Raw genomic sequence first — 144,179 nt, 5'->3', positions numbered from 1 at the left:
TGCCAAGGGCTGCAACCCCTTCGGGCTGTGACCGCCGATCACTATGGCCCTGACCGGACCTCTTCTAGCTCTACTTGGGGTGAGTTCCTTGACTCTGACTACGGCAAATAACTGTAGTCAATGTGTAGTAACCACTAGAAGGGGACGGATAAGTTAAGGTTGTAACACCCAGCTGGGGTTTACCCCAGAAGTGTGTAGGACCTGTAAACTTAGAAAAGTGGAAACAGGAAAAAGTAACCAAAATGGGACTCGTGATATAAAGAACAAAAGATCATGAAATAGAAACAGGAGTGAAACATGAAATTCCCACAGTTGCTAAAAATCGATTTGTAAATCTTGCTGAAAACATTGCTAAGTCATTGAATATGTTTGTGGTGGAACAAATCAAGGTGAACGATGGCCATGGGAAGCTATGGAGAGCAATATAAGTAATCCCCAAGTTTGGAAAACAATGGGAAAGGGTAATAGGAAACAACAATGGGTACTCCAAACGAGTAAGAATTGGAACTAGTAAGACCTAGTTTTTTCCTGTTACCCATAAATCGGGGAGAGCGACTAGGAGTCCAGGTGTATAACGAATGGCCTCCTGAGAGACAAACTTGGAATGGAATCAATCTAGGAGGATTTTGGGGAGATTTTACGGGCGGTGATTGGCTTACTAAAATCGGGATAGTTGTATTGGGGATATGTGGGGGATTGTTACTAGATTAATCCACTCGGTTATACAAGGAATGCAGATATCTGCAGTACTCAATTGGAAATGAAAACACGAATCAATACTATAAAGAAGAAGATGGGGGATTGTGAAATATGTTCATCTGATTCGTGTGATGAAGTGTAACCTTCTGTACTTTTATGGATTTCTCCTGCACCATAAAAAGGGGTATTTTACAGGAGAAACTTAAACTACTTTGCTGGTATATCAGCTCAAACCAGTTTGACCACTGACCGCATAGTATTGTGTAAAGAGAAACTTGTAAAGTGCATGCATAAGGTTTGGGGTCATCCTGGGGGCACGCTGAGGAAGATTCGAGAAGACTCTAGAAGGAGAGGAGGGCATGCGCCGAAGAAGACACGCCTATTCATTTGGTTCAAAGTGGAAATAAAGAATATGTGTGTGTTTATCACTATATAATCAATAGCTTATTGGATTATATGAATTGATTTAAAAAATGATTACATGCACAATGGTATGTACTGAGTCTACTTAAGTAGAATATGTATTAGCAGACACGCCTATTCATGAATATGTATTAGCAGACAGGATATAAACCAAGAACAGGAACTGTACCGCGTGCGTCTTGGTGGAGCGGAGACTCCCGGCGCACCCAGCGCTGTTTGCTTGCCTCTATTTGTTTAATAAATTGTAAACTTAAATTGGAATCCTGTTTGGGACTAAATCATTTATCACATAATGAATATGTATAGCTTGTTACAATAAAAGAAGTGCTTATGAAACTCAAGACAGACACATTGGGCGGAGTCCTGCGTCTCCAGTACTGCAATAAAGAATGCCTGCCTTCTAAAACTTCAAGCTAAGTGTTAGAGGGTTTCCTTGCTGACTTTTTCGGTAACACCAGGTGCCCACCAAGCCACTCTATCACTCCCCCTCCTCAACTGGACAGGGAAGAGGAAATATAACGAAAGGCTTGTGGGTCGAGATAAGGACAGGGAGAGATCACTCACCAATTACCATCACGGGCAAAACAGACTCGACTCAGGGAAATTAATTTATTGCCAGTCAAAACCAGAGTAGGATAATGAGAAATAAGACCAAATCTTAAAACACCTCCCCCCCCCACCACTCCCTTCTTCCCAGGCTCAGCTTCACTCCCAAGTTCTCTACCTCCCCCCCTGAGCAGTACAGGGGGATGGGGAATGGGGTTGCGGTCAGTTCATCACATGTTGTCTCTGCCGCTCCTTCCTCTTCAGGGGGAGGACTCCTCACACTCTCCCCCTGCTCCAGCGTGGGGTCCCTCCCACAGGAGACAGTCCTCCACGAACTTCTCCAACATGAGTCCTTCCCACGGGCTGCCGTTCTTCACAAACTGCTCCAGCCTGGGGTCCCTTCCATGGGTTGCAGTCCTTCAGGAATAGACTGCTCCAGCATGGGTCCCCCACGGGGTCACAATGATAAGCTGAAGATAAGTGTTAACCATTAAGCTGAGTAGCTGTATTGCGTGAATTTAGCAAGATTGTGTAAACTTGCATGCCTTACTAATTGTCAGTCTCCAGAGGAGGAACCGAAAAGGGACTTCAGGGACTGAATAAAAGAAATGTCTTGCCACAAGGAAGATAACAAGAATAGGAGAGTGCTACTGGCATGGAGTCAGCGAAATTTCGCAATAACTAGGGTAAAGGCTAAGGTGGCAGGGGGAGATCACGACCACTGACTCAATTGAGGAGCTATGCAAATTACCCCACACAACACTTTCTAGGAGCATGCGTGCTAATTTAAATACATGGCCTCCGACCACCACATCTCCCACCAGTCCTTCTCTGTTTGCAAACAGCAGGTCAAGCAAGGCACCTCCCCCGGTAGCCTCACTTACCAGCTGTGTCAGGAAGTTATCCTCCACACACTCCGGGAACCTCCTAGACTGTTTCCTCTCTGCCGTGTTATACTTCCAGCAGTTGTCCGGTAGATTGAAGTCCCCTACAGGAACAAGGGCTCACGAATGCGAGGCTTCTGCCAGTCACTTATAGAATGTCTCATCTGCCTCTTCGTCCTGGTTGGGTGGTCTATAACAGACTCCCAGCAGGATATCTGCCTTACACCATCATTCAACTGATAGAAATGAGTTTGGTTGGAACAATTGCAAAAATAAGTTTGAAATAAGCTGTAGTGTGTTGCCTGTCTTCCAATATGATGCATTATAAGGCAGAATTTCATTTTAAAGACCAAGATAACAAGAATAGTCATCCTTTCTGATGAGCACAAACAACACGCTTGCAATAAAACATGACTAGATATAATGAGGTTTGTGCTCTTTCTATAAAGGGCTTGAAGCTGCAGTAATCTCTTGCAGATAGATTTCCATTCTCATGAAGAATTCACTATAAATTATGACTACAAGATCCGTATTTGAAATTGTTTTATTTTACCCAGAACCCTTTTTGCCCATGTGTACATTTCTAGAATGCATAAACAGAAAGAAAAAATGAACAACCAGCAATAATGTGCCACATTCCTCGACAAATCAGTTTCTTATCATGCCATGAAACTCCCCAAATACACTAGGTTCTGTGCAAATGTCTAGGAACATGCATCCCTGCCTTAAGAAGATTACCTACATTACTTTCTCTGAGAAAACAAAGTGGAATTTTCTGCTAAAATCTGAAATGATTCAGTCTGTAAAATTTTATCTTGTAGTTGTGTTCAAATTACTTGGCATGAGTTCACTCTCAGTGTTACTAGTTCTGTATCTGCATCAGTACACTGCTTTTAGTTGGTTGCCTACTTTATAAAAAAAAAAAAAAAGAAAAAATCATTTGTGCCATTTTCTTCTCTGGCATAGCATGTCCACAACCTGTAGCTGAAATAAAAACCTCTGCTTCTCTCTCTCTCTCTCTCTCTCTCTCCACCTAGAAGCAGAAATTTCGTGGCATACAGCGTCCAGTGTGGGCCATGCTTTCTCATCATATGTTAGGGTAACTGCTGCACAGCCTTTCTCCCCTGACCCCACTCCCACACTCAGCCCCCACATGCAGATCATGATTATGTGTGACTGGGGTTCATCTATAATATCTACTTAACCTTGTTTTTTTATGGGTACAGATGCTTAGCAGTAATGAGCCATATTTTGACACACATTGTTTCTTTCTTGCTTATGCTGTGAAAAGAGAAAGTCAGCATTGGTCGCTGTGCAGAGATTCTCCCAGGAGAGGCAGATGAGCCTGTCAAGCTCCTGCTTTGGATGTAGAGATGCAATTCAGTGGCTCCCACCTCTTCTCCTCCTGCTGTGTTACCTGCCTCTCGCACAGTTACAGTGCAGCACTGCTCTTCCCTCCCCCTCTTGCTTCCCGCCGGTCTGTGAGCTGTGGACCTGCTGTGCCTAATACAGGGGTCCTTCACAGGGGACAGGCAGTGTGCAAAATAATGCGCTTGCTTCCTCCTTTTCCACCACACCCCTTTGCCTGATTCACATCAGGCAAAGTCACATCCATCACATGACATCCTGTGACCTGGTTTGTGAGCTTGGGATGCCAGCATAGTGTTTTACAAGATCCCCACGTATTCTTGCTACAAGCAATGTGTGACCATTAGAGAAGGAACGTCATTTGACCACTGGCTATACCTGCTAGGTAAAAGTGGACTTTAGAAGACAAGTCATAGACAGAAATAACTAAAACTAGCATTAAGATTGTTCTTGGCATGGAGCCTTTGGACACAGGGAACGGAAAGTTTGCATATATGCCAATTAAGTCACATCTTCAACTGGTGTTGCTTTTTAGAAATGTGTTATATTAAAACATTGAGCAATATGTTGCCAGTATTTCTTATTGCTCTTGGCATTTCTAGAGCATTTTAAGATATTCATTTGCTCCAGGCAGTGGTTTAATCTTTTCCTCTGTAAAGAAGAACCACAAATGGTGGGGTTTAAACATATCTGAGCGTGGGACAGTTTCAAAACATCTAGCTCCTAAAATCATTCAAAAAAAGTTCACCTGGGAATGAAAGTGAAACCATCAAAGCAGACAAACAAGTTTGACACTGATCTTAGCTCTGATAAAAAAGATGCCACTACTGTTCTGTACATACTTCAGATATTGCATACAGAACTCAGCAAGCTAGTTTGTTTTTCCTAAATATGAAATGAGAATTAATGTGTCATCTAGGAGAAATCTCACTGGATTATTTCTCATTTCTCGTAAAAATGGTCAAGTGTGCTGTAACACAAAGCATTATTTTTGAGGCTTTTTTTAGTGATTTTTCTCTTTCATTGGCATTTATGAAAAGATATTTCCATTTTGCCTTTTAAATTAGAGAAAACAGGGTGGAGCTCACAGGATGCTTGTGCCTATGATCAGATTGGGAGGATGGAGAAGAGTGTATTTAAGTGATATTTCTGGGCTTTGCCCTCCTCTTGGGTCACTTTAGCCACCAGTTCAGTCACCAGAAATCTTTACAGTGGGGTTGGTGTCAGGGGAGCCTCATGGCAGGTGGAGGAACCAAATGCTTCCAGGCACTGGCAGAGGACATGAGCACCAGTGAAGGGCTTCTGGCTGGCTCACAGCTCCCCTTTGCAGTGAGCAGCCTCAGGGACTGTAACGTGCAAAGTCAGTAGAAGTTGTTGTGCTTTCTAGAGTACTTCCAGTGATGTCTTTAAAGGTTGAAACTCTGAAGATAATGGAAATAGCCATAAAGTTGCCATAAATTTTTGGGAGAGAGAAAGGCAAGTCTGTTTACATTCCTTGTAATTGCTTCAGTCTTGCAAGGTAATTTCTTTCTACCTGTTTCTGTTACACTGATAGATGTAGTTCCAAAGTATATTTGAGGTAGGCAGAGGAACCCAGCAGTGTTGCATCAGATGGAACTGGAAAAAAAATTATCCTAGTATTTACCATAAAGCTAAGCTTTTTGGAAGACCATCAAGACTGTTGGATTAATTTGGACCAAATATGAAGATCTGTCTTTGACCCTCCAGCACCTTACAAGCAGGAAGCATTTAAAATCTTATTGGTGTGACGGGTGCACTCAACCCCTTGACCAGACTGGCGGTGGTTTGGTGCAGGCTCCGGAGAAGGTGAAGGCCTAAGCTGTAGCCAGGCTGTGAACTCCCCTATTTTCAATCTGTTCTCTGAAAACCCACAAAGGAGCAGAGTGACACAGTGAGCATCGATGCATATGAGCTTGGAACACCGATCATGCGATTGACACATGAATAGCAGGTGGCTTTTCCAAGACTTATTTATCAAGGAACAAAGAAAGTTGTGGGTACAAGGAGTCTCATGCATACCTTTTCCATCGCATGTAATTTGACTACAAGCCAACCACTTTATCCCATAAATATGACAGTCTAAGTGAGCCTTCTCTGAGCTCTCCCTGCTAGGCAGTGTGGCTGCATGGTGGTGATCTCCCCTTGAACAGGGACGCCCCTCAAGGTTGCTCCTTGAGGCGGAAAGACCTGATTCAAAGAAATTCAAATTTAAGAAATTCAAGCTTAATAACACATCAAAGTGTTATTAAGCAGACATCTTTATTACAGTGCCGGACACATAGGGGATATCTCCTCCTAACACGCGTGCCTCGTGTTACCAGCATCTGAATGATATAGAGTACATACATTCATATTCATTGCAATTGTTAGCATATTCATGACATTTCCGAGAAATGTTTAACATACTCAAGTGTCCCTGACGCATGCGCTGTTAAATGAGTCGGTGGTCCTCTGGTGGTCTCTGGTGGTCTTTTGCAGTACTTGGTCCCCTTAACTTGTCCGTCCTCCAGAGGAACTCTTTTCTTATCTACTTGCTTAGCTTGTATTTTAACATTGTACTGGTTCTTATCGGTTCCTGCCAGTTACTTGGTTAAGATAAAAGAAGTTCTCTGTTGGGATCACCCTGCACGGCTCGACCTTAAGGAGAAGGAGCTGTGGCGTTGATCTGCACGGCTCGACCTTAAGGAGAAGGAGCCGTGGCACTGAGACGCTGGTAAACAGCTGGATATCTGCACGGCTCGGCCTTGAGGAGAAGGAGCTGTGGAAAACAACTAAGAAGAAGCGAGGAAAACAGGAACACCTGCAAGCAGCGAATCCTGACTGTGTGAGGGGCGCGTGGACAGCGCGTGATATTTTGTATATAGCCAATTGCAATAATGTGTGTAACAAGCTGTAACCAATCATGAGTGTGTGTGCAGTGACTAAACAAAGATTATGATATATATTGGAGTCAGACAAGACAATAAACGGCTTCGGAATATAACTCTCATAGAGTTGTGAAGTCCATCCTTCTCCCGCAACTGGTGACCCCGACGTGATACGATCTCTGGGATCTCATCGTTGAACACCGGTCGAGCGCAGAGGACGCCGCGGGAGAAGCCCGGTTGGAAGAATTGCAGTCAGCGGGACTGACGCAAGGAAAAAGAAAAAGGAATACGTTGCAACGGAGAAGCACCCAGCGATGTGAGGTGAGCAACCGGGGCGGCATGGGGCAGAACATATCGCATGAAGAAGGGACAATAATCAGACTCCTGCTGCATATGCTCTCTAAGAGAGGACTGAAATATGATGAATATACACTTAGAAGGCTTCTAATTTGGAGCCGAAAGAAAGGGTACCCCCCCGATCCGTCTGTGGCCTTTAAGGCAGAGACGTGGGAGGAGATAGGAAAAATGTTATGGGAACATATTGAGAAAACCGCCGCAGAGTGGAAGTTGATAGTAATCACATTAAAAGCCTTAAAAGCAGAGAGAAAAGCTGCAGCTGATATGGAGGAGGCTGGTAAACCGCCTTCAACCAGTCCCTTTTTAACCGAGTCAGAGGGTCCAGGACCTTCAGCGACTCCGACTGCACCTCCTGAGGTGCCGTGCACCGGGTGAACTGGCTGCATTAGATAAGTCAAAGAAACAGTTCTACGATGATATATGTGAGGGCAAGACGGGACAAAACTGCCCAGAACAATGTACTCAATGTTCCCCTGTGTGCTTGTGTGAAAGATTGATGGGGTGGGCTTCACCACCCCCGAAACCACCCAGACTTAACCGATCGAAAGCCGTAGTTTTGAAGCCCTCAGCCGAGCCCCTGCCACCTTTACGGCCCCCATTGCCTGATAGCAGCGGCGAAGAAGAACCTGCTGTAGAGACTATAGGGAGGCAAGAGCCTAGAATGAAAGGCAACCCTAGAGAGCGGTGGAAAGACGTTTTTTTAGGAGCGATGAAAGACGAGGAAACAGAGTTACCGATGGCATTTCCTGTTAGTGTACAGCCTCACGGGCCCAATCGCTGGGACCCATTTCACTGGGACTTGATTAAGAAAGTGCGGAAGGCAGTACAAAATTATGGCTTGCAATCACCTTTCACGCAAGCTCTATTAGATAACGTATTCACGGGAATGATTCTTACACCATGGGATTGTCGGCAGATGATAGATATGTTGTTGACACCAACCCAAAGGTTATTGTGGGCAGACAGATGGTATAAACTCTGTATGCAAGAAGCCCTGAGAAACCTGGAGCGTCAAGACGGCGATACGCTTCAGAACATTACTATAGAACAAATGACAGGCCAGGGACCGTTTGTGGATGTTAGATTGCAAGCTCGGCTGCCCTTAGAAGCCTTGCAATTAGTTGGGCGACTAGCGTTGAATGCGTTGCGAACAGTCCCTGAGGAGGGAAAGAGGCAACCATCTTCTACTCAAATTAGACAAGGGAGAGATGAACCATATATGTCTTTTGTTGATCGTCTGAGAGACGCTTTGAATAAGGTGTATACCAATGAAGACACAAAATTAGCAGTGTTGTTGAATTTAGCGGTAGAAAATGCCAATGTAGATTGTAAAAGACTTTTGTTAGCTTTGCCAAAAGAAGCAATGTTAGTACAAATGGTAGAAGCCTGCAACAGAGTAGGCTCTGCCACACATCAGGCAGAAACACTCGCAAGTGCCTTTGCAGCAGCAATTAAGCCATTTATAAATGGAAAAGGGGAGAAAAAATGTTTTAATTGTGGAAAAAGAGGCCATTTTAGAGCTCAGTGCAAGGCCACAAGGAAAGGACCTAGGCAGATTGAGACAGGTCATAAATCCTTCCAACAGGGACCCTTTCAGCAAGGAACAGGCCCAGCAGGAGCACCATGTGGTCGATGTCAAAAATTTGGTCATCAAGCCTCAGAATGTTGTTCAAAGTATCATTGGAATGGTATGAAATGGGGAAACGGGCGACCGAGCGCGAAGGCACCCCACACGACGACACAAATGGGGAAGCACCACCAGGCTGCTTGGCAAGCCTCAGCGCCCAAACCAGAGGGAGCGCCGGAATGGACGTGGAAACAACAGTAGAAGTTACCTTATGGGACATGTCGGTTTATGATGTCCCGACTAATGCAAATGGACCATTAGGATATGGATTGAGTGCTTTGTTATTAGGACGATCTTCAGCAACAAAGCAGGGACTTTTTGTTCTCCCTGGAGTCATTGACGAAAAAGGCCATATTGTGCCAACCACTAGTCCTTGGAACACACCTGTTTTTGTGATTCCAAAGAAAAGTGGAAAATGGAGACTATTACATGACTTGTGAGAAGTCAATAAGGTTATAGTGGACATGGGAGCCTTGCAACCAGGGCTACCATCTCCCTGTATGATACCGAAGTATTGGAAGCTTTTGATTATAGATCTCAAAGATTGCTTTTTTACAATCCCTCTGCGTAAAGACGATGCCAAACATTTTGCATTCTCAGTCCCACGTACAAACAAGGCGCAACCCATGCAAAGATATCATTGGACAGTATTGCCACAAGGCATGAAAAAGTCACCCACGATGTGTCAAATTTATGTAAATTGGGCTTTACAGCCAATCAGAAAAAGGTGGCCTCAATATTTCATCTATCATTATATGGATGACATATTGTTGGCTGGTGATCAATTAAATCCAGAAGAAATGATCGGGGAGCTCGTTGAGCTTTTGAGGCAAAGTGGGCTGCAAGTGGCGCTGGAAAAGATACAAGCTGAAGCGCCTTGGAGGTTCTTGGGGTGGATGATCACTGAAACGTCGGTGACCACCCAAAAGGTTGAATTAAGAATTCAGATTAAAACATTAAATGATGTACAAAAATTGGTAGGAGACGTTAACTGGATTCGACCTATTTGTGGGTTCACAAACCAAGATATGGAGCCCTTAGTTCAGCTCTTGCGAGGGGATAGCAGGTTAAACTCTCCTCAGCAATTGACCAAGGAAGCCCGGGAAGCAGTAGCAAACATTTCTGAAAAGGTAACTCAAGCATTTAGTTCTAGGATAGACCCCTCGATAGGGATCACTTTGGCAGTAATCAATCACGAGCGACATCCCTATGCGCTTATAATACAGTGGATAACAAAGCTAGAATCAAAAGCGGACCCGTTGAGAATTTTAGAGTGGGTCTTTTTGCCTCAGCAGCACAGAAAAACCATCACGACAAAAGTAGAGTGTTTTGCAAATTTGATTATGAAAGGGCGCAACAGAATTATTGATATATCAACAAAGGACCCGAAAATGATTTTAATACCATTACAACAAGAATATTTGACTTGGGCTTTGCAGCACTCTGTTCCCTTCCAAACTGCATTAGCAGGATTTGAAGGTGACATTCAGATTAATTATCCATCACACAAAATGTTTACCTTTTTTAAAAACCATGAAGTAGAAGAAAAATCAAAGTGTAGTCAATATCCAGTTCAAGGTGCTACAGTGTTTACGAATGGTGGTGGGAAAACAGGCAAGGCAGCAATAGTATGGCGAGAGCACGGAGAATGGAAAGAATGGGTACTTGTCGTGCCAGGATCAGTTCAAAAGGTAGAACTACAGGCAGTAATTGAAGCCTTTAAATTATGGTCTGAAGAACCTGTGAATATAATTACTGATTCTTTATATGTAGTTGGAGTACTCCAAAGATTGGAAGGTTCAATCCTCAGACAGGTACAGCAGGAACAGCTATATCAACAATTTAGAACGCTTTGGTTTTTATTGCAGAAAAGACGACATCCTTATTACGTTATGCATATACGCAGCCATACCAACCTTCCAGGGGAATTGGTGGAAGGAAATGCAAGAGCCGATTGGCTGACTGCCGCAGTATGGGCCGGACCTGCCCCGGACCGTTTAGGTCAAGCACAAGCCTCTCATGCCTTTTTCCATCAATCTGCCAAAGTTTTAGCAAGACAATTTAATCTAAGTGCAGGTGACGCTAGAGCTATTATACAGACTTGTGCTGATTGTCAACAAATAGGCCCAGGAATCGCGATTACAGTTAGTCCCCAAGGATTGCATTCGCTACAACTATGGCAGATGGATGTGACACATGTTGCTGACTTTGGAAGATTGAAATATGTTCATGTTTCAACTGATTGCTATTCTGCAGTAGTTTGGGCCACTGCACAAACAGGAGAAACTAGTAGGCATGTATAAAAGCATTTGCGAGCTGCGTTCGCAGCCCATGGTATACCCCTACAAATTAAAACCGATAATGGTCCTTGTTATGTAGCCCAGTCAACCCAACCATTTTTTGCTCAATGGGGAGTGACGCATGTTACTGGAATACCACATCCCCCAACTGGACAAGCTATTGTTGAACGAATGAATCATTCCCTGAAGCGTTTATTGCAAAAACAAAAAGGGGGAGAGGCTACCACACCACCCCAAGAACGTTTGAATAAAGCCTTATATGTGTTAAATTATTTCCGTCTAGCAGAAGGAGAAACATGTAAAAGGAATGACAGGAAGTCTGTTTGAGTTAACACAAAATGTGCAAGTAAAAGTTAAAAATTTGGAAAAGAATATGTTGGAAGGACCTTTTCAACTGCTAACCTGGGGACGAGGTTATGCTTGTGTCATTACAGATTCTGGAACTTGTTGGGTACCCGCAAAATGGGTAAAATCATGGGTGAAACAGTCACCATCATCGTCGGACACATCTTGACACTATCAGGTGTCATCGCAATCTGGATGCCACCTCAGCCAAAAGAAAATGTATGGGTAAATCACACTGAAATTAGCAGTATCATGAGAGGAACATGGAAAGCTTTTAGGGCAAACCGCTCTATAACTACAAATCCTTTGGTAAGATATAATATTGGTTTTCATAGCTTTATACAAGCACTTTTTCCATCACTAGAAGTAGCTTCTATCGCTAGGAGTAGTACAGCTAGAATTGTTTGCCTTGTAACATTCTGCTATTGGCTTAAGCATAGTTGATATGTGACTGCTGGATTATGGTAAGATGCCGTGTGAACAAAACCTATGAACCAATAGACGGGGTGGCTGTGGCGCGTGCAGCACGTCTGGCCAGCGGGCACATGCGCCATAGGCTCCCTGTGTTGAAAGGTGACAACCGAGGTGTGTTCCGACACTCGCTGGCCACGTGTGTCGAAACTCGTTCCTTGGCAAATGTATAAATACCAGGATTTCCCGAAGAGCAGGGGGATCGGTGTACGGCAAGGCCACCGTTGCCTCCGTGGGGACGCCCACGTAAAGCTGGCACCTACCGACTGCTAGGCTGAGTTCGCGGCACAGGACGATACAAGAATGTACAGATGGTCCATCTTCCTCACAGTCCTTGGGTTGTGAATGATCCATCAGGTTTTGTTTATACAAAAACAAAAAGGGGGAGATGTTGGGATCACCCTGCACGGCTCGACCTTAAGGAGAAGGAGCTGTGGCGTTGATCTGCACGGCTCGACCTTAAGGAGAAGGAGCTGTGGCACTGAGACGCTGGTAAACAGCTGGATATCTGCACGGCTCGGCCTTGAGGAGAAGGAGCTGTGGAAAACAACTAAGAAGAAGCGAGGAAAACAGGAACACCTGCAAGCAGCGAATCCTGACTGTGTGAGGGGCGCGTGGACAGCGCGTGATATTTTGTATATAGCCAATTGCAATAATGTGTGCAACAAGCTGTAACCAATCATGAGTGTGTGCGCAGTGACTAAACAAAGATTATGATATATATTGGAGCCAGACAAGACAATAAACGGCTTCGGAATATAACTCTCATAGAGTTGTGAAGTCCATCCTTCTCCCGCAGTTCTCCACAGTAGTTTATCCTACACAGTCCCCGCATACAAAAGGAAATTTACAAAACTCACATTTCATTTATTTTACATGTTAAAACCTTCTTCCTTGTCTCAGATCTTTGTTTCATACCAATGTCAGATCTTTGGTAAGCGACCGATATCGCGCATAACCCTGTAGTATGATAACTTTGATTTTGCCTTGGTAACTTTGATTTGTGTGATGAATTGATGCTAATGAAATATGCATATACAATCCTTTAGACATGAACCGTTGACCAAGTCTGGGACTAAGTCTGGATCCAGCCGCACCTAGACCCTTCTCTGAGAAGGAGTTTAGAAAGGAAGGGGGTCCATTCTGAACCTCATGACTCAATGGGAGGGTTCTCCTTACCCTTTTATCCCTAGTCTCTCTGTGAATCATTTTAACTCGGTTTTAATTTTCATTTGTATATTTTCCCATGCGGTAATTAATAGAGTGAACCTTGCCATCGAACTTTGTTAAGTCGCACTTTTGCAACATCACATTAAAACCACCTTTGCTAACACCTTTGACAGTGGTTAAGTGATCTAAATCGCCGATCTGCGACAACTGGAAAAAGCCCAACAACTGAGTAACATCATTACACAAAAAGCACAAAGGTGATTTATTTGAAGTAATAAGTGCAACAAGAAGACCAAAATAAACAGTTCTCTCGGTGGCAGCCATTCCTTTTTCTTAACATTTGTCTCCTGCTACCTTTGTCCCCTGTTTTCTCTCCTGAACGCTAGGACCATGGCTGCCATTGGGCGTAAAGCCAGCAGGAAATTTCCATTGTACTACAATTGGCTATGTTCTTCTCACTTGCCCTCTCATCTCTCCTCTCTCCTCCCCCCATTGTTCCTTATTTTTAATACTTGGCTTGCCGAATGCTCAAAGCTTCACTAACTGCAGAGCAAGTGGAGCCTGACCCAGCTCTAGCCTGAGAGGCAGCAGTTCCTAAAAAGCTCCTAATGCCAGCTGACCTCCTTCTGACCCCTGTAGCATGAACATATTACCCTGTATCGTTTCATCCCATGTGTCCCAGGATTTACCACAGCATGAGATTAGTCTTGCCTGTGTTATAAATGATTTAGTCCCAAACAGGATTCCAATTCAAATTTACAATTTATTAAGCGAATAGAGGCAAGCAAACAGCGCTGGGTGCGCCGGGAGTCTGCGCTCCACCAAGACGCACGCGGTACAGTTCCTGTTACTGGTTTATATCCTGTCTGTTAATACATATTCATGAATAGGCGTGTCTTCTTCGGCACATGCCCTCTTCTCCTTCTCGAATCTTCTCGAATCTTCCTCGGCGTGCCCCCAGGATGACCCCAAACCTTATGAATGCACTTTCTTTACACAATACTATGCGGTCAGTGGTCAAACTGGTTTGAGCTGATATACCAGCAAAGTAGTTTAACTTTCTCCTGTAAAATACCCCTTTTTATGGTGCAGGAGAAATCCATGAAAGTACAGAAGATTACACTTCATCACACGAATTGGATGAACATATTTCACAATCCCCCATCTTCTTCTTTATAGTATTGATTCGTGTTTTCATTTCCAATTGAGTATAACCGAGTCGATTAATCTAGTAACAATCCCCCACATATCCCCAATACAACTATCCCGCCAATCACCACCCATAAAATCTCCCCCAAATCCTCCTAGATTGATTCCATTCCAAGTTTGTCTCTCAGGAGGCCATTCGTTATACACCTGGACTCCTAGTCGCTCTCCCCGATTTATGGGTAACAGGAAAAAACTAGGTCTTACTAGTTCCAATTCTTACTCGTTTGGAGTACCCATTGTTGTTTCCTATTACCCTTTCCCATTGTTTTCCAAACTTGGGGATTACTTATATTGCTCTCCATAGCTTCCCATGGCCATCGTTCACCTTGATTTGTTCCACCACAAACGTAACAATTAGTTATATTCAATGACTTAGCAATGTTTTCAGCAAGATTTACAAATACATTTTTAGCAACTGTGGGGATTTCATGTTTCACTCCTGTTTCATTACAGGAGTATCCACAATAAAATTCCCACAGCAGTTTAGTCAGATGTGACTTTCCACTCCTTCACTGGACCTTTCACTCGTGACACATGTGTCCATCCTTTTTCAGCAGTTCTCACAGCTGTTTCTGTAGTTAATAAAACAAGCAAAGGTCCTTCCCAGAGGGGAGATAGGTTTCCTTCTTTCCATGTTTTTATCAGAATTTTATCTCCTGGTTCTAACTGATGAATTGCAAATCCTAAAGGTGGTGTTTGGGCCACCATCCCAATCTCTCTTAATTCTTTTAATCTTTTTCCAATGGTAATTATATAATGTTGGATACTATGATCCTCAATTACATCGTTCCCCAGAGGCATTCCTTGAAAATAAGGCATGCCATATAACATTTCATATGGCGATAATCCAGTCTCACTGTATGGTTTCGTTCTTATGTTTAGAAGTGCCAATGGTAAACATTTCGTCCAGGGCATTTGTGTCTCAATCATTAATTTAGCCAATTGTTGTTTTATTGTTTGATTCATTCTTTCTACCTTCCCCGAGCTTTGTGGGTGCCACGGAGTGTGGTATTCCCACTGAATACCCAATGATTGACACAATAGTTTTATTATTTTAGAAGTAAAATGTGTGCCCTGGTCAGAATCAATGTACTGGATTATCCCATATCTAGGTATCAAATGTTCCAATAAAATTTTTACCACCATCTGTGCCGTAGCTCGTGCTACAGGGTAAGCTTCTACCCACTGTGTTAAACGATCTACTATTACCAATAAATATTTTTGAAACCGACTTATACTTTCTCAAAAGGTCTGTAAAGCTGTTTTTCTCCCTCCCGTGGAACATTTCTCGCCCATCGGGCAGTGTCCATTTTCCTTGTTCTAATTTAGCTCCTATTTTCTCCAATTTTGTTTGTTCTTCTGGGGTAAACTTCTTCCCTCTTTCCTCTCGTCCTTCTTTGCTGGTGTCCTCCTTTGTTTGTATGACATTAATTTTGGCAACTTTAGTCCTCAAGGCTGCTTCCTGGGCCTCTTTATCTGCTAAGTTATTTCCTTTAGTTCGGTAATCTAATCCCTTTTGGTGTCCCCTCACATGTACCACTGCTATCTCCTTTGGTTCTCTTAACGCCTTGAAAATTTTTACTATTAGTTCTTCATGTATTAAATTCCTCCCTTGAGTATTAATCAAACCTCTTTCTTCCCAAATTTTTCCAAAATTGTGGACCACCCCATATGTGTCCTTTTAATAATTCCAGGGCCCTACATAGGGCATACAGCTCACAAGCCTGAGCTGACCATGATGGACTCAGAGGTCCCGATTCCACAAGTTCTAAGTCCTTATTAATTATTGCATATCCCGATTTTCTCTTCCCTTCTACCACTCTGGAGGAGCCATCTATAAACAGTGCTTCTCCATTTTCCAACTCAGTATCTCTTAAATCTGGTCTCACCTTAGTCTGGGTCTCAATTACCTCTAAACAGTTATGTTGTAATTCCTCTGATGGTTCTCCAAACAAAAATTGTGCTGGACTCTGAGCAGAAGTCATCCTCAGTTCTAAGTCAGGGGAGTCTATTAGCATTGCTTCATACTTTAGGATCCAGCTGTCCGTTAACCATTTTTCCGCTTTTTGTTGTAGAACATTTCTGACGTTGTGTGGGGTATACACCTTTAAAGGAGAACTAAAGGTAATCTTCCTAACTTCCTCTATTAATAATGCTGTAGCAACCAAAGCTTGGAGACAAGCAGGCCATCCTCTGCTTCCTAATAATCCCAGTATTTGCCTAATTTCCTTTTTAGTTTGTGGGGGTCTTAAGGATAGAATCCCAGATACCCTATCAGGATCTAACTTCTTCCTTCCCTCACTCAGCCAATGTCCTAAGAATTTTACTTCTTGTTCTACAAACTGTAGCTTTGATCGGGACACCTTTAATCCCTTTTCCCCTAGAAAATTTAACAATTTAATGGGGGCTTTTCGGGTCCCCGCTTCAGTTTCTCCTGCTACTAATAAATCGTTCACATATTGCAATAATTTTACCTCCTTGGGTATTGTGAAATCTTGTAAGATTTTCTCTAAAGTTTGTCCAAATAGATTTGGTGACTCCGTAAACCCTTGTGGTAACACAGTCCATCTTAATTGTTGTTTTCGTCCTCCCACTCAAAGGCAAAATAATCTTTGGATCCCTCATCCAGAGGACAGGCCCAAAAAGCATCCTTCAAATCTATTACACTATACCAAGTATGCTTGGGAGATATATGACTCAGTAAAGTATAAGGATTGGCATAACAGGGAATTTAGTGATTGTTCGCTGATTTACAGCTCTTAAGTCCTGCACCATCCTGTATGATCCATCCGGTTTCTTTACGGGAAGAATGGGCGTGTTATGAGGTGACATACATGGTTCTAGGGTTCCTTTTTCCAAAAGTCTGTCAACTACAGGTTTTAATCCTTTTCGACCCTCCATAGGTATAGGGTATTGCTTGATTCTAATTGGGCGGTGCGGATCTATTATTTGAACGCTTATGGGGTCCATTTTTATCTTTCCAGTTTCCCCTTCCTTATACCACACTGAGGGGTTAATAGCTTCTTCATCCTCTTGTGTTAAAGTGTATAATTTAATCTGCAATTTGTCCCCTTGACTCTGAATGCTCAAGTTTAACTTCAAAATCAAATCCCTTCCTAATAAATTGTATTCCGCTTCAGGGAGCAAAAGTAAATCATTAAGACAAATTTTCTTTTCTGTTTCTACTTCTACATCTTTCAATATACTTACTTTAAAAGGCTCTCCTTTTGCTCCCACTACTGACACGTAACTCTTCCCTTTTTCTATTTCTTTTGAAAGTTTTTGAGTGGTTGACTTTTCGGCCCCTGTATCCACTAAAAATAAAACTTCCTCTTTATGGGGACCAATTAATAATTTTATCAAGGGCTCTGTTGATGTTGAAGTCCCCAGAAGATAGAGCCCCTGACACCCCTAGTCTTCTTTGAACATCTTCTCATCTTGTTCCCGCTTACGGCAGTTCTTCTGAACATGTCCCCTCTTGTTACAGTAGTAACAGACGGGAATTGTAAATCTTTCTCGATAAGGCTGTCCCCGGGGTGTCTGCTCTATTCTTTTTTCCCTTTTCTCTCCAGAAGGAGTCTGATTTTTCTGACTTTCCCTTACTGCTGCTACAAAAATTTTTGCTTTTGCTTTTTGTTTTTCTTCGTCCCTCCTAACATAGCCTTTCTGGGCTTCTCTAAGTAACTCCTCTAATCCTCTTTCTTGCCAGTCTTCCAATTTTTCTAATTTCCTTCTTATATCCCCCCAGGATTTAGCTACAAATTGTGTTCTAAGGAGTGCGGTCCCAGCCACTGTATTCGGATCAAGTCCAGAATACATTTGTAGGTTTTTCCTCAACCTCTCCAACCATTCTGTTGGAGATTCGTCTTTCCCTTGTTGTTCATTAAATGCTTTAGTAATGTTTTGCCCTCGGGGAACCGCTTCCCTTATTCCCTGTATGATTAACGTTCTCAAATCCCTCATATTTTGTCTTCCTTGGGGTTGTTGATGATCCCAGTGGGGATCCACATTTGGCCATTTCTGATCTCCCGGGGGTCCTGCCTGATTCTGTCTTTCCCAAATTCTCATTCCAGCTTGTCTAATCATTCCCCTTTCCTCAACAGTGAATAGGATCCCTAAAATGGACTGTATTTCTTCCCAGGTATAAGTATTGGGGCCTAGGAATTGGTCCAATTTTTCAGCTACTCCGAGGGGATCACCTAATAGGGTCCCCATTTCTTTCTTGAAATTTCTTACATCTGTGGTATTTAATGGGACTGCCACAAACCCGATGCCTCCCTGATTGCCTCCGAGGGGTACTTCTCGTAAGGGGTATAGAGAAGCTCCCTCAGATACAGCAGTCCTACTTCTCGTACATGCAGCCGGAGGTCGATCTAATTCCGGTGCTGTTGGTGGTGGAGATAGGGGCAACGGTGGTACAGGTAGAGGTACTACGGCCACCGGAGGGGGAGCCGCCGCCGAAGATGGATTATTAGAATATGGAGGCGGTAGGTTATCCAGTGGCTTCCATTTATCATCTTTTTCCTTTTCCTCTTCACTTTTCTCCTCTTCTTCTTCCTCAAGCTTTTTATCTGTTTTTAATGTAAGTATTGAGGCTGGAAAAGGACGTAAAGTTCTGTCCCATAATCCTGCATAATCACTTTCCTCCTGACCAAAAGGTTCCTTTGAATTAACATATATGTTTAAGGCCTGGCAGACCCAGTCTTCAAAAGATCCAAAAACAGGCCAAAAGACATGTGGTCTCAAAGGTTCTTTTGGCCATTCTACCATACAATATTGAACTAATTTTAATTTACTTTTTCCTTTTCTGGGGCCCCTATCATTCCAATTTTTAATTATTATTCCTAATGGACTCTCCGGAGGTATTTTTAGTAATTCGCTCCCTTTCTTCTGGTCCTGGGTTCTCGATTTCGTCTGACCCATCTAGGAATTTTTACTGTGGCAATTCCTACAGCCCTTGGCTACCAGTAAGAGTGTCTTGCAGGGGGTTTAGGACCTATCACCCACCCACGAATCCTCTAAGAATCGCTTCGGTCCTTCACCGGCCAAGTGCCTCGCGGGAGATTGGAACCGCGGTTAGAAGACCTCCACAATCGCTTCGGAACTAGGTTCCGTCTCAGTCACACTCTTACACACACAGGCAACCGAATCCTACCCAACCGAACGGTATACACCTTAAATACTTACGACTCCGACGTCTTCGTTCGGATCTTCGCGCGCAGAATTACGGGCAAAATAAACTGCTGCAGCCGGCAAGGGAGCTCATAAAAAAATCAAATTCTTTGCTTGCCCCTATTCAGGTTCAGGATGGCGTTAGTCCCGACCCGATCAGGAGCCACCAAATGTTGGGGCGCCCCTCCTAGATCAAGTCAGAATTCAGGAACCAAGACCATCCCGGACGAGCCCCCAATTGTTATAAATGATTTAGTCCCAAACAGGATTCCAATTCAAGTTTACAATTTATTAAACGAATAGAGGCAAGCAAAGAGCACTGGGTGCGCCGGGAGTCTGCGCTCCACCAAGACGCACACCGTACAGTTCCTGTTCTTGGTTTATATCCTGTGTGTTAATACATATTCATGAACAGGCGTGTCTTCTTCGGCACATGCCCTCTTCTCCTTCTAGAGTCTTCTCGAATCTTCCTCAGCGTGATCCTGTTTGCTAATACATATTCATGAATAGGTGTGTCTGCTAATACATATTCATGAATAGGCGTGTCTTCTTCAGCACATGCCCTCTTCTCCTTCTAGAGTCTTCCCGAATCTTCCTCGGCGTGCCCCCAGGATGACCCCAAACTTTATGCATGCACTTTACAAGTTTCTCTTTACACAATACTATGCGGTCAGTGGTCAAACTGGTTTGAGCCGATATACCAGCAAAGTAGTTTAAGTTTCTCCTGTAAAATACCCCTTTTTATGGTGCAGGAGAAATCCATAAAAGTACAGAAGGTTACACTTCATCACACAAATCAGATGAACATATTTCACAATTACCATTTCCGAGAAATCTCCACCTCCCTGCCTATATACTACATTTACATAATGCTGGCATTGCAAAGCTACACTACACATGCGCGGGGGTCTCAGGTGGTCATTTGGGGAGTTAGCCCCCTACTCCTTTTTCCCTTTTATGGTCACGGGTCTCCTGAGGATAATTTCTTCTCCTTGGATGTTTGCCCCTTCTGTTGTACAGCCAAGCCATTCTTTCTTATTATCCTTGTTAGAGCACTCCTGCTAGGATGTTTCTATTCTCAAGGTTAAGTTATCTTCTCTGTACTCATTAATCTCTCAGTCCTTGCTCTTAACTCTTCTTTGTTTTAATTTCATGAGGCCTCTTGGTTCTACACGCATGCATTTCTTGTGATTTACACATAGCTGGAATGTTAGCCTTGAGGCAAGTATAGCCTAAGGACTATGAGAGTAGGTTGTTAAACATAATCACACAGTTATTAGGCTAAAGAAATCTTTAAAAGTTAAACTAATCATGTAATCAATAACCCTCCAGAAAGTACATAAATGTATCAATTCCCCCCTTTTCTACAGACTTGTAAAGGTTCTCCTTTAAGGTCTCAAACTAAGCCATATTTTATTTTCCAACTTAATTGGCAGAAACAATTGCAACATTGGATCATTATACAAACCAAAAAACATATTGCTAAAATTATTATGATGACTACAAAAAGATTTTTTAGCCAAGTGGGATTTGGTAACCATGAAGTAAGTTTGTTCCATATTTCTTCAAATACCCAAGAGGTATCATCTTTTGCCATTTTATGTAGCACTTTAGTCTGTGTCCAAGTTTCTTCCAAATCAGTAGATACTCTGCCACTTTGGTCCACATACATGCAACAACTGATGTGTATGATGGTACAAACACCTCCCTGTGAGGCCAGCAATACATTGAGTGCCATTCGATTTTGGCGTATTACCTGTGAGAGGCTAGAGATTTCTTTTTGTAATGCTTGAATTGCATCTGCTGTCTTATTTTCTATTATTTCTTTTACTGCTGAAATGTTTACTAAGGTCCTTTCTAATTCACTCCAAGCCATGGGAGGAACCATCTTACAAAGCTGTGAAATCCGGTAGGTCTATCCACAATTGCATTGTGAATTCTTGTTGTTTGTCTAAGAAAAGTTCTAATCCATACCTTTTGTTGATGTACTTTATCAATTATGGTCATATTGGGAACCAGAGCTCCTAATGTACATACTCCTTTCCATCCTAAGGGCAATACCTTTTGGGCTGTCCTGCCACATAGCCAATACCAACCTGTTCCTGTGGGAACAGGAAGACCTGTATAATTTAGGGTCACAAAAGTAAGAGCTATTCCTGACAAATTCAATGATTGAGTCTTGTTGCAATTTTCAAAAGTGCCCACAAATTCTCCATTTCCTGAATTGAATAAACACGATCAACTAGAATTAGGTAGAGGTAAAACACCGATCTCTAACTCTCGGGTCCAGCATGCACTAGGGCTTCTTTCTAAGGTGGTATTTTCCCAAATTCTTGGATTGGTCCAATTAATTCGATTAGGAAGTGGTATCCCTATTAAAGGTATATCTTTCCTCGAATTTTCTGGGATCTGGGTAGAGATCCAGCAAACACTTTTATGGAGTATTTGAGTAACATTCTGGGACAGCATTAGGTGTACATTTTGATCCCAGTAAATCATTTCACAAACTGGACTCATGGTTATCAAATTTACAATAAACACAACATATTTATACATTTGTTCATTTTATCTTCAGCTTCAAAGGATCCTGTTGTTCTATCACCCATGGAGGGGAGGCCTCCTTGATCCTCGAATAGTGAATCCAGGGTCCTTTTTCCCAAACCTTAACAGCAGTGTATGTCATTAGGAGAACCTGGAAAAGTCCTTTCCACTTTTCGGTTAATGGTTCTGAATGCCACGATTTCACATATACCCAATCTCCAGCCTGAAACGGGTGTGCTGGGGAATCAAGACCTAAAGATTTATTCAGAACAACTTGTTTGTTTATTTCTTGTAGAGTTTTTCCTAGTGATATTAAGTACTTTCTCATATCAGTCTTCCCAGTTATATGCATATTTCTTGGTAAACTGGGTATTTGGTATGGTCAACCATACAGAATTTCATAAGGGCTTAACTTGTATTTTCCTCTGGGCTGAATTCAAATTTTCAATAGGACTAAAGGTAAAGTTTGCACCCAAGTCATAGATTTTTCCTGACATAATTTTCCCAATTGTGTTTTAAGAGTAGAATTCATCCTTTCTACTTTTCCACTCGATTGTGGTCTATAAGGAGTATGGAGATCCCAGGAGATTTCCCAGTAGTCTGCTCACCTGATTAACAACTGCTGCTATGAAGTGGGAACCTCTGTCTGATGACATTCCCAAGGGGACTCCAAATCGTGGAATGAGTTCTTTCAATAATATCTTTACTACTTCCCTGGCCTTGTTGGTGCGACATGGAAAAGCCTCGGGCCAACCCGTAAAGGTACCTACTAAAAAAAGTAGATACTTCACTTACCAAAAGTGAACCAAAAGGTTACCAAAATAAGATGGCCCCTCACTACAAGAAGGACGTTGAGGTGCTCGAGCGTGTCCAAAGAAGGGCAACGAAGCTGGTGAGGGGTCTGGAGCACAAGTCTTATGAGGAGCAGCTGAGGGAACTGGGGTTGTTCAGTCTGGAGAAGAGGAGGCTGAGGGGAGACCTTATCACTCTCTACAGCTACCTGAAAGGGGGTTGTGGCGAGGTGGGTGTTGGTCTCTTCTGCCAAGTAACTAGTGATAGAACAAGAGGAAATGGCCTCAAGTTGCACCAGGGGAGGTTTAGACTAGATATTAGGAAAAATTTCTTTACTGAGCAAGCATTGGAACAGGCTGCCCAGGGAGGTGGTGGAGTCACCATCACTGGAGGTGTTCAAAAAACATGTAGACGTGGCACTTCAGGATATGGTTTAGTGGGCATGGTGGTGTTGGGTTGATGGTTGGACTTGATGATCTTAAAGGTCTTTTCCAACCTTAATGATTCTGTGATTCTGTGATTCTGTGATTTAATTCCCCCCTTTTCTTGGTAATTCAGTAAAATCAATTTGCCAATATTTTCCAGGCAAATGTCCTTTATTTATTCCAAATAGGATTTTGTTCTGGGTCTTGGGATTATTTTTGCAATACAATTCACATCTTTTGGTACTTGACTTCACAGTTTCTATCATATTTTGGCTGATTATTATCTTTTGTAAGTGTTTTAATAAATTTTCAGTTCCCCAATGTACTTTATTATGTTCTTGTTGTACTAAGTTTCTCATAAGAAAATAAGGTATTACCAATTGACCGTTAGGGGTCATTGCCCATCCATCCTCCCACTTATGAGTTAACAATGTATTAATTAGTTTTTGATCCAGTGGGTCATATTTTGGTGTTTCTACTAAAAGAATTTTCTTTTCTGGGACTAGAGCTAGCATTTCAGTGCCTTTTTCTGCAACCTCTTTCGCCGTTAAGTTGGCCAGTTTATTCCCTTTCCCTTGAGTGGTTTTATCCGATTGATGTGCTTTACAATGCATTATAGCAACAGCCTTCAGGGCTTTGACACTTTCCAGCAAGCTCAGGATCTCTTCAGCATGTTTAATTTCAATTACTTGTGCTGATAACAGCCCCCTTTCCTTTCAAATGGCTCCATGAGCATGCACTATCCCAAATGCATATTTAGAATCAGTCCAAATATTTACAGCTTTTCCGGTATTCAATTCCAAGGCTTGTGTCAAAGCTATTAGTTCAGCCTTCTGTGCAGATGTTTTTGGAGGCAGAGCCTTCGCTTCTACTATATCTTTGAGTGTGATTACTGCATACCCCGACATGCATATTCCATTTCACACAAAGCTGCTGCCGCCGTTGGCGTACAGTTCCCAATCTGGATTCTCTAAAGGGGTATCCCTCAGATCTGGTCTGCTGGAGTATGTCTCTTCAATAGTTTGCAGGCAGTCATGTTCTGGTGTTCCTCTGACTTCTCTGGCAGAGAGGAACATTGCAGGGTTAACAATAGCAGTCATTTGAAGTGTAATATCGTCTTGTTCTATCAGGACTACTTGATACTTTAGCATTCTACTGGGAGATAACCAGCGTCCCCCTTTTTGTTCTAATACTGTGACGACCATGTGTAGAACATAAACAGTCATCTTCTGTCCCAAGGTCAGCTTCCGGGCTTCCTGGATCAGCAGTACTGTCACCACTACTGCTCTCGGGCATCCCAGCTGTCCTTGGCTCACAGGATCCAATTGTTTTGAGAGCCACTGCTTGTCTTTCATAGGTAAACAGTTCAAAAGATTTTTGTAAGATCGGGTAGTCCAAGGGCTGGCGCTCTCATCAGAATTCCAGTTCTTTTGCCTGCTGATTTCCAAAGATAGTGGGGCTATTCTTGAATCCTTGGGGCAACACTGTCCAGGTATATTGTGTCTTTTGCCCAGTTTCAGGATTTTCCCACTCAAATGCAAAAAAAAATCACGACTATTTAAGTCAAGAGGTATGCAGAAAAAGGCATCCTTTAATTCTAAAACCGTGAACCATCCCTGCTTTTCAGTTAGAGAGGTCAGCAAAGTGTAGGGATTAGCTACCACAGGATTAATATCTTGGACAATTTGGTTAATCGCTCTTAGGTCCTGAACCAATCTATACGTTTTCCCATCTGCCTTTTTGATGGGCAATATCAGAGTATTATATTTAGATTCGCATTCTACTAATAGACCATATTTAAGAAATTTTTGGATTATGGGAATCAATCCCACCTTGGCTTCTAATTTTAGGGGATATTGTTTTAACCTTACCGGTGTCATTCCTGGCTTAAGTTCAACTTTTACTGGATCAGCGTGCCTAGATTTCCCGGTACTTCTCCTGCCCATACAATCGGGATCACTTAATTTTCCACGTCTTGGGGAATTTCCTTTTCAGTCGTCGGTATATCCTGCAATAACAAGGCTGTGGCTTCAACAAATTTAGTTTCAGAGATCAATACTTCTACTTCTTCATCAGTAAATCTTATTTCTGCTTCTAATTTTTCTAATAAATCCCTTCCCAGGAGGGGCTTGGGTGACCCTGGAAAATATAAAAATTGGTGTATCACCTATTGTTTTCCCAGTTTAAATTTAATTGGTTTATAGAATGGCGTATTTCTTGCTTTCCTGTTACACCAACAACCTTTATTTGTCTATTACTAATTTCTCCTTTTAATGTGTTTAAAACAGAGTAAGTGGCTCCAGTGCCTACTAAAAACTCGACTTCTCCCTCTCAATTTTAACCAGAGGTTCTGCTGGGAGAGATTCCTCCGGTCCCCTTCATTCCGTCCCCACCGAGAGCAGTGTGTCTGGAGTCATTCCAAATTTCTGGTTAGGGTGATCACTTTTCCAGTGCCCTTCCTTTTTACAATATGCACACTGATTTTCTCCTAGCCAAGGCATGGACCTTCCATGGCTGTGACCTCGTCCTTGATATCCTCTGAAATTTCCTCTCTCTCTCAGAGTTCCTTCTAAACACAACAATCAGTCTGGCATTAACAGCCTCTTTCTGGTGATCTCTATTCCTGTATACCGCCCATGCTACATCTAAAAATTTTTCTAGTCTAGCCAAGTTCAACCCACCACACTAACCAAAGATGAAAAACCATAAAACATTTGCACGAGAACATTTTTAATAATAATTTATTATTTAATTTGCTTTGTTTTAAAAATTTTTATACCGAGCTCTTCAGTGATTGATACTGACAGCAGTTTCATTAACAGATGATGAATTACTGTACCTAGTTGCTGTCTTTCTTTATCTATTGTTGCTCTCTCCAATCAAAGGAGTCAGATGAATCTGGAAAGAAATCTGTTTTCTGGAGTTTTTGTTTTCACATTCCCAATAATTTCCCAAGTTCTTTAAGAGAGTATTGTTTGAAGTGTCAGAAACATCACAATGACAAAAGCAGTATTTCAGGAAAGTACATGTAGATGAGCTGAAGTCTCCGTGCTTCAGACTTTGAGCTTTCTGTGCATGAGTGGATTGGCTGGAAAACAGCAGAGTGCAGCTGTACAGCTTTGTATCGATACTTACCAGGCCTCTCTGAAAGGAAGATGGATTTGCTGAAATTAATGAATGAACAGAAAAACAGGGGATGAGAAGATGTGACATTTTGTTCATTATTTCACCTGGACTTTCTTGCATTGCCCAAACTGCAAAATGGTACTTACTGGGAGATCTAGGAAGCAGGTTTTTCTGCTCCAGGTCTAGAAGAGAGGTCTGTGTCTAGGGAAGCTGTGTCAGTTTTGTAAAAGGTTTAGCAAGGGAACTTTGTAACACGCTGCAAAGGAAGATAACATATCATACACATGAGCACACACAGGATTACAAGTGTGAAAGCAGAAAATAGCTCATCCTGAAAGATGTTAACCATCAATTTCCAGCTCCACGGTGACTACTTTATGCAAGATGTAGGACTTCAAGGCATGAGTCAGTGAAGTGGAAAGCCATGGAAGGAATTACTGGGCCATGTTGTGTTGCCCAAATGTCTGCTGTTGTGCAACAGGTGGAAAAAAGTAAACACTTTAGAAACGTCCTACTAGGTCAGACCAATGTTCTGTTAAGACCAATATTCTCTCACTGCCCTGCACTGGAGACACTATTTAGTGAAAGCATGTGAACTGGTCAGTTCTGTGGGTGACTTCCTTAACTTCCAAAGTTGTTGTAGTAAGGATGCTGGAGGGTTTGTCCTTCCTTGTTCCTTTTGCTATCTACTTTTAAGCCTGTTCATGAATGTATATGAACCTGTTGATGCTGTTGCCTCCACTGTGATACTGTCTGCCTGCATGTCCTGTGACAGCAAAGTTCCAAAGTTCACTACCCACTTTGTAAAGCTGTACTGTCTTTTAACTAGTTTAAACTCTGTATTTTAAACTACTCTCTCAGTAGTGTCACCAAGTTCCCCCTGTGTCTAGTGGTGTTGGCTATGGTGAATAGCAGTTCTACATTTACCTTATCCACTGCCTTCTTGATTTTTTAATTCTTCATCATACCACCTCTCCAAGTAAGGAGTCCCAGCCTTTTTGTATCTCCTCATAAGGCAGCTATTTTATTTCCTTGCTCATTTCTCTGTACCTCTCTAATTTCTGTACAACCTCCTACAGGACTTGAGGTGTGGCTGCACCAAGACCTTAACATAGCAGCAAAATGATGTCTTCTGTTCTTCTTGTTCTGAGTATCCTGGCTGATGACACCCAGCATCTTGCTGCCTTTTTTGGCCTGCGCATTGAGCCAATGATTTCAGAAAACTGTCAGAGACAACTGACAAACTTGGCTCATAACTGCCAGTTTTGAGTTCAGTGCCACGTAGACATGGTTTAGATTATTTTTCCATAGGTGCACTACATTATATTTGTCTAAAGGGAAGCTTACCTGGCAGCCTTTATGCCCATTCAGTTTTGTGAGCTCCCTCTGGAATTTGGCGCCATTGGCAAAGAATTTAACTACCTGAAAGAGCATAATGTCATCTGCACACTTAAGAGATTTCACTGTGAACTCTCATCTCCAGGTGATTGATGAAGGTGTTGAATAAAAATGGTCCCAGCACCAGTTTCTAGGGGGAGTCGCTGCGGGCACTTCTTCATCCTGAAAAATGTCAGTTAAGCCCTACCATTTGTTTCTTATCTTTTAACAAGCTTAAAATCCATAAAAGGACCTATCCTCCAGTCCATGGTTATTTTCTGTTTTATTCTTTGGTGTAGGACATTGTCAATGGCTTTTTGAAAATCCAAATATATTGCATCCACTGATTTCCTTACTAGTGCAATTATAGAAGTCCAGCAGGTCCATGAGGCAGGATTTCTCTTTGCAGAAACCATGTCAGCTCCTTTGCAACACACTGTGTTTATCCATGTGCTGAGTGGGTTTATGTTATTATCCTACCATGGCAGGAAGTCAGGATTGCTGCTCTGTAGTTTCCAGTATCCCCCCTAGCATCCTTTTACTCTTCCAATATTGTCTCTCTTGTGTCCAGAGCTGAGCATATTTCTGTAGTGTGCTTTACCCACCAGACTAAAGTATACTCTGAAAAGTCATGAATCAAAAGGAAAGAAGGAATAAGCAAAGCTTGACTCTGGTTTATTGATTAGGGCTCTGAAATAAGAGCTGCTTTGGGTTGGCAGTAAACAAAGTCCTACCCATGCTCCTGGAATTATTTTCACAATTTTATAACTTCCCTATATTTTTATCAGATGATGCACTTTTTGATAGTGGTGGAGTCTCATGGTGGTTCAGTTGTTGCTAAACTGTGAAAATCCTAGCACAGTTTCATGAAGACATTCTTTGACAGAAAGGTCAAATATTTGACAGAGTAACTTTTGAGGGATGTTATTTTAGTAGAATTCAGTTTTACAGATCACAATTGTTCAAAATCATGAGTTGGGCTCTTTTAAGACTGACTTAATAATTTGGAACTCTTTTTCTTTGCTTTCTGGTCCTTTATATCACATCACATTTTCAGAGAGCTATTGTTGGGATCACTCTGCACGGCTCGACCTTAAGGAGAAGGAGCTGTGGCATTGAGAAGCTGGTAAACAGCTGGATATCTGCACGGCTCGGCCTTGAGGAGAAGGAGCTGTGATAAACAGCTAAGAAGAAGCAAGAAAAACAGGGACACCTGCAAGCAGCAATCCTGACTGTGTGAGGGGCACGTGGACAGCGCATGATATCTTGTATATAGCCAATTGCAATAATGTGTGTAACAAGCTGTAACCAATCATGAGTATGTGCGCAGTGACTAAGCGAAAATTATGATATATATTGGAGTCAGACAAGATAATAAACGGCATTGACCTGATCATATTGGTCATACGCATCATGTCCGAGACTTCCGCGTCAGGTGGCACCCGAACAGGGACCCTCTCGTCGATGCTTCCCGGAGCAGAAGAGACAGCAAAGGGGGTGCGGAAGCCAGCCGTAGCAGGCACTGCCCCGGTGCCTGGAAGTCGCTAGCGCAACCGAGGAAACTGTTGGAATCTCGCCCTGATCAGGTGAGCGGCTGGGGAGGAGATGGGGTCCACGCTAACAAAAGAGGAAGAAGCAGTGGTTAAGCTCCTCCAACTAATCCTCTCTAAGAGAGGTGTACAGTATGAGGAAGCCGGCCTAAAAAGATTATTGGTATGGGCGTGGCAAAAAGGACTAATTCCCTCAGTAAATGAGGCTTTTGAGATCCCGATTTGGGAAGGAATTGGTGCAGCACTGAGGAATGAAGTCAGCACAGGCAACAAAGACAGTATAAAATTTACGACGCTCTGGAGGTTGATCCTAGAGACATTAAAAGAACTAAAGACAGAACGCATCGCATGAAGAAGGGGCGATGGTTAGACTCCTGCCGCATATGCTCTCTAAGAGAGGACTGAAATATGATGAATATACACTTAGAAGGCTTCTAATTTGGTGCCGAAAAGGGTACCCCCCCGATTCGTCTGTGGCGTTTAAGGCAGAGACGTGGGAGGAGATAGGAAAAATGTTATAGGAACATATTGGGAATGGAGATAAAACCGCTGCAGAGTTAGTGACGGTGTGGAAGTTGATATTAACCACATTAAAAGCCTTAAAGGCAGAAAGAAAAGCTGCAGCTGATATGGAGGAGGCTGTTAAACCGTCTTCAACCAATCCCTTTTTAACTGAGTCAGAGGGTCCAGGACCTTCAGCGACTCCGACTGCACCTCCTGAGGTGCCACATGCACCGGGTAAACCGGCTGCATTAGATAAGTCAGAGAAACAGATCTACGATGATATATGTGAGGGCAAGACGGGACAACGTTGCCCAGAACAATGTACTCAATGCTCCCCTGTGTGCCCGTGTGAAAGATAATGGGGCGAGTCTCGAAAGGAGATGGGCAAGCAGCGGAGCTAGCAACAACGTGGCAATTGCTATTCGAGACTGTTTTGAAGAGCCAGGGGCTAGCAGCAGACTGCAACAGCTTTTGAGTTGTCTACCTGGGAGAAAGCAGGGAAATTAGTGTTTGAGGCAGCCTCTAAAGAGGATCATACGGCTGCGAAAGTGTTAACAACCTGGCGATTAGTCAGAGACTCTATAAAGGCGATAAAATCAGAGCGGATGGCGGCAGCAGCAGCTGCCGCTGCCACAGCCTCGGGAGAGAAGGGAGGCCGAGCTGGGGATGATGAGAACAAGCGACCCCCACCCGCGCCCCCCACCCGTGCCCCCCCACTAACGCAACCAACGGAGGTGGCGAGTCCTCCTTGGTCCCCGCCTCCTGACCCGGAACATGAGCGCTGGTCGCCCATGCTGCAACAGGAGGGGGCTGCCTGGGGTGATCCTTCCCCCAAGTCAAGATACGACCCTGCCCAACATTGGCGAGGCATGAGACAAGAGGCCTTGGCAGAGGGGGAGGGGATGGAGCAAAGTGGGTACCGGCCAGGTCGGTACGGCCGGCAGTAAGGCCAGAAGATCCTGTCACACGTCCCACGGACGCAGTCAACTCCGTCGTACCGCCAGCTGATGCTTTCGCTCTTTTGTATGCGGAATGACGGCTCATTGACTGTTTCAGCAGCACTCCCTGGACGGTCAAGAGCAGGAACTTCAATATGCCATATTTGTAAAACGGTGTTGTGGGTTTGTTCTATGTCGTTGTAATTATTGTCACAAATGTATCATTTCTTTTGCAGGGAATCAAAGAGTATATTTCAATTGCTTTTTTACCATTCCCTTAGCAGCTGAGGATGCAGAGAAGTTTGCCTTTACGGTACCATCGGTAAATAAAGGAGAGCCAGCAAAGAGGTATCATTGGGTAGTGTTACCGCAAGGAATGAAAAATTCACCTGCGATGTGTCAGACATTGTGGCATGGGCTCTAGAGCCGGTGCGGAGAAAGTATCCAGATTTAATAATGTATCACTATATGGATGATATATTAATAGCAGGGACACAACTGAATGCAGACCACATTTTACAGCACTTACTTAGAGTACGATTTAGGAAAACGGGGTTTAAAAATAGCGCCGGAAAAAATTCAAAAGAAGGGACCATGGCAATATTTGGGCTGGATTATTACCAGTGGAGCGGTCCGCCCACAAAAAATAAAGATTAATTCAAAAATAGAAAATCTTTCTGATGTCCAAAAATTAATGGGGGATATACAGTGGGTTCGAAATATTTGCGGAATTACTAATGATGAACTGAGGCCGTCGATGCCGCTCCTGGGGTCTTCGGTGGAGGCTCCAGAGCGCCGTCAACTGGACGAGGATCAACAGCAAGCATTGCAGAAAATTACTGAGAAGATAGCAACAGCCTATGCTCACAGATGTTCACCTACTGACAGTATCTCGCTTATGATAGTTAATTCAGGAGGGGAACGGAAACATCCACTAGGACTGATTGTGCAGTTAGGAAATACGGCGGACAGTTTGAAAGTGTTGGAATGGGTTTTCCTCTTGTTTTATTACTTGTTATCTTAATAATAATGCTTACTGTACCGTGTTTATTACACTGTCTACAAGGAGTGGTTCAAAAGGTAGTAAGGAATGCCTGGCTAGCTAATAATTCAAACGAGTGTCTTAAACACCCAATGAATGAGCTTTGTTAGATAAACACGCTCAAAACAAAAAGGGGGAGAGGCTACCACATTACCCTAAGAACGTTTGAATAAAGCCTTATATGTGTTAAATTATTTCCGTCTAGCAGAAGGAGAAACAGTGCCTCCCATAATAAAACATGTAAAAGGATGACAGGAAGCCTATGTGAGTTAACACAAAATGTGCAAGTAAAAGTTAAAAATTTGGAAAAGAATATGTTGGAAGGACCTTTTCAACTGCTAACCTGGGGACGAGGTTATGCTTGTATCATTACAGATTCTGGAACTCATTGGGTACCCGCAAAATGGGTAAAACCATGGGTGGAACAGTCACCATCGTCATCGTCGGACACATCTTGACACTATCAGGTGTCATCGCAATCTGGATGCCACCTCAGCCAAAAGAAAATGTATGGGTAACGTTAGCAAACCAAACAGGACAGGACACCTTCTGTCTGTCTCTTTCCTCCCCGGGCAATCCCTTTTCAGTCTGCCAGAAGGGTTATGGTGGCTGTGTGGAGATCAATTGGCTGGGAAACAGCAGCCCGGAAACTGGTCAGGGGACTGTACCATGGGCGTCCTAGTTCCTAATTTGCAAATAATTAATCACACTGATTAATTAGCAGTATCATTAGACAAACATGGAAAGCTTTTAAGGCAAAGTGCTCTATAACAACTACAAATCCTTTGGTAAGATATAATATTGGTTTTCATAGCTTTATACAAGCACTTTTTCCATCACTAGAAGTAGCTTCTATCGCTAGGAGTAGTACAGCTAGAATTGTTTGCCTTGTAACTTTCTGCTATTAATTTAAGCATAGTTGATATGTGACTGCTGGATTATGGTAAGATGCCGTGTGAACAAAGCCTACGAACCAATAGATGGGGTGGCTGTGGCGCATGCAGCACGTCTGGCCAGCGGGCGCATACGCCATAGGCTCCCTGTGTTAAAAGGTAACAACTGAGGTGAGTTTCGACACTCACTGGCCATGTGTGTCGAAACTCGTTCCTCTACAAATGTGTAATACCGGGATTTCCTGAAGGGCAGTGGACCGGTGTACGGCAAGGCCACCATTGCCTTCATGGGGACGCCCACGTAAAGCTGGCACCTACCAACTGCTGGGCTGAGTTCGCGGCACAGGACGATACAAGAATGTACAGATGGTCCATCTTTCTCACAGTCCTTGGGTTGTGAATGATCCATCAGGTTTTGTTTATACAAAAACAAAAAGGGGGAGATGTTGGGATCACTCTGCACGGCTCGACCTTAAGGAGAAGGAGCTGTGGCATTGAGCTGCACGGCTCGACCTTAAGGAGAAGGAGCTGTGGCGTTGAGAAGCTGGTAAACAGCTGGATATCTGCACGGCTCGGCCTTGAGGAGAAGGAGCTGTGGTAAACAGCTAAGAAGCAGCAAGAAATCAGGGACACCTGCAAGCAGCAATCCTGACTGTGTGAGAGGCGCGTGGACAGTGCATGATATCTTGTATATAGCCAATTGCAATAATGTGTGTAACAAGCAGTAACCAATCATGAGTGTGTGCGCAGTGACTAAGCGAAAATTATGATATATATTGGAGTCAGACAAGATAATAAACGGCATTGACCTGATCATATTGGTCATACGCGTCGTGTCCGAGACTTCCGTGTCAAGCTATGAGGGCTGGAAATGTATTTTAAGACAGTGTAACTAAAATTCTCCTGATTCTGACTCTAGGAGTTTGCAATAGAATATTTAGTACTATGAGAGTTGGCAGCACTGCTGGTTTGCAAAGGAAAAGCTCAGGCTCTGTCCAGATGCCACATAGCATTTGCTTCATGCCAGCAGAGAGCAACCGCATAGCTGGTGGATGTGGCCCTGGAAGATCTCATCTGAATTCTGATGTAGTTCAGAGATTTCTGAGGCAGATCATCAGCCCACCAGGAGGAAGAAAGGTGCAGTGCTTGTCCTTTGTCTGTACTCTGAGGGGCTCTGTAACTTGTTGGCAGCTGAGTCCAGGAACTGGCCTGGGCCAGACTCTGTCTTAGGAGCAAGGAAATTTAAAAGTTTTGTATGTTCTTCTCTTCATCAGATGCTCTTTGGCCACAGCTGAAACCCTGGATGATAATTTTCAGTTAGGTGTTAATCAAGGGTTCATGTAGAAAGATTAACATTTAGCCTGACTCTCAAGTCCCTTCAAAATGCATTATGTCTATGTACTGTCTATATGCGTTGATAGGGACAAGGTTTGGCAGGTATAGGTGCCAAGTGTGAAAATTTAGCATTTTCATAGCAACTTGGGGGACATAAGATTACCAAGAGAAAGCCCCTTCAAATCAAAACAACGAGAGGGGAAGAGAGATTAATAACTGTATGAAACTCCACCGGGTTAGCAATTAGCATTAGCAAATTAGCCCATACACCACCATTTACCCAATATCTAGAAAAGTGTTTCAGGAACTGTGGCACACATTTACTCAAAGACACCTTCATCTCACCTGAGAGATGCTCAGATAAAGCACAGACAAATGAACATACACACACACAAGAATCAACATAAGAAGAATGAAAGTGTTCACAGCTGGACCTCTTTAAGGCTGTGCAGAACAAAGGAGAAGAATGAGTATGTTCTTGATGTGAATAAAACGGATTATAATAACAATAACATTCTGCAGCTGAACCAAATGTTGTGTTGTGCTAAACTGCTCATCAGAGGATTTAACTTTTTTAATTGGAGGGAAAAAGTTAGCTGTAAAAAACATTTGCCACACAATGGCAGCATAATCATATAATCATAGAATAGGGTTGGAAGGGACCTTTAAAGGTCATCTAGTCCAACCCCCCTGCAATGAGCAGGGACATCTTCAACTAGATCAGGTTGCTCAGAGCCCCCTCCAACCTGACCTTGAATGTTTCCAGGGATGGGGCATCTACCACCTCTCTGGGCAACCTGGGCCAGTGTTTCACCACCCTCACTGTGAAAAATGTCTTCCTTATGTCTAGTCTAAATCTACCCTCTTTTAGTTTAAAAGCATTAACCCTTGTCCCACTGCAACAGGCCCTGCTAAAAAGTCTGTCCTCATCTTTCTTATAAGCCCCCTTTAAGTATTGGAAGGCTGCAACAAGGTCTCCCTGGAGCCTTCTCTTCTCCAGGCTGAACAACCCCAACTCTCTCAGCCAGTCCTCATAGGAGAGGTGTTCCATCCCTCTGATCAATTTTGTGGCCCTCCTCTGGACACACTCCAACAGGTCCATGTCTTTCCTGTGATGAGGGCTCCAGAGCTGGACACAGTCCTCCAGGTGGGGTCTCGCCAGAGCGGAGTAGAGGGGCAGAATCACCTCCCTCAAACTCCTGGCCACGCTTCTTTGGATGCAGCCCAGGACATGGTTGGCCTTCTGGGCTGTGAGCGCACATTGCCGGCTCATGTCCAGCATTTGATCCACCAGTACCCCCAAGTCCTTCTCGGCAGGGCTGCTCACAATCCCTTCATCTCCCAGCCTGTACTGATACCTGGGGTTGCCCCGACCCAGGTGCACTTGGCCTTATGGAACCTCATGAGGTTCACACTGGCCCATTCCTTGAGCTTGTCCAGGTCCCTCTGGATGGCATCCCGTCCCTCAGGCGTGTCAACCGCACCACTCAGCTTGGTGTCATATGCAAACTTGCTGAGGGTGCACTCGATCCCATTGACTACGTCGTTGATGAAGATATTAAACAGGACTGGTCCCAATACGGATCCCTGAGGGACACCACTCATGACTGATCTCTATCCGGACATTGAGACGTTAACTACTAGTCTCTGGATGCGACAATGCAACCAATTCTGCACCCAACGAACAGTCCACCCATCAAATCCATATCTCTCCAATTTAGAGAGAAGGATGTTGCAGGGGACTGTGTCAAAGGCCTTACAGAAGTCCAGAGAGACGACATCAGTAGCTCTTCCCTTGTCCACTGATGTAGTCACTCCATCATAGAGGGCCACTAGGTTGCTCAGGCAGGACTTGCCCTTCGTGAAGCCATGCTGGCTGTCTCGAATCACCTCCCTGTCCTCCATGTGCCTTAGCATAGCTTCTAGGAGGATCTGCTCCATGATCTTCGCAGGCACAGAGGTGAGGCTGACAGGTCGGTAGTTCCTCCCAGGGTCCCCTTGCTACCCTTTTTAAAAATGGGTGCAATGTTTCCCTTTTTCCAGTCTCCAGGGACTTCACCTGACTGCCAGGACTTTTCAGATATCATGGAGAGTGGCTTGGCAACTACATCAGCCAATTCCCTCAGGACTCTGGGATGCATCTTGTCAGGTCCCATAGACTCATGTATGTTCAGGTTCCTCAGGTGGTCTCAAACCTGATCTTTTCTTACAGTGGGAGGGACTTTGCTCTTCCAGTCCCCATCTTGCAGTCCATCCACTCAAGAGGTGTGGGAAGAGAGAATGCCAGTGAAGACTGAGGCCAAGAAGTCGTTGAGTACCTCAGCCTTCTCCTCATCCATTGTTAGCAGACTGCCAGTCTTGCTCATCAAGGGGGAGGTATATGCTTTCTTTGACCTTCCTTTTCTGGCTGACTTACCTATAGATGCCCTTCTCATTATTCTTGGCATCCCTTGCCAAGTTCAGCTCCAGCCATGCCTTGGCCCTCCTGACCCCATCCCTACACAACTGGGACGTGTCCCTGTACTCTTCCCAGGATACCTGTCCCTGCTTCCACTGCCTGTGCATTTCCTTCTTGCCCTTTAGCTTGCCCATCAGGTCTCCACTCAGCCATGCCAGCCTCTTGCCTTCCTTTCCTGATTTCTTCCACCTGGGGATCGAGAGCTCTTGCACTCTATGGAAAGTGTCCGTAAAGATCTGCCAGCTCTGTTCTGCTCCCTTGTCCCTGAGGGCAGTTTCCCAGGGGGTCCTATTGACTAACTCCCTGAAGAGCTGGAAGTTTGCTTTCCTCAAATTCAGGGTCCTGACTTGACTCTTTGCCTGCCCTATATCCCTCAGGACTGTGAACTCCACCAGCGCATGATCACTGCAGCCCAGGCTGCCTCCAATCTTGATGTCACCAATTAGCTCACTTGCATCGGTGACCAACAGGTCCAGTATCGCATCCCCTCTGGTAGGGCTATCTATTACCTGCCTTAAGAAGTTATCCTCCATGCACTCCAGGAGTCTCCTGGATTACCTACAGCTTGCTGTGCTACTTTTCCAGCAGATGTTGGGGTGGTTGAAGTCACCCCGCAGGACGAGAGCCTGCAAGTACTATTCCTCCTGTAGCTGGAGTAAGAAGGCTTCATCAATAGACTCCCCTTGATCGGGTGGCCTGTAGTAGACACCAACCACAAGGTTCCCTTTGTTGCCTCGGTCTCTGATTCTTACCCATAAGCTTTCAACCTGCTCGTGGCTATTCTTCAGAGACAGCTCTCCACACTATCCATTTCTTGATATAGCAGGCAACGCCTCTCCCTTCCTTCCTTGCCTGTCCCTTCTGAACAGCCTGTAGCCTTTGATAGCTGCACTCCAGTCATGGAATTCAACCCACCAAGTTTCAGTAATGACAACCAGCTTTCTAGCAGCATGGTGGCTTCCAACTCCTCCTGTTTGTTGCCCATGCTGCATGCATTGGTGTAGAGGCACTTCAGCTGGGTTGTCGGCCACGTCACCCTCTTACAGGAACACCCCTTAGTTCCTTTGAGGTCTTTCGCTGGTGTTTCCCTGTTGGCTTCTATTACCTTGGGAGCCCCTGGCTCATCTCTGCAAGACTTCAAGTGTGCTCCAGTGTAGCCAGCATGTCTCAGAGCAACAGGTGGAGGGCCCTTGCTAGCACCCCGTCCCTCTAACCTTGGCGTGTCATCCCACAGCTTATCAGAGGCAAGCCTGATGTTACCCCCCTCCCCCTTCAAGTCTAATTTAAAGCCCTGTCAATAAGCCCCGCTAGCTTGTGAGCAAAGACCCTCTTCCCGCTTTGAGAAAGGTTAATCCCATCTGATGCCAGCAAGCCAGGTGCCGTGTAGGCCATGTCATTATCAAAAAACCCAAAATTGTGGCGGTGACACCAGTCACGGAGCCATGTATCAATAGACTGGGCCCATCTGTTTCTTCCTGTGTTGCTGCCCGCAACTAGAAGGAGGGAGGAAAAAATAACCTGTGCTCCAGATTCCCTAACCAACCATCCCAAGGCCCTGAAGTCTCTTTTGATCACCCTTGGACTATGTGTTGCAGCTTCATTGCCACCCATATGGAAGAGCAGTAGTGGGTAATAGTCTGAGGGCTGTACCAGGCTAGGAAGTTTCCTAGTGATGTCTTTAACCCAGGCTCCAGGGAGGCAGCAGACTTCCCTAAGAGAAGGGTCTGTCCAGCATATTCGACCTTCTGTTCCCCTCAGAAAGGAGTTGCCTACAACCACAACCCATCTTTTCATTTTCATGTGGGTGGTCATGATGCAGGGGGTAGGCCTTTCTGACCTTGGCAACACCTCCAGTGTAGCTGGACTGTCGTCCACATCATCCATGGACTGGCCTTCCACATCCAGAGCCTCATGCATGTTGTAGAGAGGCACCTGGGGGGGCAAGGAGGGGGTTCACCTGCCACCCCGAGTCTGGACTTGCCTCCCTTTGCTCCTTTCTTTTAAGCTATTGCCTTCAGTCTGGCAGGAGGAGATTACAGGACCCCCTTGATCTTGGGGTTTTTCTGGTGGCTGTTCCTGTTTCTGTCTCAGGGATGGCAGAGCATGGTTCCATGAATCCCTCCTTTTCTCAGACTCCTTGATGCTCCTTAACCTTCCTACTTCCTCTCGTAGCTCTGCTACCAGGCTGAGCAGATCACCCACCTGGTCACACCTCACACAGCTGTTCTCACTACAGCCATCTGTTACCAGTGAGAGGCTCTGGCACTCTCTTGCAGCCTGAGACCTGGATGGCTGCATGTTTCCATGGGAGCTCTGAGTTGCCACATCCACTCTGGCAAGTGCAGAGGATGTGACTTTCCACCGGGTGGATACCATAGCTAAGCTCCTCCTGAGAGGGTGATGACCACCAACTGAACTCACCTCTTGAGCTGGTAGGGCAACCGCACGCACACAAAAACTGCCGCGCCACACTCCGGTTGCTTCTGCTCCCTAGGCTGCTTTTTACAGGTGTGGGGGTGGGCCGTCGTTGCTCTGGCAATGCCCAGGCCTCGTCAGTGTCTCCCGCGAGAGCTGCCGGCTCCTGGCGGGTCTCTCTGTTGCCCTGGCGTCTCCCTACCTCAGGAAAAACCCTGTGCAGCAAGATCTGCTGCTCTGCTGCGGGTCGGGCCAGCTCCGGAGCAGCTCCCCTCGGCGACTAACTTATAATCCAATGAGACAAAAAGTTTGGCTGTCATTGCTGGGAAACATTTTGCAGTTTTTAGGAGGCTGATTGTTACAGAGCCACAGTACATCTAAAAATGAAGCGTTGGCAACATCTGAATAACTCTTTTCCACTGTGGAGGCTAAGTGGCACAGTGGGTTAGTACTGTAGTCTTTTTCTTCTGGAGACTTGGCCTTACATCCTGGCTTAGCCTGCAAATGAAAGCAAGTTGGGTGGTCTCATGCCAGTCCCCATTTGTGCATATCGCAAAACCACCAGGCAATTTGGCATGGTGAGGAGTTGCTGCCTGGGAGAGGAGCAGGATTCAAATAGGAGGGGAACTGCAGGTCATGAACACAAGGTGAACCAGCACATCTGTGAAGGGAGATTTGTGTAGCATCTGCTCAGAGCAAATGACAGTCACCATCTGCCATCAATACTATTTTTTTTCTGAGTATATTTGCACTGTAGTTTATTCCCTGTGCATGAAATCCAAGTCAGATTTTTATTTTATCCTTCTCCCTATTGCTATTCATAGGACTTTTGCCAGTGAAAGGAGTAATCAAGCACCACAGGATTTGGCCTGTTTTTATGTACAATTATCATGAACAAATTCATTTAAGTTCCGTTTTGAAGCAAAGGTAGTATAAATTCTCAAATACACCTCAAGTATCTAGGGCACAGGAAATAATAGTACAAAGGTTCTATGCACTAGGGGCAAACCCCCAGGGTATCGAGGGTACTACTGAGACCTGAAACTGGGTTTATGAAGACCTGCTGCATTGGAGTTTGTCATGGTTTAGCTCCAGCCGGCAAATAAGCACCACGCAGCTGCTCGCTCACTCCCCCATGGTGGGACGGGGGAGAGAATCAGAAAAGTGAGGAAATTCATGGGTTGAGATAAAGACAGTTTAATAGGTAAAGCAAAAGCCGCACATGCAAGCAAAGCAAAACAAGGAATTCATTCACCACTCCCCATGGGCAGGCAGGGGTTCAGCCATCTCCAGGGAAGCAGGGCTCCATCACACGTAATGGTTTCTTGGGAAGACGGACACCATAACCCCAAATGTCCCTCCACCCCTTCCTTCTTCTTCGTTCCAGCTTTATATACTGAGCATGACATCGTATGGTAGGGAATATCCCTTTGGCCAGCCTGGGTCAGCTGTCCTGGCTGTGTCCCCTCCCAGCTTCCCGTGCACCCCCAGCCTTCTTGCTAGCAGGCCAGCACGAGAAGCTGGACTGTCCTTGACTACTTAGCAACAACTCAAAACATCAGCACATTATCAACATTTTCTCATCCCAAATCCAAAACATAGCCTCACACTAGCTTCTATGAAGAAAATTAACTCTACCCTGGCTGAAACCAGGACAGAGTTCTTGGTGGAGAAACTGTAAAAATGAAGGTTAGAGCTAAGAGAGAAAGTGGGATAGATGGAGAGAGGAATATGGTACTGCAGAAAATGGGAATCTGGTTGAGGCATTGAAAAAAAAAATTATGCAGGAAATGAACACAAATTTAGGAGGAAGATTAATAATGAGAATATTGGAAAAATATAAAGAAAGAGTTGTTTTTTATCATTTTAAAGGAGTTTTAAAAAACTATTTAAAAGCCAATGGTGCAATGAAGAAAAAAATCTGAGCAATCAGGAAAAGCAGGAAAATGTGCAATGTCTAGAGAAAGAGCAGAGAAAAAGCATTCATATAAAAATATATTGCTGAAAAATGCAGTTTTGAGGCAAGTACTTGTGAAGCTGTGCCAAGTTCTGTAAATACAATTAGCTTTAAAGTGAGGAGATATAGAAAAGTTTAATTATTTCATTTTGACATTTTCCTAGCAAAATGGTTCAATGATTTATTTCAGAGTTACAGTTCATTTTACAGTTGAGTTTGTTTTAATTTAAAATAGAGTAAAAGCAATCCAGAAATGAGATAGGATGTTTCAAAAAGTGGAGAATGAAACATTTCATTATACCTGAAAGAGATTTTTTTAAGCAATAAAAAAAATGTTTCATGATGCTCTGAAAGAAATATTCTCCCAAGTTTTTCAGTTCTCTCACTGAAGTGAAAAATCAATTATTTGTGCAGCCCTAGTTGTGTAATGAGGCATGATGAAGAAAAACATTTATTAGAGATGCAAGTGCTCCTGTACTAAAATTTTTGAATTTTAAATACCTTTGGGTATCTTAGAGACATCTAAGGAGCCAGGTAGGGGAAGAGGGTAAAGGAAAGGGCTCACCATGCAGGTTTATATCATCTGATTACAGTTCTCTCTGTTATTAGAAGGAGTCTTGCTGCCTCACTAATGTTGCAAGTCTGGGTTTTCAGTTTGGCATGGAGATGTTGAAGTCTTTCTCCATCTCCCTCTTTATTACTCCATACTTCCAGTGTAAGCCGACCTCTTAAAAAGATGACACAGAAACCCAGACAGGGAGTTCATCTCATATTTTTTATCCTGTTCTGGGAAATAGTTGATCACACTAGAAGCAAGTTGATCACACACTGTTGATCACAACTAGCACAATTAGCACAGCTGATCACACTAGAAGCAAGATATACTCTTCTGTACCATTTCCATTGTAACTTTATTAAACCAAGCACGTGTTACAGTGCTTGGTTTAATAAATTATAAAAAAATTAATAAATTAAAAAAAAATGCCTTAAAATTCCCATCAGTTGTGTCTGCATTGGAACATGTATGTCATTTGTGCAAATCCAGTCCTTCAGAAAGGAAGACAGAAGTACTTTCCTGTACCAGTTGTTGATTTTCCACATGCATGATCATTTTGCTTTATACTTGCCACACACTGTTACAGAGACATAAATTCTTAAGAATGGCATGGCTGTTTTGTACCGCAACTTCCAAATGAAAACACTGCTGAAAAACTGTGGAATACCAGAGATCTTTATTCTGCATGGGGGCACAGAAGAGTGAGTGAGTGAGGCCACTGTGTCAGTAATACCTCCAAGTAATACACTAACTCTCTTTCTTTAGCTCTTCCCATCATGACAGTAATTCTAGAAACACAAAGACTGGGTGAATGAATGAGTAGATAACTAGGAAAAAAATGGGAAAAATTATGCTTATGCACTTTATAACAACATGTCTTCTCTGAAATTTATTTTTACAGAAATGGTTGAACTTATATATTGTTTTCACTCAAAATACCGCAGACAAATTAATAGAGGTCATTGTCCAGTGGTTTGTTGGTGTATGTTCAGGAAGGCAGGACTTCTCCCTGCTGCCTCCATCTGCTCCAATCAACACAGCTTTCCAGGTGCAAGTGATTCAGCTCGTGTCTTTATACCTTCCTGGTCCTTCTGACAAGACGTTCACTTCCACTAGATGATAACTCTGCTAGCTGAAGTTGTTACCGAATGAACCCTGACACCATCACAAACCACTTCTGTGAGAAAAACAGTGGATTGTCTAGGATGACTGTAATGTTACGACATTGTAATACCCCAGTCAATGGACGTATTTTGCTTCCCATGGCACAATGACCTTTCTGAGTTTTGGACCATCTAATTACACATCCATAATGAACTGGCAGCTTTGCAGTAGCTGAATCAATAAAAATATAAATGTTTACTTTTTAAATATTTTGCTGATAGCAATATGAATTTATATACTTGAATTTGAATGAGCTTAAATTGGAATAATGTTGGTTCTTTTAATTTTTAATGGTCCTCCCTCCCCCCTTCATTGCCTTCTTTTGTCTGTGCAGTTTCACTTATTTATTTATCTTTTATCATGAAACTATAAGCAGGTATTTGAAGTGAGGGAGCCCTGCTATATCAAAGCCCTGCTGTATAAAATGGCCCAGAATTCCTGAAATCCCATATTATGAGTTTGTTTTCTCTGAGTTTGTGTGAAGCTTCTCTTACAGAGCCTTTGAAAGAAATCCTAAATGACAGAAAAGCTGTAATGTAAAACTATTTTTATTGAAAATACACCTACAAAGTAATGTTTCTCAATCCACTCTGAGTACAGACCAATGCAAAACCAATGAGGGATGGGGAAGGGAATCTTTCTATAATACCTGATTTCCATAAGAAACAAAGTTAGTATATAAAAAAATCGCATTCTTTATGGCACAATTAATTTCTCTCAGCTGATGTCATAGAAAGACAGCCATTTACATTGTCTTTGCAAGGTATTTCCAAACAATCTTAACAAAAATTAAATTTTTATTCCATAAATTCTACAGTTAACATATACACACATTCTGAATACAGTATCTATATAAAAAAATCTCTAATTACGTATCACAAAATATCTGTTTGTATCCTAGATTTGCATTCTGTTAGCAAAAAAATCCCATCCTATACCTGTTTTCATTCAGTCAGAGATTCATTTAGAGCTTTGTAGGTTTGACTGCTCAATACTCTGTATTAAATCCTGCTCACTTAATTCACCAGAGAGTTCCTCCTTGTATTGTCTGGGTTACTCAACTGGAGAAGATGGGCAGGAGTTTTCAGTCTTAAATAAAAGTCTTGCCTCATTGCTCTAAACATGGGAAAAGGTTTGCCTTCAACCAGCATGCTGACATTTTCACTACAGTTACTTGTACACCATATTTATGTTCTTTTAGTGACAAGAGCAACATGTTGAATATTTTTTTGTGTTGGGATCACCCTGCATGGCTCGACCTTAAGGAGAAGGAGCTGTGGCGTTGATCTGCACGGCTCGACCTTAAGGAGAAGGAGCTGTGGCACTGAGAAGCTGGTAAACAGCTGGATATCTGCACGGCTCGGCCTTGAGGAGAAGGAGCTGTGATAAACAACTAAGAAGAAGCGAGGAAAACAGGAACAACTGCAAGCAGCGAATCCTGACTGTGTGAGAGGCGCGTGGACAGCGCGTGATATTTTGTGCACAGCCAATTGCAATAGTGTGTGTAACAAGCTGTAACCAATCATCACTGTGTGCGCAGTGACTAAGCGAAAATTATGATATATATTGGAGTCAGACAAGACAATAAATGGCTTCGGAATATAACTCTCATAGAGTTGTGAAGTCCATCCTTCTCCCACAACTGGTGACCCCGACGTGATACGATCTCTGGGATCTCATCGTTGAACACCGGTCGAGCACAGAGGACGCCGCGGGAGAAGCCCGGTTGGAAGAATTGCAGTCAGCGGGACTGACGCAAGGAAAAAGAAAAAGGAATATGTTGCAACGGAGAAGCACCCAGCGAGGTGAGGTGAGCAACCGGGGCGGCATGGGGCAGAACACATCGCATGAAGAAGGGGCGATAGTCAGACTCCTGCTGCATATGCTCTCTAAGAGAGGACTGAAATATGATGAATATACACTTAGAAGGCTTCTAATTTGGAGCCGAAAGAAAGGGTACCCCCCCGATCCGTCTGTGGCCTTTAAGGCAGAGACGTGGGAGGAGATAGGAAAAATGTTATGGGAACATATTGAGAAAACCACCGCAGAGTGGAAGTTGATATTAACCACATTAAAAGCCTTAAAGGTAGGGAGAAAAGCTGCAGCTGATATGGAGGAGGCTGTTAAACTGCCTTCAACCAATCCCTTCTTAACTGAGTCAGAGGGTCCAGGACCTTCAGCGACTCCGAATGCACCGCCTGAGGTGCCAGATGCACCGGGTGAACTGGCCGCATTAGATAAGTCAGAGAAACAGATCTATGATGATATATGTGAGGGCAAGACGGGACAAAGCTGCCCAGAACAATGTACTCAATGTTCCCCTGTGTGCTTGTGTGAAAGATTGATGGGGCGGGCTTCACCACCCCCGAAACCACCCAGGCTTAACCGATCGAAAGCCGTAGTTTTGAAGCCCTCAGCCGAGCCTCTGCCACCTTTACGGCCCCCATTGCCTGATAGCAGCGACGAAGAAGAAGAGCCTGTTGTAGAGACTATAGGGAGGCAAGAGCCTAGAATGAAAGGCGACCCTAGAGAGCGGTGGAAAGACGTTTTTTTAGGAGCGATGAAAGACGAGGAAACAGAGTTACCGATGGCATTTCCTGTTAGTGTACAGCCTCACGGGCCCAATCGCTGGGACCCATTTCACTGGGACTTGATTAAGAAAGTGCGGAAGGCAGTGCAAAATTATGGCTTGCAATCACATTTCACGCAAGCTCTATTAGATAACATATTCACGGGAATGATTCTTACACCATGGGATTGTCGGCAGATGATAGATATGTTGTTGACACCAACCCAAAGGTTATTGTGGGCAGACAGATGGTATAAACTCTGTATGCAAGAAGCCCTGAGAAACCTGGAGCGTCAAGACGGCGATCCACTCCAGAACATTACTATGGAACAAATGACAGGCCAGGGACTGTTTGTGGATGTTAGATTGCAAGCTCGGCTGCCCTTAGAAGCCTTGCAATTAGTTGGGCGACTAGCATTGAGTGCGTTGCGAACAGTCCCTGAGGAGGGAAAGAGGCAACCATCTTACATTCAAATTAGACAAGGGAGAGATGAACCATATATGTCTTTTGTTGATCGTCTGAGAGACACTTTGAATAAGGTGTATACCAATGAAGAGGCAAAACTAGCAGTGTTGTTGAATTTAGCGGTAGAAAATGCCAATGTAGATTGTAAAAGAATTTTGTTAACTTTGCCAAAAGAAGCAACGTTAGTACAAATGGTAGAAGCCTGCAACAGAGTAGGCTCTGCCACACATCAGGCAGAAACACTCGCAAGTGCCTTTGCAGCAGCAATTAAGCCATTTATAAATGGAAAAGGGGAGAAAAAATGTTTTAATTGTGGAAAAAGAGGCCATTTTAGAGCTCAGTGCAAGGCCACAAGGAAAGGACCTAGGCAGATTGAGACAGGTCATAAATCCTTCCAACAGGGACCCTTTCAGCAAGGAACAGGCCCAGCAGGAGCACCATGTGGTCGATGTCAAAAATTTGGTCATCAAGCCTCAGAATGTTGTTCAAAGTATCATCGGAATGGTATGAAATGGGGAAACGGGCGACCGAGCGCGAAGGCACCCCACACGACACAAATGGGGAAGCACCACCAGGCTGCTTGGCAAGCCTCAGCGCCCAAACCAGAGGGAGCGCCGGAATGGACGTGGAAACAACAGTAGAAGTTACCTTATGGGACATGTCGGTTTATGATGTCCCGACTAATGCAAATGGACCATTAGGATATGGATTGAGTGCTTTGTTATTAGGACGATCTTCAGCAACAAAGCAGGGACTTTTTGTTCTCCCTGGAGTCATTGACGAAAAAGGCCATATTGTGCCAACCACTAGTCCTTGGAACACACCTGTTTTTGTGATTCCAAAGAAAAGTGGAAAATGGAGACTATTACATGACTTGTGAGAAGTCAATAAGGTTATAGTGGACATGGGAGCCTTGCAACCAGGGCTACCATCTCCCTGTATGATACCGAAGTATTGGAAGCTTTTGATTATAGATCTCAAAGATTGCTTTTTTACAATCCCTCTGCGTAAAGACGATGCCAAACATTTTGCATTCTCAGTCCCACGTACAAACAAGGCGCAACCCATGAAAAGATATCATTGGACAGTATTGCCACAAGGCATGAAAAAGTCACCCACGATGTGTCAAATTTATGTAAATTGGGCTTTACAGCCAATCAGAAAAAGGTGGCCTCAATATTTCATCTATCATTATATGGATGACATATTGTTGGCTGGTGATCAATTAAATCCAGAAGAAATGATCGGGGAGCTCGTTGAGCTTTTGAGGCAAAGTGGGCTGCAAGTGGCGCTGGAAAAGATACAAGCTGAAGCGCCTTGGAGGTTCTTGGGGTGGATGATCACTGAAACGTCGGTGACCACCCAAAAGGTTGAATTAAGAATTCAGATTAAAACATTAAATGATGTACAAAAATTGGTAGGAGACGTTAACTGGATTCGACCTATTTGTGGGTTCACAAACCAAGATATGGAGCCCTTAGTTCAGCTCTTGCGAGGGGATAGCAGGTTAAACTCTCCTCAGCAATTGACCACGGAAGCCCGGGAAGCAGTAGCAAACATTTCTGAAAAGGTAACTCAAGCATTTAGTTCTAGGATAGACCCCTCGATAAGGATCACTTTGGCAGTAATCAATCACGAGTGACATCCCTATGCGCTTATAATACAGTAGATAACAAAGCTAGAATCAAAAGCGGACCCGTTGAGAATTTTAGAGTGGGTCTTTTTGCCTCAGTAGCACAGAAAAACCATCACCATGAAAGTAGAGTGTTTTGCAAATTTGATTATGAAAGGGCGCAACAGAATTATTGATATATCGGCAAAGGACCCAAAAACGATTTTAATACCATTACAACAAGAATATTTGACTTGGGCTTTGCAGCACTCTGTTCCCTTCCAAACTGCATTAGCAGAATTTGAGGGTGACATTCAGATTCATTATCCATCACACAAAATGTTTACCTTTAAAAAAAAAAAAAAAAAACCAAAAAACCCCAAAAAACAACCCAAACATGAAGTAGAAGAAAAATCAAAGTGTAGTCAATATCCAGTTCAAGGTGCTAAGTATTTATGGATGGTGGTGGGAAAACAGGCAAGGCAGCAATAGTATGGCGAGAGCACGGAGAATGGAAAGAACGGGTACTTGTCGTGCCAGGATCAGTTCAAAAGGTAGAACTACAGGCAGTAATTGAAGCCTTTAAATTATGGTCTGAAGAACCTGTGAATATAATTACTGATTCTTTATATGTAGTTGGAGTACTCCAAAGATTGGAAGGTTCAATCCTCAGACAGGTACAGCAGGAACAGCTATATCAACAATTTAGAACGCTTTGGTTTTTATTGCAGAAAAGACGACATCCTTATTACGTTATGCATATACGCAGCCATACCAACCTTCCAGGGGAATTGGTGGAAGGAAATGCAAGAGCCGATCGGCTGACTGCCGCAGTATGGGCCGGACCTGCCCCGGACTGTTTAGGTCAAGCACAAGCCTCTCATGCCTTTTTCCATCAATCTGCCAAAGTTTTAGCGAGACAATTTAATCTAAGTGCAGGTGACGCTAGAGCTATTATACAGACTTGTGCTGATTGTCAACAAATAGGCCCAGGAATCGCGATTACAGTTAGTCCCCGACGACTGCATTTGCTACAACTATGGCAGATGGATGTGACACATGTTGCTGACTTTGGAAGATATAATATGTTCATGTTTCAACTGATTGCTATTCTGCAGTAGTTTGGGCCACTGCACAAACAGGAGAAACTAGTAGGCATGTACAAAAGCATTTGCGAGCTGCATTCGCAGCCCATGGTATACCCCTACAAATTAAAACCGATAATGGTCCTTGTTATGTAGCCCAGTCAACCCAACCATTTTTTGCTCAATGGGGAGTGACGCATGTTACTGGAATACCACATCCCCCAACTGGACAAGCTATTGTTGAACGAATGAATCATTCCCTGAAGTGTTTATTGCAAAAACAAAAAGGGGGAGAGGCTACCACACCACCCCAAGAACGTTTGAATAAAGCCTTATATGTGTTAAATTATTTCCGTCTAGCAGAAGGAGAAACATGTAAAAGGAATGACAGGAAGTCTGTTTGAGTTAACACAAAATGCGCAAGTAAAAGTTAAAAATTTGGAAAAGAATATGTTGGAAGGACCTTTTCAACTGCTAACCTGGGGACGAGGTTATGCTTGTGTCATTACAGATTCTGGAACTCATTGGGTACCCGCAAAATGGGTAAAACCATGGGTGGAACAGTCACCATCGTCATCGTCGGACACATCTTGACACTATCAGGTGTCATCGCAATCTGGATGCCACCTCAGCCAAAAGAAAATGTATGGGTAAATCACACTGAAATTAGCAGTATCATGAGAGGAACATGGAAAGCTTTTAGGGCAAACCGCTCTATAACTACAAATCCTTTGGTAAGATATAATATTGGTTTTCATAGCTTTATACAAGCACTTTTTCCATCACTAGAAGTAGCTTCTATCGCTAGGAGTGGTACAGCTAGAATTGTTTGCCTTGTAACATTCTGCTATTAATTTAAGCATAGTTGATATGTGACTGCTGGATTATGGTAAGATGCCATGTGAACAAAACCTACGAACCAATAGATGGGGTGGCTGTGGTGCGTGCAGCACGTCTGGCCAGCGGGCACATGCGCCATAGGTTCTCTATGTTGAAAGGTAACAACCGAGGCATGTTCCGACACTCGCTGGCCACGTGTGTTGAAACTCGTTCCTTGGCAAATGTATAAATACCGGGATTTCCCAAAGAGCAGGGGGATCGGTGTATGGCAAGGCCATCGTTGCCTCCGTGGGGACGCCCACGTAAAGCTGGCACCTACCGACTGCTGGGCTGAGTTCGTGGCACAGGACGATACAAGAATGTACAGATGGTCCATCTTCCTCACAGTCCTTGGGTTACAAATGATCCATCAGGTTTTGTTTTTAGATAAACAAAAAGGGGGAGATGTTGGGATCACCCTGCATGGCTCGACCTTAAGGAGAAGGAGCTGTGGCGTTGATCTGCACGGCTCGACCTTAAGGAGAAGGAGCTGTGGCACTGAGAAGCTGGTAAACAGCTGGATATCTGCACGGCTCGGCCTTGAGGAGAAGGAGCTGTGATAAACAACTAAGAAGAAGCGAGGAAAACAGGAACACCTGCAAGCAGCGAATCCTGACTGTGCGAGAGGCGCGTGGACAGCGCGTGATATTTTGTGCACAGCCAATTGCAATAGTGTGTGTAACAAGCTGTAACCAATCATCAGTGTGTGCGCAGTGACTAAGCGAAAATTATGATATATATTGGAGTCAGACAAGACAATAAATGGCTTCGGAATATAACTCTCATAGAGTTGTGAAGTCCATCCTTCTCCCGCATTTTTGAGTGGCAACTGGGATATTGCAAGGGAATCCTTCATTTCTATCAGAATTCTTTGGTGGGGGGAAGGAGAAAGAAGAGAGCTGAACATCTAAATAAACAAGATCACTCAATAGTATTTTGCCTTTTGATTAATATTTCTTCATTCCCCCAGCTGTAACTCCATTATAAATCTTTCCAGTTTAACCTCTATAATAACAGAAGGCAAAAAGGAAAAAATACATAATGTATATTTCTAAAAAAGGGCTTCATCAGGGAATAATGCTGAAATAAACAAAAGAAAGCCACAGGATTACAAATGCATTATCTCCCTTTTTACATTCTTTCCTTATCTATTCCCTGAAAGAAACCTACAATATTGCGCTTTAAAATCCTTTCTAATTAAAATGTCAACATTTATAGTAGTATTTACTATTTTGCAATTTATATATTTTTCCTAGTAAAAAGTAACAAAGCACCCATTAGTTTTACGTTCTAAAGGGTTATTTTTTCTTTTTGAGATGCTGCTGATAAACACACAAGGATTTCAAAATTTCACTTTGAGATAGGGAACCTTCTTCTCCAGATGGAAAAATGTAAAGCCAGCTAATAGCTTTATAATTTATCAGTGGAATGACTAATCATTTAGGAGGTTTCCAATCAGAAAACCTCCTGTTGGTCTCAGGCATTGAGATTTAGAATCCAATCCCTTTAGGATCTGAGCATCTGGCCCTTCTGCACTTTCTGCAGAGGGCTGTCATTGCCTTCTATTCTTATTATTGCTTATTAAGTAGATAATTGGCATACCCAGAGCATGCTATCTTTTTTTCAAAGAGACATGAAGACACATTTTCTGTCCCAGAGTCAATACAGCTTAGGGTCTTGCTCCTAAAAAAACACACATACATTGTTCAACTAGGTTGTGATGTTGAAATTAAGGGGGCAAATACAGAGTGGAGGTACATACATACATATATACATACATACGTAAATGTTTGTAAGTCAGTGGGAGCTGACTAGGTTAAGTTTTTGTCAAGATCAGCTGAGACTAATGCGAAATACTATGTCCAGATAAAATCACTTTCTCAGAAATATTTCAACTCAGCTGATAGAAGTGCTCATTGGGGGGATTTTTTTCTTTAATTATACATACATGCATCTACACCAATGCACGCAACATGGGCATAAAACAGGAGGAGCTGGAAGCCATTGTGCAGCGGGACAGCTATGATGTAGTTGCCATCACAGAAACATGGTGGGATGCTTCTCATGACTAGAGTGCTGCAATGCATGGCTATAAGCTCTTCTGAAGGGATAGGCAGGGAAGGAGAGGTGGTGGGGTGGCTCTGTATGTTAGGGAGTGTTTTGATTGCATAGAAATCAAAGATTGTGAAGACCAAGTAGAGTGCTTGTGGGTAAGGATGAGGGGGAGGGCCAATGAGGCAGATATCTTGCTGGGAGTCTGTTACAGACCACCCAACCAGGACGAAGAGACGGATGAGACATTCTATAAGCGACTGGCAGAAGTCTCGCACTCGTTGGCCCTTGTTCTTGTGGGCGACTTCAACCTACCGGACATCTGCTGGAAGTATAACACGGCAGAGAGGAAACAATCTGGGAGGTTCCTGGAGTGTGTGGAGGATAACTTCCTGACACAGCTCGTGAGTGAGCCCACCAGGGGAGGTGCCTTGCTGGACCTGCTGTTTACAAACAGAGAAGGACTGGTGGGAGATGTGGTGGTCGGAGGCCGTCTTGGGCTTAGCGACCACGACATGATAGAATTCTCAATTGTGAGGGAAGTAAGGAGAGGGGTCAGCAAAACTGCTATCATGGACTTCCGGAGGGCAGACTTTGGCCTGTTCAGGTCACTGGTTGAGAGAGTCCCTTGGGAGACAGTCCTGAAGGACAAAGGGGTCCAGGAAGGCTGGACAGTCTTCAAGAAGGAAATCTTAAAGGTGCAGGAGCAGGCGGCCCCCATGTGCCGTAAGAAGAGCTGTCGGGGAAGGCGACCGGCCTGGCTGAACACGGAGCTTTTGCTGGGACTCAGGGAAAAGAGGAGAGTTTATCACCTCTGGAAGAAGGGGCAGGCAACTCACGAAGAGTACAAGGATCTCGTTAGGTCAAGCAGGGACAAAATTAGAAAGGCAAAAGCCCAGCTAGAGCTCAGTCTGGCAACGGTCGTAAAGGATAATAAAAAATATTTTTACAAATATATTAACAACAGAAAGAGAGGCAAGGATAATCTCCATCCCCTACTGGATATGGCGGGGAACATTGTCTCCAAGGATGAGGACAAGGCTGAGGTACTTAATGCCTTCTTTGCCTCAGTCTTTAATAGCCAGTCCAGGTATCCACAGGGTATTCAGCCCCCTGAGCTGGAAGATGGGGATGGAGAGCACAATATACTCTTCATATTCCAGGAGGAAGCAGTCAAGGACATGCTAAACCACCTGGACACCCACAAGTCTATGGGGCCTGATGGGATCCACCCGAGAGTACTGAGAGAGCTGGCAGGGGAGCTTGCCAAGCCACTCTCCATCATTTATCAGCAGTCCTGGTTAACAGGGGAGATCCCAGACGACTGGAGGCTTGCCAACGTGACGCCCGTCTACAAGAAAGGCCAGAAGGAGGATCCTGGGAACTACAGGCCTGTCAGCCTGACCTCTGTACCGGGGAAGATTATGGAGCGGTTGGTCTTGAGAGTGCTCACAGGGCATGTGCAGGACAACCAAGGGATCAGGCCCAGCCAGTATGGGTTCATGAAAGGCAGGTCCTGCTTGACCAACCTGATCTCCTTCTATGACCAGGTGACCCGCCTAGTGGATGAAGGAAAGACTGTGGATGTTGTCTACCTGGACTTTAGTAAAGCCTTTGACAGCGTCTCCCACCGCATTCTCCTGGAGAAGCTGGTGGCTCGTGGCTTAGACAGGTGTACTCTTCGCTGGGTGAGGAACTGGCTGGATGGCTGAGCCCAGAGAGTTGTGGTGAATGGTGTTAAATCCAGCTGGCGACCGGTCACAAGCAGTGTTCCCCAGGGCTCGGTTCTGGGGACGGTCTTGTTCAATATCTTTATAGATGATCTGGATGAGGGAATCGAGTGCTCCCTCAGTAAGTTTGCAGATGACACCAAGTTGGGTGGGAGTGTTGATCTGCTGGAGGGTAGGAGGGCTCTGCAGAGGGATCTGGACAGGCTGGATCAATGGGCAGAGGTCAACTGTATGAGGTTTAAAAAGGCCACATGCAGGGTCCTGCACTTGGGTCGCAACAACCCCATGCAACGCTACAGGCTTGGGGAGGAGTGGCTAGAGAGCTGCCTGGCGGAATGGGACCTGGGGGTGCTAGTTGACAGCCGGCTGAACATGAGCCAGCAGTGTGCCCAGGTGGCCAAGAAGGCCAACATCATCCTGGCCTGTATCAGAAATAGTGTGGCCAGCAGGAGTAGGGAAGTGATCGTGCCCCTGTACTTGGCTCTGGTGAGGCCGCACCTTGAATCCTGTGTTCACTTTTGGGCCCCTCACTACAAGAAGGATGTTGAGGTGCTGGAGTGTGTCCAGAGAAGGGCAACGAAGCTGGTGAGGGGTCTGGAGCTCAAGTCTTATGAGGAGTGTCTGAGGGAACTGGGGTTGTTTAGTCTGGAGAAGAGGAGGCTGAGGGGAGACCTTATCGCTCTCTACAACTACCTGGAAGGGGGTTGTGGTGAGGTGAGTGTTGGCCTCTTCTCCCAAGTAACTAGCGATAGGACAAGAGGAAATGGCCTCAAGTTGTGCCAGGGGAGGTTTAGATTGGATATTAGGAAAAATTTCTTTACCGAAAGGGTGGTCAAGCATTGGAACAGGCTGCCCAGGGATGTGGTGGAGTCGCCATCTCTGGAAGTGTTCAAAAAACGTGTGGATGTGGCACTTCCGGACATGGTTTAGGGGACATGGTGGCGCTGGATTAATGGTTGGACTTGATGATCTTGAAGGTCCTTTCCAACCTAGTGATTCTGTGATTCTGTGATATTCTCCTCTTTTATCCTTTCAATTAATGTCCTTCTTTTTATTGTCCTGCTATTATTTGAACAAGGATATAACACTAGTGAAAAAATATCAGATAAAAAGCAAAAACCCTGTTAATTTACTTAGCTGGTTGCAGTTAACAAGTTAGAAGTATTGATTGTGTGTTTATAGATGTTAGGAGTTTTGCAACAGGTATTTAAAAAATTAAAACCATTTTCAGGCTCTGTAATGTGTTTTTAGTTTCCAGTTCATTAAAAAAAAAATAAAGAAAAAGAATAAGGTCACATTTGCAGGACTGAATAGCATATATACTGATTTTTTTTTAATTTAATTGACAATCTCTTTTTTTTTTTTAAGTGGGAAGCCAACATATACCTTAATCACTGCTAATTTGGAATATATTTTCATTAATTCTTTCCAGTGCTAGCATAAAGGGAGAAGACAAGGTGAATTCAAGATATAAATGTCTGAAAAAGGTGTGTGTTTTCCACACTTGCAATGTTGGACTCATGCCTTCTTTACCCTACATCTTGGTTTCACTATCTAATGGTTTCTCACTCTCATTTTCTTGAGAGATCAGTTGGTATGGTTTCTTCATTTCATTTTCCTCTATCACAGAATTACCCATCTCAGCATCCCTGTTCTTCAGCTCATGCTGTGATAAATGTTCAACAATTCCTGCTCCGATGGAGTCCCCCAAGACATTGGTAGTGGTACGGAGACGGTCCCTAAGGAGAAATAGTAAGTTAGCCTTGACTTGATCACTTGTTCAGGGAAGCATGCAGACTAGCTGTTAAAATGGCCTTTAAATAGCTACTAGATGATTCAGCAATTTTATGTATATTCATTTATCTGAACTGTTAATGCCATGATTCCTTCTACAGAAATTAACAAATATACTAGGATTTGGAGCCACAAAATGTGTTAATACTCTTGGCAGCTTCACAGCAAGAAACAGCTGTATGATGAGGATGACAAAGGGAGCATGGCAGATGCTTCTCGGAGGCATTTCTATACTCTGGTGGTTTGTGTTTATATCCTCTGAACATGTAAGCCAATGAGAATTTACCTTGTTAGGGTCATTTCCCTCCTAACCCTAAACTGCGGTCAGTAATTTAGGGTGGAATTCTGATAAAATGATTCAAAGTAAACTACAACAATTCAGACATATTAGAGGGCTCTGCCCAGAAGATGTAGGAGGCAGCATGATGAGGAGTGACTGGCACTGTTATTCAATAAGTGTCCACCTACATAAAGTTGTGGGCATGTGGTTAGAAAATCATAGAATCATACAATCATACAGCGGTTTGGGTTGGAAAGGACCTTTAAAGGTCATCTAGTCCAACCCCCCTGCAATGAGCAGGAACATCTGCAACTAGATCAGGTTGCTCAGAGCCCCCTCCAACCTGACCTTGAATGTTTCCAGGGATGGGGCATCTACCACCTCTCTGGGCAACCTGCTCCAATAATCATTTGAAGACATTACATTCAGATAATGACATGGGCAAATTCTTGCAGGGATCACTGAGAAGACTGAAGGGTGAAAGCCTCTGGAAACTATAACTAATAGAGGTTAGACGAAATAGAGGTTGGAGGAAGCCTTTGATTTAGTTCCTAGACCTAAGGGATTTCCCTATATACCTACAGGTGTCAGTTAGTCTTTTACAGACAGAGAAATGGAAAAACATTGTGGTGGCTGGATAAGAGAGTTACACAACTGCTTTTCAATTCTGTGTCCATGGGGTAGACATATGAACCTTTCCTGTATTAGATAGTCTGCAGGACTGCAATGAACTGGGTTGGGTCTGAACCAGCTCTGAGCCTGATTGATGGAAAGGTTTTCATTGACAGACTATGAAAAATAGAAGACTAAAGCAATTCTTTGCTGACTGAATTACAGTATGTTTGAAAATTTTCTTAGTACCCTAAGGATCCAGATTTCTAAGTAACCCTTTTGCATGGAAGAGGAACCATCATTAATTAACACCCCTCACCATCTGCTCTAAGAAAATACATTAATAGCAAGAAATTGTGATTCTTTTTAACATTTCTTTCCAACTGCCTTCCACAGCAGAAGTAGTACACCACTGACTGCAGTATTGCCAAAATGTCCCTGGCTATTGCACTTCTAAATATGGTCTAAGTCCTTAGTGACTCCATAAAAACACTTACAGGAACCAGTCCACTGCAATGATAAGAGTGATATCATCTGTAGGCAAACCTACTGATGTAAGCACAATGACCATGGTGACCAGTCCAGCTTGAGGAATCCCTGCAGCCCCAATACTGGCAGCTGTAGCTGTGATGCTGTGCAGAGAGATGGCAAGAGCAATTAATTGACTTCCATAATAAACTCTCCCTATCATCTGGCAAACATTAAAAACAGATATGAAGCAAGAAAGCATTTTCTAAGTAGTAAATAAAAAGTCCCTAATCTGAACTCTACATGGCTGCAGGGGAGTGTGGATCTTAATCCAAAATGTTTACACTAAACCTTTATCCAGAACCCTGGAAACATGATTTTGTTATATGTTAAATCCCTTACTAGATGCTAAGGGCCAGACAAAAACATTATAGCTACATGCCCCCACCCATTGAACAAATTCACTCCACAAGCTCAAACATGTTAAAAGAAAAGCTGCAGAGGTAATTTTGTCCTGGCAGATCTAATGCAAGAACTTTTATTCTCTGTCAGTCTATAATTTCATGTTAGGTGAAGTATCTGTCCTCCAACAGTTGGCATTCAGCCATCAGAAAACAGAAAGCTACCAGAATCCTTGAATCATACAGTCTAATAACTTGATAGAAATATGCTTGTTCACATCTAGTTTAGGAAGAATTTGTTTTGTTGGGTGATTTGGCAGGGAGAAGCTCTAGTATTAATGAATGTGGAACTATTGCCTCAGAGTGTGAAGACAGAGTTTTGCCTTCTGTTGCTGAATATTGAATTAAGCTGATGTTTTTTATGGAGAGAAGCACTTTAAAATCTTCTACATTCCCAGTTCACCATATCTGAACTTTCAGTGTTTCTGAGTGATAAAATACCTGTCTCTCTGTCCTACAGTCCCCCTCTCCCTTTGCTGACATTTCTTTCTTCTGCACATGTACCCATCACCCTTTTCTCTTAAACTTTTTGAGTAACATAATAAATTAATGCAGATCAGTTATCATCGAGTGGTACTTAGTGGGTTGTTTGCTGTTCTATTTCAAACATGAAGGCTTGTGTACTTGAAAACATACCTATCTTCTCCACCTCTATCAGCTGGTGTAATAAAAAGTATTGCTAGTCCTTACACAGCTTGCTCTACTTGTATCTTGAGACCATCATGACTAGGAAAACACTGCCTCTCCTAGCATTATCACTGTACCATGCCACTGTGATGCTCTTATGCTACTACTTTGTACATGCATTAGGAACTGTTTTGTACTGATTGTAAGTCTACAACTCCCAAAAGTTGCATGAGTTCTTAAGAAAGAAAATTTAAAAGTCATTAAAAACTGTTCTTGTTGACTCTACTAAGTCCAGTGATAGGTGTGTCATGCTACAGTTTTTTAAAGGTTTACCTAATGAAGAATATGTGCTGGGTGGTAATAATGGCTTCTGTACCTGATTGTGATAATCTGTCCAAAGTTCAGATCAAAGTTGTTAACCTGTGCAATGAAAATTGCGGCCAAAGCCTCGTATAAAGCAGTACCATCCATATTAATTGTAGCACCAACTGGGAGTACAAATCTTGTAACTCGTTTGTCCACTCCATTTATTTCTTCTAGACACTTAAATGTAACAGGTAGTGTTGCAGAACTGAAACAAAAAGAAAGAAGGTAATACATGATATAAATTCTACAAAGAGGGAATGAAAAGAATGACAAGATGTGATGACAAGATAGATTGTTCTAATTGTCCTAATTTTTATGTGATCTACCAGAATATTTTTTTTTTTAATGCCAAGGCTGTATTTCAACACTTCTAATGATGATGGTTCTCCTGATGGTCTTGGAAGGTTTTTCCAATGGTTAATTACTGTCACTCTTTATGTAGTCCCTAGTCTGAATGTGTGTAATTTCAGTATTTTATCACCAGATTTTGTTAAAATTTAGCATGCTAGACTGAAGAATCTATTTAAAAATTACTGCTTCCTGTTTTTGATGTCATTGCATTATGATTGAATCAACCCTAAGCATTGTTTTCCTAAATTTATACAAATTGAGCTATTAAACCCTTCAGTAAACAGCATGTTTTCTCATCTTTATTTGCTGGCTCCCCTGGAAAGGGCATTCTGATGGACGATTACATTATGTTACCACTTGTGGGTTAACCCCAGTAGGCAGCTAAGCAGCACACAGCCACTGCCTTCCCCCCCCCCAAGTTTATTTTCTCCTAAACTATGTTGACTGGCATTAGTTATATTATCTTCCTTTTAAAATCATTATTAATCAAGTTCCCTTTAAGGCATTCCACAAATTTGCAAGGATTGACATTAAAATGTCAAATGTGAAATTAGTAATTGTCCCCCCTCTACCCATTAATATACTGGCATAATTTTTTAAAGTCCTAAAGAGCTTTTTCAGTAATACAAAACTTAATCAGATTCTACATTAATGGTCCCAAGAGTGTCTCATCCAGATCTTCAGAATAATCTAAAACACCAGGGTCTTGAATTTAGTTATATGGAATGGCTGACTGAAAACATCTGTCTTTAGGAGATACTTTTAAAATCTATTAAAATGGAAGGTGTTTTGTGAAAGGTCATATGATGTAGAAATATATATTTGATTACAATAATGCTTCTTTTCATCATAGACATAAACAGTTTTTTTATTCATATGAAGTCCCTGTGATTTCATCAACAAAGAGCAAAAATGGCATTTCTATTGCATTTCTGATATCCACCATTGGTTATCAGGATTTTGAGCACAGAATGTCACCTGCCAAGAGGGGCTCTCAAGCTCTCTCAGAATCCCCTCTGAACCTTCTTCTTTGCTGCTCCATTTTGCCACACACAAACGTAAAACTTCCCTTGCCAGCAGCATCCTTTATGAGCAAGCCATTACAAACTACTTGCAAATCTCAAACACCAAGGCTAATCAAAGTCACAAGGGTTCCAGCCATACAGTCTGCGTCATCAAACAGATCTATTTCATCTCTATTCAAGGGTTCTCATAGAAAACAGACTTCAAGTCAATATAATGATAATAATCATCTCTGTCAGAGAACAGTGGAACTGAAATAAAGTGCCCAAGTGAATGTTTGAATATGGAGTTAACCAATTACATTAGGCAAAATTGTTTCTCAAACCAGTAATGTTATAAAAACAATATGGCCTTAAAATATTGTATTATACCTGGAAGACGTTCCCAAAGCTGTGACTAATGCCTGGATTAGGCCTCCAATAAATACCCAAGGGTTCTTATGAGTGATTAGGAAGTAGAGAAGAGGTAGGACAATGACAGCATGAATTAGCAAACCAATGATAACTGTTACAGTATACATGGCAAGCTGACCACCGATCACACCCATATCTTCCATCTCAACAATTTTTCCAGCAATCAAGAACAGGATTCCAAGTGGAGCATACCTGCAAACAAGAAATCATGTTAGTATTGCACTGAACAAAATAGAAATCCACTCCCCCATCCATACCTTTTGTGTTTATATGCATACATGAATGTAGGATTTTGCTGGTAGGATGACTTATTATTCAGAAGCAGCCCAAGGGTTTAACTCTTTAACTCTTAACAGTTTAACCTAGATGAAACCACAGCAGTGAATGTTTCTGATAGGCTCTGTTGGGTTCAGGATCTGGTAAGGATTTCAAGACTACATATAGCATGCCTTTCAGACATGTAAGGAGATGAGCTCCCTTTGGAAATCAAGTGTCATTTAAAAGCTAGTTTAGCCAATTCTGTTATAATTCTGTCTGTATGAATGAAGGCTCAACCAACATAGTTGGAGAAGGAATCCACACAGAAGGCTAACTTCTGATGATTTCAAGCTGCTTCTGGCCATGCCCCATTTTATCCAGTGAGGCACTGGATAAATACTTTATCATGAAACCGTCTGTATGACAGAGGTTAGCTGCATTGTGGGGCAGCAACAAAGGTGGTATAATCTGCTTTTTCCTATCAGCAAGCACAGCTACAGATGAAGAAGGAGCTAGTGCTGAGCATAAATCTCTAACATAATCCTGCTGCAGATGGACTTTTGATACAGCCTTATTTCCATAAATGTCCTCTTGTCTTTTTATACTAAGTTACCACAGAACAAAATTTATCCAGCATATCTCAATTGCACTTTCAGCCATCAAATCCATGTAGAAATGTCTCAGAAATAATAGTTCTCATCCACTGCTAAAGCATCTTAAGTGAGCTCGTAAAGAAGGAGAAAAGATCATTGCTTTGTTATATATGTTTCCTGGCAGAATAGAATTTTACTTACTGGAAAAAATATACTTCTTTTTAGTTTTCTGTCTAGTACTACAACATATGTGTGTGTGCTCTTGGGTAGTTTTTTACGCTTTCGGAGTTGATGGTTTGTTTTCTATAGTAAAGGTGGCATCAAGACATAATTTCTTTTCATAATTAACCTTCTACCTGACAAATAATGAATCTTCATTGTTGAAAAGACTTCATACCTAATGTTTGAAGGAAAAGGTATTGGTTTTATTTACCTGTTGAACACAATAAAATAAGTGGCAAAGTTATGTCTCTGTAAGCAGTGCAGCTACAATGCAAGGACATACATAAACATTACACAACTGCAGGAACCAGTTGTGTTGGAAACTAATGATAACAAGGTCTTGCTGTGTAGAAATAAGATTATGGGAGAGGTTTGTCATTTTCCTTTAGTGAAGTCAGAGTAGGTTATAAGGAAACTTTGATAGCATACTGTTGTGATCTCTGTCTTTATGAAGACAGAATGGCTCTGTATAAGCTTGGCAAATTCTGCCATATACCCTGATTTTTTTGTGTCAAAAGCTAAACACACTGAAAGAATAGGTATGTTTGGGCAAATTATTGATATACAGAATTACAGTTCTTGGGTTCATTTATGAAAAAAGCTACAAGGTAGTTAAGATCTTATTGTCTGACTTCCTGCCAAACAGACTTTTGCTATCCAGTACACGACTGTGATGAAAAGATATTGTTAGTAACTTAATATGGAATTTATCAAAGAGGCACTTACCACATTATTAGAGCTACCAGTCTCATGATAGCCTCATTTAGGCTATCAAAGAAGTCTTTTAATGCCTGACCTTGCTCCTTCATGCTTCCAATTACCAGGCCAAAGCTTATTGAGAAAACCACCAAGCCAAGGGCATTCACTCCATTTACAGAACCTGGAACAGGAACTATTTCCTCTTTCATTCGGGTGAGGGTTTCCATTGCTTCTGACACATTACTTAATATGGAAGTCACCATGGATGTGTCATTGGATGAAATATCTACTTTAAACAGTCTCTTTTCATATTTAGTTTTGAACTGGTAAGACAAAAAGAAAAGAAAGAGAGGAATTCTGTGAATTATAGCAAACAAAGGTAAAAAACACACATTAAATTATTAATTATTATTGTAGGACTTTTGAATTTTTTGTGTAATATTTGTTGGTAGAATGTACGCTTATGAAAAACTAGCTTTCCTGAAAGCAATAAAAATCCATATTAACTTCAAGAGCTAAAGCTTCACCTTTAGCTTCCAGAACTCACTTTCTCATAAATATGTCAAAATCAAAGATGCAGAGTTGTCATGCTCATGAGTTTTGTGACAAAACTATTGATTCTTAGTTTGCATTTTTATAAATTGTTATTTTTCCCAACTGTTAAATAAATAGACCTTTTTTGGCTAGCTGAAATATTTTCATGTGCTCTGGAGTTTCCTTACTTTTTCATCTTTTTGAATTAGAAAAAATTAGAGTGAAAGTAACTGAAATATAACATACCTCTTTTTTCCTTTGCTATGGCAAAGCCATTAGTTTTCTCTGCTTTGCAGTAACAAATAATCACTTAATTAAGAACAGGGTTCTACCTTAAATAGTTCCATTATGGAATGGGTAAATCAATTTCAAAATCTCAATATGCTCCTAAATGTCTACTATGAGAACCAGTCTTTCACCACCTAATACTTTTCCAAAGAGAAATGTGTATCCTGAATATTTCTCTCCAGACTCAAAAAGCACTGCAGTCCTGTCCCGATTAAATTCTTTTGAGCAAAGAATACTAAATATCACTAGTAAAATGTTCCTAATATATCTCAGGATGCTAAATACCATATTAAAGCAATGGGATGCTGGTGATAAGGTTATTTAGCAACTTTGGATTTTTATTCCTTTGGGCCTTCTAACACCCCCCTACCCCCAATATTAAGTTCAGGAGCTGTAGTATTATTAGTAATATTTGGAGACTGTTGCAGACTCTGGAAGTATTTGAGTGAAATGGAGTGCTTAAGACTAAGATGGGAAACCTGAATATCAGCATCTAGGAACACCTAATTTTGTTATTTTCCACACCTGAATAGTTTTGATGCACTCCCACATATTTGCTGTATCCTCTGAAGACTTTAAGTATTTCAGAACTTCAAGTAAAACTTGCTTAGAGATTTAGGGAAAATTTCTGAATAAGATGTAGCAGAACAAATCTCCATGGAGGTTAGATATTCTTGAGTTTCAAATAAAATTTGCTACAAAGTTTTAAGGCTTGGGCTGTGGTTAAAATAGACAGCTGAGCTGTTCCAACAGTTGGCTGACACAGAAAAGGACAGTTCACTTCCTCACCTGCTCCCATCCAACCTGTGATAATTTCTCCTCTGTATCATTTCTAGTTTGATCTCTCCATGAGCCAATCCTACACTTTAAATTGGCAGAAAACTTGTCAAGCAAAAAAGTGGCCATTTTTTTGTAAAGGCTATGGAGGTGAATCCGCTCACTGAGGAGATGAATGCCAGAGAAGGCAAAACACTGAGACTGGGACTATACAGCCAGGGAAGGAGGGATGGGATTGCCTCTTTCACAGAATCACAGAATCACAGAATCACTAAGGTTGGAAAGGACCTTCAAGATCATCAAGTCCAACCATTAATCCAGTGCCACCATGTCCCCTAAACCATGTCCTGAAGCGCCACATCCACACGTTTTTTGAACACTTCCAGAGATGGTGGCTCCACCACCTCCCTGGGCAGCCTGTTCCAATGCTTGACCACTCTCTCGGTGAAGAAATTTTTCCTAATATCGAATCTAAACCTCCCCTGGCGCAACTTGAGGCCATTCCCTGTTGTCCTATCACTAGTTACTTGGGAGAAGAGACCAACACTCACCTCACCACAACCCCCTTTCAGGTAGCTGTAGAGAGCGATAAGGTCTCCCCTCAGCCTCCTCTTCTCCAGACTGAACAACCCCAGTTCCCTCAGACACTCCTCATAAGACTTGAGCTCCAGACCCCTCACCAGCTTCGTTGCCCTTCTTTGGACACGCTCCAGCATGTCAGCATCCTTCTTGTAGTGAGGGGCCCAAAACTGAACACAGTATTCAAGCTGCGGCCTCATCAGTGCCGAGTACAGGGGCACGATCACTTCCCTACTCCTGCTGGCCTCACTGTTTCTGATACAGGCCAGGACGCTGTTGGCTGCCTTGGCCACCTGGACACACTGCCGGCTCATGTTCAGCCGGCTGTCAACTAGCACCCCCAGGTCCCTTTCCGCCAGGCAGCTCTCCAGCCACTCCTCCACAAGCCTGTAGTGTTGCATGGGGTTGTTGTGGCCAAAGTGCAGGACCCTGCACTTGGCCTTTTTAAACCTCATACAGTTGACCTCTGCCCATCGATCCAGCCTGTCCAGATCCCTCTGTAGAGCCCTCCTACCCTCCAGCAGATCAACACTCCCACCCAACTTGGTGTCATCTGCAAACTTCCTGAGGGAGCACTCGATCCCCTCATCCAGATCATCTATAAAGATATTGAACAAGACCGTCCCCAGAACCGAGCCCTGGGGAACACCGCTTGTGACCGGCCAACAACTGGATTTAACGCCATTCGCCACAACTCTCTGGGCTCAGCCATCCAGCCAGTTCTTTACCCAGGGAAGAGTAAACCTGTCTAAGCCACGAGCCGCCAGCTTCTCCAGGAGAATGCTGTGGGAGACGCTGTCAAAGGCTTTACTAAAGTCCAGGTAGACAACATCCACAGCCTTTCCCTCATCCACTAGGCGGGTCACCTGGTCATAGAAGGAGATCAGGTTGGTCAAGCAGGACCTGCCTTTCATGAACCCATGCTGGCTGGGCCTGATCCCTTGGTTGTCCTGCACATGCCCTGTGAGCACTCTCAAGATGAACCTCTCCGTGATCTTCCCCGGCACAGAGGTCAGGCTGACAGGCCTGTAGTTCCCAGGATCCTCCTTCTGGCCTTTCTTGTAGATGGGTGTCACATTGGCAAGCCTCCAGTCTTCTGGGACCTCCCCTGTTAACCATATCTGCTGATAAATGGAGAGTGGCTTGGCAAGCTGCTCCGCCAGCTCCCTCAGTACTCTCGGGTGGATCCCATCAGGCCCCATAGACTTGTGGGTGTCCAGGTGGCTTAACAGGTCCTTAACTGCTTCCTCCTGGATTATGGGGGGGTTATTGTGTTCTCCATCCCCATCTTCCAGCTCAGGGGGCTGAATACCCTGTGGATACCTGGTCTGGCTATAAAAGACTGAGGCAAAGAAGGCATTAACTACCTCAGCCTTGTCCTCGTCCTTGGAGACAATGTTCCCCACCATATCCAGTAAGGGATGGAGATTTTCCTTGCCTCTCTGTTTGTTGTTAATATATTTGTAGAAGCATTTTTTATTATCCTTTACAACTGTGGACAGACTGAGCTCTAGCTGGGCTTTTGCCTTTCTAGTTTTGTCCCTGCTTGACCTAATGAGATCCTTGTACTCTGCGTGAGTTGCCTTCCCTTTCTTCCAGAGGTGATAAACTCTCCTTTTTTCCCTGAGTCCCAGCAAAATCTCCCTGTTCAGCCAGGCCGGTCGCCTTCCCCACCCGCTCTTCTTACAGCACATGGGGACCTCCTGCTCCTGCGCCTTTAAGATTTCCTTCTTGAAGGCTGTCCAGCCTTCCTGGACCCCTTTCTCCTTCAGGACTGTCTCCCAAGGGACCCTCTCAACCAGTGACCTGAACAGGCCAAAGTCTGCCCTCCGGAAGTCCATGATAGCAGTTTTGCTGACCCCCCTCCTAACTTCACTCACAACTGAGAATTCTATCATGTCATGGTCGCTAAGCCCAAGACGGCCTCCGACCACCACATCTCCCACCAGTCCTTCTCTGTTTGTGAACAGCAGGTCAAGCGAGGCACCTCCCCTGGTAGGCTCACTTACCAGCTGTGTCAGGAAGTTATCCTCCACACACTCCAGGAACCTCCTAGACTGTTTCCTCTCTGCCATGTTATACTTCCAGCAGATGTCCAGTAGATTGAAGTCCCCTACAGGAACAAGGGCTCACGAATGCGAGGCTTCTGCCAGTTGCTTATAGAATGTCTCATCTGTCTCTTCGTCCTGGTTGGGTGGTCTGTAACAGACTCCCAGCAGGATATCTGCCTCATTGGCCTTCCCCCTCATCCTTACCCACAAGCACTGTACTTGGTCTTCACAATCTTTGATTTCTATCAAAACACTCCCTAACATACAGAGCCACCCCACCACCTCTCCTTCCCTGCCTATCCCTTCGGAAGAGCTTATAGCCATCCATTGCAGCAGTCCAGTCATGAGAGTCATCCCACCATGTTTCTGTGATGGCAACTACGTCATAGCTGTCCTGCTGCACAATGGCTTCCAGCTCCTCCTGTTTTGTGCCCATGCTGTGTGCATTGGTGTAGAAGCACTTGAGCTGGGCTGTCGATTTCAACTCCGGCATGCCACCCCTAGGCTCATCTCTAGTGAGCAAAGTGACAGAGAGGTATTAGAGTGGAAATTATCTAGAAGTTATCATTGAAGGGATTTTATTTCAGTCATGACAGGAGTGTTAAAATACTGCTTAAAACTATACATCAAACACTTTAAAAAAAAGTATATGGGTATGCTTATTGTGATATATTTATATATTTATTACTGTTTTAAAGTAGAAAAAAAAGTTAGGTAAAAATTCCTTAATACAAATATCTGAAGGGTGTAATTTTGCTGGACTTGTAGGCATGCAGATTAGACAAACACAAAAAAGCAAGCCGCTTAATGAGGACTGGAATTAAAGCCTAATTTCCTACCACATTTCCTATTCATTTCCTACTTTCCCTAGACACATCATAACTGACTTTATCCTGATTCTCCTCCATTACCCTCATTCCTACCTATTTGACTAGGTCAAAAGCAACACATGATATGGCTATTAGACAGTGTCAGATATGTGCTGCCTGGCTGAATGGCTGCTGCCTGTTGGAACAGGTTAAGAGCTAAATCAGAAACCACTTTTTTTTCAGTGGCAGTACAATTTTGATTTCTCTGAGACTTGCCCCCCCCCATCAAATTAGGTTGGAATGGGCTATTGGGCTCAAAAATTATGACAAGGGACTGAGAAAAAGTTGGGCAGCTACAGGGGACAAAGCACAATCACATGAAGTTTCTTACCTTTAAAAACACAGTTAGAAATCATTTTAGGTTATAATAAGCATATTCCTTCTTTTTTGTGCTGATTTTGGAATTCTGTCCCAGCAGGAGGATGCCTGTAATCCTTTATTAGTTAAGTCTCTTTAGGGTTATAATATGGATATAGGACCTCACTTAGCAAAGTCTGTTTTCGTTTCAGCTAGACTGGTACACAGAGATGTAGATCTTATCTGCTGACTCATCCTGTTGGTCAGACTTAAGTATTCAGAAATGTTAGATTTAGCCTAGCGAGAATAGTCTTTCTAGAACCCTTTCCAGAGCAGTGGAGAAACAGTTTATTTAGAGTGAGATTAACAATGGCAATCTGAGCAACAAGAATCAGAGCAACTATATTTGCTCTGAGACAGTCGTTTGAGCTCATCTTTCTTTCATTATTGCTAAATGAGGTTAAGGATAACTTTGTGGATGTGTCTGCCTTCTTATGCTCAAAGTTGTCTATCAAAAGTCATGAGAAGGTTCCTGGTGAAGCAAAAGAAATTAGGGAAAACCAAATACGGGAAATGCAAAGGAGACACCTACCAAGAAAAAAGCGTAGGTTGAGGTTTATTCTTGTTGGTGCTTTTTCAGATTACATTTAAAGCAAAATACAAGATTGCTTGACCACCACAAAACAAATGTTCTGTGTGTAGAATGGTGAAAAAGTCAACTGTTTATAGGAAGTAACAGGATGAAAGAGCACCTTCAAGAGGATAGGAAATGTCAAAGGTTTTGAAATAGATGAAGTAATAGCAGAGTTGACTATTACTACTTTGCAGAGAAACTGGTGATAGAGATAACATTGTGAGCTTTTATGAAATCCCTACTTTCAGGCAGATCTCTACTGTATCTTGGTGGGAATCAAAGTTACCAGCTGTTCATTTAGGTCAAACCAACATTTTAATATCACACTGTGATTCTGCAGATTCTTGTTCTTTTGCAACATTCAGTAATGGAAGAAACTAAACAAATAAAAACTGCTCATATAAAACATTGTAGGCTTAGGGGTCTCGGAAGAGCTGGTTATGTTTTACTAGAAGTCCACACACCTACACTGATAATCTGTGATGGGCTAGACAACATCACTGAAGTCCTGTAATTTCTGAGGATGTTTGGTGCGTTTTGTCTCCAGGCAGAGGTATTTTTGCCTGGTAAGATTTTAGGTGCAAAATACTCATAAAATTTTCCTTAAGTTCATGTATAGAAAAGAAATTAGGAACAAGGTAAATATTATTTGATACCTTTTAATACTAATAGCATTCTACTAACAACCTTATCTGCAAGTAAAATATAAAAATAATGGCATTTCTGGACTTTGTTACAAGACATGGTGCTAATGAACAACTTTAAAAGGAATTTTAATTGTTATCTCATTATGAAATAGACAATATATTTACTTTCTTGCATAATATAATTAATTAATTTTTTTACACTTTTATTATTCTTTTGTTTTCATTAGTAGTATGAGATACCCACAGCCATTTGACTTGAATATATTGCATGACTTTTAAGAAGCAGCATTATACCATGGCAGTAGCACATTCCAGTAGTTAACTTGCAGACAAGGTAATTGTATGGGTAACTGCTCTGAAAACTCATGGTTTACTATCAGTACTCTGAGATAGTAGAATGAGCAATGTCTGTGCTAAGTCAGTATGGTGATATCATTTTTAGTGAACGATGATTTTAAAAGCAACATGTTTGCTTAAATGCAACCCTAAAAAAATGAAAATAAATTAAAATAAGGCAGTGATATCCCATCTTCCTGATTAATTTTTTCTTTCCTTTCCATATGGACATGTGTGAAAACATTCTAAATTGTCTGCAGAAGAGCTGATGACATGGGTTAAAATATATCTTAACTAGCCAAAACTATCACAAGGAATAGACAGCATATATTGGTTAGTATTCATGTCTGGATGTGTAATTAACACTTCCAATCCCCTTGGTAAGAATGAGTTCAGGAAAGAATAGTAATTAAAAATAGTTCAGAAGAAATGCAGTTATCAGATGCACCTTTCTAGTTCTTTAAGCTTTGTCTGGCATCAAATTCCACCTATTCACAACAGAATGAGCCTCCACAAATTGTTAGACTGATTCTGCTTCTCTTGATGTCCCAAGTTCACTTGTGCTTCTTTTGGCTTTTGATATATCCCCAGAGCACAGCAGAAAGAACAAGAAGTTAAAAAGTAGTACCTGCCTAACAAGCAGGTTGCTTACAATTGCTTAGCCCCATGATACATAGCATCTTTGAATTTAGCAAAGAAAGAGAAATTAAGAGATAATGGTCAGAATTGAAAGATAAATTCAAAAGTTTTATTTAGATATCCCCAAATTGCGGGTGAATATAGGAGTATAGATAAGATTTTGAACAAAGTAATCTAGTTTTAGGTAAGTGTGGAACATTTATCAGCAGTCAGTCTTTTCAGATTCTCCTGTTACTGATAAAAATCAGAAAAGCCCCCAAATGATCAGTACATAGTGAAGGTAGCAACATATGTCATATGGAAATAACCAGCACCAGAAAGTATGCTGTTTGGATTAATGATCTGCTGTTTCCAGTGATCCCTATCTGCCACTGATTTAATTAGAGGAGGTCCTGATAGAGACAGAATGCCAACAGGACTTTGGTCTTTCACAGGGAGAGAGAGAGTAACTAGTGGAGAACAGAGTGAAACTAAAGCCCAACATTTTCCAGATTATTCTTCTTAACCTGATCTGCTAGGCAAGGGTCTAGGGGTCTTTGTCCCCCTAGACCTTCCTGGGGCATGGGGCTGAATGCCACCAGCTAGGCCTGAAATGGTTTTTCCAGTTCTCAGCTGAAAGGTTTGAATGTAAGGATTTCCTTAGCTTTCCCATGGTAGCGGGGGAGCCACAGGGGTGGCTTCTGTGAGAAGATGCCAGAAGCTTTCCCCATGTCTGACAGAGTCAGTGCCAGCTGGCTCCAAGACAGACCCACTGCTTACCAAAGCCGAGACAATCAGCGATGGTGGTAGTCCCTCTGTGATAACTTATTTAAGAAGGGGTAAAAACTGCTGCGCAACAGCAGCTGGGAGAAAGGAGTGAGAATATGTGAGAGGAACAACTCTGCAGACACCAAGGTCAGTGAAGAAGGAGGGGGAGGAGGTGCTCCAGGTGCTGGAGCAGAGATTCCCCTGCAGCCCGTGGTGAAGACAATGGTGAGGCAGGTTGTCCTCCTGCAGCCCATTGAGGACCCCATGCCAGAGCAGGTGTATGTGCCTCGAGGGAAGCTGTGACCCCATGGAGAGCCCATGCTGGAGCAGGTTCTCTGGCAGGACCTGTGGCCCCATGGGGTATCCATGCTGGATAAGTCTGTTCCTGAAGGACTGCACTACATGGAAAGAACTGCAGCCCATGGGAAGGGCCCACGTTGGAGAATTTTGTGAAGGACTTTCTCCCATGGGTGAGACCCCATGCTGGAGAAGAGGAAGAGTGTGAGGAGGAAGGAGCAGCAGAGACAATGTGTGATGAACTGACTGCAACCCTCATTCCCCATCCCCCTGCACCACTCAGGAGGAGGAGGTAGAGAATTTGGGAGTGAAGTTAAGCCCAGGAAGAAGGGAGGGGTGGGGGGAAGGTAGTTTTATTCTTATTTCTCATTGCCCTACTCCGTTCTTAATTGACAATAACTTAAACTAATTTTCCCCAAGTTGAGTCTGTTTTGCCTGTGACAGTAATTGGTGAGTGATGTCCCTGTCCTTATCTCAACTCATGAGCCTTTCATCATATTTTCTTTCCCCCTGTCCAGTTGAGGAGGGGAAGTGATAGAGTGGCTTGGTGAGCAACCTGGCAGCTAGCCAAGGTCAACCCACCACACTTTCTCTCCTACAGGGGTTCCTCCTGGCTTCTGGGATCTACAATGAGGAGGTGTTTTGGAGGGGAAGGGGCATTTTGTTCCACCATCCTTCCTGTTTCTGGGGAAGAAAATGTGCAAAGAAGGTGAAGAAGAAGCAAGAGGAGGCAACTTTGTTTGCCGCGCAGACTTGCTGGGAAAGAAAAACAGGAAAGGGAATTCAAAGGACCAGAAGACTAAATGAGAAGCAGCAGAAAATTTAGGAAGATCCTAAATACAATATACTTAATGTAAATAGAATCTACAGACATCTTTAATTAAGAACATAGATTTAAGACTGCTAGTCACTGAGTTGAGTTTCCTGTTGCTGTAGGATACTTTACTGTGAATGAATTTTTCAAGCCGTATCTTAAAACAGAAAAGGTAGTTTGTTCCCACGACTCCTAATTGAAGATTTTTCCAGGACCTCACTTTTTAGGTAATGAAGGTTAAAAACCTTACTAATTCCCACTTTAAATGCAGTCATAGTGATTTCCATTTCTTCTTGTGTAAGCATTTTTATTTATCTTATACAGCTCTGTTCCCACTTTGTTTTTTGTATCTGAATAGTATTTAAAGCAAGCTTCTTTTTGCTTTATATGCTGTGTTCTTTTGAACAGCAACTCCTCTCTCCATCGTACTTATTTTACATTAACCTTTCTTGAATGTAATGACCAGAATATACCCAGTATTCCAGACAGTCACATTCCTCTTGTTTTATTTCCTCTCATGGATTTATGTTACCTAATATATCCTAGAGCTGAATTAGAGGTGTTTTAAATTTTTTTTTCTTTTCTGATAACTTCCCATCTCAAAGCAGAAATTACAGTTAATTTCTAAATGTTTATTTCGCATGTGATAAAGAGCTACCAGGAGATATGCCAATGTCTGCAAGAGCCAATTTACTTTGTTCTTGTGACTTTATAGTGTTGCAGTGTGCCAGGGACATGCTACCTTCTTTGGTGTTTGTTAAATACCTCAATACAAAGTGCTTCAACTGTCTTGTCATCTGTAAATTTCATTGTGTGCATCTTGTGGCAATATCATTCATAAAAATATCAATTGAGATATGTCTAGGCCTTAAGCAACTTCCATTGCTAGCTCCACAAATTTTACAATTCTCACAATAAACTTATCCCCTGCTCAACTATTTAATTCCCCTCATATTAAAAACTCTGTTTTACAGAAGTATAAAGAGATTAGATCCATTGCACTTCTGTGGCACCAAAAAAAAAAAAGAAAATAAGAAAATGAGCAATCTTGTTGAAGAAAGATGAATGATTATTCTGGTACAATCTGTTTCAGAAACCTGTGTTATTCTTTATCTTTTTTTCATGTATTTTTCATTTTAAATTATTACTAAGTCTTTATTTTTTCCTTCAAGGTACTTGTATCCTTCAGTACAAGTAAGATCAGGCTAATGTGTTATTAACTGCTGAGATCAATTCCCAAATCTTTTTTAAATTGCAATTTGAAAGGCACTATGATTGCTTTTGCCAGTTATAGATAACTTCCCAACTTGACAGATTTATTAAAAATACTTGCTGCTAGATCTGTAACTTTATGCCCTAATTCTTTCATGATTTTGAAATAAAAATGATGTCATTCCCTAACTTTATTACATTAAATTCTTTGAATTTTGTTTCTAGTTTAGATACAGACTTTTGCATTTCCATACCGCTCTTCTGCATCACTATCCTTACTGAAAACAGAGGCATAGCATTCGTTGTTTTTGCACCTGGGACTAATTTATCTTTAATCTTGACCAAATCTTTAATCTAGAAGGTCACTACTTTTTTTTGGATCTCTGTTTATGTAACTAAAGAAAATGTTACTGTTTCTTTTCAGTTCTTCTGCAAGATGTAACTCAGCTAGACTTTGGAAAGTTTCTACTTTATCCTCTTGCTTCTTGTCCTCCACGTTCCAGCTTTTTTTAATTGCTACAGCAATAACTGGTAAATAATATCAGATCAAGATTGTCTGTGGGGTCAATATGAAACAATCAGGTTATGGCAATACACATTGTAGGTTTCACTGAAATGATAATGTTCTCTTTTTAAAAGATGAATGTAACTAGTTGCTATTATTTTCTCCGTAGAACACTTAAGGTTAAGACCAGGCTAATGATAGAGGAATTTGGGAAGCAACATAGAAAGAAAATTCCTGTGCACTCATACCATAGGTGACAGGAAGTCCCCTAGTTTGATTTTGTTATTGATGTCCACAAAATTGTTGCCTCAGTTTCTAACCTATGCACATTTCCCACATGACATTCTTGAACATCTTTGTACAGATGGTACATATCTCAGTATCTCCCAATGTAACATAACACTGGTTTTGAAAAATAAATTCTGTATTGACTTTAGTGAAGCTTGCTGTAGACTTATGAATCTGACATTTTGAAAAAAACCTTATTTTTTTATTTGCTGTGCCAGATGTGTTGTCTTCACTTCTCATAGCAAATACTGAGACAATATGATCGAAAACAAAGCACAGATTTGGTTAGGGTTTTTTTGGTGACAGCTGGCAGAATACATAAGATTTGTTTCTGCTGTAAGTACAAGTTCATGATATTTCTAAAGAAAATACTATTACATTTCAATTTCTTACTTTATTATATGTTTTAGTTGGAAGTAACAAAACATTTTTACCTGTTTAAAGCAAGCTTCCACCAGATTTGGAGGGAACATATTTCTGTGAAAAAGAAAGAAAATAACATGAGAAGTAATAAGACTTTAGTAATACCTTAAGTAGTGTCACAGATGATAAAAGAATTGACCAGCTAATTTTCAAAGGAATCCTAACACAAATATGTAATTGTGTATACAGTGAGTAGAGCTTTGCATATAGCATTGGCCTGGTTAGCTTTATCAGGATGAAATGTAGTAGGGTTGGATAGATCCTGTCAATTGCAATCTCTGTATCCAATAATGTATAGCAGGTCTGGTTATGGATCAGAATATTAGCTAAATTACCAAATGAACAAAGCTGTGTGGGTCAGTGTTGACTTTTAATGTTGTATTTATTAATGCTGTTTGAATCCAGGTAAATAAAGAAATTATTAATATTTAATGCATTTCTACTTCAAATAATTTTTGCAGTCACATAGCCTAGTACATCATGACATTTATCACTCAGAGTCTCATCGTGATTAAGAAATATTTCTGAAGTTTGAGTATTCTTTAATAATAACAACGCATACACATATAATTACATATGTGTGTGTATACTTGTTACATATAGGGATTTGCTTGTTTGCTTTCCAGAATGGTGACATTTCTGAGGGAATTAGAAGCACCCTAACTAACTGGATAAATCTTGAGGAATCTGAGTGCAAACCTCTTCATGGGTCTTTCTGAAGTCCCCCTTCCTGGCAGCATGACTCTTGGAGGCCTTTCTCCGTGTCTCTGGCTTCTCCAAATGGGTTAGCGGAACACAAAATTTTGGTGGCTTTACCTGTGGAAAAGCTCCTGAGTTCAAAACCTCAGCTTCCCTGCTCCCTGGAATACATCTGTGATATATTAGCTCTATGAAAGAGGCACTGCAGAGTCTCTTAGCAAGGAGAAAACAAGCTTTTATATTCGTGCCCCTCCATTTCAAGCATTTTACTTGCCTGTTCTTGGAATTTATTTCCCATCCATACAATTTAACAAGGTTGAGTAGATGCACCCAGACTGGTGGCTACAATTCAAAATTAAGATTAATAGCTAAATCAGAGTTTCAAGTGAAGTGATAAAACTGTCGAAAGTTGGAAGTAAGGGAAAGCAGAGGAATTTGGTAATAAGGATTGTGCTATGGAAGGAGGGGAAAAGACCTATGCAGATAGCAGAATAGAAGTTTTTCTTTTGGAGTGAAAGAAATAATATTTCTTTCTTTGAATATTAAAAGCAGTTTCTTCCCTTGCAACAGCCTGATTTGAAAATAAAACCATGTATTCTTTTGTAGCATTGTAGGGTTCAGAGATATTGTTAAGAAATTTGGCTAATTTAGGCATTCACTGTCTAAAATTCTCTACTATCCTTTTTTTGTGAATCTAAATATCACTGTTGTCATTATTGGTACAGAAAATGTGCAATATCATAGCCATACCTGATTAAATCAAGAAAGGCATCTGCTGCTGTCACTTGCACAATTTTGCCTTCTCTGTGCATGTTTTCTTTAGTACCTTTCCCAGGGTGGATGATGACCACAATGACTATACCAATCAGTACAGCAATGATTGTAGTACTCATGTAGTAGACTACTGCTCGGACTCCCATCTTCCCTGATGCTTTACTATCCAGGGCAGCAATTCCTAGTAAATTTAAGCACAAGGACATTCACCTCATACAGTTGTGAGTAAAGACTATAAACTCAGCATGATGAAAATGGTTTTGTGGGAAGAGTTTTGACGACCAGTACATTTAAAGCTACCCAAGCTAAGTTGGCCCTCTTTTGCAGCTTGTACTGCCACTGTCTTCCCATCCCACCCCTAATGCTTGTTATTACATAATTTTCTATTGCAAGAGTTACAGCTTTCTGTGCTTTGTTAACACTTGTTAAAAGCAAAGATTACTGGTCTGATGCAGTGTGGAACTCCCTATATTCCAGCGAGCTAATTCATGGGTTTTGATTAGCATAGTTACCATAGTCTGAAAAATGTACCTTATAAATGTGCTGCACCAAATTTGTAATGGTAAGAAAGAAAACAGAGTAATCTCAAATAACGTTGATAATGTTTGCTACAATTAATGTGTATGAAGAGTTTTTTTCAATCCCTAATGGAATGACCTGAGTTTACCTCTGTCCCAAGCCATGGGAATTTAAAATAGATTAAATGCTGTTAGCTTGTTTCAGAAAATCCTTACTATTGTATGAATAAGCATTTAGAATCTTTTATAAGCTTTGCAAAACTCGTGACATTACTCCTAATTCTTGGTTTGTCTTAATGCATCTTATCTAATATGAATACTAGAGTGCTCAGTATGGCATCTGCTAAAGTATTTGTTCATGAGATTGCACCAACAGGGCTGCACATGAAGATACACAGATGTTCGTTACACTTAAGAAAAAAATCTCACTGCATGAGTGAATCAGAGAAATCATAGACCTTAACAGAAAGGTGGGACAACAACATGTAGAAGAGTCCACATAAGCACTTAAATAAAGTGGTGTGCCTTTCTTTGTGGATTCTCCACCACTACAGCAAGGAGAAAGGTTGTATATGATGAAAAAAACCCCTTTTATAGAGGATGCTAACCTAACCTTGCCATACATACTTATTTCTGGTATTCACAGAGCACTGGATAACTCTCAGTGATTCTGAAAGCTTTTGCACATGCAAAAGTGATGCAAATTGAACATCGTACTTTCTGTTGGTCCCATACTTCTTGATGGAAACTGTAAAAATATGCTAGCAAACAGGTGCAATGTGTGTTAGCTACAAATTTTTTCCTCCATCCCTTTCTAATTCTTATTGAGGGAAAATATTTAGTAACTGACCATGTTTTCTCATCCTTCATCCTCCTTGCTGCAAACACATGTTCTTCTAGCCACAGCTTTGTCATTAGAAGGAATATGTTTGTGAAAACATGGTAAGATACTGTCAGAACATCACTGACTGGTGTGAATGGTAGAGGCCCAAATAATCTCTAGAGACTTTACAGTGATTTTTACCTTTCAGTTAACCATGAATGAAAGACCGTTTTGTCATCATTCATCACTGATAATGCTCTTTCAGTGGAATAACATTACTTTAACTTTTTGAAACTCAGCTTGGTTTCAATGCACCAAGATTAGTTATTATCTTATAAAAAAATATGACAGCAATCTACGGTGGAAAGTATTTCCTGTGCCATCAAGTATAGTATTCTTATGCAGAAGGCAAATATATTATACAGTCTTGGTTATAAATGTATTGAGCTTGAGGTTCAAATCAGTTGCTATTTTCACCCTATTTTCATGGTAGGGTATTCCACAGCCTTGCTCACTTCTTTCTTTGCTTGCTTCCATGGTGCTTTTTTACACATACACAAATAACTTGATTTTCTTCCTTTAAAATTCTTCTCTGCATCAGGACAGTGTCAGTCAGTGAAGGCAGGGAAAAATTCGGTAAAATTCCCCAGACTGTGCTTGTTGTTGCTAAATAATTTATAGACACCAAAGTATTACAGCTCCAAGTAAAATGAAATATGTAAACATGGTATACTTAGATGCTGCATTTATTGTCAGTGATATTTGTGTTACTGCAGAAAACCTCTTGCAGGAATATGCTGTACTGTTCTGAAAAGTGTAGTTGTTTTACTTTTTTGGGGTTGCAAGATAACAGAATACATTTGGAAAACAGGTAGGAAAGTACATTTCCTGAAACTCACATCTGCCTGAGAAGGACCCTGTTGTGGGATTGTTTAGATACCCATTTAACTCTTCACATTATTCCATCTTTTGCTGACAGTACTGGAATGTGCCAAACAATATGCTTTTTGAAGGGAAACTAGGGAGCAATTTATCTTCTTTATGTGTGCTAAGCAGAGCAGGAGGGAGGAGCAAGTCAGGATTCACAGCAAGCCATGGAGCAGTGATTAGTAACAGATGACAGTCTCAAACCAAGACTCTCTTTCTTTGATTACCTCATTGTAATAACAGAGTACAAAGGACTGACTATCCTCAAGCCAAGAATCAGAGACCCAGGAACACAGAAAATAGCAGCTCACAATTTTTTTTGTCAACAAAACAAAAAGACATCCTTTTAAGTCCAGACATTTGGACTAACCTTTTGTGGAAATGGGATTTTTCCATTGGGCATAAAGCTGCTTATTTTCTGTATCAGGAGTGAAATGAGCACAGAATATTTGCTTAAGAAAAATCATAATGTAACATGGTAAATTATTTCAGTTTAATTAGAAAAAAGTTCACTGTGGTAGCTGATAAGCCAAAGCACATTAAGATAGCTTGAATCCTACAGGACATGTTGTTACAAGACTGAAATAAATATGCTAGTAGTTGTAACAGGATTCTACCCTATTCCCCAAGGATATGATAGTTGGACTTGATGATCTTAAAGGTCTTTTCCAACCTTAATAATAATGATTCTGTAAGGATAAAAATACTACTTTTCACTTATTCTTAACATACTGCCAAAAATGTCTACTTTAACCATGCATCCCAGCAAGATACCACTGATAAAGATACCTTTCCCATCTGAATGGTGTTAAGCACATTACTCAGTGCTCCATAAAATCCATAATGCAATTTCTTAAAATACATGTGGAACCTTTTATTCTGCTAAAACACTGGTCTGAGTTTTGGCAGACTCTGCCTGGAGTCCTTCAAAGACATGTTTTTGTATGTGCAACCCTTATTAAACAACATTCCACAAATATACAGTGCTTCTGTTATCTGACTGGCTGTATACCATGTGATGAAGCTGTAAACTGTTTACTGTGCTAAATCACTCCTGATCTACTTTAGATGCTACTGAAAATATAATGACAGACTTTAGAATACAGATGTGAGATTAAAGGTATCCCTAAAGGCACAGTAGCTAGTAATGCAGTCTAATGTAAAAATGCATTTGCTTTTACATCTTCAGTATGTAACAAGTGTCTGAAGAGACACTTCTGTTGAATTGCTAGAAAAATGAAGTGAATATAATTCTAGTCAGAGAGGTGCAAGATTTAAAGAATGGAAAATTAAGGTTGCCTGTCTAAAAAAAGAGAGGCAGGCCTATCTCTATGTGCAAAATGACATGGGATTTGGGGTATGAGATTGTACTGATCTGTAATTTGTCACAGCTCTATGCTGAAGGTATCACTTTCTCACTCAAAATGTGATCCAGTATTGTTGGCCAGCCAGTTCTTGGCTTCTTCACTAAAACTTCCAATGATAGAGTCTACTGCAGTGATAGTGTCTTCTGTTTGGATGATTGTCCACTAGGATCTGACACTAGTTAAGTTCATTTTATAGAGTTCATGCAGCAGCCATCATCTGGAAAGAAGTTTTGCCCAGTTGGATGTGACTCAACTAAGATCTGAACTAATGGTAGTGTGTAACTACTGCATCCGGCCATTGGTTTTCTGCTTGGAATTTTAATTCTAGTACAATTTTTAAACTCTGAGATCATCTTTCTTTGCTAATTCAGCAATATTAAGATAATTTGGAAAAGAATGGTGTGACATTGCCTTTTAGATATGTTCAACAAGACTTTATTACTTGATTTTTTTGAGTAATCTGAAGTTACTCTAGCAACTGCCCACTCACTAAAGAATCCTGTGTATTTTTTTGTTGTTGCAGTAGCTACTATCTAACCGTGTACCAGGTTTATTAATAACCAAAGTTGCTCTGGTTTCTTTTCTTTTTTTTAAAGAAATTTTGTCAGTGACACAACACTGGTGCATCTGTGTCCAACATAAAAGTGATAAATTTTCAGTTTGCTTTCAAGCTAGCAGTTCATTCATCTGCTGCTGTTTTATCCATTGATCTTCCAAAGAATTTATTCGAGCTGCTCATGGAGCTGTTGCTTTCCTTTTTGTCTATGCTATACAGACCCTGCTGGTGTTTACATGTTCTTGTAATCCTTTTAGTTTATTACATTCCTTCCCACGTGCCAGGCATTTTTTTAGTTTATACTTTTTTTCAACAGTATGTATGCTTCCATGGGCTGTTTTTGATGGATTCACACTTTGTTCTCTGACATTTCTCCTCTCACACCTGAAGTATAATTTTAATTTCCGCCAAGTTGTAGTGCTATCTACATTCACATGAAGCAACATAAATTACTTTGAATGGAGCTCCATGCTGCTGTTGCTATCCTGCTCCCAATATTGATATAAAATTAGCTGAGTTATCTATCTACAACAGTGAAGTCAGCAATGTAGTCATAGCATCTTCTCAATCTGAGGAAGTTTGTCCTGAAAGACATCACCCCCAATACCGTAGTGATTTTGGTGCAGGACCTAGTGTAGTGGGGCCTCAGTCTCTCTAATATTTCAGGTACAAATAAGATGCACCATTACATGGTATTATGTATCTGTGTCAAAAGGAAATGCATGGAGCTCTTTCATGTCACTAAGTCATTAGTTGCATTATAAATTGCAGAACAGTAGCTAATTTGACAATACAGAGTATTTTTAGATTCTCATTTTTCAAAGAATCACATTAACTTGGATTTGATAAGAAAAATTCTGCATATAAAATTTTACATTACATCAAAAACTGAATCTTGTATTAACAAAGAATCTAGAAACAATCTGAGACTTTCTTTATCAAATATAGTGAAGTCTGTTTAAAGAGTATGGGATGTGATGCAGACATCATTTGAAAAAAACTGTAGAGACATTTTAAAATTTATGAACTAGCAGCCTTTTAAAACACCACTTATGAATTATAAGTTAACATATTAATAATAAATAAGAACATCCTAATGCATAACATAATGAGCATTTTTCCATGGACCATAGGAGTAAATAATAATTTAATCACACCCTAAATACCCCCCAAGGATTTAATGAGTAACAATCAAATCAATTTTAGGAAAAAATTGCTTCCTATTTGTGAATTTAAGGTCCTCTGGTAATATGCCATATGAATACTAAGGAGTCGTTACTTTAGCAGCAATTAGTCTTAAATCGTCATTATAATTTGGATTTTTTTCATAATTCAGTAATTATGTTAAGGCTGTTCTGAGTACTCAGAAAGTGTGAAATTGGAGTTTCATGTGAACAAGCTTTTGTTTCCCTTCTTTTCTCTCGCTTTTTTCAATGACCTCTTGAACTTTGGATCACTGATTCAGTTACAGCCTTGCAACATCAAAGCCGTACATTTTTTACTTTGTCTTTCTCCACCTTACAGACTTGTAGGAGGCAATGGAAAGAAGTTAAGACTTCCTCTGGAATGCCTGGCAGTAGCAATCACTGCTTTTTAATATTATTTAGCTCTTTTTCAGGATGTTACAGTGCTAAGTATGGCTGAAAAATAGGTTTTGGCTTCCATGATTCAAGTTACCATCTGGGCATCATCTGCTTGCAGGCAGGACTGAGGATATGAATTCCTATGAGAGGTCTGAGGTACCAAAGAAAATATCAGCTGATTTTAAACTAAACAGATGAAAAATAAGGTGTTTTTTTAAGATCGCTGGCATTACTGGACTGTGATGTTCTACAGAACAGAAAAGAAGCTTATTTGCTTTTTAATGAACTATTAAACAGCCTATCTTGAATTTGAAAGCTTCATTTTCTTTATGGATGCAGGCCCTTTGCACAGCTTCATTAGCCTTGAGACAGGTATTAGCCAGGCTTAGTAAACTAATATTCTCTAACTTTGTTTTCAGGGGGTTGGGAATTAAGACATACTGCAATTGTAAATATTGAACAAAACTGATTTTCAGTGCAAGAATGTATCCATTAATGAAATAACCATTCATTAGATGAACTCTTGACCAAAACCTATTTTTTCTCTAACTCTGAAAAGGAACTATATTCACTGGAGAATTTATCTAAGTATTCAGATCTCAGTTAGAAGTGGGTGGTGAAATGTCAGAATGAAGTAAGTATTTAGCTTTGCATACAAGTAGAGAGAAAATAAGAGCTGTTTACAGAGGAAGGAATGAGCATCAGCATGTTAATTCAAGTGCAAATAGTGTAATTCTAGTACTATGCTGTTGTATTGGGTCTGGCTGACATGGAGTTAATTTTCCCCATACCAGCCCTCATAGTGCTGTGCTGTGTATCAGTAGCTAGAAAGGTGTTGGTAACACACCAGTGTTTTGGCTACTGATGAGCAGTGCTCATACAGCATCAAGGCTGTCTCCAACATTACACACACACACCAGTAGGCTGGGGGTGGGCAAGATCTTGGGAGGGGACATAGCCAGGACAGCTGACCCAAACTGGCCAAAGGGATATTTCATATGGTATGATGTCAGCTCAGCAATAAAAGCTAAGAGAAGGGGGGGGGGGCATTATTTTTTTTACGTTTGTCTTCTGGAGCAACTGCTATGTGTACAGAAGTCCTGCTTCCCGGGAAGTGGCTGGACATCACCTGCTGATGGGAAGTAGAGAATAAATCTTTTGTTTTCCTTTGCTTCCATGCAATAAGCTTTCTGCTTATTAAACTGCCTTTATCTTGACCCATGTGTTTGGGGTTTTTTTCCATCTTAATTTCTCCCACCCTGTCCTGCTGAGGAGGGGGGTGATAGAGTGGCTTGGTGGCACCTGGCATCCAGCCAAGGTCAACCCACCACAGCTGTACTTTTCTTTTTCTTATCTACCACCAGTAAAGAGCTAGTGGTATAGTTGCTTGAGGATGAAAAGGTGAGAGGATGAATAAAAACATGAATTCTACTATAATTATTACAAACCAGAGCCTGATCCTGAACACATGCTTAACTGAGGCATCTAAGTAAATGTTTGTGTTAATGTAAATACGTCCAAAAAACTCTACAACTTGTGAGACACAGGAGGCCCTTCAAACTCTTCAGTGAAGTAGCAAAGATGAATATTGCTTAAAGAATAATGCCAGAACTGATAACTCAAGGAATTGCAAGTCATGGTCTCCAAATATTGGAATAACTTAGAAAATAACATTTTTAAATATAAGTACTCTGTTGTGTGACTCTTGAGTTTTCAGAATATAGTCAGGACCTATTTTTGAGCTTTTCTTGACAAGCAGAGGGCCAGGGACTTAATTTGCTTTGATACTTGGCTTCCAGTGATGATAGGTTTTTAAGAATAACATTAAGATCCAAAAGCTTCTGATAGCATGAGAGTTGAGCACTCTACTGTTTTCTTTATTCCCATGTTTCTTACTCAGTATTAGAACCAAATTGCTATAAGAAGACAATTCCTTTTTTCACGAGTCTTTCTATGTCCTAGTAGTTTTTAATTCTCTTTGTAGATCAATGTTGGCATAGCTGATTTTGATAGATTCCTGCAGAGAAAAAGGTCCCTTCAAAAACTATCTATAGAAGGAGTACATAGGACTTTTGTATCTGGTGAACTGAGGAACCACAATTTAAGAGCTTGCCATCCCAGCTGCTTTTCTTGCCATTTTGCTAGATACAACTGTCTTCACAGCAGCAAGAACTGAAAGTTTGTGGCATACAAAACTGCCCTGTTTTGCTAAGTGTGAAAACCTCTGAGGAATCTGTGTTTGTACTGACTGCACGTGTCCCTCTTTCAGATGGCAATGCCATGCTTTACAATGATGAACTCTTGGCCAAGATCAGAAAAGCAAAATATACAACCTCAGCTGACCTGAGACACACTGAGACAGGCCACTCAAGAATGGCCAGCCTTGAGAACAGGCAGGGGCTGTAGGAATTTTTTTCCTCATTTCTAGAATTCAGATGGCACTTTCTACCTTCTGGAGACAGATAGATGGGGTTTTTAGGTGAATGGAATTAACTTTGCTGTGGTATGTATCAATGACATCCCTGTATGCAGTCAAACCTGGGAAGATCAAGTCCTAGAGAGAATCAAAGGGAAAAGGCCTTGTATAAATGGGGAAGAGTGTCATCAGGGTGGTCCAAGTAAAATATCTGAGGCAGTGCATAGAAGTGGCAGAGTATGCCCAGACCTAGCCAAAACTGATGCTTTCTAGAATAAAAAACCCCAAACACCACAGTTATTTCTGGGACTGGTGGGATGTTATAACAGTTTTGCATCAAACTTCAGCAGTATAACAGCACCCTTGACTGACTTGAAGAAAATTAAATCAGACTGTGTGAGCATGAAAAAGTTCACATTAAGAGTCTTTCCATGCAACTAAAAAAGGCCAGCAATTCTGTAAGGACATTCTAGGTTTCAGCAAATATTTTGCTGTGTTTGTGGCTGCCTCAGGCACTCATCTGGAGACAACATCAACATTGCAGCAAAGGAATAAGGAAAAGGTATTTCACCCTGTGCCACACCTCTGCAAAAAGTTATCAACCATGAAAAGGAACTATGACACAACTGGAAAGCAATTCCTACCAACCAGGCAAGCTCTTAAATATTTGCAGGGATATCTTCTGAGAGACTCTTCATGCCATTGTGATGGTGCATCCCCCCCCCAATACAACAGCATTGTTTATATTTTGTTGCATTCATTTCCCAAGGTCTGAACCAGAGGATATAGAATATATTCAGAAACAGCCTGGAAGAGAAAGTAAAGAAAAAATATGCACTAACAGGAGTGCCTGGATGAAAAGAATTTTAGCTGACGTAGGATCTGCTTTGTGACTCTCTAAAATGCAGCTCAAATCCCAGATGTTGCTGATCCTTAGTAATATCTGTAGTCTCAACAAATCTTTCCCAGTTAGAGATTTCTGCCCCATGTCTCTGTTTTCTCCTCCTTATCTTCCACCACCAGCGAGAGCTGTGTCATGCGGCTGGATACCAGGATGAACAACTAGCTGGGCAGCCTTCCTCGTCTTCCAGACAATCCAATATCTTACTGGAACTCAAGGCTTGAGTCTTGTAGCTCCTGCGGCACACAGTGACTTTCCTCATTCTCCATTGCTCAGAACTCAGGTGGGGCATCCAGCAGTGCTATCAAGAGACAAGTATTCAATATTGGATTGGTAGCCCTTGTCCTTAAGGGAGACTTCAACTTCCCAGACATCAAAGGGGAATATCATACTGCTGTGATGAGCAAGTCTGGGCAGTTGTTGAAATTTGTAGAAGATAACTTCTTGTCACAAGTACTCAGGGAGCCAACTAGGAAAGATGCCTTCCTAGACTTGTTGTTTCTGAATAGAGGACGCATGGGAGATGTGATGGTAGGTGGCTGTCTTGGCCACAGTGATAACAAAATGGCTGACTTTTAAAATATTCAGTGTAATGAGAAAAAAGCTCAGCACAGTTGCTACCCTGGATTTCAAGAGAGCAAACTTTAAGCTATTCAGGGAGCTACTTAGCAGTGTCCCCTCAGAATCTGCTTTTGAGGGCTTAGGGGGCCATGAGTGCTGGTCATTTTTTAAGAACCACCTTTTAAAGGCACAGGAGCAGGCAATCCCATTGTGTCACAAGTCAAGCAAGCAAGGCAGGCAACCAGCTTGGCTGAACAGGGAACTCCTCTTGGAACTCAGGAGGAAAAAGAAATGGTATGATCTCTGGAAGCGAGGTCAGGCTTCGCAGGAAGATTACAGACCCATGGTTTGCATATGCAGGGAAAAGACATGAAAGGCCAAAGCTCAGTCAGAGTTGAAACTGGCCAGTGTTGTGTCAGACTGTCGTGGTTTAGCCCCAGCCGGCAACTAAGCACCACGCAGCCGCTCACTCACTCCCCCTCCCCCAGTGGGACGGGGGAGAGAATTAGGAAAAAAACCTTGTGGGTTGAGATAAAAACAGTTTAATAGGACAGAAAGAGAGAAGGAAACAACAATGATAACAACAATAATAATACCAACAAAGAAATGTACAAGAACAAGTGATGCCCAATACAGCAATTGCTCACCACCCGGCGATCAACAGCCCGTCCCCGAGCAGCGATTTCCGCCCCCCAGCTAACTCCAGTTTATGTACTGGGCATGACGTCGTATGGTAGGGAATATCCCTTTGGCCAGCCTGGGTCAGCTGTCCTGGCTGTGTCCCCTCCCAGCTCCCCGTGCACCCCCAGCCTCCTTGCTAGCAGGCCAGCACGAGAAGCTGGACTGTCCTTGACTACTTAGCAACAGCCCAAAACATCAGCACATTATCAACATTTTCTCATCCCAAATCCAAAACATAGTCTCGCACTAGCTTCTGTGAAGAAAACCAGCTCTATCCTGGCTGAAACCAGCACACAGACAAAAAGAAAGGCTTTTTAAAGTATGTTAATAGCAAGAGGGGGTCTAAAGAAAACATTGGACCAATACTTGTTGAAGATGGTCACCTGACAAATAAGAATGAAGAAGAAGTGGAGGCATTCAATGCTTTTGTTTTTGCCTCAGCCTTTAATAATACTGATAGACCTTGGGCTGTCTGGTCCTCTGAGTTGGAGGACCACGACTGTGGGAACAGTGACTTTCCATTTTTGGACACTGAAATTGTAAGGAACCAGCTGTATCAGCTGTATGTTCACAAGTCCATGGGGCCTGATGGGATTCATCCCAGAGCACTGAAGGAGTGTCCTGGTTTCAGCTGGGATAGAGTTAATTTTCTTCATAGAACCTAGTGTGAGGCTATGTTTTGGATTTGGGATGAAAAAATGCTGATAACATGCTGATGTTTTCAGTTGTTGCTAAGCAGTCAAGGACTGTCCAGCTTTTCATGCTGGCCTGCCACAGGAAGATGGGAGGGGACACAGCCAGGACAGCTGACACAAACTGGCCAAAGGGATATTCCATACCATACAACGTCATGCTCAGTATATAAAGCTGGGGGAAGAAGAAGGAAGGGGGGAACGTTCAGAGTTTTGGCATTTCGTCTTCCCAAGTAACCGTTATGCATGATGCAGCCCTGCTTTCCTGGAGATGGATGAACACCTGCCTGCCCATGGGGAGTGGTGAGTGAATTCCTTGTTTTGCTTTGCTTGTGTGCGCGGCTTTGGCTTTACCTATTAAACTGTCTTTATCTCAATCTAAACTTTAAAAGTGAGTTTTCTCTCTTTTACTCTACCCCATCCCACTGGGGGGGAGTGAGCGACCAGCTGTGTGGTGCTTAGTTGCTGACTGGGGTTAAACCACGACCAGGACGTAGTGGATGTTACAGCAGGACCCCTCTCAAACATTTACCAAAGGTCTTGGGAGTCTGGGGAGGTCCCTGCTGACTGGAAGCCAGCCAATGTTATTACATTTTACAAGAAGGGCATGAGGGAAGACCCAGGAAACTACAGACCTGTTAGTCTAACCTCAGTTCCTGGAAAAATTATGCAGAAGTTTATATTGGGTACTATGAAAGGCATTTAAAGGACAATGCAATCATCAGGCACAGTCAACATTGATTCATGAAGGGAAAGTCCTGTTTAAATAATTTGATATCCTTCTACGATAAGGTCACCCACCCAGTGGATGAAGGGAAGATGGTAGATGTAGTTTTTCTGGATTTTAGCAAGGCTTTTGATACTGTCCCTCACAGCATCCTTCTGGATGAGTTGTCCAACTGTGAGATGAGCAGGTACACAGTGTGCTGGGTGAAGAACTAGCTGGACGGCAGGGCTCAAAGGGTTGTAGTGAATGTGTCTACATCTGGCTGGTGACTGGTCACCAGCGGTGTTCCTCAGGGCTCAATTCTAGGGCCAATTCTGTTCAATATTTTTATCAATGATCTGGAGGCAGGAGTTGAATGCACCCTTAGCAAGTTTGCTGATGATACCAAACTGGGAGGTGCTGTTGACTCTCGAGGGACAAGAGGCCTTGCAGAGGGATCTAGATAGACTGGAGCATTGGGCAATCAATTAATGGAAGGAAATTTAACAAGAACAAATGCCGGACTCTGCACCTGGGATGGAGTAGCACCGGGCACAAGTATAGATTGGGAGAGGTGTGGCTGGAGAGCAGCCCTGCAGAAAGGGATCTGCGGGTGCTCGTTGACAGGAGGCTCAATATGAGTCAGCAGTGTGCCCTGGCAGCCAAGAGGGCAAACTGCATCCTGGGGTGCATCAAACACAGTATAACCAGCTGGTCAAAAGAGGTGATTATCCCACTATATTTAGCATTGGTGCAGCCTCACCTTGAGCACCGTGTGCAGTTCTGGGCCCCACAATTTAAGAAGGACGTTAAGGTCCTTGAATGCATCCAGAGGAGGGCAACAAAGCTGGTGAAAGGGCTGGAAGGCATGTCCTGTGAGAAGCAGCTAAGGACTCTGGGTTTGTCTAGTTTGGAGAAAAGGAGGCTGAGGGGCGACCTCATTGCTCTCTACAGCTTCCTGAGGAGAGGAAGTGGAGAGGGAGGTGCTGATCTCTTCTCCCTGGTATGCAGTGACAGGATGTGTGGGAATGGTTCAAAGCTGCATCAGGGGAGGTTCAGACTTGACATTAGGAAGCATTTCTTTACTGAGAGGGTGGTCAAACACTGGAACAGGCTTCCTAGAGAGGTGGTTGATGCCCCATGCCTGTCAGTGTTTAAGAGGTGTTTGGACAATACCCTTAATAATATGCTTTAACGTTTGGTCAGGCAGTTGGACTAGATGATCGTTGTAGGTCCCTTCCAGCTGAAATTATTCTATTCTATTCTATTCTATTCTATTCTATTCTATTCTATTCTATTCTATTCTATTCTATTCTATTCTATTCTATTCTATTCTAATATCCCTGCCTCCAGTAATGATGATAATGATTAATATGCCTTATAGAAGTTTATAATCCAAAGACATGTCTGAAGTACAGTGTAGCAGATCCAGCAATTACAACTGTGGTTTAAATGGAAATAATGTATTATAGGTCACAACTGCCCATTATTTCCCCATGGAAAAAGAAAAATCAGGGGTGAAAACAAGGGTAGATGACCTGAAGACAGCATTACAGTCTCCTGTTTCTGAGAGAGAACAACCTTCTGCTTATGGTTTGGTCTCCACTTGGTTCTTCTCCAATCATCTGTGCAGCTGATGCAGTGATTCAGAAAGTATTTTGTGTCTGTCAGATTTTATAGCATTGATGAAAGGATGATATGTGTTTCTCCTGCTGCTGTGCAAGTACTCCCAGTAGTGTTCCTGGTGTCCCCAAAATGCACCCTCGGGAACATTCTTGATTTTTTAGATGCTTCTGGTCTTCATGAGTGGTTATGGCAAAGACAAACTGACAAGGAAGCAAGTGTGATGAGGTAAAGAGGTGAAAGGAGTAGGAAAGTGAAAGCTGTTAAAGCCTGAACGGAGCCTCCGTATATTTATGTATCACTGGGTGTAACTCTTCTCTTCAAAAGTTTTTGGACTGTTTTTTGTTGTAGTCTGATATGGCTCTTACACTGTTGTTATTTGTCACCTTCCCAAGAATAGCATAATTAAGAGCTGTTGATATTTTGTGCATAGATCTTTCCTTCTTTCTTGACATATGGTTTGCTTTATCTGTTTTATTTTTAAGTCTAATTTCATGTCAGTTGAATGAATTTACATTTGCTGAAGGTGAGGTGAATCTCAGATCCTGGATGAGTTTTTCCTTGGTTTTGAACTGTCTCTCAAAAGAGCTATGTTGTTTCAGAAAACTGAAACTGTTGACAGTAGTCATTGCCTTAGAGTAATTGGTAGGTGAAATCTTAACAGGTGAAGACAGAGAGACCCCTTCAATCTGATATGAAATTCTAAGGAGTGCAATAATAGAGGTTTTAACATAAACCTATTGGGAAATGATTAACTGGGCTAGTCCGATGGTCAGTCCAACCCATTTCTTTGTCTTCAACTCTACCTGGCAACAGATTCTTATTGAAAGACTATCAGAAACAGAAAAAGATAATGTTCACTGCCCTTGCTTGCCCTCCCTGCATCTAGCCGCCAATGGGGACTAAATTGCTAGTTCCCCAAGTTTAATAGTCAATGATGGCTGTATCTGTGAACTCTCTAGTTTCATTTTGAAACTATTAACTTCTGGCTTGTGGCAATGTACAACACAATTTAATTGTGTGCTGTGTGAAAAAGTACTTCCTTTTCCTTATCATAAATGTGCTCCCTAATTACTTCATTGGACACCCCATATTTTCTTTATTATGAAAAATAATTATGAGATATAATAATAAATAGTTACTTCATCTAAGCCTCTACAAATTATTCATTATTTCTGTGGATTTTTATGGAGATCTTCCACAGTTGTATGTATTTGAAGCCAAAAAGTTGTAGTCTGTTTAATCCCTCCTTGCATTTCACTGGAACTCCATACCACTAATAAGCCTTGTCATCTTCTCCAGACTGTTCACAGTGAGTCTGGGAACTCTTGCCTGTGTACTAATGGCCAACTGAGAGCTCGTGTTTAGGTGTAGTATAGGTGTAGCATGTTTGCCTTTCCTAGGTGTATTACTTCGCACTTGGCACCATTTTAGTTCATCTGTCACTTTATCACAGAGTCATTATTGAAAACATCATTCTTTACAGTTTCTAGCTTCAATATCCTGAATAAAATGTTTGCTCTCAGTGTCCTAATTCCCAAACTGCTGAGGAGACTTGTTTTTGCATTTTGGATATTTCGCAGTATAAAATATAAACCCAAGTCTTTTCCATTTACAATCTAACATAGCTAATTTTGCATTTCATAATATTTTTGTGGGTTTTAATTTTCAGGTATGTTGCTTTCCTGTAAGATCCCTAAGATATTTTTAGTCCTTCTGCCTTTGACTGAAATAGAAATGTTAATAAAGAGACAGTATGGATTTACAATGGTCCATCAGTGCTCAGACAAGATACTTTAACTCTTGCATGTTCTTCCAAATAGTTTTTGCTTTTTGTTTTGCCAGCGACTTGCCTGTCAGCAAGCAAAGTCTTGATGTTATGCATTTGAATTAAGATAAAAAAATCAAAACTAAGCCTTTGTGGATGGGAGGTTGTTATGTATTATCAACTCAATTGGAAACCCATGGAGAATGCAAACTGAATAACTGTGTAACAACCTGTTATTCAATACTTTGTGAAACAACTAAAAGTAGTGGTCTACTAAGAAAAGCTATATTTTACAATGAAATTTAAATCAGCCTTTAATTAAGTACCACTAGAAAACTCGAATGAGGGTTTTTTTCATTTTGCTGTCTTTAATTATTGCAGACTTTCTTCTTGAACACCCTCGCTGTTTGTGCATTACTGCTTGCAGAGAATAAGACTTCAAAAACTACACTACTGCTTCAAAAAATACACTACTATGTTCCACCATTGGATGCTATATATCATGCTTAGGTTTTCTTTTTTAAAGTATAATGTAATTTTCTTTTATACAGTGTTATTATATGCAGGAATTTCATCTCTTGTCTCACTGTGTTTTAATTTTTAGTGAGATCTGTGTTCACCTCTTCTATGAGGACAGGCTAAGAGAGTTGGGGTTGTTCAGCCTGGAGAAGAGAAGGCTCCGGGGAGACCTTATTGCAGCCTTCCAGTACTTAAAGGGGGCTTATAAGAAAGATGGGGACAGACTTTTTAGCAGGGCCTGTTGTGATAGGACAAGGGGTAATGGTTTTAAACTACAAGAGGGTAGACTTAGACTAGACATAAGGAAGAAATTTTTCACAGTGAGGGTGGTGAAACACTGGCCCAGGTTGCCCAGAGAGGTGGTAGATGCCCCATCCCTGGAAACATTCAAGGTCAGGTTGGAGGGGGCTCTGAGCAACCTGATCTAGTTGAAGATGTCCCTGCTCATTGCAGGGACTAGATGACCTTTAAAGGTCCCTTCCAACCCAAAGATTCTATGATTCTATGATTCACTTAGAACTGTTCTCTCAGGCTCTTGTGAAGACAGATTGCTGTGTATTTCCTATTGCAAAATTGTTTCAGAAATGGTTCAGAAGTGAGTTATATTTTCATTTTATGATCCTTTCTGTAGCTCCTTGCTTTTAGTATTTGCATAGATTAAGATATATATCACTTTCTAAGAGGCTGCACCCAAAGCCGAATTTATTGTACAAATATGTATGATATTTCATTATGATTTTCTAACATCCATGCCTTGCACAATGCTTTCTGACTTCCAACTGGGTATAGTCTGTTTCTTCCTGGAGTACTTTCTGTGCAAAAACTTGTTCAGGAAACATATTCAGGAAATCACACACTGAATCTGCACATAGTTCTTTTTGCGTTTTGACTTGAAAATTGATGCTTCTAGGTGCTGAATAGTTTCCAAGTATTTGGACGTTCAAATTAAATAGCACTGTTGTCCAGTTATGCAAATTGCATATGTAAATACCTATATTAATGCATAAACTGATGTGTGCATGAAATGTAGACGTGCATAAAATTAAAGCTGCCATGCAATTCAGCTTTTACAGCGTTGACATGCTTATATAGTATTGGATGGGGGAGGAAGCAGGAAGAGCTGTCTGAAAAAGAAGGTAAGTTATTTTTTTAATAATACTTTGTGTATTAAAAGAAAGGCATAAGAAAAAAAATAACACACTCTTAGGATGGTCATGGATTGGTTAGTCATAGCAGGCTTACTACTGTAGGAGATATCTACAGGGTTCCTCTGTAGAAAGCTTCCAGTACAAATATACAGGCAGCTCAAATACACTGGCAATCCAAAAGGTGCTTTCCTCATAAACAATCTGTCAATTCTGTTCTTTTGCCCATAGCTAGAGTCAGCTGAGATTAGTATAAAACTTCTAATTGATTTGATGGGGTTTGATTGCTTTGACCTCTAAAATAATTTTTTTAGGCCATGCAAAAATCAGAGAATTTTGGGAAAGTTGGAAAAACAACTGCCTAATTGTTTCTCACTTTTCATGTATGAACTATATAAACTGAATCAGGAATGCTATATTTCTTAAACTGAAACACAGAAGAGTAAGACTGACTTTTGTTAATATTTTTGGCTTCCATCTTTACTGTGAGTACCCAAGATGTTGCACAGGCAATATAGATGGTTATAGGTCTGTTCTGCCAGAATGAAATAAAGGGAATTACTGCTAGGCCCCTCCTTTTTCTTCATGAGAGAAGGATAATGCTGGCTCCACAGCATTTGTTCCCCTCTCTGGAATCCTGTTGAATGAAAGTTTTTCCATCTGTTGAATTTATCATAAACATTTGTGGCTGATATGAGGCAGCACCTGGGACCCTGTAGTAAGTGATAGCATTTTTTCCACCATAGACTTGTCAGCGAGTAGACAGGAGAACACTAGAACTACATAGAGACTTCATTCACAGTATGGCTCCTGCTTCAACAAAGCTAGACACAGGATGGATTCCCAGCCTCTTTTTTGAAGAGGTGATGCACAGGTCTTTTTACAGGACCTTCCTATTGTTTTGTGTGCTCCAATGTGAGTGGTTAGGAAGAGCAAATTCAAGATTCTGACCCTTTATGTTTACTGCTATTAATTTAATATGTTAAAAAAGGACATTATGATTGTCAAAAAGAAAAATGGTAAGAATTTACTAGAGGATAGATGTTTTGATAAGATTTAATGGCATTTGCATTATAATATGCTGTTAGCAAAAAAAATCCAAAACAAAACTGGTTGAGAAAGTAATATATTCTGTAAGGAAAATCAGGATTACTCTGACAGGCTTGGTGCTGTGACAACTTCTCCAGTATCTATAGCTTTGCTAAAATCCAAAGCCACCACATCTACTGGCTTCCCTTGGTGAACTAGATGGGTGACCTTGTCATAAAAGGAAATTAACATGATTTGCCTAAGGTTATACAACATGTCACAGCATTAATTTTCCACATTTTACATCTATAAGTTGCTTTGGGCAAAATTTGACTTTTCACTAGCTGAATCTGTTCATATCCACATGCTGTGTTTTTCCTAACTTAAGTAAGGGAGTGGCTTAGAAGCTATTTCAAGTTCAACTGTTTCTTTGAATATTATCCTTCTTTCATTATAGGTAATTTCAAGCAACTGCATCTGCAACTTGGCTGTTAATTGTGACTTCTACTTGTGTTTTATTTTATTATTTGAGTTACTTTGTGTGCCTTCTTATCTTGGTGAGGGGATAGACCATGTTCCTTACTACTTGTTTTTAACATTGTCACCATTTATTGCAGTCCATTGATAGCTGAAATCAAGAGCATCATATGTACATCTGAGGTTAGTTAAGAGGCATCCACACATGAAAACTCCAGCTCTCTGTACTTTGTCAACTCTTTCTATAGTTTGTGTAGTGGTAAATACTATGAACATGTTGAAAAAGTCTGGGGACAAAACCTTGTGTCTCTGAGTCTGCCCAAAAGTAAGTCACTTGTGTCTCCTGCAGTTGTTGAGTTGTAGCCTGTTATTGAAAGGCTGCATCAGAGGCAGGGAAGTTTCTGTATCTTCCAGAATCCATAAAAGACAGTCATGTCATGACTGGAATTAGAAAAGGGAGTGAATATAAACAAAGACATACTACAAACTGCATGATAAGATATTTTTCTTCTTTGAGGTAATCCTTCCATACTCAGCCTTCTAAATTGTTTTACTATACATCCTTCTTTTGTGTAAGAAAATTCACAGTCTTTTTCTTTGTGTTTGTACAGAATCTTGCACACAAAATCCTGGTCTGTAATTAAGATTCATTTATACCATATCAGTGTTACTCCTATTAACAGTTTGGACAAGCATTATCATCTAATGCACAGTGCATTGTCCTGGTATTCATGACTGGGATCTTTGCTTGATTCTATTATTGCTGATCTGCTGTATAATCTTTTGCAAGCCATCAGACCTCGCTGTTTCACTGTTTCTACATTACCTTTCTCTTTCCCCAGCTTGATTTATGTTAGTAAATTTTTCAGGGCAGGGTGTTTTCTTATTGTTTGTGGAATGTGCAGCAAAAATGGGCTTTTTATGCTCTTCTATACTTTACCAGACAAATATATTTGCAAGAAATGCACAGAATTTCATCCTAGTTTACTTGCATTTAAAAGTAGTGGTCCCTATACAACTAAATTCCAAGCTTCTGAACTACTGGGGGAAATTTTGGGAAAGGAGATGCAGCATGTCTGTTAAACTGAGCTATAAGCAGAATTGTGCAAAATATTTGCAAATAACCCTTAGAAAATTTCTCTAGCTTTAATATTTTTCACAAATGTTATGTTTCAACTAAGATTTTTATAAAGATTGGTCATGAATAATTTTTGTGAATTTGATTTCAGGAAATATATTGTTTAGTTAAGAAAAGGTACCTCATTCTGATGCCCTTATATTCAGTGAATGACTGTCTTCCTAACTGAAACATGCAGATAAAACTTGTGGGTCAGTTTTAAGGACTGGAATTTAAATTTCATTATGATCTTGATGTAACAGCTCAAAAAATGTCAATACATAGTGCTCTTAATGCTGGTGCAAATCCTGCAGTCTTTGCCTATTTCATGAAGAACTGAATCGTTAGCATATGCATATATATTTATTTTATATACTTTTTAGGGACAATGCATATTTTAAAATAATTATGTCAAGCAAATTGTTTATGTCAAATGCTTCAAGTTATAATGAAATATGATGGTTTCTTGTCTTTTGCCAAGAAAGGTTGGACCAGATGATCCTTGAGGTCCCTTCCAACCTGATATTCTATGATTCTATGATTCTATGAAGAAGGTATAAAATATTTTGAACTCCTATAACTGCAGAAAGTTCCAAACAGAAATGGAGCAAAATTGTCAGCCCTGTGTTTGTATAAGAATTCAGGCTAGATTTGGTCATAAAATAATCCAAATGGGAATTTCATCTATTTATTTGGTTATTTATGCTGTCTGCCATATAGTGTGCCTTAATTTTTCCTTTGACTTTGTAAGAGATACTGAATGGGATTGCTGACTTAGGAGTTCTCCCATTTGAAAGACTGTAGAGAATAAAGACCAGCATAGAGTATGCAGTTGGATTTGTGTCTAAACCACAAAAAGATTAAGAATACAGATATTCATATAATCATATTTTCCTATAAACAGTAAGAGATGAAAGGTATGCAAATAACCTCTATTTTCTCCCAAGCAGATGTTAGTACATCCCTGGTAACATACACATCAGAAGATAGAATCTCATGGAGAAAACTGCATACCTGCTTGAGCCACATGCAATAATTGTAAGTCATAAGGCAAATAAGAGCAAAAACTTCTGAATGTGATTCTGCATTGTCTTTCATGAAAGTACCAAAACAGGCTACAGAGAAATGTGACTGGGTTGACTTCACCTTTTATAGTTTATTTTCCCAAGGGTCTGTGAATAACCATCAGAACTGTTTACCTGTATAGCAAAACTCTTCACTTTCTCAATTTACCTGTCACTTACATAACAGCTCATAGCTTCTATAGTTATTACTTCATTTTTATTGTTCTAATTTCTTTGATATTAAAAAAAATTGTGAAGGAATGTAATCATGCCTAGCCTATTTCTAACACCTCAGAGACCATACGTTCTGATATTGTCATAACCAGTTATATTGAGCACACTTACATAAATACAAATGGAAACCCAGAACATCATATCTGGGAGATACTGTCATGCCTGCAAACAGCAAAAATATTTATTCATATCATTTACAGTTGGAAGGAGTAATATTACCAGCATGCAAGACCCTGGAGGAATCTTATGGGTACTGCTTTGCCAAACAAAATACAGGAAATAAGAGATTTGTGTCATGGATGCCAAGAGTGGTCTTAAGACTGACTTGAGAAGCATAAGACTTTTATCCAGTGAATTATCCTATAATGTGTAACCCCCCCCCCCAAACAGTAGTGTCTATAAAATTGCACAGTAGTATACCTGTAAAGGTTATAGTTTGTTATTCAGATATTGAATAATACCTGTATATTTACTTGAGTATGAGCTCTGTAGCAAATATGTAAGAGCATCTTTTTTTTAAAACCATTTGTGTGCTAAATGAGATATTGTTCAGTGTAGAAAACATTTTTTCCAGAGTTTTTAGCAATAAACTGGGAAATTTCTTGTAACCCCATGAAAAAAGTCCTGTTGTATTTAAGGATTTTTTAAAAAGAATTAAATCTGTCATTTGCATTGAGCTTTCTGAGATTGTTCCCTGCCTGACTAAGGTGATTTAAAATTTTGTTATTCACCTTGAAAATAAATGTCTCTACTTCAAAGGGAAAGTCTAAGAATAATCCACTTAACATTGTGAGGCACTTGTATGATAATAAGACAAATCTCATAGATAGATAACATTTCTATTTGCCAAAAACCTCTAAATAATGTAAATGATTGTTATAAGAAAAGGGGAATTAAAAAGGATAAAGTGCTCAAAAAAATTAAAAAAACCCCCAAAACATCAAAAAGAAGGGTATTGTTTTAATACAGAAATTGGGAAAAGCATCTTTTACTTTCCGTGTATATTAATTCAAACCTTTTGTTATATTGTTTCTAAAACAGCAATAGCAGTGGTATCTCTTTCTACAGGTTATAACACTTCTGTTTTAGCACATGAAATGTTCGTTTTTTATGTTTTGGTGTGTGCATCTTTATCAAATTATTTAAAAGAAAACTTCAGAACAAAGAAACTGTTTCTTTTTTTACCTGTGACTAAACTGGATACAATTAGTGGCAGGACCAGCATTTGCAGCATTCTCATGAGTAGGTCTCCTGGAAATGAAAAGTACTTGACTTCCCGATAGCTCATCTTATATGATCGGAGAGAAAATCCAAGGATTATACCTGAAAAGAGGGAAAAGATATCACAACTTACTCTTCTAAAGTAGTAGTAACATCTGAACATGAATATCTTTATAGTACTTACTTGATGTATCTGATTGTAACATGCCATGCAATTTTTACTATGCCCCAGATTGCACTCAAATATCAGCTACCTATATGAGTAGTCCTACTGAAGCCAGTAAATTACTTTTTACTCTAACAGATTCGGAAGGTTATTTCTGTTGCTATTTTTTAAAATCTGGATTAATGTAAAAGGTACATCTTGAGCATTAATTAAAAGGAAACAATCCCTGTTACTGCAGTTGAGTGCTTTGACTTCTGGGATTTTGAGTGTAATCATATATGGAATGCATACACATATTAGCCACCAACCTTCAGAAGTCTGCAAAACAGCATCAGGAGGTAAGTAGCTTTACACATCTACCTACAGAAACACAGGCACTTGCAAAGCAGCAGCTAATAGGGGTTAGAAGGTCTTACTGGATGATTAAGCTGTGGGTTTCAATGCCTAAGGAAGTGGGGTAAGGGAGTGCCTGAATCCATTTATCTTGCTGGGAACAGATAAATGGTGCTTGAGATAAATTTACAAATGGAAGCCATAGATGGGCTGATATGTGTGGCAACCCAAACTTCTCAGCTAGAACTTTTCAGATTTTGTCCTGTACCTGAAACCAACTGCTTTATTTGCTTATTTGGTTAATCATTTGGTTACTTGACACAACTAGTTACAATTTACTGAGTGTTAAATGGTTTGGTGCCTATCTGATGTAGGTTGTCTATATCCAGCCAGGCAACACATGGCTGTATCTGGAATACTCCTTAACCATACAGATGGTGAAACTCAACTATTCCTCTTTCCCACTCGACTCCATGTTCTTGCCCACTACCTAGTACTGGCGTTTGTGCTATTTCTGTCTGTATAGAATGTTGGATCAGAAAATTGATCCTACTGCAAAAATAATTTATTTTACTGGGTTATTTTTCATCCAGGTCAATTCCTTGAGGTAATTTGTTTACATGACTGCACAAGTTTTGGTACCTTCACAAGGGAATAGGTAGAAATGTGCCTTGGAAAAAAGTAGGATCGCCCTTTTTGGCAGATAGGCAGACTTAGGTTTCCTAAAACTGCATCCTCATTGATGTTAGGCAGCAGCGCACTCAAGCTCACTTCTAGAGCTTGTTAGAACTTGGGTATGTCCTGAAAATGCCATAATATTGAACACTTGTGAAAATGGCTAGTTCCAATTCTTAATCACTTTGTGTTTTTTCTTTTTTTAAATCAGATTTTAGATTGGTACATCCATACAGCAGATAATATCTTCATGCCAAATTTTACTAGCTAAAATATGTTGTTATGCCTCCTACACTAGCTTATTGCTATCTGCTGATGTAAGGAAACATCTATAACTCTGATCTTAGTGACCCCTGTCTGTCTGATCATGCTGTTAGGGACTTCAGCAGGTTGATTAAGTTAGAGGAGTCCAGAAGTGTCTTGTGTAGGACAGAAAATCTCAATATTACAGGATAGGAGAAAAGTGATTAGAGCCCAATTGGAACAAAGCATGGATTTCATGCTATGGAAGAGAGTGGTGGGACTAGAAGGCATTTTTTTTAGTCTCATTCATGTTCTATGGACTCAGGTAGTCAAAGTGCATTTTGCATAAATGATTTTTTAAGGTAAAAGTAGATCATAAACAGCATAGAGGAAGGGCCTCTGAATTATTCTTGATTAAAAGACCTGCCTTAGAGTTCCCTTCTTTCCAATAAGGTTTTAAATTCCACTGCAGTGTTACTGATTATTTTCTTTTTATATGGGAAACACATTTCTCAGATAGAAAGAATCCATCTGGACCCTTTGTTTCTGCACTTAATGAGCACTACATTTTGACAACTGGATAACAAGCAAAGAGAGCTAGACCGGTTTCTTAGGCCACAGTCCGGCAATTAGTTCCACATGGATTAATCTCTGCACTAGTAGAAAGCCTCACTGATGTTAGTAAGGGCTTCTGAGGCTGCTATAAGAACTAGTCCTTATGCTATGCTATAAGGGCTTGATTATCTGGTCCACTATTGTGCAAGCAGTACAAAGTGGCCTAAGAAAGAATCAGGGCCCAATCTGATGGCTGTTTGAATGAATATTATTGGTAGTGAGAGTAAGTTTCTGAAGCTCCATGTAAACCTATTGAGCCAAAAATTATTCCTTTTTTTTTGTCCTAATGTGCTCTGCGCATAATTACAGGGTTGCCCAGCACTGCAGTTTACAAAAAGGATTTCTGCGATGTAGAAAAAATGTGCCCTGGTAGTGTATTCTGGTGAACTAGGTCGACACTCAATAGTTACTAATTCTTCAGCACTGCTATTAATTTATATGCAGTCATGCCTAAGCCATAAGAACCTTTCTCTGACTTAGTTTCCCTATTTGTAAAATAGGTATAGTAGTAGTTGCTTCACAAATCTTTCTGAAAATTAATTGTGTTCACATAGTGATCTTAGCAGTGCAAGGAATTTAGCAAATTATTTCCTCTTTGTAGTCTCTGATAATGAAAGCAGAACAGCCTGATTTTTTTACCAGTCTCTCTTCTTTTTAGAATATATGGAGATGAGACTTTATTTTCCATTATGAGTTTAAATACTTGGATACTGGATATTACATCCTGCCTGTCAAAGTTTTATTAACAAAAATGATGAACTTGAAGCAGAAAAGTCAAACTTGGCAAGATAGCTTTGATTTCTTTAAATTCACTTCTCAGAGCCAACATTCACAGGTTTTAAATAGAGGGATAACAGCATACAATGATGATTTAAAGATAGACACAATGACAAGGTATCAAACTAAAATCAGGAAGTAAGACCTGGTATGAGGTACTAAATCTCTGGAAGGTGTGCAGTATTTCAACAACCATCCACATCTCTCTGTGTGGTAAGAGTTCACAATCAAGACTGAGAAGATAAAATGCTGGAGCTGGCCTTTCCCAGTAAAAGTTTCACATTTCTGATTAACTCTGAAAATTGTAATGAAACAAAGCCTTGTGTGAAACGTGCTCCCACAAACTGTTGTGCAGGTCCTGTCTATCCTTTGTAACAGAAAAGACCAAGTAATCTACATTATCAGCACCTGACTTCTCAAATGATAAATGGTGTACCATTTCTGCATGGCAGGAAAGAGTAGACAGAATCTGTTAAGCTTTTTCTGGACAAAATTCAGTAGTGCTTGCTTAGGTTAAGGAGATTAATTCTGTACATGTGTATAGTCATATAACAGAACCATATTGCTGAATAAATCATACAGTTCATAAAGAAGAAGTACATCAGGCTAGACTTACAAAAAGATTTTTGAAGTGTACTTGTCAGTGATATGGACAAATTTATGGAAAATATGATTTTGCAGATAATCTTGATGACAATCAGAACAATCCTTGAACTAAATTATTTTAGTGCATTTTTATACCAGTGTAGATGTTCAAAATCAAACTCAATTTATATGAATACAGTGAAGAGAGGATTTAAAACTTGAAAGGAGCAGAAGGCAATAATAATTCTGACAGTGAAAGGAATGGGATGGAAATGTCCTGATATCAGCTGGGATAGAGTGGTCAGGCATTGGAACAGGCTGCCCAGGGAGGTGGTGGAGTCGCCATCTCTGGAAGTGTTCAAAAAACGTGTGGATGTGGCACTTCAGGACATGGTTTAGGGAACATGGTGGTGCTGGATTAATGGTTGGACTTGATGATCTTGAAGGTCCTTTCCAACCTAGTGATTCTGTGATTGTGTGATTCTGTAATTTTCTTCATAGAAGGTAGTGTGAGGCTATGTTTTGGATTTGGGATGAAAAAATATTGATAACATGCTGATGTTTTCAGTTGTTGCTAAGCAGTCAAGGACTGCTTTTCATGCTGGCCTGCCAGCGAGAAGGCTGGGGTTACATGGGAAGCTGGGAGGGGACACAGCCAGGACAGCTGACACAAAATGGCCAAAGGGATATTCCATACCATACAACGTCATGCTCAGTATATAAAGCTGGGAGAAGAAGGAAGGGGGGAACGTTCAGAGTTTTGGCATCTGTCTTCCCAAGTAACCGTTACACATGATGGAGCCCTGCTTTCCTGGAGATGGCTGAACACCTGCCTGCTGATGAGAAGTGGTGAATGAATTCCTTGTTTTGCTTTGCTTGCGTGCACGGCTTTTGCTTTACCTATTCAACTGTCTTTATCTCAACCTGTGAGTTTTCTCACTTTTACTCTTCCAATTCTCTCCCCCATCCCACTGTGGGGGAGTGAGAGAGCGGCTGCATGGCGCTTACTTGCTGGCTGGGGTTAAACCACGACACAAAAATGGCAGACATGATTTGGGATTGCTTATTCTTAAAACAGGAAGACATTGATGAATAGGCCTAGGGTTTTTACTTCAAGATGCTACAGTACCAGAAAGGAAACAATAAAGTATTCATATCAGTCTTTAGAAACTCTGGGTACATCTGTAATTGCTAAGAAACATATAACCTTCTATATCAAATTTCTTAAATGGATTAACATCAAAGTGTGATGAACTGAGTATTAAAATCAAGGTCTGAAGCAGCAAGACAAAAATTAATAGAACCATTGAATCATAGAAAGGTTTGGGTTAGAAGCGACCTTTAAAGGTCATCTAGTCCAACCCCCCTGCAAATGAGCAGGGACATCTTCAACTAAATCAGGTTGCTCAGAGCCCCGTCCAACCTGACCCTGAATGTTTCCAGGGATGGGCATCTACCACCTCTCTGGCAACCACACTCATTGTAAAAAATTTCTTATAGAATCATAAAATCATTCAGGTTGGAAAAGACCCTTAAGATCATTGAGTCTAAACGAATGCTACCAAATGCACCACTAAACCATGTCCCTAGGCACCACGTCTACACGTCTTTTAAATACCTCCAGGGATGGTGACTCAACCACCTCCCCGGGCAGCCTGTTCCAATGCTTGACCACCCTCTTGGTAAAGAAATTTTTCCAAATATCCAATCTAAACCTCCCCTGGTGCAACTTGAGGCCATTTTCTCTCATCCTATTGCTTGTTACTTGGGAGAACAGACCAACACCCACCTCACCACAACTTCCTTTCAGGTAGTTGTAGAGAGCGATAAGGTCTCCCCTCAGCCTCCTCTTCTCCAGACTGAACAACCCCAGTTCCCTCAGCTGCTCCTCACAAGACTGGTGGTCCAGACCCCTCACCAGCTTCGTTGCCCTTCTCTGGACACGCTCCAGCACGTCAGCATCCTTCTTGCAGTGAGGGGCCCAAAACTGAACACAGTATTCGAGGTGCAGCCTCACCAGTGCCGAGTACAGGGGCACAATCACTTTCCTACTCCTGCTGGCCACACTATTTCTGATACAGGCCAGGATGCTGTTGGCCTTCTTGGCTACCTGGGCACACTGCTGGCTCATGTTCAGCCGGCTGTCGACCAGCACCCCTAGGTCCTTTTCTGTCAGGCAGCTTTCCAGCCACTCTTCCCCAAGCCTATAGTGTTGCATGGGGTTGTTGTGACCAAAGTCCAGGACCTAGCACTTAGCTTTGTTGAACCTCATACAGTTGGCCCCAGCCCATTGATCCAGCCTGTCCAGATCCCTCTGTGCTGACACATACAAGCAACCTGGACAGACTGAGAGGAAGGATTTCATGTTGTAGAATACAAGACTGTTGCCATAGTTGTAAGTATTACTGGAATCCTTTGTTTATGTTTGATTTATCATTCAGAGTATTCTTTTGATAAGGAATTTAGGTTCATGACTAAAATTCATGGAACCATGTTACCATCTTTTTGAAAAGATAGCTAGGATGCTTTCAGTCCCTAGCTGTTTAATTTTGTTAATTGAGCCACTTCATCCCTAAAAACCTCAATATGACTAAATACATGGAACCTTCCGTCTGTTTTAGTTTACTGGTCAATAGTCTTTTTCAACACATGAAGTTCAAAAAGTGTTTTATTTCAGTTGATTAAAAAGAGGTCTGATGTAAGCCTTTTCATTGCATAACTTCTTGTCAGTTAAGTCATTTGAAGGATACAGTGGGTGGTCTGTGATTCTGAAAATATTGTAGCATAGAGGATTAATTTAGATGTAGCCTCTTATATAGGTTATGATAACTCTCTTCTCACTGGTAGGCGTTATTCAGAAGGGCAGAATTTCCCTATCTTAAAGGTCACAAAAATGGCAGAAGAAAACTGGCACCTGAAACAATAATTAATTGCATAGTAAGTACCTGAGTCCAAATTGTGACCTTCAAAGTACCTCTAGATAGCAAAGCTTATTTGTGGAAAATCTATAAAGTTAATGGGCACTTCTCTATTTGTTTTGGAAGACCCCTCACTTACCGTTCTGCTTGTGTTTTTCTCAGAATTGCCATGACCTAAACAACTATTTGCCTAATTCCATGCTAAGTCCTGGAGGTCTAGAAACTGAGCACGTTTTACACACCCATGCAGAGAATCACCTGGATTTTGGATGCCCCGTGTTTCTGTTCTTACTTCACAACCTGGGGCTCCCTGTTATAGATAAGTGTTTTAGCCATTAGGTAAAACATCATGCCATCTTTTGCTCTCTTGGTATATGTATTTGCCTTTAGAAGTCTTGCTTTTCCTTCTGCCTGAGGATACAACTTTGAAAGTAATGGTGGAATTGCATCCTCCTGTAATGTGCTTTTGAAAGGAAAAGAGTGAGCCAATTCCTCAAGCACTGCTGACACCATTCCCAAGGTGAGGGCTCTTGTGCTTCTGGATGAAAGTATCTGGCATGGTCCTGACTCAGAAAGGAGTGGGAGTAGGAATTTAATCCTGTTTAATTTTTTCTCCTGAAAAGTTTTAGGCAGTTACATGCTTAGTTTGTGGACTTGTGGGGTTACCCTTTTGAGTCTCCTAGCTCTTGCACATACACTAAAAAGACACCCAGCTCTGATACTTGGATTCCATATGCAGCTTCCTTTGCTTATGTTTTAGGCTTTGAAGGACTAGACTGTACATCCATGTTTGCTTAATGTATATCAAGTAAAAATTATTTTAAAAGACATCAAAATGTGTGCAGTATTCTTATCATAGAATCATAGAATCTTTGGGTTGGAAGGGACCTTTAAGGGTCACCTAGTCCAACCCCCCTGCAATGAGCAGGGACATCTTCAACTAGATCAGGTTGCTCAGAGCCTCCTCCAACCCGACCTTGAAGGTTTCCAGGGATAGGGCATCTACCATCTCTCCGGGCAACCTGTTCCACTGTTTCACCACCCTCATTGTGAAAAATTTCTTCCTTATATCTAGTCTAAATCGATCCTCTTGTAGTTTAAAACCATTACCCCTTGTCCTATCGCAACAGGCCCTGCTAAAAAGTCTGTCCCCTTTTTTCTTATAAGCCCCCTTTAGATGCTGGAAGGCTGCAATAAGGTCTCCCCAGAGCCTTCTCTTCTCCAGACTGAACAACCCCAACTCTCTCAGCCTGTCCTCATAGGAGAGGTGTTCCACTCCTCTGATCAATTTTGTGGCCCTCCTCTGGACCTGCTGCAACAGGTCCATGTCCTTCCTGTGCTGAGGGCTCCAGAGCTGGACGCAGTAGTCCAGGTGGGGTCTAACCAAAGGTCAAGTGCCTTTGGTTAGTACTCCCAGGAATTCCCTGCTATATTAATACAAAGGCGATTTTAGTCTTTTTTTCATTTTGTCCTAGTGGATGGTAAAAATGGAGCATTTACTAGAGCCATTTTGAGGGAGCAGCTTATGTTTCTGTGTAAATAATGCTTAACACTTAAGCCTCATCTTTTATAGACTTTTTTTGAATAAATGAATTTTCAGTTATGCTGAGTTACAGTAAATGGTGAAAACCAAGCACACACTTTTTAACTGTCAGGCTGATTTCCATTTATGATCTTCTATCCATGCCAATAGAAAGTACATAGACATGTCAAATTTCAAGCAAGAAAATGCATCTCTTCAATTTACAGAATTGAACAAGATTCAAAAGGTTAATATAACTACTGCTAAGAGAAAGGACAACTACAGAATATGGTAACAGTAACACTTTCTTATCCTGATTCTCCTGTTATCCTTCTGGTTTTCTTTGCCTCTTTTCCTGTTTTTAACTGTTTTCCTCTTCACTGCTGTACAGTTCACCGGACCTATTATTTTCCTCTTTTGTTAAAAAATGCCTTATAAAATCTATCATCAAAATAAACTTCTTTTGTATGGCTTTTAAAAAGTTATACACTCTGTGGTTTCATCCTGTTGTTTAAAAGTACAGTGTCAGTACAGTTTCAAGTCTGTTGGCTTGACATAATAAATGGAATAATCAAGCTCTTGCTAAAAATTCTCTGTAATAATTTCCATTTGTTCTTTCCCTATTTTCCATAGTGTCTTCCCTCTTCCACACCCTCTATTTCTTGTTGTGTCAATGATCTAATTTAAAACTCCTTGGTCAGGAGCATAGTTGTTTTCTAATATACATTGTAGGCATAATAGCATATTCTCTGAAGAAAACATTTAAAGAAATTAGTTTATGAGGAAAAAATCTCTTAGCTCCTTACTATTTATTACTTGCATTGCCTTATTGCTCCAAATCTCCAGGTTGAGCTGGGCTGTATTATGCTGAGAAACAAATATATGACAAAATATGCTAAATCCCAAAGATGCTGATTTCTAATCTGAAACTGAATGAAATACAAAATCTGAATGGAATGCACAGTAAATGAAAAGAATTGTGAGTATGGACAGAGGATATACACAACTAATGTGACTGCATGGATTATTTTACACAGTTGCTAGTTCCAGAACATGTGATTTTTTTAACCATGAAAAAATAAAAAAGTCAATTAATATCTCTCAGCTGCTATTTATCCTGATTTGAAAGTCAATGCTACAGTACAAAGTATCAGAATGCCTGCATTTATATCTTACATTTTTAGCAGCCTTATTAAAATCCAGAAGGTCTAATTTCTTTATTTACCTCTCTTGAATATTGGATTTCTTTCTATAGTTTTTCAAATGCACTTTATCTTGATTCACCTAAAGAGATAAATATTTTATAAAACTTTTTTTTTTTATATCATAAAATCTCTGGAAAATTTTAGATGCCTGTTTTTTTTCAAAAATTATGTGAGAAATTTAAGCCAGATGAAAGAAAGCTTCAGGAATTCATAAACAACTGAACATGCTGTCTTCAGCTACACCTTCATTTTGGCCAACTTAAAGACATTCCAGTGCAGATGACAACTCATTCTAGCTTTACAATAGCTAAGGTGCTAGTAAGAATCTAACAATCTTAAACATTTACTCAGCATACAAGTCATTGGCACCTTGCTTATGATTTTGTACTGCTTTGCAGTTACCATAGTGACTACAGTGCACACCTACTGAAAAGTGGAAAGGACTGGTAAGCCCTAATACTAGTTCATTTGCTACTGAAATGTCTTTTTAGTCCCCTTTGATGCTCATACAAACACAAATTGTTTCTTGATAGGCTTTAAGATGACCGTTGTTTCTTTTGTAACATCTTTTAATTGCATGATTGTCATATTCTACTAGCATTCAGGGAAATTTCTTGTAAAATCTCTTAGGAACCATGTAAAATACTAAATATGTCATGCTATTACTGTGCTGCATTCCACCCAGGATAACCTTGAAATCTGCTTTGTAAGAAGAGGTATTACATAAATTAATTTAAATTGAATTTCTAGAGAGAATTTTGAGTAGCTCACCAGTGCCTACATTTTCACAAGCTGTATGAAGAGTGTAGTGAATGTATGTTTCTCTGAATTGTTTTATGACCACTCAGAAATGTTACTTTTCAGCACCACTTTGCAAGTCCACTGATTTGACAATGTAGAGCAAATAAGAAGGTAGTAAGGTTGTATTCAGCACATTTTTTTAATACATTCACTGTGTATATATGCACAGCTACTGTTTCCAGAATGCACAATTGTGATTCACAAAGTAGCCAACTGTATTGTTGTTACTCTATGCCACATACAGCAGTTCAACAACCACTGCTGTTTCATTTCAGGAACACCAGAGTGTACGATAAGAAATGAAGACTGTGATAATAAATTAACATAATTTAATTTTGGAACTGCTAAACTACCATACTGTTTCTATTTCACAGTCTGACTTTTATTGCTGGCTACTTAATAGTAGAATTAAAGTTCTTTGTATTTCTATAATTTTTCTCCCTTTGGAAAAGGATCATCTCCTTTGAATTTTTAACTGTTACTCTGGACCTTACCTTAAGGTTTTGCTTAACAATGTTTTTAAGATATTATTTAGGAAGGTTTTGTCACTTGGTGAGAAAGAGCAGTTGTGCAGGTTCTTTAGGAGAGCAGAGGACAGAGGCAGCCTCTGAGTTCAGCATAAATAGTATTAATTTCTCCCTAGCTGTCCCTAAACTGCCTTGACTTTCTTGTATATATCTTAACCTTTTGTTTGGTATCACATTTCTCTCTTTATGTTTTACCATATTTTCTCACCTAGGACTCACCTCCCACAGCTGTTTCTGCTATAGTGATGAATCTTTGCAAATTTTACCAAGGCTGCCTCAGGCACTGTCACCGTGTTCATTGTCAGTGTGTAATGGGGACAAATATCCTTCTCTGGGTATGTCAGCCTCGGTCTTCAGTGGATACAGAGGATCTGCCAGTAGCAGAAAAGATGTTGCTTCAATAGATAAGCGACTGTCTGTTTTGTGGGCATTATCCAGGATTCTGTCTACCTGTGTATCACAGACTTGTACCTCTTTGGAGTAATTTTTTAAGTTATTGTTGAGACCAGCAGTGTGTTGAGATAGGAGAATCTGCTACTCTGCACAGCTTTTCACTGTTAAGATATTTTGGGTTGTGAAGGGTTTTGTTTTCGGTTTTTTGTTTTCCTTCTATATTATGAAGGAGCATCTGCAAGCTTTATTTAACTCTGCTTTTTCAAGGACATAGGAACACTGGTAATGCCTTCATCTCTCCTGTCTTCTTCCTGTACTTGTAACTAGTTTTTAGGGTTGTGGTTTTTTTTATAAGGATGTTGGAAAGTTTTGGGATCCTATATATGGTGCATGCTGCTGTTGTAGAACAGAAGTTGTATGGGCCTACCTACATTTTACATCTATTGTGAGATTGCCTGCAATTACAGAGGACTGGGTTCGATGACATAGCCAGTCCTGCACTCCCTTCAGTGGACAGGTAATCAGAAACCAGAACTGGATCCATCTCTGTCCTCCTTGAATGTCCCAGTAGACAACTGTGGCATATAACTTCGGCAGTGTAAAGAGGATTTTAGCTAACAATTTGGAGCTATGATGGCTTCTTAACTATGCAGAAATTGCTTTTTATAGTACTTATTCCACAACCTCTCTATTTCACCGAGCCCATTAATTGAAACAATATTTCTCTGTGAACAGCTTCTCAGGAGCTCTGCTCAGCAACTCTGTGTGTCTCGATCTTTCCTTCAGTACAAGTTCAGAATCCACAGGTGATTGGCATTTAGGAGTCCTGCCAGAGTAGTCTGGACTCCTGTGGCATTTTTGGAAAATGGGAGGTAGGTAGCAGAGAATGAAGACAGTTTGCTGAAGGAAGGGTATCTGAAAGGAAGGCATTTTGAGGACAGGATGATGAAGCTAAGTAGCATGGGAGAGAGGGCAGCTCCTGAGATTTTGCCAGTAATTTGGCTAGCACTTCAAAGTTTGTAAGACTTCCTGCAGATTTTCCATGAGCCACCAGGACCCCTAGCTTACCTTAAATTGCTCTTGGTCATCGTGACACTGAATTCACCAATGGTCAGCTTCCCAAATTCGCCTCACATAATTGTTCTCATCTATTGGCTCTTGCCAAGATCCACTGCAAAAAACTAATTTAATATTTCTAGGCGTGCCAGCAGAATTTGAAACACTTCATCACTTACTGACCATGCTTTTCTCAAAGTTTTTCAAAGGGATTGAAAGCAGTTTAAATTTCACTAAAAATAGCAACAATGATGATAAGGATGATGTGTAGACAATCCCTAACTATGCAAAATGTGAAGTCATAAGGACCTTTCTTGAGATTTTTGGGAAATAGAGAATAGTGCATAAGCAATTCTCAACATGACTTATAACTTCTGGCATCTTTATAATCAGGTTTTTAAAGATTAATTGCTTTTGTATTGCAGCAGCTAGTGAATTCAGTTTAGAATTCAGCTGAGAATGGGAGTAACAGCAGAAGTTAGGGTAAACACCTATATTTCTCCTTATCATGTGAATGCCAGAAAATCTCTGCTCTGCCTGCAAAATATCAGTATGCAAAACAAACAAATGCATCTTGCAGCTACCCACTGCATAACAAAGTGCATGTTTCCACAGACACAAACTCATCTGACAAACTCAAGTGCCTGTTATAAACTACAGTCCTGAAACTAGGCTAAGACATATGATCCTATCCACTTAATCTCTACCAGCATCAATCCTGCTCAGCAAAGAAGTTGGAAATTATTAAATAGGCTTTTTCATGTCAGTCCCTTGACAAAAGAGCCTTGAAATAAATGTTTCTGAAGAAATATTGTGCTCTTTAAAGCTAAAATTTTGCTTTTCCTGAGTTTAGTCTTTATGAAAATTGCTGGACCAACAGCCCTAAAAACTGATGTCATCTGTCTGTTTAGATTACAGAGAGCATTAAGCATCATTTCTTGTAAATGATTCAACCCTGACCTGAGTATAGTTTGATTTCCACCTACATTCACATCCAAGCATCTCTGATGAGACAACCAGTAGTGCTAATTGATGGGTTAATTTCGCAATGTTGATTACTATCTGCTAGGAAAGGGATCAAGCCCACCATCTGATTTTCCACAGATCACCAAACAACTGAGAGATGATAACAATTTAGTCCTTGACAAACTAGACAGATGCAGTTCAACCACTGAGTGCTTTCCAAACTCTGTAGCCAACTCTTCCCTACTTCCTCCCTATTTCCACAACAGAAAAAAAAGTCAAAAAACCTAAGTTTTACCTTTTTATGAGCTACCAAGTGTGAACTTATTGTTCTAATCATATATATACTGTACAATTGCACCACAAATAATAAATGTGAGAAAATTTTGAATATTCCATCATAGTAATGAAAAGACTTTTTTCCAGATATGTCTATAGGTTCATGAGCAGAATTTGAGCAGCCAGCTCATCCTAGGCTGTACATTTTCATCAGTTCTCCAACTTGTGTTCCAGCTTTACTGGCACTCTGCCATTGCTGTAGGTGGTAGTGGAGCTGTGGTCAGACATTTGTTGCTAGTCATCTAAAGCTAATTGGAACATGCAGTAACAGTAAAAACAGTTGTCCAGCCTACATTTCTGTTCTCACATTGCCAGATTTATGGGAGTCACATGAGCTAGATAACAGCAAAAAAATTGCAAGAGTGCTTTGGTCTTGTGCAGTATAGACAGGTGACAATCTAAGAATTGTATTCCTTTGAGGTTGGACAGTGTTTCAAAACCTGCTTAGTTTGTTCTGCCTTTCCTGACCATTGTAGATAAAATGCCTAATTTTTTTACCCCTGTTATTAATGTGTTTTTTTGCATTGAATAAATTCTTATTTAGTAATTAAAAGCACTTATGATCGAATACTGTTGATGAATATGAATGACATTTCTGTTATAGCAACAAAGTACTTTATTTTACCCATATGAAAATTAATATAATTGTCTCCCAGAAAAAGACCATCAAAACTAAAATTAATTTAAAATAACCCTGCAGATGTGATATCAAGCAACAATAATGGTAAAGCCCTAAAATTTTAATTCCTAAAAAAGTTGTAGAAACATAGTAAGCATATTTATGCAGAACAGCATCATCAAGGACATTAGAGCCTATGTAGGTGTAGGATATATATTCTTATCATTAAGTGTTAACACTTGGGTTTTGATTAGCAGATTCACAGTTTTATATTTTTATTAGAAAATTAAAATGAAAATAGTACAGTAAAACCATCATGTTCTTGCTCATACTGTGATCACATAATTATATAAAGGAAATTTTGTTTTAAAAATTGTATGTTTTTCTCAGAAGATTCTCTTTCTAATGTACATTCAAAATGTGTAGCTATATTTTAAAGTAATATTTTGGTGCATTACAAATCTAAATGCTGTTGGATGTTCTGGATTCCTTTCCATACACTCTAAAAAGGCATTTAATCAGGTGCTATCTTGCAGTCCTTTGAACAAGTAGCATTTCCATTGTTGCCCCAATTGTATCTGAAAGATGCATGTGTAAGATTGTGAGCAACTGAGAAAACATAAGCTTGTACCTAGGTTTAATTGTTTTGCATTTATCAAGGGAAAATTGAAAAGACTGAGGCTCTAATATATATCTTTGCTTAGAAATGTCACCCTTTAATTTTAATTTCATTCATTGAGGACCTCTGTTTGTCATTGCAAGGTGATCATTTTGGGTAGATCAGGTAAAAAAAGTTACATCCTGAGCATTTTGCGGCAGCTGGTTTTGGTAGAAAAAGATTTAATTGAGAACATTCAATTCAGTTATTGTACCTGATTCTTTAAGAGAAGAATCCATAAAACAGCTGATTTCTTTTGCCAAAATTCTCCTTAGGAATACTAACATAATTAAAATGGATCTTCCTAAAACTTCAACATGCAGCTGTCAAAGCCAAAACTCTCCGAGCCAGAACATTCTTATCAGTGCAGAAAAATTTTGAATTCCATTTGCAATGCAAATCACCCTGGCAAATCATCATTGGCAAATGCATTGGAGAACAGAATATTCCTATTGAACAAATTACTCACCAAGAATCACAGCGACAACTGTGAAGAGCACAAAGGCATTCCTCAATAAATAACTTTTAACATCATCCTTTGTTATGCTCTGCACTTTTTTTTTGGCCAAAAGTGTACGTTTCCGGACTCCTTGTTGAAAGCGTTCCATCCTACTTCCGGTTTTTGGATCTTCTCTGTTACCTTTAGTCATCTATCTTGCAGAAAGTTTTCTCTTACTATTAACTTCTGTCAATATCCCTTCAGAAAAGTGGAAGACCCTTTTCCATAGGAGGTACTGGAGAAACCTGTATGACAAGAAATATCAAATATTGCAATAAGATTTTAGAGGAATGATTAGCCATATGTTTACATGGAAGCAAATATTCTTCATGTTTCAGTAAAATTTATATTATTTGTAATATCTAAGTTGTTGATTGCAGTTTTTGATAAATAGCCTCAATGGCCATTAGAAAAATTCTTTTAAAGAAGGATTATATGGACTGATCAGATACATGTCCTGTGTCAAATTCAGAAATTAATCTGAATTTGTTGTCATGCTGTAAAACCCAGGAGTGATTTTTTTGCAGTTACTAGAGATATACTAATGTAATATTGGTACAATTCATAGAAGCATAAGGTGCTATAATATTTAAAACTATGTCAGGCTTGCTTTTCATCTGTTTAGCAGGCCCATGTTATCTGAAAAAAATCTCTCTCACCTTCGCATTAACCATCGGAGAGAAATATTTTGCTTGAACTGGAAAGTTTAAAACGTTCTGCATTTCAGATATTTTTAAATGGTTGAATGCAATGGCTTAATCCCTCCTTTTCACATGGCAAAACACATCAGGAATAGTTTATTTATCCCTCAACCACTATTTAGAAAATTTCTCTTTGACAATTTTATGTCGATAACATTAATCTTTAAAGTCTATAAATTCAGAGCACATCTATAAAACATCAGAAGTTATATCCCATTTAGCTTGTCGGTTCAGACTGTAATACAAGTTCACATTGCAAAGTAATGTTTAGCTTGGTTTGACAGCAATTATGGGGATATAATCTGATTTTAAGAAATCACACACTGAATCAACCTTAAAATGTTTTAATATTAAAAATCCTTCATTAGGACATTAATTTTCATTTTAAATGAATTTTTTTTTGTAACTGCTTGGTATGAACTTATTTAATAATGGAATCTGTACAAAGGTGTTTTCCAGACTGAGAATCATGTTTTGTGAAGGATTTAATTTAATATTTAATAGTTAATATTTAATTAATATTATTGTATTAAATTTATGTTTAATTTGATTAATATTAATTAATATTATTGTGCTTAATACACCAGCATGTTTTTATGAAGAAATTAGAAATTCATAAATGAGTTAGTTGCTTCCACTGAAATCACTCTCCATTTATACACAGTCCAACTCTAACATCTTACTTTTAATAAATCTGGTGCCTAAATACCTTTTTTTAGGAAGCACTTAAAATATAAATATACAAGGTTTTCAAACAGCATGTTTTAGGGAAATAACATGTAACAAATTGATTTTGATGGGATTTGATCACTGCTTTTACCATATGTTTGAAGACTGGCACTTTAGTGCAATATTGTCTCTGAATTTTAAGAGAATGATATGTGCTTTGCTTCTTTAGAGAATGAAAAAGTTCTTAGACTGAGCTAGATATTTGAATTGGTAATTATTCTAGCTTGGACATGACTACTGTGTGCAAGGATTTTTTTCAAAACAATTGATTTTCAGTATTTTGTAAAAAACCAGATTCATTCACAGTGCTTTTTCTTTCCAAGGTAATTAATGCAGCTAATCTGTCCTTTATAACTTACATTAAGATCAAAATAAGAACATGGGTACAACCAAAATGATCATTACATTAAGTAACATACAAAGGAAGAGAGTGAAAAATTAAGACTCCGTACTCAAAACACCACCAAGTGAAATGATTGGCTCACCTTTTAAGATCTTCAGTACTCTAAGAACACAGTGGTGGCAGTTAAGGTAGGGGTTTCCCGGCAAATAGAACAGAGCTGCAAAGTTGAGCAAGCGGGAGACAGAGAAAACTAACAATCTGGATATGCTCTGGAATACAGCAATTTACTATCACTGTAACTTAAGGAAAGGGGAGGAGACTATTAGCCCAACTCAAAAAAATAAAAACACATCAGAAGAGAGGGGAAAGCTGAGCTTCTGGAATATTGATTAGTCTTGGCACAGTGAAAGCAGGGTCACTTTGTTTTTCCTTTTAGACCACTTTCACGCTTTGTTAGTTCAGCTTCATTAGAAATGCAAAATCAGAACCCAGGAAGAATTGAAAGATTGCACACACACATAGAACAGGGGAGACTGGAATGCTTCTTCATTAGATATTCCAGACTGGAAATCTGAAAAGCCTAAACATAATTATATAACACTATTCCTGTGCTTTTTAAAATAATTGGTAAAATATATGAGCATGCTAGTTTGTTCTAAAAAGGGACATGGTGTGAGTCTATCACATATTTTCTAATTCTTAAAGACAGTTATTCATGAACTAGTCTTCCCAGGGTTGGGAACCAGACATACCTTTCAGAAGCAACTGGAGCATTATCAAGAATAGAGAAAAACATAATCTGCTGTAATTCTTTGTATGTTTCTTGTAGATATTCAAAACACATGATGAGACTTGCCTCCTGTTTTGCAATTTAAACTCACTGGTACTAAGTCCCATTCAGCCTGTTTCAATAGCATGGAATGAATGATGAGGGGAAAAGCATAAAACATCCACTTTTGAGAAATAAGTGGCCTTCAGTTTTTTTAGCATTTAAAGTTTTCACTATAGAAAATACATTTGCAGAGAGTCTCAGGGGAATTCCCAAAGACCTTCTTTCACTTTTTAGAGGAACATTTTTGATTTAAATTTTGGTAAAGTCAGTTTAATATATTCAACAATTATATTTCAGTGCATCTTTAATAAGATTTTTAAGTGTATTTTTTTATAAGATGAACAAATATTGCAAATGGAAATTTCTATAAATGTATGCTAAACATATAATTAAGAAGTTTGCTTGTAGATTATGTGGCTTTTAATGTGTTTTTTTCCTGCAAGAAAAATTGTTGACCGCTTGTGTTGCAATGTCTATCTCATTCTTATTTTTCATGGTGCAGTTTTTAAATACTTTCACCATGTTGCCTGGGGATGGGAATTGACCTCTTAACTGACCTTTGGCTTTTAGTGATCTGCTTGTTTGATGTTTGTTTTTGGAGTACGACATGCTTTCTGTGGAACCTCCCAGATAAGGACTTTATTCTGCCCTCTGTTCATATGAATAGTAATGTTCCAGTTGCCTTAATGGGACAGGGGTCAGGCCCCAAATGAGGTGATCCAAAACTATGTCATCATTTAATGTTTCCATTAATAATGGAGTCCATGAGAAATGAGGATAATCCCGTGAGAGAATTAGCTATTCAGTGAGACAAAATGAAAATAGACAATAAGCAGTCGCACAGCTTAGCTTAACTTCAGCAGTGATACTTTTATCATTAGCTCTCAGTGAGCAATAGACATTATTACACAGTACTTAGAAAACCAGAATATTAAGTGCTTTTTGGCAACATGTTCTAATTAAAAATTTTCCTCTCTCCTTCCTTTCCTGACATCCATTTCTTTTATTGATTTTCTTAGCTTTGATAGTGAAATAAGGAAACTAATCTATGTAAAGAGTACTATCCTTTATATTACAATAAACATACATTTTAGATATTCCTGGATAACAATAAATGTCACAGTTCATAGTACATTGTCATGCTGCAATACATAAAATTACAATGCACCTACTGGAATATACAAATGCATTGGCATGCTTTGTAGGGTAACACAGAGCAGCAGTCATTGGTGTTACCACCAATTTTACATTGACAAAATAATTTCTACGTGCTTCAGGGTTTTCTCCATAAAAATAGACAAGGAACAACCTAAGGCCTTGATGAGCCTGTCTGTCTTGTCACATTAACTCAGCACCCTTAATTTGTGCTTTGGGTTTCAGTTTCATCCCTTCTTTGACAATGCACCAGGTGGCTTGCAAAGCAGGGAAATGCAAGTATAGGGTAAGGACTGGCTTTAACTTGAACCTTGTCCTCCCAGACGGTGTGGATTCAGCCAGTTGAAATCATGTGTCATGGTAAACTCAAGCCCTGTTTGATTGTGGCTAGCAAAATCAGTCAGTAAATGTACTTTGCATGTCGGCAAAGTATCTGAGTGCCTTTGTAAAATAAGTAAAGCTATAGGAATGGAAGCTGCTGTTCAAACATAAAGTATTGTTATTTTCATCTGACTAGAGCTATCAAACAAAAACCCAGGGAAGTCAGTTGTAGCAAATGCAAGAAGTGGAAATGAAGCAACAAATTGTACAACTGTTTCATGTCCCAGATGGTAATAAATCTAGTATGAAAGTGCATGGATCCCAGATGAAATAAGCTTTTTAACATTCAAAATTACTTGGTCTTCACATTAATAAATTAATACTGGATGAATCTTTGAAGTTTTAGAGTTTTAGGTAGAAGCTCAGTGAAGTATTGTTGAAACCACAATGGTGAAATTGGAGTGAAATTCTTGTGAAAGTATATGTTTATTCATAGTAAATGGTATGTTGGTATGTCCCCAGTCTTCAGTTAAGTTGGACAAAATAAGAATATATGACCCCCTTGAAAGCTTCGATCTAGCTTAGAACTGTTAATTACCATTATACCCTGTTGTACCAATGAAGAAACTGAATCTCTAAGGGGTTAAATTTAATCCATACAAGTTAGCAAATAGTTGGCAGAGCTAAGACACATCCTTAGGCTCCTGGATATTTCCACAGGACCATGGCATGTTTTTTTCCTGAGATACTTGGTTGGCTCTTGCTTTTTTTGAGCATGCTAAAATGAGAAATTGTGGTTTGGTATTTGTTTCTTTTCAAATCTGTTTATCACAGTGGGATTTGACAAATACCTCAGTTTTGGCCAGCCAAATGTGAAAAATATACTTTATTTTTTATTAACATCTGATGCAATGAAAGTTAACACATTGTTTTATTGAAGACAGTGGGAAGAGATAGTGTGCTGTAATTTATATACTTGTGTGTGCTCTGCACACATCAAAAAAGGCATAGGCTATGTTTTGATAGCAAATATGAAGATCTGCAGGAAAAGATCTGTAAATCCATAGTTGCTATTGAGGACCTGATGTTTGCACTGTATGCACTGCAGGAGGGTTACTTTGAATTAGTTCTAACCTCATTTTGTGGCCCAAACAACTGTTAGTGCTTGGACTGTATGATCTGGTTTTGTTTTCTCCTAAAAGAATCCAGCACACACCTTCTAAGACCACTCCATGATATGAATCGAAGCATGTTGCTGTTGGTCACTTTTAGTAGAAAATTTCCTCTACTGATTACTCTGAACTTGAGTTTATCTTTGATACATTGCAAATCATTGGTCAAACTCAATTATCAATAAAAATTATGTTGTGAAATGTTCTGTTGATGGTAAAGATATTATTATTATTATTATATGCTACTATTCCATCAAAAGAACATTTCAGAAGCAAAATGTTTTGCCTGAGATTAAGCGGAATGATTAGTAGTAATGACCAATCTAATCAGCAGGACTCAGATTTTCAGTAATCTGTTTCTACATTTCTATTATATATTATTGTCCCATTACAGTCTTAACATTGCTCACTCAAGCCAGCCAATAAATCCTCTTGGTCATTTTTATTCCTACATTTTGAGGTCTTGTGCCATGAGAATAACTGATTTTATGCTTTGGAGCTCTATCAGATTTCAGTTGGAAGTTGTACAACAAAAATGTGTCATTCCTTTCTGCTCTGTGAAAATTCCCAGCAGAGAAACACAAACCTCTAGTATCTCCATTCAGCATCATGGGCTGTCTGGGCCTTAATGCATACTGTATGTCTGACTGCAGCTGAATAGACAACCTTGTTTCCTTTCAACACAGGGAATCAGATCACCCACTCACTCCTGGGAGAAGGGGGAAGGGAAATGAAGTTATACCAGCAAAGGATGTGGCTCATGAACTTTTACCCTGAATGTCTTACCATGAATGTGAATGTTTGTATGTACAATGGAGCAATTTTCACCAAAGAATAGGCAAGGTTGTCTAGGAAGGATGTGAGATAGGATGGGATTGTGTCATTGTGGGAAATCTAATGGCATCACATCTATAGCTGATAGAGTTTCTGATCCAAACTGCTGTATAGTATGACTTCACTGACTTTCCCACAGCTAGTGGCAACCACTTAAATGGGCTCAGAGGGACAGACAGGTTCATTTGAAAAGTTCATACAGAATTGTGGCTAGTTACAAAAGAGCATGGCATTGGAGCCAGAAACTTGCTACCCCCTTTCTCTCAGGTCCCTCTCTGTTTCCTCTTCCTGATTTCTTTTTTTTAAACCTTTTCTCTGATCAGCTGTAAACTTCAGTAGCCTGTGAATTGACTGAGCTACTGAAAGTCCCCTGGGGAAGCTCTAGCTAGAAGTATACGCTGTCACAGGTATTCTACTACCTCCAATCCCTGCTGGTCATGGTAGCAACAAAACAATGATCCCACATTGGTCCTATTTTGGGATAATAGCACTGCTGGTGGGTGTCCCACTGGCTGAACTGTTTTCTGTCTCTATTCCCTACCAGACTGGTTGTTGAAGAAGCCCATTTCTTGGATCCTGTGATGCTCTTTATACTGGATGTTCTTTACACAGGGTACAGGCTTATCAATAGTACATGTGCTAGCCTGTACAATGGACATGGTCTCAGATTCCTTTTTCCTTTTTCATCACTTTATTTTCTTGACGTGATCTCCTTAAACAAAGCAAGGGCAGATAGGTGAGAAACAAGACTAAAGAAAAATGCTCATTTCTAAATTAGAATCTGACATTATCTGCATGAAATACATTTCATAAAAAACATTGCTTTTCATTTGACATCTTTGTCCATAGATATTTTTATAATGAAACAATGGTTTATCAGCTGTTTAATACATCCTAGTGGGTTGTTAGAATAGCAAGTAAGATAAATACAAAGAAAACCACTCATTTGTATGAGGTTCAGTTAAGGAAACTCATTTATTTGGAGCAGTAAGCTAACGTGACTTTTTAAATACACATTTACTACTATAGCACCATAATTACTGTAATCAAGACACATAAAAATCTTTTGTAAAAATAGTTATTATTTAAAAGCACACAGCTCAAAGTTGCTGTTATAATAATGACTATAATAGCAACTGTTTAGCGTTTGGACTTTTTTTTGCAGGAGGGCTTTGCATTGTTTATTGTGAGAAAGAAACAGGCTCTGAGAAAACATGCAATTTTTCAGCAAGAAAATTTTGAGGAGGCTTACAACAAAAGATCTTTTAGCTTCCTCTTGATTTTTAATTTTTTTTTTAAATTTTTTACTAAACTGGATAGATGTGAAGGGTACATGCTGTTTTGCTAAGAATGAAAGGTTCCAAAATGTCATAAATGGCAATTTCATTTTTTTAAATTTAGAAATAACTTAGTGTGGAGGGTTGACCTTGGCTGGATGCCAGGTGCTCACCAAAGCTGCTTTATCACCCCCCTTATCAGCTAGACAGGGGAGAGAAAATATAAAGAACAAGCTTGTGGGTCGAGATAAGGACAGGGAGAGATCATTCACCAGTTACCATCATGGGCAAAACAGACTCAACTTGGGGAAAAATTAATTTAATTTACTGCCAATCAAATCAGTCGGGTAATGAGAACTAAAACCAAATCTTAAAACACCTTCCCCCCACCCCTCCCTTCATCCCAGGCTCAACTTCACTCCTGATTTTCTCTACCTCCTCCCCGAGTGGTGCAGGGGGATGGGGAATGGGGGTTGTGGTCACTTCATCACACGTTGTTTCTGCCGCTCCTTCCTCCTCAGGGGGAGGACTCCTCACACTCTTCCCCTGCTCCACCATGGGGTCCCTCCCATGGGACACAGTCCTCCATGAACTTCTCCAACATGAGTCCTTCCCACAGGCTGCAGTTCTTCACGAACTGCTCCAGCCTGGGCCCCTTCCACATGGTGCAGACCTTCAGGAACAGATTGCTCCAGCGTGGGTCCCTCACGGGGTCACAAGTCCTGCCAGCAAACCTGCTCCAGTATATGGACTTTGGAAGCAAGGACAGGCGACATGGGAGGACGACAAAGATGCTGTTCACCACTGTAGGGAAAAAATTCATGTGGCCAGAGCTCGATTAGAGTTCAAGCTGGCCAGCACTGTGAAGGACAACAAAAAGGGCTTTTAAAAATATGTTAATAGCAAAAGGAGAAACACAGATAGTACTGGGCTCTTGCTTGATGAGGTCGGTCGTTTAATGCCTTCTTCGCCTCTGTCTTCAACACCGATGATGGGCCCTGGGACCTCCGGAGCCCTGTGTTGGAAGACTGTGACGGGGGATCACAGAAGCATTAAGGATGGAAAAGACCTTTAAGATCATCAAGTCCAACCATTAATCCAGCGCCACCATGTCCCCTAAACCATGTCCGGAAGTGCCACATCTACACATTTTTTGAACACTTCCAGAGATGTCGACTCCACCACCTCCCTGGGCAGCCTGTTCCAATGCTTGACCACTCTCTCAGCAAAGAAATTTTTCCTAATATCCAATCTAAACCTCCCCTGGCACAACTTGAGGCCATTTCCTCTCGTCCTATCGCTAGTTACTTGGGAGAAGAGGCCAACACTCACCTCACCACAACCCCCTTTCAGGTAGTTGTAGAGAGCGATAAGGTCTCCCCTCAGCCTCCTCTTCTCCAGACTAAACAACCCCAGTTCCCTCAGACACTCCTCATAAGACTTGTGCTCCAGACCTCTCACCAGCTTCATTGCCCTTCCCTGGACATGCTCCAGCAACTCAGTGTCTTTCTTGTAGTGAGGGGCCCAAAACTGAACACAGGATTCAAGGTGGGGCCTCACCAGTGCCGAGTACAGGGGCACAATCACTTCCCTAGTACTACTGGCCACACTGTTTCTGATACAGGCCAGGATGCTGTTGGCCTCCTTGGCCACCTGGGCACACTGCCGGCTCATATTCAGCTGGCTGTCAACCAGCACCCCCAGGTCCTTTTCCACCGGCCGGCTTTCCAGCTATTCCTCCCCAGGCCTGTAGAGTTGCAGGGGTTGTTGTTACCAAAGTGCAGGACCCAGCACTTGGTCTTAATAAACCTCATACAACTGACCTCAGACCATCGATCCGGCCTGTCCAGATCAGTCTGTAGAGCCTTCCTACCCTTGAGAAGATCAACACTCCTGCCCAACTTGGTGTCATCTGCAAACTTACGAAGGGAGCACTCGATCCCCTCACCCAGATCAGCGATAAAGATATTGAACAAGACCGGCCCCAAAACTGAGCCCTGGGGAACACCACTTGTGACCGGCCACTAGCTGGATTTAACACCATTCACCACGACTCTCTAAGCTCGGCCATCCAGCCAGTTCTTTACCCAGCAAAGAGTACACCCATCTAAGCCACGAGCCGCCAGTTTCTCTAGGAGAATGCTGTGGGAGACGCTGTCAAAGGCTTTACTAAAGTCCAGGTAGACAACGTCCACAGCCTTTCCCTCATCCACTAGGCAGGTCACCTGGTCATAGAAGGAGATCAGGTTGGTCAAGCAGGACCTGCCTTTCAGGAACCCATGCTGGCTGGGCCTGATCCGCACAGATTGGTTGTCCTGCACATGCCCTGTGAGCACTCTCAAGACCAACCGCTCCATAATCTTCCCTGGTACCGAGGTCAGGCTGACAGGCCTGTAGTTCCCCAGGTCCTCCTTCCGGCCCTTCTTGTAGATGGGCGTCACATTGGCAAGCCTCTAGTAATCTGGGACCTCCCCTGTTAACCAGGACTGCTGATAAATGATGGAGAGTGGCTTCGCAAGCTCCTCCCACCAGCTCCCTCAGTACTCTTGGGTGGATCCCATCAGGCCCCATGGACTTGTGAGTGTCCAGGTGGCATAGCAGGTCCTTAACTGCTTCCTCCTGGATTATGGGGAGTTTATTGTGCTCTCCATCCCTGTCTTCCAGCTCAGGGGGCTGAATACCCTGCGGATACCTGGTCTGGCTAATAAAGACTGAAGCAAAGAAGGCATTAAGTACCTCAGCCTTTTCCTCATCCTTGGTGACAATGTTCCCCCCCCCCGCATCCAATAAGGGATGGAGATTCTCCTTGGCTCTCTTTTTGTTGTTAATATATTTGCAAAAACATTTTTTGTTATCCCTTACGACCATGGCCAGACTGAGTTCTAGCTGGGCTTTTGCCTTTCTAATTTTCTCTCTGCATGACCTAATGAGAACCCTGTACTCTTCGTGAGTTGCCTGCCCCTTCTTCCAAAGGTGATAAAGTCTCCTTTTTTTCTTGAGTCCCAGCAAAATCTCCCTGTTCAGCCAGGCCAATCGCCTTCCCCGCCAGCTCTTCTTATGGCACATGGGGACCGCCTGCTCCTGTGCCTTTAAGATTTCCTTCTTGAAGAATGTCCATCCTTCCTGGACCCTTTTGCCCTTCAAGATTGTCTCCCAAGGGAATGATAAACTCCGAGCCGACCCTGAACTTGCTAGAAGCTGGCAAATGTCCCAATTTTCAAGAAGGGTAAGAAGGAAGACCCTGGTAATTGCAGGCCTGTCAGTCTCACTGAAGCGTCTGGTAAAATTATGGAGAAAATTATTCTGGGAGTTATTGAAAAACACTTGAGAGACAACGCAGTCATTGGTCATAGCCAGCACGGGTTCACGAGGGGAAAGTCCTGTTTAACCAACTTAATTTCCTTTTATGACAAGGTCACCCAACTAGTTGAGCAAGGGAAGCCAGTAGATGTGGGAGTTTTGGATTTTAGCAAAGCTTTTGATACTGTCTCTCACAGTATCCTTCTGAATAAACTGTCCAGCACACAGCTAGATAAGTCCATAATACATTGGCTGAGCAATTGGCTGATAGGTCAGGCTCAAAAGGTTATAGTAAATGGGGTTACATCAGGCTGGCAGCCAGTCACCAGTGGGGTTCAATTTTAGTGTCAGTGCTCTTTAATGTTTTTATAAATGATCTGGATGCAGGAGTCGAATGTACATTAAGTAAGTTTGCCGATGATACTAAACTAGGAGGAGCTGTGGACTCCCTCGAGGGTAGAGAGGCCTTACAGAGAGATCTGGATAGACTAGAGAGCTGGGCAATCACCAACTGTGTGAAATTTAAGAAAAGCAAGTGTTGGATTCTCCACCTGGGATGGGGTAATCCTGGTTATATATACAAATTGGGGGACAAAAGGCTGGAGAGCAGCCCCACGGAAAGAGATCTGGGGGTTTGGGTTCATGGCAAGTTGAATATGAGTCAACAGTGTGTCCTGGCAGCCAAAAGGGCCAACTGTACCCTGGGGTGCATCAAGCACAGCATAGGTAGCCGGTTGATGGAGGTGATTGTCCCACTCTACACTGCACTGGTGTGGCCCCACCTTGAGTTCTGTGTGCTGTTTTGGGCACCTCAATACAAGAAGGACAACAAACTATTAGAGTGTGTCCAGAGGAGGGCGACCAAGATGGTGAAAGGCCTCGAGGGCAAGACTTATGAGGAGTGGCTGGGGTCACTTGGCTTGTTCAGCTTTACCTTTACCCGAGTTACTGTGGATTTTGCTGACCTCATGACAGTTACATTTTTCAAGAGTGCAGGAACAACTCAGTCTTCATGGTTTACTGCTTAAGTACAACTACTTCTTCATCTTTTTGACCACTAAATCTGGTTTCATTAACCTTTTTTGATTGTGTTAACTCCTACTGACCTCCCCCCTAGAATCTTTCATTTGTCTCAGACATCACTGTCCTCACACTGCCTTCTTACTCAGACTTAATCTGCACCCTTCTCTTCTTCAATTAGGATTTCTGTGAACATAACTTAACAAGGATGTTGACCCTTTTTGGGAGGGTTTACATAATATCTACATAATTTATTAAAAACATAAAGCCAGCAGAGCCTATTTAGGTTGAAAAGTCTTCTAACCAAGCAAGAGACACAACCTGCTAAGCTCTAACAATTTTTTTCATGAGGAAAATAACATATACAGTTTGTTTTAAGCCTCCTGAGACTGAACATGGTAGTGAAGAAGTATTCCTGTAATAGATTTGGTTTCCATGATGTTGTGGTTTAGCCCCAGCTGGCAACTAAGCACCACGCAGCCGCTCGCTCACTCCCCCCTCCCCCAGTGGGGCAGGGGAGAGAATTGGGAAAAAACTTGTGGGTTGAGATAAAAACAGTTTAATAGGACAGCAAGAGAGAAGGAAACAACAATGACAACAACAATAATAATACTGACAATACAGCGATTGCTCACCACCCAGTGATTGATAGCCCATCCCTGAGCAGCAATTTCCGCCCCCCAGCTAACTCCAGTTTATGTACTGGGCATGATGTTATATGGTATGGAATATCCCTTTGGCCAGCCTGGGTCAGCTGTCCCGGCCGTGTCCCCTCCCAGCTTCCCGTGCACCCCCAGCCTTCTTGCTAGCAGGCCAGCACAAGAAGCTGAACTGTCCTTGACTACTTAGCACAGCTCAAAACATCAGCACCTTATCAACATTTTCTCATCCCAAATCCAAAACATATCCTCACGCTGGCTTCTGTGAAGAAAACCAGCTCTATCCTGGCTGAAACCAGGACACGTAGACACATGAATTATTATCAAGTAACCCAAACACCATCTGAGTTCCCTTTAAGGTTTTCAGAGTGAAAGTAAGGAACACAGAAGAGGAAAAGTGACAACACTGTCAAAATATAAATATGTATATCTGCAGCCAGAGTGACAGTCTAACCTTTTATCACAAATCTGTAGAACAGGCTGACAAAGGGTACAATTCTGGACATATGATATACAGATATGATATATAGATATGATGTTTAAAATTAAGCACTCATATAATAAATGCATCTTTCAATCTTAGCAGGTTGAATCACTGTATCCCTGTTCCAGGCTTTTTTTGTCATTTCTATTTACACACAATGAATGTTAAACACATGGGAAAGAATCATAGATTCATCTCTAGACACTAACAAAAAATGTCTATGCTCAAACTAGAGCTGTGCCAAGGTTCTGTCATCACATGACAGCATCAAATTGTTAAAGGCGAATAACCAAGAATCTTGAAAACAGAAAGTTCAGTAAGATTTCAGTACTCTGTTTACATTAACAGGGAGATTTTGCTGGGACTCAGGGAAAAGAGGAGAGTTTATCACCTCTGGAAGAAGGGGCAGGCAACTCACGAAGAGTACAAGGATCTCGTTAGGTCAAGCAGGGACAAAATTAGAAAGGCAAAAGCCCAGCGAGAGCTCAGTCTGGCTACAGTCGTAAAGGATAATAAAAAATGTTTTTACAAATATATTAACAACAGAAAGAGAGGCAAGGATAATCTCCATCCCCTACTGGATATGGCGGGGAACACTGTCTCCAAGGACGAGGACAAGGCTGAGGTACTTAATGCCTTCTTTGCCTCAGTCTTTAATAGCCAGTCCAGGTATCCGCAGGATATTCAGCCCCCTGAGCTGGAAGATGGGGATGGAGAGCACAATATACTCTTCATATTCCAGGAGGAAGCAGTCAAGGACATGCTAAACCACCTGGACACCCACAAGTCTATGGGGCCTGATGGGATCCACCCAAGAGTACTGAGAGAGCTGGCAGAGGAGCTTGCCAAGCCACTCTCCATCATTTATCAGCAGTCCTGGTTAACAGGGGAGGTCCCAGAAGACTGGAGGCTTGCCAATGTGACACCCATCTACAAGAAAGGCCAGAAGGAGGATCCTGGGAACTACAGGCCTGTCAGCCTGACCTCGGTACCAGGGAAGATTATGGAGCGGTTGGTCTTGAGAGTGCTCACAGGGCATGTGCAGGACAACCAAGGGATCAGGCCCAGCCAGCATGGGTTCCTGAAAGGCAGGTCCTGCTTGACCAACCTGATCTCCTTCTATGACCAGGTGACCCGCCTAGTGGATGAGGGAAAGGCTGTGGACGTTGTCTACCTGGACTTTAGTAAAGCCTTTGACAGCGTCTCCCACAGCATTCTCCTGGAGAAACTGGCGGCTTGTGGCTTAGACAGGTGTAGTCTTCACTGGATAAAGAAGTGGCTGGATGGCCAAGCCCAGAGAGTTGTGGTGAACGGTGTTAAATCCGGCTGGCGGCCGGTCACAAGCGGTGTTCCCCAGGGCTCGGTTCTGGGGCCGGTCTTGTTCAATATCTTTTTTGATGACCTGGATGAGGGGATCGAGTGCTCCCTCAGTAAGTTTGCAGATGACACCAAGTTGGGTGGGAGTGTTGATCTGCTGGAGGGTAGGAGGGCTCTGCAAAGGGATCTGGACAGGCTGGATCGATGGGCAGAGGTAAACTGTATGAGGTTTAATAAGGCCAAGCGCCGGGTCCTGCACTTGGGTCGCAACAACCCCATGCAATGCTACAGGCCTGGGGAGAAGTGGCTAGAGAGCTGCCCGGCGGAAAGGGACCTGGGGGTGCTGGTTGACAGCCAGCTGAACATGAGCCGGCAGTGTGCCCAGGTGGCCAAGAAGGCCGACAGCATCCTGGCCTGTATCAGGAATAGTGTGGCCAGCAGGAGTAGGGAAGTGATCGTGCCCCTGTACTCAGCACTGGTGAATCCTGTGTTCAGTTTTGGGCCCCTCACTACAAGAAGGATGTTGAGGTGCTGGAGCGTGTCCAGAGAAGGGCAACGAAGCTGGTCAGGGGTCTGGAGCACAAGTCTTATGGGGAGCGGCTGAGGGAACTGGGGTTGTTTAGTCTGGAGAAGAGGAGGCTGAGGGGAGACCTTATTGCTCTCTACAACTACCTGAAAGGGGGTTGTGGCGACGAGGATGTTGGCCTCTTCTCCCAAGTAACTAGCGATAGGACAAGAGGAAATGGCCTCAAGTTGCGCCAGGGGAAGTTTATATTGGATATTAGGAAAAATTTCTTCACCGAGAGAGTGGTCAGGCATTGGAACAGGCTGCCCAGGGAGGTGGTGGAGTCACCATCTCTGGAAGTGTTCAAAAAACGTGTGGATGTGGCGCTTCAGGACATGGTTTAGGGGACATGGTGGCGCTGGATTAATGGTTGGACTTGATGATCTTGAAGGTCTCTTCCCACCTAGTGATTCTGTGATTCTGTGATTCTGTGAAGTAATTAAATTGCTTGCCTGGCCAAAAGAACTTGCTGCGAGACATGGAGACACAGAGGGGCACAGAACATTTGGGGAGAAAACTAGGGACCACTGAAACAAAAGCCTCTATTCAAGGCCATTTGAGACCAAGCTGACATCATGGAGGCTAAATGGACTTGGATACCAAAGCATGTTCAGTAACGGACATGTTGTTGAATGTTAACAAGTGCCAATACTTGCCTGTTGTGCAGCAGCCATGGCACAGCCCAGGAGAGAAACTGGGCTGGTCAGCATAATTGTTTCTCACATAACCTCCCTGTCTTTCATCAGGTGTGGTCCAGAAGAAAAGTCTAGGTGGGCCAGCGCAGTGGCCTCAGCCAGCAGTGCACACAGAAGGCACGGAGCTGCAGGGTCCCCCCGCTCCCCCGCTGCCATTAGCCCTCAGGCATTCAGGGAGCCTCTCAGGGGTCTCTGCTGAGTCACCCTAGCAACCACAGACAGGGTGGAGAATGCCTGGTTCCGATTGGCTCAAAATTGCACAGCCACCTGTCTATTGGCTTTTGCCATGCTCACAGTCTGTGCTTCCAAGAAGGTTCTCCACATGTCAGCAATTACTCAGCTATGTGCAGCTTAATTATAGGGGAGCAATTTGAATGATCACAGGGGTACCAGAGCTTGTACCTTTTAGTTCACAGGCTTCATTTAAGGAGTGTGGACCCTATGTGACACAGAGGGAACATCAATGGCTTTGGGTTACCTTAGCAAATTACTGCCCATTGTCTGACCCATGGTGACCAACTTTCAAGTTTCAAGTTGTTTTATAACTAGTTTAGTAATATTTATCACAAATTAAAAAATAGAATAACTGCATTAAGGTATGCAGTGTATTATCATAGAATAGCTTGGGTTGGGAACTCAATCTCTTTCTCCAACTCCCTGATGCTCCTTAACCTTTCTATTTCCCCTCATAGCTCTGCTACCAGGCTGAGCAGATCGCTCACTTGGTCTCACCTCCTATAGCTATTCTCACTACTGCCATTGGTTACCAGTGAGAGGCTCTGGCACTCTCTGCAGCCTGAGACCTGGATGGCTGCATGTTTCCATGGGAGCTCTGTTTGGGTTGCCACATCCATTCTGGTGAGTGCAGAGGACATGGCTTTCCATCAGGTGTCTACCATAGCTAAGCTCCTTCTGAAAGGGTGATGACCACCAATTGAACTCACCTCTTGAGCTGATGAGGCCACTACACCCTCCCTACACGAACTGCCACACCATGCTCTAGTTGCTAGTGCTCCCCAGGCTGCTTTTTATAGGCGTGGGCCGCTGTTGCTCTGGCAATGCCCAGGCCTCGTCAGCATCTTCCACGAGAGCTGCCGGCTCCTGGCGTGTCTCTCCGTTGCCCTGGCGTCTCCCTGCCTCAGGAAAAGCCCTGTGCGCCAAGATCTGCCACTCCGTTGCGGGTCGGACCGGCTCCGGAGCAGTTCCCCTCGGCGACTAACCAGCATATATGGATGAGGTGGCCCGAGATCCACCTGAACACACATCCACCTGAACATTTTTTTCCGTATTTGAGTCATATTCAACAATGCTGTTACACTTTTGAGATATTTGGTATTTAATATATTATAAATTATGAACAGTCTTGTTTTCAGCTGTAGAAAACATAACATACAAACAGAGTCTGAACTGTATTCATGCTTTTTGATTGCTATATTACTGTATAATGTATGAAAATATTTCAAAGAAAGCTACAAAATAGTGGGTAATAAATTGTGATTCCTGCCTTAGGAAGGTTAACAGAAAACTCTAAGACTAAGATTCAAAGCCAGACACTGTATTTCCTGTCTTTTCTAACATGTAAATCAACTGTTACAAAGAGGCTTAACTATTAGAACATTCAACCCTGCTCTTTATTCACCACCAGAGCAGACCAGGTGTCTAGAATCTTAATGTTCGGCTTTAGAGTTAAGGTTTATATGGTCTGCATACTAAGCACAAGTCACCACTGTTTTCTAGCTTTAATTTATTGGTGGCCTTAACAACTGGCTATTTAACTGCTAACTGTACTTTAAATTGCTAATATAAAATCAAACAGCAATTGAGACTCTAAACATGTTTCATGAAGTACAGTTATTTTTAAAAATAAACTATTTATTTTACTTCACAACTGTTTATTTTAGCACAGAATTAGATTTATGCTCAGAACCTTTGGGCTTTCTCACAGAAAATTACCTTGTGGTATTTTAGTTATGTTAATGCATTAAGCTTATCGTTGTTTTCTTAAGAAAGCTTTAGAAGATGTACTAGAATTGGGATGATGGTGTACAAAAGTGTTTTCAAAAGTTGCAGTAATTGAATCACAGACGTATCTGTGTCATTGCAAAATGAAACCTTGGGCATTTGAGAATCTTCCCCCTTAGCACTTCTTGCAAAAACAGGCCCAAGTATTCCAACAAATTCCATTTTGGAAAATCTGTCTTATCTACCAAAAGTTACCACATCATGGCTTCAGTTTGTAGTTTAAAGTATACCTTGTCCTGGTGGCTGTGGGATAGAGCTGAGGGCTGGCAGGGAACAAGGAGTCCAGCATGCCTGACCGCAGATCTGGATGTTATTCTGGTATGACCTAGTCCGTATCTTCTAAGAAGTAATTTCCACTTGTACAAAGTGAATTTAAACTACATAGCTTGCCAGATATTTTGGGATCTGTCTTGCTGAAAGACACCATGAAATAACAATAGCTAGCATGTATCATGGGAGCTCAGAGCATGTTACAGATCTAGAAAGAGATGTCTCTTATTAGCCCGTTTTTGTAGATAATAAAACCTCAGGTTTAAAGAGTGTAAGTAAGTAAGTGACTTATCCTGGGTCACACTTGGCACCCCTTGCAAAGCTGGAGACAGACGCTCAACCTATCCTATGCTTCAATAAAAAGATGTCCTGGTTTTGACTGGGATAGAGTTAATTTTCTTCCTAGTAGCTGATATAGTGCTGTGTTTTGGATTTTGTATGAGAATAATGTTGATAACACACTGATGTTTTACTTGTTTCTAAGCAGTCAAGGACTGTTCAGCTTCCCATGCTCTGCCAGTGAGGAGGTACACAAGAAGCTGGGAGGGGACACAGCCAGGACAGCTGACGCAAACTGACCAAAGGGATATTCCATACCATATAACATCATGCTCAGTATATAAACTGGGGAGAGTTGGCCGAGGGGTGGTGACTGCAGCTTGGGAACTGGCTGGGCATCAGTTCGCGGGCAGTGAGCAATTGTACTGTGCATCACTTGTTTTGTATATTCTATTATTGTTATTGTTATCATTGTTGTTATTATTATTATTATTCCCTTCATTTTCTGTCCTATTAAACTGTCTTTATCTCAACCCACAAGTTTTAATTTTTTTTCATGATTTCTCTCCCCACTGTTGGGGGAGGAGTGGAGTGAGTGAGCGGCTATGTGGTGCTCAGTTGCCAGCTAGGGTTAAACCACTACACAAGACCATTGTTTTTCAGTAAAAACTGAGGGTCATCTTGATCTATACAAAATACAGAGGTTGGCACATAACTCAGAAACAAGATCCACTCTACAGAGTACAAGACTGCATGCCTACTCTTCCAGGGCCTGGCTTCATTTTTCCAATTCAAAATACTGTCCTGGCAAAGTTGATGAAGATTTTGCAGTTCTCTGTGTTTACCAAATGTGTGGTTGCCCATCATGAAAGTATCATTTCTAATGTTATGGGACTGCAAGGTCAAAAAAAATATAGCAAGAACTATGACAGCCATATAGTCAGCGCTTGGTTATGTGTGAGCAATTATCTGGGTTGCTCTGGCCAAGCAAGCTTGAGTCTTTCTGGTATCAGAATGTCAAACAGTTGTGCTTCCATCCTGTGAAATATGGTTTTAAAGTCTTCATGTTGTCAGCCAGGGAAAGGCCTGTGATGCTCCTAAAAGCAATGAAGCAGTTTAAAGTGCTTGGAGTAAAAGAATGAACAAAATGAAAATATAAACATAAAATTTAATGCCAAGAAAAAAATACTAAAACCAAATTATATCTCAGACACACATCATAAAAGTTAAAACCTGGTTGCAAATGCCACTTGTAAAATTATACATTTGTTGCAAAATACTTTAGAAGGATATTTTAATGAAATCCTTAAAAATATTAAGAATTTGTTTGAAATCTGTAAAAATTGGATGGGTTTTAATATGTGATAAGCAGTAGATTTACTCACCCAGCGAAGAGTAAACCTGTCTAAGCCACAAGCTGCCAGTTTCTCCAGGAGAATGCTGTGGGAGACGCTGCCAAAGGCTTTACTAAAGTCCAGGTAGACAACATCCACAGCCTTTCCTTCATCCACTAGGCGGGTCATCTGGTCATAGAAGGAGATCAGGTTGGTCAAGCAGGACCTGCCTTTCAGGAACCCATGCTGGCTGGGCCTGATCCCTTGGTTGTCCTGCACATGCCCTGTGAGCACTCTCAAGACCAACCGCTCCATAATCTTCCCCGGTACAGAGGTCAGGCTGACAGGCCTGTAGTTCCCAGGATCCTCCTTCTGGCCCTTCTTGTAGACGGGCGTCACATTGGCAAGCCTAATTACTTAGATCAGCTTGAGTTTGCATTTCTGTCAGGTATTTCCTGTGACTTCTATCTTTTCCAAAAGTCATATATGAAGATGGGATTTTGCTTGTAGCTTATTAGTGAAAAAATATAAAAATGTATGTTATGCTATATGTTGAATGGTTGCTAGGAAGTGTATCTCTGATCTAGGGAAGTTTTAGACTTCATTCAAGCTGATAGGTATGCTAGCCGCCATCCACTCAGGCGAAATGTAGAAACAAGTACATTCATTGTTTGACTGATAGCTAAAACAGAGTGAGACATCATGCAAATACAAAACCCGGGGAATGATTTGGCTTCATCTGTGAACAAGGCCACTCTGGTTTCCCCAGTTAGGAAAGAAAAGTTTGCCAGAAACTTTTGAAGCATAAATGCTGCTAACGTATAATACTGACTCCAGCTTCCCTTGCTGTTTCTCAGTGATGCTGAGCTCTGCAATGTGAGCTATTTATTGGGCAGATGAAGGATGATGACTGAGTGCCCTTTTAGTATCTAAAGGCTAAGTTGTTTATAGATCACTACCTGAGATTTTGAATACTTGCTGTGTCTTGTACAGTATCTATGAAAGGGAAGGTGAGGACGAAGGTGTTGGGATCACCCTGCAAGGGCTCGACCTTAAGGAGAAGGAGCTGTGGCATTGAGAAGCTGGTAAACAGCTGGACATCTGCACAGCTTGGCCTTGAGGAGAAGGAGCTGTGGCATTGAGAAGCTGGTAAACAGCTGGATATCTGCAGGGCTCAGCCTTGAGGAGAAGGAGCTGTGGTAAACAACTAAGAGGAAGCAAAGGAGCGCGTGGACACCTGCAGGCAGCGAATCCTGACTGTGGAGAAGTGCGTGGACTGTGTGTGGTAACCAACCAGGACATATTTTGTGGCGCGTGAAAGAGCTGTAACAGCATAAAAAGCGGACACTTGTAGCAATAAAGGTCTTTGGCCTGAAACCCCGCCAGAGTCCGTGCCCTGTTACTCCACAAATGGCGCCCGAACAGGGACACAAATCATAGGAAGAGACGACCGGTGGAGTAGCCCACCTGAGGAGAAAGTAGCAGCGGACCAGAGCTGCAGTCCGGATGAATAATCACCAAAGAGGTGAGCAGCTGGGGACGTTAAGTAATGGGGTCGCAAATATCTTCAGAAGAAAAAGCAATCCTTTGTATTATAGCAAAAATTTTGAAGAAAAGGGGGATTACTTATGATGAACAAACTTTGTGATTATTGTTAGCATTTTTGAAGAGCCAGGGGCTAGCAGCAGACTCTGCAACAGTTTTTGAGCGAGATACTTGGGACAAAGCAGGGAAATTGGTGTTTGAGGCAGCCTCTAAAGGGGATCATACAGCTGTGAAAGTGTTAACAACCTGGCGATTAGTCAGAGACTCTATAAAGGCGATAAAATCAGAGCGGACAGCGGCAGCAGCAGCTGCTGCTGCCACAGTCCCAGGAGAGAAGGGAGGCCGAGCTGGGAATGATGAGAACGAGCAACCCCCACGTGCATCCCCCACCCGCACCCCCGCCTCGCTGCTAACGCAACCAACAGAGGTGGCGACTCCTTCTTGGCCCTCGCCTCCTGACCCAGAACATGAGCGCTGGTCGCCCGTGCTGCAACAGGAGGGGGCTACCTGGGGTGATCCTTCCCCCAACTCAAGACACGACCCTGCTCAACATTGGCAAAGTATGAGATAACAGGCCTTGGCAGAGGGGGAGCTGGAGATCGCCACTCGCATCGCATGCCCTGTTGTACTACGACAAAATGGACCGAATACTTGGGAGCCGATGTGGTGGGAGATGGTCAAGGAGGTACGAAAGACAGTCATGCACAACGGGCTGACTTCGCCTTTTGCGCAAGGACTGTTAAGCACTGTGCTGAAAGGGCAGCTGTTAACTCCCTTTGACATCAAGCAGCTAATGGACCTTATACTCACCCCTACACAGAAAGTACTTTTTCTGTCTCAGTGGCGAGACCTCTGTAACAGGGCGGCGGTAGATAATCTGGGGCAAGGTGAAGGGGATCCTTTAAGGGCGGCAGGCATTCCTCAACTTACAGGAGAGGCGCCAATCGATTCGCCACAACTGCAGGCACGATTGGCGCCCGAGATTCTTAGACAGTCTGCCGATCTGGCGCATCAAGCTTTGTTGAAAGTTCCTGACGTCGGTAAAGCAATGAGGTCTTTTACTACTGTTAATCAAGCACCGAATGAACCATATATGCTTTTTATCGACCGGCTGCAAGAGACGATTAATAAGCAGGTTGACAATATAGAGGCCAAAGAGGCATTAATCACGCAATTGGCGGTTGAGAATGCCAATGTAGACTGTAAGCGAATTTTGCAGACCTTAAGAAATCCAAGCCTTATCGAGATGATAGAAGCATGTAATAAGGTCGGATCCATTACCTATCAAACTGAGACTCTGGCCTCAGCGTTTGCCGCTGCAGTGCAAATCAATAACAAACCATGCTTTAGATGTGGCAAACCGGGCCATCTTAAAAGAAACTGTCCACAGCAAGCTGCAGGGGGATGAATAGGCCCGGGTATTTGCCCCTGCTGTGGGAAGGGCAGGCATTTCGCCAACCAATGCCAGCCCAACTACAGGAAGAACAGGCAGTTTTTACCACAAAAACAGGGAAATGGGAAAGCCAGCACGACTCAGGAGCGCGCTCTGACACAAGTACCCTGCTCTCAGTATCCCCCAAGCCAGAACAGTTTAGGCCCATACTACCACCGACCACGGGCCTGGATGGCCTCTGTGCCACCACCAGAGGCAGCGCTGGAGTGGATGTCACCACAGCCGCCGACCTCACCATTTTAGATCAGGGTGTTTACCACATCCCTTTGTCAGTGCGAGGCCCTTTGGGATCGGGCCTCAGCGCTCTACTGGTGAGACGTTCAAGCACAACAGTGCAAGGCTTGTTCGTCTTACCGGGTGTAATAGATGCCGATTTTATGGGACAGATCCAAGCGATGGTATGGACACCGTCCCCGCCTGTTTCCATCACAGCCGGGACTCGCATAGCCCAGTTGGTACCCTTTAAAAGTATGGTACCACATGCTACACAGACAGAAAGAGGAGAAGGAGCCTTCGGTTCTACAGGGGCTCCAGAGATCTTTTGGGCTCAGCGTATCCAGACCACACGCCCGAATCTGAAGTGTGTTTTGCGAAATGTGACAGGGACTCCAGAATCTATTACCATTACTGGAATGATAGATACTGGAGCAGATGTTACCATTATCTCCGCTTCATGTTGGCTGCCGACCTGGCCCACCATAGCTGCAGGAGCTAACATTGCTGGAGTTGGCGGAGTTTCTGTTTCTCGGCAGAGTGCCCAAGTCATTCAAGTTGTGGGTCCGGAGCGCCAGACAGCCAATATCCGACCTTACGTCGTTCAGGTGCCCCTGAACCTGTGGGGTCGAGATATATTAGGTTCCTGGGGAGTAACTATCCAAACCCGTGAGTCAAGACATTTTTAAGGGGGGTCACTGCAGAGCGGCCTGTTTTCCGCCTAAAGTGGTTTAGCGATGATCCAGTTTGGGTGGACCAGTGGCCCCTACCAAAGGAAAAGGCCAACGCGCTCGAGGAACTAATCACCGAACAACTCCAGCAAGGACACCTCGTGCCCACCACGAGCCCATGGAATACTCCTGTATTTGTTATCAAGAAAAAGAGTGGAAAATGGCGAACGTTGCATGATCTGCGCGAAGTAAATAACGTCATCGAGGATATGGGAGCTTTACAACCCGGCTTACCGTCACCTACAATGTTACCGCGAAATTGGGACATTGTCATAATAGACCTTAAGGACTGCTTTTTTACTATCCCACTAGCACCCGAGGATGCACCCCGATTTGCTTTTTCAGTACCAGCAGTAAACCAGCATCGCCCAATGCGGCGTTATCACTGGACTGTTCTACCACAGGGAATGAAGAATAGCCCCATAATATGTCAGATGTACGTAGCCGCAGCACTCTCTGGCGTCAGGCGTCGCCATCCGAACATCATATGTTATCACTATATGGACGACATCCTGTTTGCTGGACCCGCGCCGCACCTGTTGGCGTCGGTGATACAGGATGCAAGGAAAAGTCTAGAAGAGTTTGGTCTGCAAATAGCGCCTGAGAAGGTACAAACTATACCCCCCTGGAAATATTTGGGGTGGAAGATCCTAGATGCTACAATTGAGCCTCAGGCTGTGAAATTGGACTCAAACGTATGGACTTTGAATGACCTACAGAAACTGCTTGGTACCATTAATTGGGTACGATCTTTTTTAGGCATTGACAATAGCATACTGATGCCTCTATTCAGTCTGTTAAAGGGAAACCCGAATATTGCTTCGAAGCGCGAGCTTAACGTTCAGGCAAAAGCGGCGTTAGAACAGATAGCCATGAAAATACAAGAGAATCAAGCTCATCGACTTGTCGAAGGAAAAGACTTACAACTGTTTATTATCAACTGCGACCGACAGCCTTTAAGGCTAATTGCTCAGTGGGTTCCAGAATTAAAGCCTGATCCCTTGGTAATCCTTGAATGGGTCTTTTTACCACATCAGCCTGCCAAAACCATAGTCACAAGGATTGAGATGATGTCCATTCTGATTTGCAAGGGCCGGAAAAGAGCGGTTGAGCTCAGTGGACAAGAAGTTCACACGATATTTGTGCCTTTGACCATGGAGTATTTAACCTGGTGTCGTGCTAATAGTCTATCATTACAAGTTGCATTGGAATGTTACACAGGGCAAATATCAATTCATTTGCCTGCTCATAAACTATTTACTCTTTGTGGAGAAGTGTCGCTGTTAGTGTCACCGTTATGCAGGCCTGCACCTGTTGATGGAATCACCGTATTTACAGACGGATCCGGGAAGACTGGGAAAGCAGTGATGGTATGGTATGAGGGAGGTGACTGGTGGCAGGAAGTCAGACAGGTTGAAGGCTCCCCTCAAATTGTAGAACTCACCGCTGTTCTCCAAGTCTTTCGGAAATGGTCTGAACCACTGAACCTGGTAACAGACTCGCAATATGTTGCCGGGGTTGTCAGGAGACTGGAGAAAGGCTGGCTAAAACAGATTGGTCAGGAAAAGCTTTTTTGTTTACTTAAACAGTTATGGACCTTATTAAGTGCCCGACAACATCCCTTTTATGTACTGCATATTCGTAGTCATACCAACTTGCCTGGATTTTTAGCTGAAGGCAACAGGCGAGCAGATCGTCTGGCTGCTCCCGCCTGGGCTGCACCAGTTCCCTCCCTTCAGGAACAGGCTCAATTATCACATTCCTTTTTCCATCAGTCGGCAAAGGCTTTACGCAAACAGTTCCACTTACCCTGGTCGGTTGCCCGAACCATTTTACAAATGTGCCCAGATTGTCAACCCTTTGCCCCTGGTCACTCCATTGGAGTGAATCCTCGTGGTTTGAAGGCGCTTCAACTTTGGCAAACCGACGTTACGCATGTCCCTTCTTTTGGAAAGCAGAAGTATGTACATGTCTCAGTAGATACCTATTCTGGAGCCCTCTGGGCTACGGCCGAGACTGGGGAAAGAGCCCGCAATGTTATCCGACACTTCCGAGGTGCTTTTGCTGCCCTCGGAATTCCGCGACAAGTGAAGACTGATAATGCCCCTGGCTATATCAGTGCTGTGACTCAAAAGTTTTTCCAGGACTGGGGACTAGTCCATATCACAGGTATTCCACATTCCCCACAAGGCCAAGGCATAGTTGAATGTACCCATCAAACCTTAAAAAACATGTTAGAAAAACAAAAAGGGGGAATGCTTGGGGAATCCCCGCAGGCCCGACTGCAAAAGGCAGTATATGTTCTTAATCATTTGACCATTGACGATGCCACCCAACAGCCAGTATTATTAAAGCATTTATCATCCCTGACAGGACTGAATGGTATTGGGGCGGATAGTCACGCGGAAGTTTGGGTAAAATCCTTGTTAACAGGAAAATGGGAAGGTCCTTTCAGGCTGATAACCTGGGGTCGAGGGTATGCTTGTGTCTCAACAGGGGACGGAGCAAAGTGGGTACCGGCCAGGTCGGTACGGCCGGCAGTAAAACCAGAAGATCCTGTCACACGTCCCACGAACGCAGAGTCTGACTCCAACGTATCGCCAGCTGACACTTTCGCTCTTTTGTATGGGCAATGACGGCTCATTGACCGTCTCAGTGGCACTCCCTGGACGGTCAAGAGCAGGAACTTCAATATGTCATATATATAAAACGGTGTTGTGGGTTTGTTCTATGACATTGTAATCATTGTCACAAAAGTATCATTTCTTTTGCAGGGAATCAAAGAGTGCATTTGAATAAGATACTCTCCCCACGATGTATACGGTGTAACAGAGTTGGGAGGATAGAGATTTTTGGGTATATTCGGTGTTTCTAGCGGTATCATTAGAGGAACATGGAAAGCTTTTAGGGTAAAGCGCTCTATAACTACAAATCCTTTGGTAAGATATAATATTGGTTTTCATAGTTTTGTACAAGCGCTTTTTCCATCGCTAGGAGTAGTACAGCTAGAATTGTTTGCCTTGTAACATTCTGCTATTAATTTAAGCATAGTTGATATGTGACTGCTGGATTATGGTAAGATGCCATGTGAACAAAGCCTACGAACCAATAGATGGGATGGCTGTGGCGCATGCAGCACGTCTGGCCAGCAGGCTCCCTGTGTTAAAAGGTGACAACTGAGGTGAGTTCCGACACTCGCTGGCCACGTGTGTCGAAACTCATTCCTCTGCAAATGTATAAATACCGGGATTTCCCGAAGGGCAGTGGGCCGGTGTACGGCAAGGCCACCGTTGCCTCCGTGGGGATGCCCACGTAAAGCTGGCACCTATCGACTGCTGGGCTGAGTTCGCAGCACAGGACGATACAAGAATGTACAGATGGTCCATCTTCCTCACAGTCCTCGGGTTGTGAATGATCCATCAGGTTTTGTTTATAGATAAACAAAAAGGGGGAGATGTTGGGATCACCCTGCAAGGGCTCAACCTTAAGGAGAAGGAGCTGTGGCATTGAGAAGCTGGTAAACAGCTGGATATCTGCAGAGCTCGGCCTTGAGGAGAAGGAGCTGTGGCATTGAGAAGCTGGTAAACAGTTGGATATCTGCACAGCTCGGCCTTGAGGAGAAGGAGCTGTGGCATTGAGAAGCTGGTAAACAGCTGGACATCTGCACAGCTCGGCCTTGAGGAGAAGGAGCTGTGGTAAACAACTAAGAGGAAGTAAAGGAGCACGTGGACACCTGCAGGCAGCGAATCCTGACTGTGGAGAAGTGCGTGGACTGTGTGTGGTAACCAACCAGGATGTATTTTGTGGCGCATGAAAGAGCTGTAACTGCATAAAAAGCGGACACTTGTAGCAATAAAGGTCTTTGGCCTGAATCCCCGCCAGAGTCCGTGCCCTGTTACTCCACACGAAGGTGTGTGTATGTATTAAAAGTAAAGAGCAGAGGGGTAGTGAAAACATACATGTACTGTGATACAAGCAAGCAGGCAGCATGCTGGCTGGAAAGACAGTCTTGGAATTGTGAGCAAAAAATTGCTCAATATAGTTTGATCTTACCACGTTCAAAAAAATGAGACTTCTTATAAATTCTGTTTAAAAAACAAACAAACAAAAAACCCCAGCAACACTGGGAGAAGTGTTTCATACCATCGTGGGTTTTTTTCAATAGGAATTCCAAAGAATCTGGACAGTGTTTACTCTGGCCACAATGGATAATAGTATTTTCTCTGTTAACAGAGGAAGTGTAGTGCACATGAATACTTCTGTCACTTTCACAAAAAAAAAGATTGGACTAGTTTAGGTGACATTTTATTTTTTGATCAAGTTCATGACCAACAGCATTACAAGGGTACAGCTCTTGTTTTTGTCATATAGTGCTGGCTACTTTTCAAAAACAAAGCCTGCTGCTATTGATCTTTGTTATCTTTCTTCATTCATCGTATATTTCTTAGAGATATGCAGAATCAAGACAATCAATGTAACAAAAGTTTTAACAGTAATCTGGTATATTTGGAGATTTTTCTTCTTTTGTTTTTCTGTTTTGAACTGCATCTACTACATTTATCACTGCTAACAGGTGAACAAAATTCTTAAAACTATAAAAGAAATTACTACTTAACATTTATCCAAATAGAATTCATTTAAATCTATAAATTTTTAAACAATCACAATCAACCAGTTTAACCAAGACTCAAAACGTAAGTGAACAAATGAATGGGGGAGGAATTAGAAAATAAAGTGTAATCTGAAAAAGTAATCTCATGTGAAACCTGTCCAACTCAGCAAGTAATTTCAGGTTATTTTGAAAACAAAATGCTGATTTTTAGAAGTGTATTTCATATTTTTCTTAATCATAAAATCAATAAGATTGGAAAAGACCTTTAAGATCATCAAGTCCAACCATCAACCCGACACCACCATGCCCACTAAACCATGTCCCGAAGTGCCACATCTACACATTTTTTGAACACTTCCAGTGATGGTGACTCCACCACCTCCCTGGACAGCCTGTGCCAATGCTTGACCACTCTTTCAGTAAAGAAATTTTCCCTAATATCCAATCTAACCCCCCCCGGTGCAACTTGAGTCCATTTCCTCTCGTCCTATCGCTAGTTACTTGGCAGAAGAGACCAACACCCACCTCACTACAACCCCCTTTCAGGTAGTTGTAGAGAGCGATAAGGTCTCCCCTCAGCCTCCTCTTCTCCAGACTGAACAACCGCAGTTCCCTCAGCTTCTCCTCATAAGACTTGTTCTCCAGAACCCTCACCAGCTTCATTGCCCTTCTTTGGACATGCTCCAGCACCTCAATATCCTTCTTGTAGTGAGGGGCCCAAAACTGAACACAGGATTCAAGCTGCGGCCTCACCAGTGCCGAGTACAGGGGCACAATCACTTCCCTACTCCTGCTGGCCACACTATTCCTGATACAGGCCAGGACGCTGTTGGCCTTCTTGGCCACCTGGGCACACTGCCGGCTCATGTTCAGCCAGCTCTCAACCAGCACCCCCAGGTCCTTTTCCGCCGGGCAGCTCTCCAGCCACTCCTCCCCAAGCCTGTAGCATTGCATGGGGTTGTTGCGACCCAAGTGCAGGACCCTGCACTTGGCCTTTTTAAACCTCATACAGCTGACCTCTGCCCATCGATCCAGCCTGTCCAGATCCCTCTGCAGAGCCCTCCTACCCTCCAGCAGATCAACACTCCCACCCAACTTGGTGTCATCTGCAAACTTCCTGAGGGAGCACTCGATTCCCTCATCCAGATCATCAATAAAGATATTGAACAAGACCGGCCCCAGAACCAAGACCTGGGGAACACCACTTGTGACCGGCCGCCAGCTGGATTTAACACCATTCACCATGACTCTCTGAGCTCGGCCATCCAGCCAGTTCTTTACCCAGCAACGAGTAGACCTGTCTAAGCCACGAGCCGCCAGTTTCTCCAGGAGAATGCTGTGGGAGACGCTGTCAAAGGCTTTACTAAAGTCCAGGTAGACAATATCCACAGCCTTTCCCTCATCCACTCCCCCATCCCTCATTCACTTTTCAGACTGAATGTCTGTCATGAACTGGATATTTGGAGTATTGTTTTTATATGTAATGCTTCCATTCAGAATGGAAACCTTTTCTCTTTCAAATTATTATAAGGTATCTATCAGCTTTTTCTTTGAAAAGCCCTGCCATCTCTTTACTATGGTATTTGCAGTTTGGCAGGGTGTGCATATAGCTATTCCCATGGAGGTCCACACACACATAGTCAAGTTATACTTTGAATTATCTCACTTGGAACATGCTCCAAGACTTCTTAAGAGTTCGGCACCTTAAAAATGGAGATTGATGGAGATGGCCCCTCTCAGTTCTTGACCCTGGCTAGCCTGTACATGTCACTCCAAAAACATAGTTGCGTGTGCTATGTAGCCAAGTGGGGTCTCTCCTGCACTCTCTTGTGCAGACAGTGCAGGGGCAGGAGACACCTTCCTGGAGTGCAGTGGAGACAAGGATTGAACAAGGGGCAGTATGGGGAGCTGAGTGTTGACTTGCGAGGGCCAGATGGGCAAGGGGAATGAAATACTCTTGTGGTTTAACCCCAGCCAGCAATTAAGCACCACACAGCTGCTCGATCACTCCCCCCTTGTAGGATAGTGGGGAGAATTGGAAGGGTAAAAGTGAGAAAACTCATGGGTTGAGATAAAGCACCGTGCATGCAAGCAAAGCAAAACAAGGAATTCATTCACTACTTCCCATTGGCAGGCAGGTGTTCAGCCATCTCCAGGAAAGCAGGGCTCCATCACGTGTAATGGTTACTTGGGAAGACAAACGCCATCACTCCAAACGTCCCCTCCTTCTTCCCTGAGCTTTATATACTGAGCATGACATCATATGGTATAGAATACCCCTTTGGTCAGCTGGGGTCAGCTGTCCCAGCTGTGTCCCCTCCCAACTTCCTGTGCACCCCCAGCCTACTCATTGGTGGGGTGGTGTGAGAAGCAGAAAAGGCCTTGACTCTGTGTAAGCACTGCTCAGCAGTAACAAAAGCATCTCTGTATTATCAACACCATTTTCAGCACAAATCAAAAACATAGCCCCATACTAGCTACTAAGAAGAAAATTAACTCTATCCCAGCCAAAACCAGCACAAATACTGAATTTGGGGAGGGGCGGTGACATGCTGAGCAGGGAACTGATAAGAAATGAGACTGGAAAATGCTGAGATAAACAGATACAAAGAACATTTAGGCTGCAGTTCCTTATGAGAGTGAGCCAACCAAGACAGAGATCATCTGTGCTACATCCCTTAATCCCCACTCCCTTCCTGCTCCTCCACCTTCCCCTTCTTGCATTAGATGCATTATCCTATCCTTTGCCTTGACACTGATGATGCTTCTCTTAGCTGCCTTATTGTACTACACTCAGTAGAAACCAACCCAGCTTTTTCTACTGAGTTTGTCTTAAGTAACATTAGGAGATGGGCTGCAGGTCAAGGGAGAGAAATCTGACAAGATTTAGTATGGAAGCAAGATGGGTTTGACTGGAAGAAAAAAGGAAGTGATAAGGTCTGAAAAGGGTGTGGAATTTGACTCATACTTCAGAATTTTGCTGGTAATGGTAAAGTGAATGATAAACCAAGAGGGTGAATTTACTTCCTTTTTGTTTTTATCACTGTATACTTAGGGACTATAAGTCAAAACATGGAGAAAATTAAAAGGGCAGAACAAAAGATAACCCCATTCAATTTGTGGTGGACTGGGTAGGCAAGGGGAATGGGACTGAAATTAAGAATATAACAGTGTATCTTTAGAACTGTTTCCCTCCAAAGGATGGATGCAATATAGATTTCTTAACAATCTTTAGAAGACCTGTGATTGTGAATACATGACACGTTCTTCATAGCATCTGGTTAGCACCTTTTAGCATAATGCAGTATGGAGAGAACAGGAGAAGATGTGGAAGAGAGTGCATTAAAGAACATTCATGTCCAGGTTTTCTGTGTTTCACTGTTCCTCTCTCAACAAGTATCCATGCATCTGGCCAAGTAGCAGTTTGTCTTGGTTCCTCTCAGGACCTTATTAAGAATAGCAACTGCTAATGACACGAATTAATCCTTTAGCAAAGTTGCTGTGCCATAAGTCTAAAATTCTTGTTCTCTTGGTTTAAAAACATAAAACCCAAAAAGAAACAAACAAAAAAGGAAAGAAAAATAAAAAAAGGAAACCCCATGAAGAAGTTTGGGGGCTTTTTGTTGTTTTGGGTTTTTTTTTTGTCATTTGTTTTTGGGGAAAGCCTAGGAAATGACGTATGCCTCAGAGTAATTGCCTAGAAGTAGTAAATATCTTTCTACTCAGCCACATGAGTGTTGTAAAAGTTAGTTAACACGAATGAACAACTTAGATATTATATTCATAAATGCCAGAGAAAAGCACACAAGGAAAGTAATAATTCTTGTCAGACAGGATTTTAATAGTATGTGCTAAATAAGTTCTAGAACTACTACTAAGTGAGCAACTTCCCATTATTCTTTGAACAAACAAGAAAATGTTTATTGCAAATAAAATTGTTACCATTGATATCATTAAGAGGAAGAAAAAAATACCAAGCACGTTCTTGCAGTTTAGGCTTTGGCCTGAGACCCTGAGGATTTGGGATCATGTCTTGGCTTGCTTACAGACTTGCTGTATGGCATTATAGTTAGCTCACATAGACTCAGTGGCCTGTTATCTGATTTATCTGTGTTGCCACTTTTTCTAATTCCTCTCTTCCCTATGTATATGCTGCATTTATACATTGTGTGTATAGGACTATGTTTTATATGTATTTCTGTGTATTTGTATATAAGGTATATAACAATATGTGTGTGAGGTACTGAATCACTTCCACAGTGGATTAGCTTTTATTTTCCCTGAATAGATCTTGTTTTGTTGTGTCCATATTTCTGTTTTGTCAGTGTCCCTGTCCTTTGTTTCCTTGCCTTCTTTGATATTTGTATTTCTCCCAAAATACAGCATCCCAGTTGGTTCTCTTCCTCTTTAGATTAGTAACCTTTGGTGAGGGGCACTGTGCTCCCCTCTTTACATGAGACTGGAGGGGGCATTTAAGCTTCAAAATATTAGTTTTATAGTTCAGGGATTGCTTTCTGTCTAGCTTTGGACACAAATCACCACATTGCCGTTGTTCAGTAAAAACACTAATAAAGATATGCATTAGAAAGTAATGTACAGGAGTATATTGTACAAGAAAATGCAGAAATAATGAGATATTTGGTTTCTGATCAGTTACTGATACATTTTTCACAAATGTACACATTCAAGTATGCATTTGTACAAATAATGGACAACTTCTGTTGTCTAGATATAGGGGTTATTTTCATTATATTAATTCAGTTTCATGTTAATATTAAACAGAAAGGAAGTACCAAAATTAGCCAAAAACCCCTCAGAAATTAACTTAAAACTCTGCTGTTTAGTCCTCATGTTTTATATCCCTGTTTTTCACTCTACAATTTTGTAAAAGACAAGTAATTTCATTACCATAGCAACCACAGAAACATATGATATTGTGTGTATGAAACATCTTTTAAGAAAGTACACAGCACCATGGCAACTGAGCTGTCG

At 41.7% G+C, this 144,179-nt stretch overlaps 1 protein-coding gene across 4 annotated transcripts; it reads right to left on the bottom strand.

Annotated features, from left to right (window-relative positions):
- Positions 1-53,765: 53,765 nt before the first annotated feature.
- On the bottom strand, positions 53,766-111,475 carry LOC309415072 (excitatory amino acid transporter 1-like; the record flags this gene model as incomplete). Of its 4 annotated transcripts, XM_082012474.1 has the most annotated exons (9): positions 53,766-54,664; positions 56,109-56,243; positions 57,544-57,738; positions 59,279-59,512; positions 61,120-61,415; positions 73,041-73,083; positions 74,479-74,683; positions 96,395-96,532; positions 111,295-111,475. In XM_082012474.1, the coding sequence occupies 9 exons, from the start codon at positions 111,473-111,475 to the stop codon at positions 54,460-54,462; spliced, it is 1,632 nt and encodes a 543-aa protein (XP_081868600.1). In that variant the 3' UTR covers positions 53,766-54,459. The 4 variants fall into 4 exon arrangements, with proteins under 4 accessions (XP_081868600.1, XP_081868601.1, XP_081868602.1 ...); XM_082012475.1 differs by lacking the exon at positions 56,109-56,243; XM_082012476.1 differs by lacking the exon at positions 96,395-96,532.
- Positions 111,476-144,179: the final 32,704 nt, after the last annotated feature.

The sequence above is a fragment of the Phaethon aethereus genome, assembly GCF_964289735.1.
Source record: "Phaethon aethereus genome assembly, chromosome: W".
In the NCBI taxonomy this organism is placed as follows: domain Eukaryota; kingdom Metazoa; phylum Chordata; class Aves; order Phaethontiformes; family Phaethontidae; genus Phaethon; species Phaethon aethereus.
Note: the sequence above shows the minus strand (reverse complement) of the source record. Positions and strands in the feature narration are given on the sequence as shown.